The sequence below is a fragment of the Labrus bergylta genome, chromosome 16 (genome assembly GCF_963930695.1).
Source record: "Labrus bergylta chromosome 16, fLabBer1.1, whole genome shotgun sequence".
Classification (NCBI taxonomy): domain Eukaryota; kingdom Metazoa; phylum Chordata; class Actinopteri; order Labriformes; family Labridae; genus Labrus; species Labrus bergylta.
The window spans coordinates 14903506-15047684 of NC_089210.1; the positions used below are offsets into that span (position 1 = coordinate 14903506).

General features: G+C 40.9%; 4 protein-coding genes across 6 annotated transcripts in view; 2 read left to right on the forward strand and 2 right to left on the reverse strand.

The window, feature by feature from the left end:
- Positions 1-2030: 2030 nt before the first annotated feature.
- Positions 2031-71703, forward strand: smg1 (SMG1 nonsense mediated mRNA decay associated PI3K related kinase). Its single transcript, XM_020649622.3, has 64 exons — positions 2031-2267; positions 7850-7998; positions 8893-9045; positions 9852-9988; positions 11593-11651; positions 12274-12487; positions 14183-14308; positions 14920-14992; positions 15120-15217; positions 16745-16918; positions 17429-17650; positions 18009-18110; positions 18743-19033; positions 20491-20621; positions 22160-22321; positions 22476-22594; positions 22744-22831; positions 22958-23059; positions 23372-23512; positions 23976-24202; positions 24484-24683; positions 24859-25020; positions 25264-25418; positions 25541-25674; positions 26617-26928; positions 28173-28314; positions 28759-28909; positions 30023-30143; positions 32526-32771; positions 33119-33270; positions 36774-36909; positions 37029-37173; positions 37874-38012; positions 38813-39031; positions 39147-39327; positions 40692-40853; positions 40977-41194; positions 42063-42217; positions 42524-42746; positions 42930-43176; positions 44118-44347; positions 45495-45740; positions 45907-46045; positions 46623-46732; positions 46949-47167; positions 47495-47688; positions 47863-48035; positions 49638-49917; positions 53106-53378; positions 53649-53883; positions 54005-54216; positions 57273-57429; positions 59489-59678; positions 61127-61401; positions 61861-62070; positions 62718-62855; positions 64210-64362; positions 64480-64659; positions 66960-67187; positions 67473-67684; positions 67855-67955; positions 68449-68625; positions 69030-69136; positions 70480-71703. Exons 1-64 carry the CDS (start codon positions 2191-2193, stop codon positions 70555-70557), a joined length of 10962 nt encoding a protein of 3653 aa, XP_020505278.1. The 5' UTR covers positions 2031-2190; the 3' UTR covers positions 70558-71703.
- Positions 71704-81270: 9567 nt separating this feature from the next.
- hao1 (hydroxyacid oxidase (glycolate oxidase) 1) lies at positions 81271-92323 on the forward strand. Of its 3 annotated transcripts, XR_010668905.1 has the most exons (9): positions 81272-81460; positions 84545-84696; positions 87169-87439; positions 87582-87754; positions 89397-89488; positions 91031-91189; positions 91304-91373; positions 91485-91632; positions 91741-92323. XR_010668905.1 is itself a non-coding variant. In XM_020649621.3 (8 exons), exons 1-8 carry the CDS (start codon positions 81315-81317, stop codon positions 91550-91552), a joined length of 1131 nt encoding a protein of 376 aa, XP_020505277.1. In that variant the 5' UTR covers positions 81272-81314; the 3' UTR covers positions 91553-92323. The 3 variants fall into 3 exon arrangements, 1 of the variants encoding a protein (XP_020505277.1); XR_010668906.1 differs by having other exon boundaries at positions 81271-81460; positions 91031-91184; positions 91485-92323; XM_020649621.3 differs by having other exon boundaries at positions 91485-92323.
- An 18952-nt stretch (positions 92324-111275) lies between these two features.
- On the reverse strand, positions 111276-117256 carry ppp1r35 (protein phosphatase 1, regulatory subunit 35). The gene is made up of 7 exons (XM_065964787.1): positions 117241-117256; positions 116928-116952; positions 116411-116522; positions 116218-116338; positions 115592-115710; positions 114084-114174; positions 111276-111708 (listed from the first exon to the last, which is right to left on the reverse strand). The coding sequence occupies exons 1-7, from the start codon at positions 117254-117256 to the stop codon at positions 111413-111415; spliced, it is 780 nt and encodes a 259-aa protein (XP_065820859.1). The 3' UTR covers positions 111276-111412.
- A 308-nt stretch (positions 117257-117564) lies between these two features.
- The window catches only part of LOC109995768 (junction plakoglobin), a 35254-nt gene continuing 8639 nt past the window's right edge, over positions 117565-144179 (reverse strand). Inside the window, exons 3-18 of the mRNA XM_020649604.2 lie at positions 141506-141560; positions 140305-140529; positions 137173-137426; positions 136687-136925; positions 135664-135865; positions 135440-135584; positions 134032-134135; positions 132758-132877; positions 131961-132179; positions 131701-131853; positions 126594-126713; positions 124767-124917; positions 122846-122967; positions 122671-122710; positions 119012-119151; positions 117565-118901 (exon numbers count right to left, since the gene is read on the reverse strand). Of these exons, the coding sequence (XP_020505260.1) occupies positions 119015-119151; positions 122671-122710; positions 122846-122967; positions 124767-124917; positions 126594-126713; positions 131701-131853; positions 131961-132179; positions 132758-132877; positions 134032-134135; positions 135440-135584; positions 135664-135865; positions 136687-136925; positions 137173-137426; positions 140305-140529; positions 141506-141521 (2247 nt within the window). The 5' untranslated portion in view covers positions 141522-141560 and the 3' untranslated portion in view covers positions 117565-118901; positions 119012-119014. The remainder of the gene's footprint in view (positions 118902-119011; positions 119152-122670; positions 122711-122845; positions 122968-124766; positions 124918-126593; positions 126714-131700; positions 131854-131960; positions 132180-132757; positions 132878-134031; positions 134136-135439; positions 135585-135663; positions 135866-136686; positions 136926-137172; positions 137427-140304; positions 140530-141505; positions 141561-144179) is intronic.

Here is a 144179-nt window from a genome sequence, read left to right on the forward strand (position 1 = left end):
TAGATAGATAGATAGATAGACAGACAGATAGATAGATAGATAGATAGATAGATAGATAGATAGATAGGAACTTTATTAATCCCTTGGGAAGATTCCCTCAGGAAATTCAGATTCCAGCAGCAGGTAACACCAAAGGATAGAACAGCACACAGATACAAAGAATAAAATAAAAACACAAGTTATGTACAAATAATATACCGTACACAGTAGCAGCAATAGACATGTCTAAATAAAATATACAGGTACAGATTTATAATAAAATAGCAGCAGCAATAATAAAAAGGTAGCAGCAGTTGTGTTGTTTTGTATTTGTCCTTTGTGTTTATAAATAGATCATTAACAATAAATAATGAATGAGCTGTTAGGATTGTCTTGTGGTCAGTTCAGGCCTTTTTCTCCCCCCCCGTCCTCTGTCCTCCCGTCCCCCCTCCTCCCTCCAAGTGACGAGTTATACAGTTTGATGGCACGAGGGACAAAGGAGTTCTTGAGTCTGTTTGTGCCGCATCTGGGGAGGAGCATTCTGTCGCTGAACAAGCTTCTCTGGTTGCTGTTCAGTTTATTGTGCAATTAGTTGAGGTTTTATGATAACCTTCTTATCATGTGCAATGACAATACAGTATATATTGAGGGTAAAGTTAGCATGTACACAGTCAATATGGATTCTTTGTTTACCTTGTTCATTACTGTTTGTCTATTTATATGTCGTACACTGAGAGCAATGTAAACCAGAGCCAATGTCTTTGTATGTGTGCACATACTTGGCCAATAAAACTGATTCTGATATTCTCCAAAAGATAGCTCAGCTGACGTCACCCCGATCAATCACACATCTCTAGCTCACTCACTTCTTTACCTGCTGGAACAGGTGTACTGGTTGAAGAGAACTTTTTTTACACAGGAAGTACTGTGAGTAGTGCGTACCTACAAAATCACTGTGCGTGTGCGAGTGAGCAAAGTGTATTGAAATTAACTTTGTAAGTTTGGTTTATTTATTTTTTTCAATGTTTTATAAAACAAAGTAAACATTTAAAAATGACTCTCCTCCAGAGTATATTGTTACAAATTACATTTGATATTTTTCTAGCCCTGTTACATACCATTACAAGCGGCAATATTATCTCACAATGATATAGTGTGGGTATATTATGTGTTTCCTGAATCCTTAGAGTCTTGTGAGTATTCCAGTTTCTGTGTTTTGTGTCCCTGATGTTCCTAGATGTCACAGGGCTAAATGAAGAAATATAGCCAAAAATTGTGGAAAATGTTTTTTTTTTTTTTTTTTTTTTACAATTTGAGAGGCACAGTTACATCAATAAGTCAGAATGCACAAATTGCATGGAAGCCAATAATGTCCCCTTTTAAACGATACCAAACACAGTATTATTTAACTTTGAAAAATGTCCTGAATATGTGCCTACACCGGCGTCTAAAATCAGTTTGGAGGGGGGTTCACTTCATGAGCTGGTTACTGTGACTCAGCTGCCACTCAGGAAAGTCTATCATACCAAAATATAATCTACAGACATGGACATTTTCAAAAATCATCACTAAGTTTTTCCACCTTGATTGATACCGACAAATTAAATGTTGGGCTCTGGCCCATTGACTAAACAGCCTATAGTTGAGGTAACCGTCCTCCAACCTATCCCTCGTGTAGCTAGACCTAGAGATGGGTAAATACAGTAAAAAAGTGAATGTCTATCTAACATCTTCTAAACTTATCACCAAATTCACTGCAGAATTCAACCCAAATGTATTAATATATGGATGGCTGGACGTTTAGTCTGACGTCGAAACGACATTTATTCAATGTTGTCACGGTTATTATGACAATATCAATATGACTTGACCGCAGTGTGATGCAAGTCGATAATATTATATAATAAGATTCCCCAGAAAAGCATTAGCACTAATTAATTTAAAAAATCTAACCAGGAACTGTAGGATTTACGTCAGTCCAGAAGATGGCGGTAATGTAGTGTCAGAGATGCAACCTGCAAAAAAAAAAAAAAAAAAAAAAAAAAAAAGTAAAAGAAGAAGAAGTAGCTCCACCGTAAGGCTAGCTTTACGAGGAGTTTCCAGTTGTTAGCTGATTTGAGAGGCTTCAAAACGCATAACAGTAACAAAAGAAACATTGGAGAAGAGATATTGTCACCGCTGCCAGCGGGTCATGCAGCTCTCTAAAAGGTAATGAGCCGTAAAGCCTCGGGGTCTCGGCTCAGCGGCGCCCAGAAACTGCAGCCACACTGGAATGACTGGCAGTCCAGGTATGTGTTGTGTTTCGGTGCAGGGTGGTTTGATAGTAACCGAGGATTACTGGGGCCTACGATGTGCTGCTCTGTGTTATCCTGTGGGGAAAATGCACCATATGTCACGACCCTCATATTGTAAATGCGATCATATGCGCACAGCCCTCTCGCTCATTGTGTTTGTCTTTTATCGGTCAGAACTGCGCTCTTAATGTGAAGCTTTGTGTCTCGGGGTTTCTGTTCACAAGCCCGGCGCTAACGTTAGCTCCACTTGTTCAGAGCTTCGCCGCTTCAAAGAGAAACCAGACACACACAAAACACGACGGTAATGACGCGCGTCGACGAACACGTGTCTGATAGTTAATTGGCGTTTATTTGAAAAGAGACACACATTCAGCATTGTTAGTTCGGCGGGTTGGTAACACCGTGAAACTATTTGGCGCTGGCTAACGTTAGCCAGCTAGCACGCGGAAGACGCCATCCTACTGCAACTTCGCCAACCCCCATTTAAAATATAACTTCCTGCTGTGTTTTTTTTATTTACCGCCTTTCGTTTTCGTTACCGAGTGTCTTGTGTCATAACGTTTAGAGGTAGCGATTAATGACCGCTAAAGTACACCAAGCAATCGAGGTGGGTTAGGACCCCTGAAGAAGAAATACGTGCACGGTGTGTCAACGTGCTTCAATGCATATTTCACAACAGGTGTAAGGCATGTGTGTGTGTGTGTGTGTGTGGGGGGGGGGGTCCTAAGGGTCGATATGAACACTGCAACCCCCCCACCTTCCACCCACTAATTTTAAATGAATTACAATCATTTTTGAGTTTAATTTAATGTGCAAATACATCAAGTTCCAGGATGTGCATTGTAGCTTCATTCAAACATGCTGTTATTACATGTACCATAGTAGTTGTATTATGCAGTGATTTCAGATTTTTTTTTTGTGTCTGTTAAATAAATACAGAGTACAATAGCCATCTGAACCACGTCCATGACTCAATCTATTTTAAATCAGATAACTCAAAGCAAGTGTCAGAGAAAGAAAATTGTGTTCTTTTCAATTAGCGTTTTATTGATTGTTGAAATTCAGTGTAAAATCACTTGGATTGTAAACCATTTGTGCCTTTCGGCCTCAGCCAAGTGTTCTGACGGTTACAGTTAGTTAACATTACAGCACAGGGTTTCATCTGAGAGCTACTTTGAAGAAAAATGAAAGTGGTCCAGAGCTACTTGCATCGAATCGCTTGCGTTTATTTACATAGCACACATCAGCTGAATTAAACTACCGTTTGTACACGTGGGGGAAATTGCAATAAGCCAATGCTTATCAATAATCTTAAATTCACATCAAGGTCCAAAGAAAATAATGTGAATATTTTACACTTCTTATTGTGCCACACAGTAAGCTATGTTGCTGAAAATTCACATCAATGTCCAATAAAACATTACCTACTTTACACTTGTTTTTATGGGCCAAATACATGAATAGTGGGAAGAGGTGCATTTACTGTAGTCAGATTTATTTTTATTTTTAACACAGTCAGTCAACCTATAGGTGAGCTACTGAAAACCTGCCCGCGAGCTACCTGTAGCTCCCGAGTTACCTGTTGGAGACTCCTGGTTCAGTTGCTTCATTAATCAATCTGGTACATCTAAACCACACAGCAGACTTACTTTACTGATTGTGTGATACATTTAATGAACAAGTAAATGTGTATGTATGTATATATATAAGAAACTGGTCTGGGGAAAAGTGTAGTTACATTCAGAGTAGAAAGGTTCAGAAAATATTTGTGCTGCCTGGAAACAGTGAAGTCTCAGTTAAATTGTGGCACTAGCTGAGTTGGTGAAACAAAAATAATGTGGTTGTTTATTTTTAGTAAGCAAAGGTAAAAACTACTCAAAATGCTTGCATCCAAGGTTGCTTCTTCTATTGTCGTTGCGGGGGGAAAAAATCTTAGGCAATTGCCCTCCTGTCCAACAAGTCAAGCTTTTCCTTGTGAATATGACAAACAGCCGCACTGTTTTGACGTACTTGTGTCATTGTGCTTCAGAGCAATGTCTTAAGTCTCTGGAGCCCACTGAACCCTCTCTCTGCTTCAGCAGATGACACTGGAACAGCAGTAAGCAATCTCACAAGTGTTTCAGCTTGATCTAATAGGCCATGGACCTCAGGACTCATCCCTTGACAACACCTGACCAACACCTTCACTGCTGGACTGGTTTTGAACATTGCAAGTTATATCTTAAGGCATTCTGGATTCAGCTTTGGGTACTTTAGTACAACATCATCTACCTCTCTGGCTAGAAGCTGAATTTCAGTCATTTTTCCTAACCTGATAGTTGAACACCTTAACGATCAATTATCGATTAATAATTAATGAGCTACATAATGGCTCTCTCTCTCTTTTAAATGTATGACTGTCCTTATTCAACGGTGCTTCTAACAAAACAATGCCAATCGGGCGCTACTGCTGTTTCTAAACTAAATGAAACTCCTTTTTAAATTCAACCTTAAGTTCTGTGTTAAAGTGAAGTAAACCCATCTGAGCCTCTTCACAATACACTTAATTCTTTTGTTTTCTAGGCAAATTAGCTTTCTACACGTTCAGGAGTGAGTTGTTTTTTTTTGTTTTTGTTTTAAAGATGAGGAAATCTAAGTGATCAGGGCCGAGTCGTGCACTGTCTATTCACAATAAATCCAGCTGCAGAAAACACTCTCTGCTGACCGCTTCATCTTCTCCTCACTTCTCTCCGTACGGCTTCTTCCTTTAAGGCCCTGACATACCAAGGAGATTGTCGGCCGTCGGTTCTAGTTGGACCGTCAGTGAGTGGCCGTCTCCCTTGTTTTTACGGTGTGTCCAGCTCCGTTGCTATGTCCCCTGTCGTCCTTGTTTTGGCTGATTTGACATGTTGAATCGGCGTCGGTGAGAGGAATCTCTTTGATTGGCTGTTTGCAGGTTTTATTCATCTCCATCTTGAAACAGATTCTGGAAAGCCCCTTGAGCAGAGCATGCTGCTGTAGTATCCACCCCTGTATATCCTCTGTATATCACCCCTTAGTGGCTGGCTGGCTGTCTTGGTTCCAGGCGCCAATCTCTTGGTATAAGGATTTTGTGAAAAATTAAGGGAGGATTTGAATGGGGAAATTTACTTCCGGAACCAGAGCTGCCCAAAAAGTGGGCATTCACTGTTGAGCCTTATGCAACTCATACAGACCAATCAATTCCTCATGTATCACCAAATCATGGTCAATATACTTTAGGCACAATGCCTCATTCTCCTTGTGATTGAATCTTGTTGGCAATGTCCCTATCAATGGTTGATAAGCTGAGGAACCCATTTTGAAATACTCCTGATTAGGGTTGTAACGGTACACAAAAATTTAGGTTCAGTACGGTTCCAAGTTTTGAAGCTTCGGTTTGGTACATTTTCGGTACAGCAAAGGGACCTGATGCAACACTTTTTTGTCTTTATTAGGAACGTTTAGAATTTCTCTTTTACAAATTGGGTTAAGTGCAGCATCGACAGTTCAGACTTGTACACCTGCTCAGGTTACTTTTTTAATAACATTTTGAATTAAACATTGTAAAAAAATAAATAAACTTATGCTGCATCCTTCAACCAAAAGAGTCTCCAATAAATAAAATATATGAATGAAATAAAGTATATTAGAATGAAATGAAGTAATTAATATAGCCTATATGTAAAAATGTTTATTTTTAATTACAGTGACACCTTTTAGTTTATTAAGCCAACAGTTTTTTGAATGCCCTCTGAGCACTTTAATAAACCTAATCACATCTGGGACTGTATAGTTTCATCGCAGAACTATTAATATTTCCCTCTGTCGATATAAGAACTTCAATGGCATTTGTTATGGCTTTGGCCCGTTCAGAATTACTAGCAAAAGGCTGTCGGTTTTTTCCTAGTTGCAGTGATGTTTACGTTCGTGTGGTGCCTTTTCAAGTGCTTTAATAAGTTGTATGTGTTGCCTGCGATGTACCCGATGTCCTCTAAACAACGACGGCACACTACCCTCGTCTTGTCAATGTCTCTTTGTCCATTATTGTGGGAATGGGAAGGGAGGGTGTTCATTCTATCATGCTGCAGGTTATTTTCCCACACAGACGAGTCTCCTCCTCCCCTTTCATCGCTGAAAATGAAAACGAAACTTAAGAGTCAGTCCGTAAAAAGAACTCCATCCCGGTTATATGCAACTGTCCAAACCGACAGGACTCGAGGAACTAGTAATCTGCAGAGTTTGCACAGAGTATGTTTGTTATTAACTAAAAGCTGTGTCCCATACCAGCGGCCACAGCCTTCCTCCACCCTGAGGTGTGCTGCCGCTTTGCGGTCTGTGTGGGAACACAGATTAAAGCACTTTCGTTCTGCACGTACTCGGATCGGTCCGCAAGCCCTGTACCGAAACGGTCCGGTCAGAGTACGTGTACCTTTCCACCCCTACTCCTGATGTGTAAACATCCTTTTTGCTTGCTAGCCACCTGGTGAGGCACAGTCCAGTTCTGATTCTTTTTTTTATTCATTAAGCAAATTTGTTTGTGAGTCAGGGGTCAGTAATTAGCCTTCCAGCAATAATATCTTGCCCACAAGATTATTTTGATTGTGACTCTTTTTTTCAACGTACCTCCAGACATCACTTTTCCTGGCTGACATGTTGCAGGTGAATCGGACTTCTGTGTTTAGTTTTGTTATGCTGAAATCTGATTTGGTGTTTCAGTTTGTGTACTAAAGCTAGAGCCATGGCTGGAGAAGTTATACCTCTGTGTACGGTTAATTATTTCCTTACCAAGTAAATTCTGTCTGGCGAAAACAGAAACCTCTGTTACATGTTACACAACTTATACTAAGCTTCGATTTACGTTAAATGCGGGAACTCAATAACAAAATGAAAGGACGAAACACATGGGATAAAAATAGTTTTAAATGATTGCTAACTGCCCCGCCGCCCTAACTGCTAGTAGCATCTTTAGCTGTTATGATGTGGCTATGATGTTATCAGTCTGGCTGGCTGGCATAACAAGTTACAGGTGTGAGCAGGGCATCAGGTGAGGATTTGATTGTACAATTGTCACTCCGCTCCGCTTACAGAGTTCAACATCACAAACACATCACACACTCTCGCTACAGCCAGAGGCCGCCTTCCACACACTGGGTGACAGGTTACTGGTGCAGTTTGCCTAACGGCCTGCGGTATCGCTACGAACGCAGTATTTTTGAAAGTTACTTGTAGCCCCTTTTAAAGAGTCAGAAATTTTGGGAAAAACCATGCTTTTGATGAGCAGTGATATGTGATTCCCATCTCAATAATGCTGCTGAGCCCATCTCATGATAAGGTGCTCTCAAATCACAAACAATATTTGGTTGTGAGGACACTGAAATGGCAAGATTATTTTACATTATGCCTTTTCTGCAATGATTGAATTTACATCGTGCACTTAATGATATTGATGTAGATGATGGTTTTGATGTTGACAGGGAATAAGAAGTTACTTATTAATCCTGAATGAAATTGTTCATATTTTTATCTGTGTGTGTGTGTGTGTGTGTGTGTGTGTGTGTGTGTGTCAATGAATTCAGATTTGACAGTGTGTCACCCAGCCAGGACAGAGTAAAGTCCAGAGAGCTTGGTTCTGCAGCGTTGTACGACGTGTTGCCCTCCAGCTGCCCTGACCAACCAGTGGTGCCCAGCGATGCCTACGCTACTGAAGATACACACCAGGAAGAGGGTGAGGCCGTCATGATCATATTTTAGTCCCCAGCATCACAAGTATTATTACAAGGTATTTACAGTGGAAAGGAGACTGTACTTACTAAAAAAAAAATTTTTTAGCTCATGTTGCTGCCTATGTTTTCTTTTATAAAAGTTATTGGACATTCAAAGTCTTAGATATTTAATATTTCCTATAGTTATGTTATTTATAAAGTCGTTTTTTTTATTAATACAGCAAAAGAACTATGACCTGTGCCCTTTGCTGCATGTCTTCTTCTACTCTCTCCTCCAAACATTTCCTGTCTCTCTTCAGCTTTCCTATCAAATAGAGCAAAAAGTCCAAAAGACATCGCTTAGCTGAACATACTACTGTATCTAGTAAGAGTTATAGAAGTCTCTTATTGATAACTTAAACAGTAGCTAGCAAGATGGGGAAATGCAAGTTTAAAGAATTTTGACTTAATGAAAAATACATTGCAAGTCACAGAAATAGTACTTCTTACTAACCATTCAGAGAATGACTATTTAAAACAAATACTTGGGACACTGGGCATTTAAGCAGATAAATCCCATATAAAATCAGTAAAGCACTGACTATTTGGTTAAAGAAAAATAAAATTAGGCAGCATTAGAGGGTTAGGAAGGAGTACCGCTCCTTCCTTGAGTAGTAATAACTGCAGTTTTTCTGAGTTGCTAAAATAAGGGACCCCCTTTTTTAGGTAAAAAATTATATTACTTGAGACTGTCTGTACAATTGCACACAAAACAGATTGTTGGTTAATATATTTTTAATCCGTTTATTTCTTAACAGTGATTAATTTTGCTTTGTTTGATTTAAAGTTATTTTACATATCTGTTAAAGATTTGTATTTAATAATGTGATATTTATCAAACAATTTGTGTCCCATAGGTGGATATGAAGCTGGTCAAGGCATCTGTGATAATACGTTTGGTTGGAAGTCGATGGGGCAAGAGTTGAGGTCCGATGACGTGACAACGGATTTGACCCCTTTTCAGCATGGAAACCGTGCTTTAACTTCAAAGGACATGAAGAAATTGCAGGGTAATCTGAAACACACACCCAGAACTCCTATATTTAAATAGTGACAAAAGAAATGTGTGCACAAATGCTTAGCTCATTCTGTTTGAATATTAATTTACAGTCGCATATCTGGGGTGTTGACTCACTGATGAAAATATTTTGTCTATATTAACAGTATCAATCATGTGAAAGTTCAATTTAAATAAATACAGTCCCACACCAAGGAAGTAGTGGTGCTTACAGTGTAAGGCCATTTTATTGAGTGAGATTTTTTTATGCTGGACTATCCAATGTTCAAAAACAAGCTTTCTTTTAGCATTGCAACAAAATATGAAATTCAAATTATAATAAACATTCACGGTAGTATCTACTAGTGAAAACAGGCAATATAGTAGTTTATTTTTGGTTTGTTCTTTTTTTCTATAAAATCTTTCCTCTCTGCAAAGTTGATGACCCTTAACGCTTTTAAACAGTTGCATGGAAGTTGTTCTACTACAGTGAAATTAGTGGAGTAAGGCAACTGATGACTTGTTACTGCTGTGGGGAATTGTGGTAGAGTCGTTCGTCTTTCAACTGGAAGGTTGGGGGTTCAATCCCCAGCTCCATGTCGAAGTGTCAAGATACTCCCGCTGCTATCAGCAGTGTGTGAATGTCTAAAAATGGGATTAGTTAATACTGATGGACACTTTCCGTGGCATCCTCTGCCATCCGTGTGTGAATATACTGTGAATGGTCAAGTGGGACCAGCGGTGTAAAAAGAGATTTGAGTAGTCAGAAAAGCTATACAAGCTCAAATTCATTAACCATGTGCATTGATGATGTTGCAGACAGAGGAATGGCTCACTCAGAGGAGTCTCGGCTAGCCAACCTCCTGCGCCGTGTCTCCAGGGAAGATGATCGTGACCGAAGGCTCGTCACCCTCAAACAGCTTAAAGAATTCATCAGCCATGGGGAGAGCAAAGTGGTGAGAATATGTTTCTCTTTTCTTCCCATAAACGATCTTCATTGTGTCTCCACATCTAAATGTCACTCGTTGTGACACGTGCCAGTGATTTCTGAGAAATTGCATTGATTCAGTATGGCATGAACATTTCTAGTGTTTTTTCATCAATCAATCAATCAATCTTTATTTGTATAGTGCAATTTCACAACAAATGTTATCTCAAGACATTTTACAAAAGAGCAGGTAAATGACCTTACTCTTTGTTATATTATTTACAACGACCCAACATTAATCCATCATGAGCAAAGCACTAAGCAACATTTAGCAAAGTTACAGTTGTAAGGAAAAGACTCGTGTTGAACAGCCGTCTGCTGAATCTGTTGGGCTTGGAAAGTGGGATACCGGGAGATGCAGAAAAAGATGAAGGATAGAGACAGAGTAACGCAAACAAATAATATGATAGATTTATAGCTACAATGCAATGTCAGCAATAATGGTAAAAGTATGTGTAGTATTAGCCGTAACAACCAAGTATATTACGGTAATAGACTAAACGGTCTGATATTATCATAGCTGTCATGACCATTCCTCAGAGAAAAAAAATAAACACGTCATGGAAACTCTTGTAAGTTAGTGTACACTGACCAAACAGGCTATAAAGAATCTATTAATATACTTAAATAGCTCTTTGGCTTAGAAACAACCAATCAACCCCTTTTTACATTGCTGCATTTAAACTGTACTCAGTTCATTTAAATATATTTAGAAAATGGTATTTCATAGTTGTGAATAAGTTGTGATAATAGAACATACTTTTCAAATAATCTAGTATATTTTCTCTTTAGAGCAGTACACAAATCGCAGCATAGTTTTTCAGGTGAGCCCAAATGTTTTCCTTACAACCAGACCTACACCATGCACAGATATCTATTCAGTGAGGACTTCTAATAAAAGTACATTGAAATAACTGATGTTAAGCCAAGCTAATGATTAGGAATTAGGAAACATGGACGTTACTATCATCCAATCATAACAAGCTAACTTACCTGCAACAGATAAATAATTGAGCCTTGTAACATGTTACCTCTGTCTCTTTTTCAGACAGATCATTCCTCCTCTTCTTCTTTCCATCCCTGGGCTTTTGTTTCTTCTTATCTTCAACTTTTCTTCTTCACTCATTAGCCTATACTGCCTATTGCACGGGCCGGCCCCGTGCAGCGTGCTTCAGTCATGGCATTTATTTAAGGAGTTTGCATTTGCTTTTGAATGTGAAGCATTTCTGGAAATGCTGCTAATTTTTCTGAATGTGTGTTATTTCAGCAGTTGCCAAACCTTTGACCCCTACCGGCAACTGTAATATCTAAATAAGTACAAGGTCTTCTACCTGCTCTTTTGCCTGCTGTCAACATTTGTTGAATTGGCGCTTTATAAATAAAGATTGATTGATAGAGACCAGTGGGCCAGAATGTGTGGTGGTGCAGAAAATGCTCTCTAATTGTATGGGAAATAGACAGAGACCCCTAACAAACATGTTAAGTGTCAATAATGAAATCATTTCACATTATAATGTGTTGAAGTGGATTCAAGCACATTGCTCTCCTAATACTGTAATTTCTCTTGCACAGACCTTGGTCAAACAGATGGACAACATCCTCAGCACCTTGAATGACATTTTGAACGAGAGGTAAGGGAAAGCTGTGTGCCTTAGATTACTTTACTATGGACTTGTAAGATCAGATCTAAACTAATTCATAAGAAGAACGTGTGGAATCCTTAATAAAAGTTAAGGTACACACAAAATCTCCCTTTCTGCCCTGTAAGTACCCACATTCAATCATCATCGCACCTCATGAATGGAGATGAATAAAAATAAGCAGGCAGATTAAAGGTTCCTTATGTTGAGTCATAGCTACAGCCAAGGGGTAGACAAAGAAAATAATGTAGGCAGTTAGATATTCCTGATCTCTTATTTTAACAAATCCTTTTAAAAATCTGAGTACAGCTGTTTAAAGCTGCATAATTTCAATAAATGTATTTCTTACCCGCCATCAGAGACAACAAGATCTACATAGGCACAGTTTTTATCTTTATATAAGCTTTGACAATATTGACCATGTAATGCCAATAAATGATTATACCAAAATTTGTTTCATTATGGCAATCAGTCTGTCTGATTTTTGAAGGCGGCGTAGAGGGCAACCTCATTAGTGTTTTATTCAAAATATTTGTCTCTTGCTTTTATCTCTGTATGTCCCGAGTGGTCTCTAACATGTGGTCTCCTTGTTGTCTATGTTGTTGACGTGTAGCAGTAAGCTGCTGTGGGAGTTGCGTCAGGATGCGGCAGCCTGCCTTGGTCTCCTCTGTACAGTGCTTAGCTATGAGGCTGAGCGTATCTTCAAGTGGCTCTTTCTTAAGTTCACTACAAGCAGCCGTGATGAGGTGAAGCTGTTGTACCTGGTTGCAGCACAGCGTGCTTTGGAGGCTGCTGGAGAAAGGAAGGCCTTCTCTCATGTCATGCAGGTAAACACTAATATAGGGCTTTAACACTCACGAAAAAGCTCCTGGAAAAAGTCATATTTCCAGTAAATATTCTCGGACCCTGCACTTTATGCTCCGACACAGACACGTCTCACCCTCCTTTTTTGCTCCACAGTGGTGAAAACAAAACTTAAAAGTAAAGTGCGCAAAAACAACTCCATCCCGGTTATATGCAACTGTTCTGGTATTTTTCCAGACTAACACACCGTGAGCAACAGTTAACTTATCCGCATAGTGTGCACAGTTAAGTTTACACGTCAGATTGCGACACAAGAAACCGTTTAACGAGCCGGAGAGACGTTCACAGTCTGCAGAGAGTCAGACAGAGCAGAGCTCAGACAGACAGTGATGGGCGATATAACCCAGTGTTTAAAATGTTGCTGTTGGTGTTTTCTGCTCTCTCTCAGTTTTTAAAAGTTACTATCAAGCTTCTCCACCCGAAGCTCACCTGCTGTGATAACCGAATTTATAGAGGTTAGGCTAAACGACGTTACACGTTGTGTGCAGTAGCAGGCAGGTGAGAATGAGTAACCATGCAGAGCCTGTATGAAGCTACAGTTGTAGGAACTCTGCAGGGTAAATAGAACAGAAACGCAAGAACTTGAAGACTACATGTTTTTAAATGAATGCATCACTGCGTGAAAATGTTCCTGATGAACATAAAAAGAGGACACATAACTAAATCATAATTTCAAAGTGGTGAGGAAAACCTTCAAATTGTTCATCAATATTGATTAAATTGAGGGAATGACATTTCTGTCACTAAAGATGTTCTGGGTGAGACCTCCAGACCTCCTACAAAGATGTTTTTGTGCATTTAAAAACATTATACAGGGAAATAAGTTTGGTTGAACTGGTCAGTAACTGACAAAGTTGTCTAAAGATCAGTATGAAAAAAAATTGTGATAAAATCGTGCCAGCTACGCCCCTCTCTGCTTTACAATGAAGCTCTATAATTGTATGCCTGAAAAAAAATAAGAATACTTACAAATTAATGACCTCTCAGATGTTTCATATTCTACTCTGTGGTGGGAAATGTTTTATGTCATGAGAGGTCACATCATTGAACATGAAGCTTTGTAAAAAAATAAATCACAGAGATCTTTTAGAGACATCCTATCGAAGAAGCAATTCCCAAACCATGCAAAAGATCCTCAACTTTAAGTATGAGTACAATACAATGATATCAAGACAAGTCAGCGATAAGCACTGTTATTTTGAACTCTGGGTAGGGCAGTATGGTAATTTGTTAAAAGAAATCCCAATCTCGCTCAAGTAGCTTATATTTCCGACAGTTTTAATTTATTTTTAATTTATTCTTAAAATTGCCGGCCGCAGGAGAAAGTGAGCGAGAGAGGTCCACTCTCTGTACGTCCCTCTCGTTAATGCACAAATTTAGCAGCGCTCCTCTGATGTCAAAACTGAAGCTTCTCATGCCTTGGTTTCAATATGTTTCTGCAGCTGCTTGCTGTGATTCTGCTCTCTTTTGGTTTTGCTGCATCTTGATAACTAATCTCCAGACGAGGCTGCTGATAATGTAGTAGTGTTTATGTTGACACTTCAATGTAATGAACAGGGATAAGACTCCTCCCATCAACTAACAGTTTATGGAATATTTTTGGGCAAGGCCCTAGAAAGTGGATGGTTTTTTGGACAACTTGTTTTTTTGTGTTTCAGCTGGTGATGAGTAACCTGCAGTCCATCTTGGAGAATGTGGACACCCCAGAGCTGCTTTGTCAAAGTGTAAAATGTATTCTTCAGATCGCTCGATGCTACCCCCATGTCTTCAGCACAAATTTCAGGGTGAGTGTTTCAGCAATGATTTTTCTGTTTGCTATTCCTCCTCTTCATTTAGAGTCGTGCTGCACAATGAATCGATTTGCTATCGTAATCGATTTTGGATAACATAACAGAAAAAGCTGAGATATGCGATTTACGTAAATGTGTGTGTCTCTAAAACTTACAACCTGGGTCCAAGTTGCAGGTGGAGTTTCTGTTTGTTGAGAAAAGTTCAGAGGGCGGTTAACTTTGGTGCAATAACAGTCATGTATAAAAACAACATACAGTAATGAGCACATAAAGGAACGCCAGCCACCACGCGAACCTGTTTACACTCACTGCAAGAGAAATGAGTCTGTGAGCCATGTGGACTAAGTCTTTATCGTTAGAAGCACACTGTTGGTTCTCCATTCACTCTCACCATGATAGCATTTATCAACAATCAGTTACTCATTGATCCTAACATTATCCCGTTGCCTGCTCTGTCACAGAGTATGATTATTTTTGAGTATGTAATGTTGGAATCCAATCATTTAATCAGATTAAAAACATTTTAACATTTGCAGAGCTGTCCAGCCATTCTGAAGCGCTTTGGCTAACTCCAGATCCTTCGATTGTGTTTTGTTTTTCCACAGGACACAGTGGACATCTTGGTGGGCTGGCACATTGACCACACACAGAAGCATTCAGTCACTCAGCAAGTTTCATGTAGGTTGGATTTAATTTTTTATCACTTATTGTTAAAGATTTTAAAATTGCATGGATTGATACCATTGATACATTTAACTATTAATCAGTGCCTTTCTTCCACTCTGTTCTTCCTTTTTGTATTTAGACTGGTTACAGAGTCTGGAACAGTTCTGGGTGGCAGATCTGACCTTCTCAACCACCCTGCTGGGACAGTTCTTGGAGGATATGGAGGCGTATGCAGAGGTGAAGTTATTCTACACTGTTAAAGGCCCCACTGATTTTTGTCCAGGTCCATGATGCCAATTAACACACAACAAATATTTTCAATGACTTTTTTAGGTGTATGACTCTTCCTGTGTTTGTATCCTTTGAAAATTATGATTAATCAGGGATATGTTTGACAGAGTGGGCAGAAAGTCATTATTTGTGTTGAAAGTTGTATAGAGGGGGATCTTAATGCCTCTTTATTTATTCAACCAGGAAAGAAACTTGTTAAGTATAAAAAAATGTAAAAAAAATGTAAGAATGTCCTGGCCGGGGCGCGCTGGTGGCGCAGTGGCAGGGCGCGCGTCCCATGTGTTGAGACTCTCGTCTCGAGCGGTAGGCCCGGGTTCACTTCCACCCGTGGCCCCTTTCCGCATGTCATTCCCCGCTCTCTCTCCCTGGTTTCCGACTCTATCCACTGTCCTGTCTCTGAATTAAAGGCACGAAAAAGCCCAAAATAAATCTATTAAATAAAAAAATAAATAAAAAAACAGTGTCCTGGCCAAGACAGGCAGCAGCACAATTAACAGAGTTTCACACAAACAACGAGCAACCTGACTTGAAATATTAAAAATCTGTATGTGATATCAGAATTGTATGTATCATTGAGCTGCACAACAATCTGAGTGAAAATAAACATTCGTTACTATTACAAAACTTTGTTCAAAAACAGCTTATTTGCAGGACTGTGTGGGCGTGGCAACTCACATATGTCAATCAAAATTTGCCCCCAATCATTGTATAATGCAACTGTCCAATTCTACTACAAGCATCCTGAGATATCCAGCCATGCTAACGGAGCTAGCAGTGCCACTTTTTTAAACATTTTTTGTCCCTCATTATGTCAAAAGAGAATGTTAATATACTGTTTTGATAAAAAACAGTGCTGATTTGTTTGAATAGAAACTTAAATTCAAGACAAGTGACTACTGGAGGTGGGCAGCATGATTCTACCTGTACTGTTGGTGTTGAGTGAGCAGGCTGAAGTGCAGGCAAGCAGGACACCGCTCCATGTGCTAGATGAAACTGTTTGCCAAAGCCTGGTGCTTTCCTGACAAATCTGGTTAACTCTCTGGGGTATAAAGGATAGCAGATGCGGGAGTGCTTTGCAGGTCTCTGGCACAGCTCATCAAAGCGCAGCCCTCTGTTTCTCCAAATCCACCACATGTGGATTGGGTGGGATATGCACATAAGATCATAAATATCAAAGTTAGAAGCTTTTTCAGAATCAGGTTTCCAGGGCTTTATAATAATAATTTATACTTTATTGATCCAGCGAGGGAAGTGGACTGGCACCTCTCCAGCTACAAGGCCAGTTTCCGAGCCGGGACTTGAGCCGGCGACCCTCCGATTCCCAACCCAAGTCCCTACAGACTGAGCTACTGCCGCCCAGTAGTAGCAGCAAGAATTCTTGTTAAAAAGATGCTACCTTCTCCAAATGATATCTGTTTACTTAGCGCTTATAAAGTTGTTTTTTAAGAAACTGACTGTGTCTTATTTTTTCAGGATCTGAATCATGTTGTGTCTGGGGAGGTGCTGGACGAAGACATCCCCCCTCCTTCAGTATCTTTGCCCAAGCTGGCAGCTCTGCTGAGGGTGTTCGGTACAGTGGTGCGCAGCATTGGAGAGCGATTCAACCCCTTCAGAGGACCACCCATTACTGAGGTCTATGTCAATGATGTAAGAACCCCACCTACCTGATGGTTGAACAGTGTTAATATAATGTAAGATGATGCAATATATGAGGCTCGAGCATTCTGTGTTGGAAAATAAGATCTTCCAACCTTTAAGATTTGTACGGTTCATTAGCCATATTCTTTATTTCTGTTACTTAGATCCACTTAAGTTCAGCAAGGAAATAGTTCTGGGGAGCACTTCAATGGAATTTCTTACCTAAAAATCCACCACGGATAATAATAATACAAGCAGTAGTAAGACTTGAGAAAAACAGAGAAAATTAAGTTTTAAAGTTTAAAAGTATACAATTATGTATAGCAAATTGACTAAGGACATCGACCAGAGCCCAATTCTAAATGATGCTTTTTGTTATCATTCACAGGCTGTACAATTTACATTTATCAAATATTAAAACAATGATTACATGTCAAGTACAACTGTCAGTTAAAACAAGTAAAAATCTACTGCTCTGGCGCTTTAATTTTTTTAACCTCTTTTTTTTTTTTTTTTCAGGTTCTGAACCGGGTCCTGGCTTGTGTCACCACAGCCAAGCAGGTCCAATTCTCTGAGGCTGTTCTAACAGCCGGAAATGAGTGTGTGGGTGTGTTGCTGGCTAGTGTTGAGCCCTGTGGTCAGCTTATGGAGGCTGTCTTAGCCTATGGCCTTGACCAACTGGACTGCTGCCGGGCGTGCGGTTCTGACTACAATCTCGCCGTGCTTAGCCTTCTCACTCTGGTACCTTAATTTTGAACTTAAAGAGTAGTATCACACATGCTATTTCTTTCAACAAGTCTAAATCAAAGTTATCTAGTTAAACTAGATATATTGGGTGAATATAATTACACACTTAGAGTGATAAAGTGAAGAAGGAAAAAAAGGTCCTTGTACTGTAATTTTCACTTTAATTATCTGTATATACATTTAGTTAAGACTATAGTTTAAGCTTTAAGCATTACATAGAGTTTGAAACCATTTTCTTGGGTCTTAGTTAGTTATTTAGTAAGTTATTTTTTAAGGGAGATGTAACTGTAGAGTTGTTTTTCTTAACCGTTTTTTTGTAGTAATAATTGATTTTTCTTGACTTTACTTTCAGATTGTTGACCAGATCAACACTAAGCTGCCTGTGTCCTTTGTTGAGAAACTGTTGGCACCAGACTCCCAGCTACTGAAGCTGCGCTTCCATCGAGAGAAAGAGGTATGTATGTGTGTGTTTGAGTATAGTGGATATAAAATCTCTTCACAACTTGGTTAAAATGTTAGTTTTTGTGATGTAGGAAAATTAGACAATGTAAGATCATTTTAAAATGTTTCCACCTTTAGTGTTACCTGTGAAATTCCATTGAAATAAATCTTTATGGGAAAAATAATTAATGAAAACTAAATAATGTGACTTTGTTCTGATTGATACCTTTCAACAATGAGATCCCGCTGATGCTTAAGCGGGATCTGAGGTTAAGATCTTGACTTTTGCTATAAGATGCAGCTCAGTAAATGTCATGAATGTCCTACCAGAACAGCTTAATCTTATTTGCGGTTAATCGATTTATTGAATTGATGGCAGGTGTGTACTGACCATTATTTAATATGATTGGTTAAGCCTGAATGCAGCCACATCCCCGATAGTTAGTGGATTGTGCTCACTCAGGGTCAGGGATAAGATATTTTTGTTTCCCTGGCACATAAGTGACGTTAAATAATAACCTATAAAAATGTATCTTCCATGGTTATTTTTTGAGATTTGATAAAATTATAATTTTGTCTTCTTGATTTTGCTTGAGTAGATTACTTAAACTCGCCCGATGTGTGTGCTTGTCTTGCACTCTACAGGTGATGTCAGCTGTTCATTGCGTGTACCAAGCACTACTTGGCCTGAAAAACATCCCAACATTGGAGGCAGCCTATAAAATGGTATTGGGCGAGATAATGTGTGCCTTGTCCAGCCTGATGGCAACCCTGGAACCCACTGGTAGGGCCCTGGTACCCCCTGCCACTTGCCCCAGCATTGAGCACCCTGCTTTTGCCTCCATCACCCAGCCCCCGGAGATTGCCCAGTTCATCCTTATCTTCAACCTCAGCACCCTCACCACCATCGGAAATACAAAGAATTCTCTCATTGGGGTGAGTTTTATTGCTGTTTTTCTCAACCAATATTGCAAAAGTGAAAAATAGCTGTCCTTGAAATTTGTTTCATGTGGGATTTGTAGGATGTATCCTGATTAAATATAGATCTCCCAGATTCACAACAGTGGTGCTGGTCACCAGGCTGATGCCATGTAGGGTAAATGGTAAATGGACTTGAGCTTTTCTAGTCTTGTACACAACAGGTCACACCTAACCATCCACTTAAAAACATGTAGACTTGGAACATAAATCAGAATGTGAATACATGGTCAAAGTAAGTTTTACTGAAAGAAGAGTTTTATTCATGGAGGGGGTGGAACATCGTTGATTGACAGACAGTCACCAAGCAGTCAACTAAGCAGACTGCTTTATTTTCTGATGCTTCTTACGGACTTTTTATTATTGCGTGTGCGTCCGTCAGACACAACCATACACACCCAGGCCTCCGCTGGTGAGAGTGTGCTCACCTGTATGTGCGCAAGTGTCTGTGTGTGTGTGCGAAACTCCGCTGTGCGCGACACAGAGAGCAGAGGAGAATTGTAAACGTGCGACCATGTAGAGACAGAAATGACATGCCGTGGTGTAAATAAGATAAATAACATAAGGCTATTAAGTTTGTTTAATAAAAGGAGGAGGTATAGACCTGTTCTATAGGAAATGTATCCTTATGACTTCTGTTGTGATCTGGCGCTATATAGATAATATAATGGTAGGGGAAACACTGCTGTCAATTAAGACATATTGGTCATCCCTAATAAAGAAGCTCTAACTAAGGGGAATAGCTCCTTCAGCAGCTTAATTGAAATATGTCTGTAAGATAGGCTGACACAGAGACCTTTGAATATAAACCAGGAGGGTCTGTTGGTGAATAGCACTCTAGGTATAAATATGAGCTTTTAGAGCTGTTTCCATGGTTCCAATCTGGATGGATCCGCACCAGTTAATGGTATTGGATAGCTAATTATGTCTCAAATCTTTTGGAGTTTATTATTAAAAACGCTCATGAAGCCATAACTGCTGAAGGCTATAGTAAAAACATGGCTCAATGGAGCTAACCTGGCTACAGGCTGAGAAAAGTGTGAACATTTTTCAGATTTAGTTTTACATGGTGTCTTAATCTCTTGCTTTTTTTCCTTACTCACTCACTCACTCACTCATCCAGCGCTTACAGAGTGCCGGTTGAAGGCGTGATACTACCTTAGGACAACAGCACAACATGCAATTAAAATAGAGCAAATTTGCCAACATCATCTCAAAAAGTCAAACAGCTTTTAAGGATTTGGAACCTAGAGGTTTAGTACCGGTTTTGTCATTGACCAAGGCTAGGGAAGTTACAACCACTTCACTGATTTAGAATCTGATTTAGGAGCTATAAGTGGATTTCTTAATATTTACACTGAAAATAGATGACCTGCTGTTTATGGTTATGTTAAGAATTTTTTTTATGTTTTTAGATGTGGGCGCTGTCTCCTACTGTCTTCGCTCTCCTCAGTCACAATCTAATGCTGGTCCACTCTGAGATAGCAGTCCATTTCCCTGCCATCCAGTATGCTGTACTCTTCACCCTGTACTCCCACTGTACCAGGTAAGACACGGCTAGACTGTGAGCAACAACCAGCTGTTCACTGCTGATCAAGTTGCTTTAAATCATTCTTTTGCACATGCTCTTTCTTTATCATACCAGGGTTGTGATTGTTCCAGATTTATCCAGAATTCCGGATTTTCCGACATAAAGGGTGACACACACAAATCATGGATATACATAAAAGCACATTTTTTAAGAAGGGGGTAATAAACTTTAAAAAAAATTCTGATTTAAATCGATTCTCATATTAATGATCTGATATCGATTCATAAAATCCAAAGATCGATCTTTTAATAGGCTATATATATTCCCTTTCCCCCCATCCATTGAAAGTTTGTCTTTCGTATTTCTGTGCTGTAGCTCTGCTTCAGGCTGTAGTGGTTTCTCATTGGCCCTTACATGTCAACTGATCGCATATTCGGCCTCTGATTGAGTTAAACAACATGGCTGCTTCTGTGTTAGCCGAGCGAGCTAACTGAAGTTACACTATATTTTATATTTGGAAGACACATGGTAAATGGACTTGAGCTTATATAGCACTTTTCTAGTCTTCCGACTACTCAAAGTGCTTTTACACTGCACGTCACACCCACCCATTCACACGTTTTCACACACTGATGGTAGCGATCTCTATGTAATATCATCCATCAGAAGTAACTAATCCATTCATACACTGCCACCGAAGCAGCGGGAGCAAGTGTCTTGCCCAAGGACACATCGGACATGTTGCCCAGTTGGGGATCAAACCCTCAACCTTCTGGTTGAGAGGCGACGACTCTACCAACTGAGCCACAGCCGCCCCCGCACACGCAAGGAAAGACATCCTGAGCGGACAATCACAACACCAAAACATCTGAGAAGCGCTCTGGAAATATTTTGTGTTCTACACGTTCATGGAAAATAAACAAAGAAAGGGCTGTTTTTCGACTTTTCGAATGTGTGTTCGTGTTATGTTGTGAATTCTTTTTTAAGTGACTGCTCTATGTTCTTAACACTTCCTGACTGGCACTGAGTTGGCATTGATCAGATAAATGCCCTCGGGCAGGTTTGTTTAAGTAGGTAGTGCAAAATCATCTTATTTTGAAATTTTAAAAAAAAATTGTCCCACCAAGATACATTTTCTCTCCACTTTTGGTGCTTGTAGGTTAAGCGCAGTGCCCAGGCAGACGTTTGGAGGCGCTGTGGAGCCATTTTGCGATGTACAAAACCAAACCACTTTCATGTGTAAATTTCTTGCGAGGCTGAATTTTGTTGTGAGTTTTCACTCACGTTCAGGCCTCCAAAAAAGTGTTGAAAGTGCAGTAGAATAATAAAAATAATTTGTATTCCAATAGGGTCCTCGCTCAGAGGTTGGTGCTCGGGCCTAAATAAGAACATCATCAAGTAACCAAACACTTTGACATGAAATCTATCAGCAGAAGTCTTTAATTGGTCACATTAAAAGTCGTTACTTAGGAAAGGCACTGAATAACAATGTTGAACATTTTCTTGCTGCTTTCCAGTTGCCTCTCTAAATGACATGTCTTCTGTTTTTCTAGACATGATCACTTCATATCGTCCAGTCTGTCGTCATCGTCTCCCTCCTTGTTTGATGGCGCTGTCATCAGCACTGTGACCACAGCAACTAAGAAACATTTCAGCACACTCTTAGGCCTTCTGGGAGGTCTTCTGGTTAAGGAGCACCTTTACTACGAGGCCAGGTTATTTTTGTCCCTTTTTCTTTCTTTGACACACACACACACACACACACACACACACACACCTTTTGGAACAGTAAATACTGTTGGATAATCAGTTGCCAAAAGACAAAGTAAGCCTGCTATCTAGCTCACAAAATATTTTTTTGTCTGTCAGGAGACTGCTGCTGACCTGGGCTCAGGAAATCTCTGTGCTGATGAAGAAGTCAGACACCTACTGTCCTCTCTTCTCCCTGCCCTCCTTCCACAAGTTTTGCAGGGGCCTGCTGGCTAATGGTGAGCTAACCTGCTGAATATTTTTAACAAATAAATTTGTATCTTGTTTCTTCTTTTTCACTGGCTGTGCAGGCCACGGGATTGTTTTGTGTTAATCAGTTCTTCATCACTACTGCTGTTTAAAGTCTTTCCTTGTTTTCACATGGTAGCTCTGAATGAAGATCAAAGTATCTGCCTTCAGACTTGCCACAGCTTACAGGTTCTGTCTTCATCACTGTCCACTGAGCTGTTGCAGAGGTGAACATAACACCACCACCCAAAAACTTAAACCATTTTATGAAAGTTTATAAATATGATTTGTAGGTAGTTCTTTTTTTAAAAAAATCCATTCTACACTGTGTGTCTGTTGGGGCTTTCCAAAAGGTGTGTGGATGTATGCAGAGTCCAGCTGGTCCACTCGGCAGTGAGGGTGAGGCAGGCCTATGGCAAGCTGCTCAGGATGATCCCCCTTGATGTTGCTTTGAGGTAAGACTTCTTCCACCTACCTCTGTAGGGCATCAACAATAAAATGGATCTGTTCTCTCCTAATCAAATCTGTTTGGTTATTGCATGTACCTTTATATGACACTTTCAATTTGGAATAGCCGTACTGAACTCTTATTAATATAGAGTAATATATAGCAGTCTGGTAGTATAATGAAATGAAAGCAGGATGGGTGATAATTTTCAATTAGTAATTTAATGTTACAATATTTTCTCTTGTTTGACCGACGCTCTATGCTCTAGGTCGGTAGTTATTCATTTCAAGCCTCTCCTTTTTTTTTGTCGTGTCTCCAGTAATCACAGCCACCATAAGATGAGGGAGATGTCAATGGCTATCCGCAACCATATGAGCAGAGCATCAAGCAGCACATTCCACCCCCAGGACTTCAGCGATCTCATCAGCTTTATCTTATATGGAGTCCTACACCGCGGAGGGTAACTGTCACTGTAGCAAAGTTATCTGTTGCAAACAAACTTTGTTACCATATTTTGGATCGGACAGCAACAAGGATAGATTGATAAAGACTGCATTTGTATTGCATGCATGTGTGAACATGGTAGCTCTCTACTTTTTTGCATATTGGTACTTTACATTGTGACAATGGGCAGAACAGGTAGGTAGAAGGAATAATACTATTAATAAACTTTCAATGTTATAGCTTTTTCCCCACAACCATCGATTTTGTGAACATTTAGCAGGATCTTAGTTTTTTTATAAAACACTTTTTTACTGTTGTTTTACCTATTTTGGTCAGTTTGGATTCTACACACTAATTCATGGTTTGTATTGTAGCAGGATGTTATTCATGCTGTGAATCTATACCATAAGGTGTTCGATTCTCTGTGCTTTGTCTTACTGTAAGATGACCTCCTAAGCTTCACAGTTCTGTGTCCACAGCAAGGATCCCTGGTTGGAGCGTCTATACTACAGCTGCCAGCGGCTGGAGAAACGGAATGGCCGAGGAGGTGTTGATGGCAACAAGCTGGATGTAGTACCACATGCCCTGTTGAAAACGGAGACAGTTCTGTGGCAGTGGGCAGTGTGGGAGGCTGCACAGTTCACTGTAATGTCCAAACTCAGAACACCACTGGGCCGAGCCCAAGACACCTTCCAAACCATTGAAGGTGAAAAGACTAGATCCAGTTAATTGTTTACAGAGAGTTTAATTTGATTGATACTTTAGCAGTTTAGGCTGACAAACATGAGAGTAAATCATGTACAAAGTCGCCATATCCCTTGCATCTGTATGGGGCATCTCAAAATGCATTTGCATGACATGCAGCAAATACCCCCCTTTTTGACACAATCCACGGACATAGCAGTTTTGGGTCAGCGGCTTAACCTGTAGTATAACAGTGCTCTCTAACCTTCCATTATTTTTTTTCTCTGTATGCCTGTCTTGCAGGTATGATCCGGAGTCTGGCTGCCCACAGTCTGAACGCAGAACAGGATGTTGGCGCTTGGGCTGGTGCTGGGGGTGATGGGGATGGTCACCATTCTAACCAACTTCGTCTTGCTCTGCTTCTTCAGTACCTGGAGAACCTGGAAAAACTCATGTACAATGCCTATGAGGGCTGTGCAAATGCTCTCACTGCTCCACCAAAGGTGTGCAAATTAAATTATCTCTAGGCTGGCTGCTGGTTTATGATTTATGGGTTTGAAATAGTGATATTCCTGAGGGAATGCTGTGATTAGTGAACACAGTTTCAATAGCTGTAAATATTTTAGCAAGGTCATTGGTTGAGTGAATATGAAAATCCCTTTCTTGTTTGTGTCTAAGGGCATCAGGACATTCTTCTACACCAACCGGCAAACATGCCAAGACTGGCTGACGAGGATCCGCCTGGCACTGATGAGGGTTGGTCTTCTCTCTGGCCAACCTGCAGTTACCATTCGTCATGGATTCGACCTGCTTTCAGAGATCAAGAACAGCAGCACCCAGGTTAGTGAAAATACTCTGTTCGATTTAACCTTCTTATGAGTAGCCTAGGCACTTTGTTTAAATGTTTATTCAGCAGATTTGTACACAGACATTTGGATGAATAGCTGCTACATTTTAGAAAGCAAAATCAAGAGGCTTGAAGCTCTGTTTGCTCTTTAATGGTGGATTTTCTTAATAACATACAAGTATTTTGTGATTGAACAGTATGGTTTTTATAGACAGTGTGTTTTATGGTTATGGCAGGGTCCTGAGCTGGAGGTTCCTTTGACATTGCTGGTGGAGGCTTTGTGTGAACTGCGCTGTCCTGAAGCCATCCAGGGCCTGTCAGCCTGGAGTCTCCTTACGACTGGCAGGAGTCTAAGCTGGCTGTCATCAGTTGCACTACAAGCTGAGGGACGGTTAGCAGCACATCTTACTCCAGACATCCTCACAATTCAGCAGAATACTCTTTGTGTCTTTGGTTCATTTGTCTTTGGTTCATTTAATTTGTTGCACTGTACTAAATAGTGTTTGTGTGTAGGTTTGAGAAGGCATCTATGGAGTATCAGGATCAGCTATCAGCAGTTACAGGGATGGACTGCAGCATCAAAAGTCCTGAATATTGTCTGCTCAAATTCTCCAGCAACACAAGTAGTCCCAAACACACCAGCAACGGTAACCAGCATCATTGTCTCCATGAAGTTAACTAGACTGGAACCTCCTGTATTTGCACTGCAGTCCTGTCCTGTCTAAATTGAAATATATGACCCTTGTGTTAAATTTGACTCAAAGATAAACCTGATTAACTGAGTATAAAAAAGAACTATGATAATAAAAACAATTTTAACAACGGTAATGTTGTTGTTAAAATTGTTTTGATCTATATTTTTTATTGATCATTCAAATTTCCACATACGGTATGTTTAAAATATAGAACACAAAATGTAATTGTACACACAAATTGGTGGTTACATCACATGTCAAAAATTTATAGCCAGACAGGGATCATAAACTTCCTGATTCTTTATTCATCCATAATCTTGATCAGATAAGATGGACAAATTAAGGTTTTAATTTTTTTAAACAAAATTCAATAGATAATATAACGTTACCAGGCCATTAAGTTAAAACCACATGATAATTAGTTGAGTGAGGCTAGATATATACAGTATGTTTTTTGCTCCCTGCAGTTGGCTGTAATGTATTTAATTTAAATGAACCTCAATAGGATTTGTATTTTATTTTACATTGTGTCTTGGCCACCCTTGTTAATGAGATTCTTAATCTCACTGAGTTTTTTCTGTTTAAATATACTTGATATTGATAAAAACCCTAGCAATCCTTACGAATAGATTGGGCAGTACAGCTGATACTGTGAGTTGAAAAATTACTTCTGCCTTTATCCCAATATCGCTAAGCAGTAGAAGACATCACTAGATTTGGACCAAATTTCTTATTTTGAAAAAGATAGTGTCTTTGTTGGCTTTGCACTCATGATTAGTCTTTATCATTTGATTTTGTGTCTTGCATTTTTTAAATACTTGTGGTCTGGCTGAAGATGAGGTTTATTTTTGTCTGATGGGCGGTGGTGTTGGTGGTGGTTCCTCTCCTATGAAGGTGACATCAAGAAGACAGTGCTACTTAAGTCCAGTGAGTGTCCTCCTGAGGTGATCAACTTCCTGGCCAACAAAGCGTGTCAGTGCTATGTGGCACTCTGTGATTGGGCATCTGTCAAGGAGTGGCAGGCCACCATCCAAGCCATCAAACAGAACTCAACCAATCCAGTAAGCATCAACCTAAGTACAGATTTCAACTACATCCAGGCTCTTAGCAGCTTTGAAGATGGTGATCTAGATGAGTGTGGGGTTCAGCTGGAGCTGCTACCCGGAGAGGACTACAGCTCGCTCTCCAACACCAAAGACAAGCTAGGTAAGACCTCTCTAGGACAGACTCCTAATCCTCAAATTCTTTAGAAATTCCTTAAAAATAAGTTTAACTTCAAGTAACAGCATATCCCAATAAAAACACCTTTCAGTAGTCCCTTTCAATAGCTAAGTATTGCTTTTCACAAATAAATGCCTGTCTCAAATTAGGTGCAAGTTCAGATAATTGTTTTTTAGTTTTAAGGGTATGCTCTGTTGTTTTAAACTTTTAATAAAACACCACGGCACATAGACTAAATGCCACGGCAGCACAGAGAAAACTACGACAGAGAATTTTTTTTTCTAAAATTACAACATTATTCTCGTATGTATTCTTTAAAGTTGTACATTTACGAGATTAAAGTCGTACATTTAGGAGAATAATGTCGTTATTTTAGTCTAGGCAATATCAAAGCAGCAGCAGCCTGTTGGAAAATGACTTTTTTTTTTTTTCTTTAACGTGGCCCTAATCCTCCGTCGTAGAAAAGAGTAGGAATTGAATGCGGCCAATTAAGTTTGCTGAACAAAAATCAGGAGAAGCAACAGCAGGATGCATCCCCAGTGATCCAAACTTCTTATAAAGGCAGTAAAAAAGCCTGGGATAGTGTGAGGTGGAAGATGGTAAATGATCTGCATTTTGAAGTGTCTCACATGTTGATCTAGATAAGGGCTATAGAAATATACTCACCAGTGAATCATACGTGAGGCTGTGAGATGTCTACTTGTGAAGCTTTATACATACAAATAAAGGTTAAAATAACAATTATTCCCGACATATTTTTCTTCAACTTTCAAGTAAAGTTATTATAATTTACCGAACAAACTAAACAAATACTGATGTGCTTGGATAGCGTTTAAGGCCAACATGTCTGGCCAGTGCAACACTTCAAAGTGATGGAAAAAAGGGTCTAGCCTTTATTCTCTGTGTTTCTCTCTATCCTCCTACTGTAGTGTAGCAGGTTGGTCTAGATGTGCCGTCTTAACTGTGATCAAATTCATATTGATTTTAAATAAACAGTTTTAAAGTTGTTCCTATCTATTCTGTTGTTAAAATTGTGTTTACAAAGACCAAAGGATGTGTACTATAGGCACTTTTGCTAAATATAGGCAGGTAAGGTTAATTGTTTGAAGTAAAAAAAAAAGCCAGGGTTAATTTTTTAATTTTTATGGTAGTTTGTGTATGTTATTAGATGATACTTGGTATTCAATGTTTCTGACCAATTATTCCAATTTTATTTCACTCTGTGTCAGATCTTAAGAGGCTTCTTCCCTTCATAAGTCCGGATCCAACTGAGCTACAGAAGGCTGTTGAAGTGCAGCTTCTTCGTAGCGCTGTAAGTGCCATGGCGAAAGCCAGTGAACAGCAGCAGCCAAAGACCACAGCCAGTCCAGAGTAAGTATCCATGCAAGCATTTGTAAAAAAATAAAAGAATTAGGGTCTAGCATACTTCTTGATGTGTTGTGGAAACAGAAATGCCATTCTGGTCCTGATAAGTTAAGAGATTCAGGTGTTCCACAGCTTCATTCTTTGCCATGCTGTCCCTTTGATGTTCATTTATAGATTAATACCACGCATGAAAAAAATATTTTGCTCTTGGAAGGCATTCAATGTGTTTCACAAAAAAATACTATAGGAGCAACAAATGTAAATCTTGACACCTACACCTTTTACACCTGGCCATTTAAAGGTTTAGATAGGTTTGAATGTCTGATTGTCTTGAACATGTAGGCCATCCAAGGTCATTTGTCCATTCATTGAAACCATCTGATGAGAAACTTTGTTTGCTCTTTTTATCATAACTAAAAACCTAGTAATAATTGGGATTTCGTGTTGCAGTATATTGGTGCGTTGTCTGAAGCAGACCGGACGGATCTGTTTGGGCCCTCTTCGCTTGTCAACCCTCACGCTATCTGATGCCCTGCCCAGTCTGCCTACATTGCAGCTCCACTGTACTGCCACCCTTGAGAACACACTCACCGGACAAGAAGTATGTACACCCATATTTGATTGATTATATTATGCATATGCACTAGCCATCCTTGTCTTGTTTTCTTGTAGTATTTGGAGTGGACACAAGACACTGAGTCTGGGATTGTCAAAAAACAAGTGTATACAACTATCTATGTCACTAATTCACATTCTCTAGTATCTAAAAGCCTCAACACTTTAAATAATCAACAAACCGCCACTCGTATATTTGACTCGTATATTTGATCTGCCACAAGAGAGTTGCAGTTGTTTTGGGAAATAGTGAATAAGTGAAGAGAGGTAGCACCAATGAAAACAGAATTATTTAAAATACAAGTTATTTGCTAATAGTCACAGTGCGTACACTCTGAGGGGGCGCGGTCACACTGGCAATCTGTACCGTGCCCAAGCATGCTTCAACCCTAAAGTCCAGTTAGTTTGGCCAGTGTGACCGCTTCGTGCCATGCTCAGGCACGGTACACTTTCTTGGCTTTCGTACACTTCAGAGAGGTGAGCAGAAGCACGCAAAAGCACGGAGAAATCCAGAGTTTCATGGCTCCATTTTCCTGTTTTGTGCAGCTGCTTTCTGCAGATTTGCTTCGTCTTAATAAGAAATCTCCCCACACGCCGGTGACTCATTGTGATAACGGGATCACAATGAGCTTTCAGTGGGGTCTGGACGTTGGCAATTATTTCCTTGCAACATACTGTGTCAGCACTCAGTGCGTGTGCAGGCAGGTGTGAGTGCATCTGTCTTTGAAAGTGTCCTGAACCCTCTTCAATAAATAAACAAGAAAGAAGACCGTTGGTGACAAATATTTAACGGCAAATAATCGACCCCTTTATTCAATATTTTGTTCAGGTTTAATTATAGAGAATTGAATCTCTGTGCAATGTCGTCATTTTTTGTTGCCCTAGTATCGAAACAGGTATTGATATTGTTTTAATCGTTTCAATGTGGTTTTATTGTTTTAAAAGCGTTTTAGTATCAAATTGAGGATTCAAATTCTGGTATTATAACAACCCTACCAGAGGCTGTAAGTGTTAAGCATAACAAAGACAACCAGGGATACTTTTATTTGCTAAATTCAAGTAAATTGACTTTTTTTGTTTTCCTTCGATTTCTTTGCAGGACTGTGTCATTCCCTTGTCCAGTGAGGCTCTGAGCTCTTGTAAACAACAGGATGTCCAGCCTTTCCTCCAGGCCCTTAGATACACCATGTTCCAGAGGCAACTGCTCCATAAAGTCAAAGGTAATTATCAATATGTTTAATAGGGTTTTTATACAGCTTTGCATGGTTAAATGAGTAGTTTAGGTGGACCTCTTCCTCCATGTAAAATCAGCTGACCAAATGTGATGTCTGTTTCTTTTTTTAAAGTTACTAATGCTCTTTTTAAAGTTGCCAATGCATTTCTTTTTTTCATGGCTTTCAATTTTTGTTTTTATTTTACAAAAAACAAATCAGCCATATTACATGCAGTCTGTTACAAATACCCTCCACCCCATCCCCCCCATCCCCAACTACACACAAAACTGTAACCAAGAGGGGTCAGCAGGCCCTTTTGTCTGGAGTGGCTTAACATAAAAACATAGATAAAAAAATATATATATATATATATATATATATATATAAATATAAAATAAGATCAAATTGACATAATAATTAAAAATATAATAACAACGCTAATTTTCATACAATTGATGTTCACTCTGGCCTGTAAATCACATCAAGATACACGCCCCACTTCAGAAGATATTTTTATTTTCTATCCTGCATCCTATATGACATTCTTTCATAAAAAAAAAAAATCATGTGACCCTGTATTTCTGCAACTTCTTTTTTTTTTGGCTTTTTGTGCCTTTAATGGAGAGACAGGACAGTGGATAGAGTCAGTAACCAGGGAGAGAGTGTGGGGAACAACATGCGGGAGAGAGGCCACGGGCGGGATTGTAATTTTCTTTATTAATAAGTGTTACATCTCCTGGCTTTGGCTAGATCCTACATTGTAATAGACATGGCTCACCCAGTCTCAATAAATCCCAATTTATCTTATCCTTTAGCGGACAGATGTGTCTCCTGTAAAAACACTACATCATGCTTAGTGGATTTCAGAATAGACAAAATCTTTTTTCTTTTTATTGGATGTCCTAGGCTCTTCATGTTCCATGTGGAAATACGCAAATTATCAAATGTAGCAGTTATACAAAATTGGAAATATACACATCACCTGCCACCTCTCAGCTCTACGCTTATGATAAATGGCCTTGAAAGACCACTCATACCTGAAAAACCCCACCCTCCCTAAAAAGCGTGTAACTCTGCACTCTCCCCTTTAACAGAAGAAAACTTTTGGTCCATGATCGTCGACTGACCAAGTGACCCCACACAGATCAACAGCATCCTAATCCTTTCTTGTTAAATAATTATAAGTAAAAAGAATACCTATATAATGTGGAGGTCACTGCAAATAAAAGAATGGGGAATTATATTAAATGAACTATAGTCTCACAAGTTTTTAAAGTCCAATGAGAGACAGAATCTTCTGAATATGTTCCATTGCTATTTTTGGATTATCAAATCGTCCCTGTCCTCCGTTGTTATTAATCCTCAGGATAGATGGGTAGACGAGGGCAAACTTAATGTTGCTTTCCGGCAGAGCTTTTTTGCATTCCCTGAATTTATCCAGTTTCAGCTACGTGGCTCGTGAAAAATCCGAGAATATCATGATGCGATTACCTTCCCACTTCATCTCAGGTTTATTTCGTGCCGTGCGTAAAATAAACTCCCTCTCAGATGAGCTGAGGAAGGGAACCAGGATGGTGCGCTGTCTCTCCCCCGGATTTGGACGTGGTATCGGGGCCCTGTGAGCTTGATCGATCTCCAGTGGCTGTACACATTCATCCAAGTCGAGGACTAATGCTTGTAATTTCTGCATAAACACCGTCATATCCCTGCTTTCTTTACCTTGTGGGACACCCACAAATCGTAGATTGGTACGTCTGTTGCAGTTCTCCATATCTTCTCATTGATCACGGAGGTCCTCTACCTCCACTTTAGTAGAAGTGGGTTAGCCTCCAGCGTCGCTTTCATTTCTCTGTCTGCGTCCTCCAGCCAGTCCACTTTCTTTTCCACCTATGTCCTCGAGGCTGTCTAAATCGCTGGATATTTTTTGCAGTGTGGCAAATAAATTAGCAATATCCTGACCAACATGTGTCCCCTCTATGGGCCTTCCGAACTGTTTCCGTCGCTATCTTGATTCAGGTTCTTAGATCGCAAATGCACCTTGATGTCCCCGCATTTGAACTGCTTCGCCATCCTGTGCGACCAAAAGAGTCTTTTAATGCAAAAACAATGCTTCTATAATTAATGTAAACACAAACTACTGGATTAATTAAATGATGCTCGTCGGAGCTTCGGTTCAGGCAGCCATCTTGACCAACCGCACCGCGTGACTCTTACCAATGCCTTTCTAATGGAACGCTTTTAATGTGAAGCAGTGGCATCATCACAAGTTCGTTTCACCTCATCAGAAACTCAGCACATTCTTATTAACAGTAATGTATTTCTTTTTTTCTAAGGTGGACCAAGTTGATTGGAAAAACTATATTCTGAGTTCTCTCTGTTCTTCTCTAGGTTACTCTTCTTCAATCGATGGCCACCTAACAGAGCTTTGTCTGACTGCTGTCAAATTTGCCCGGAAAAAAGGCAACATTGCTCTGGCATCCCGCCTGCTCAGCCAGTGCACTGACGAGACACAAGAGGAGGAGCAGCTGGACGAATTGAGCAAATCCTTGAGGCGTCTCACCCTGAAGGGCACTGTGGGGGAGAAGTGGGGACCAGAGTTGCAGATGGAAAGAGCCAAAGTCCTAAGAAATGCAGGTTAGCATCGGGAGATATTCAGAAGCTGTAAACTACCATTAGATATATCTATGCTTGCATGGACAAAGTTTGGAATTTTAGGTATATCTGTCCTGAGCAGCTGTGACATAAAGCAAAATAACAGCAGCACTTTAGTATAGTCACAGATATTTTTTTGTGGAAGTTTAGCATAGGCACACATGTAACAAATTGTTATCTGACAAAGGCAAAAGTGTTCCCAGCTGACACTTGGTTGCAAAGATTTCTCAGTTGTCAGAAAGAAGTGTATGTATATAGTGTGCTTATAATGTTGTTCAGAATACTGTCTGCAGTGTTCTTTGTGCGTGAAGTAATGTCTCCGTCCACAGGCCAGTCCATGCCAGCCATGGAGATGCTGAGCAGAGCTGCTCTGTCCTACTGCCATGTTGGGAAGAATGAAGGTGCTGCATGCCGCTCACTGCTGACACTCTGCAAATGGCTGTTGGCTGACTGGAAAGACTTGACACCTCAGCTTAAACAGGCATGCTCACTTTTAATTACTTCTCTACCTTGAATTCTGTCTGAATTTCAATTTTTTGAAAAGTAATCCTGAGATTAAGTTATGTTACTGGGGCTTTTTCAGCACATTATATGATGCCTAGAAAAGTTATTTCCCTTTTTTATTTTTATATTTATTGAATGTTACTTAAACACTGAGCCATCTTCAGCACGTTTTCTTAAACAGTTGTTAAATGTTAAGGTCTAGTATTTATGGATATCCACCAGTTATATTTCGTAATACCTGGAAAAGCATGGGTACAAGGTCAAGATACACCTCCAAAGTCACACTCAAGACTTGGGTAATAAAAGTAAACTACTTTAGGGGTTAGACATCATGTTTCCAGAGATGGCAGTTTTTGTCTCAAGTAGTAAAGTCGGGCTTCTAAAACAACTCCCATAGTAACCAACAGATCTGAGTCACAGGTCATGCCCACAGACAGACCTAAACTTTCTCATCTTCTCATCTCTTCGATTTTAAATGTGAAAATCAATCAACTTAGAAATTGATTCAGTCAGAGAACCTACTACAAAAACTGTGGGACATCCTGGTACTGGTTCTTGACAGCTTGTATGGATCTTTGGCAGTGTGTAAAAACTAGGGAGTGAAAATCAGTGTTACTTGATTTCTTATGTCACCAGTATGAGTCTTTATTTTGTAGCACTTGCACCATCTTTGACTGCGTTACGTTTAACAATGGACTCATCTTTGGGTTGGGAACCGGTTCAAGTCCTGGTGCGGACCAAATATGGAAGTTGGTCTGGTAGCTGGAGAGGTGCCAGATCACTTCCTGAGCACTGCCGAGGTTCCCTTGAGCAATGCACCAAAACCCCCACCACCAGCTCAGGAGCACCTGCCGGGGGGCGGCTCTGTCACTCTGACATCTCTCCATTAGTGCATGTCCATAGGAGTCCTTTTTGTGCATGTGTGTATATTTCAGCCTATGTGTGTGTTGCATGACTTACAGAGTGTAAAAACAGAATTTCCCCTTGCGGGATCAATAAAGTAAATCTTAATCTTAATCTTTAGCCAGAGCTTCAAGAGCTTGTCTCTCTAGATGAGATACATTAGAAAGGCATAAATTGGCATTATCAGACAAAATAAAAAACTGAGCCTCATCTTCAACCAGACCACAAATAGTTTGAAAAGAGGCATTGGACACCTGAGGAATGAAACTTCTCATGGGTTTAAGTTTACTCACAGTGAGGTACGTAGCAGTTTCAACCTCTTCAAACTGAACAGTATACTGTCCTCGCAAACAATTGCAGATCTTCAAGGCTTGACAGTAGGCTAACAAGTGTAAGTCCTCAAAAAAACTACAAGGTGTAACTTTTCTAGTTATTTATTGAAGAATTCACAATATTCTTTTTCTTTCTGTAGAACTGCAACAAAGCACACATTGCAAAGTACATTAGGAAATAACCAACATAAAATAAGGCACAAGCAGCATTTAGTTAACATAAACATGCTTAGTCGTGCTGCTAGCTTGTGGCAAAATCACGGTTTTTGCGTCACTGGAAGCTGTTGCGGTTAGCGGGGTGAAACTACAACACTAGTTCCTCATATCAATCACAGATCAGTGGGTGGGAACTCACTCCCAGAATCGAAACATAACGTCCGCCATATTGCTTGGAAGCTATGCTAACAGGCTTTATGGAGAAAGCTGATAATGGCGAAAAAATAGAAATATAGTGGCGAGATGACTGCTGCGACAGGCCGGTCTTGTGTCTTGGCCGCTGCTGCCCGCCGGGCCCACAAGCATCCGTCTCGTGGCTATATTGCTGGCCGGTGGTGAGGACGAGGAGCCCAGGCTGGCTCGAGCTGGGGCGGACTGGTAGTGTCGGTGCTCTCACTGTTTGCCTATGGACACAGACATAGAGTCTGATTTATGACCGGAATTTCCAAGATCAATTCTGGAAGAAATCTCTGAATCAGTTGAGGAAATGGTCTGATGTGTTGAAGTAAATATGTCTGTAAATGTTTTTATTACTATATTTCTACTGCTATATTGTATATTTTGGAGAAACTGTAACGATCGAATTTCCCTCTGGGATTAATAAAGTATTTCTGATTCTGATTCTGAAATAGAGGACCTTAGTGGGAGTGGCCTGCAGTGTTGTGCATTCTGGGATTTGGTGTCTTTCATCCACATAAGCCAAAAAGGCACTTTCTGCCTTTTCACGGCCAAGAAGGCAACTTCGAAATTTAGTTCACATTTCTACTACATATATGACCCAATGTCAATACAGATTCATGTTTCAACGGTTGAAGTATCCCTTTAAGCAGAATACTGTAAGTCGACCACGTTAACAATTAGCAATAGTTTCACATAAACGTATACTCACACACATAATCAAATGTTGCAGTTCTAATCTGCCAGAACTGCTCTTTTCAGTCACTATTTTGCCTCTGTTAGGACTTTGCCCCAATCATTTGTTTTACAACAAAGTTGAGGTGCAGCAGGCCCGACTAGAATTAAGTATGTAAGAAGTTCTTGAGGAGCACCTTACAGGGTGATAACAGAGAAGAGGGTTATTGTATGACGTATCTGGGGCGGCTGTGGTTCAGTTGGTCGTCACCTCTCGACCAGTAGGTCAAGGGTGCTGAGCAACATGTCCGATGTGTCCTTGGGTAAGACACTTAACCCTGAATTGCTCCCGCTGCGGTGTATGAAATCATGTACGTCGCTTTGGATAAAAGCGTCTGCTAAGTGAATTGTAACATTGGTAACATTGTATCTGGTGGTGGAGATGCTGCAAGTCCTGAGCTTCACACTGTTGATGTGTGTTGGATCATTTCGGCTACATTGGAACTGAACTTGCACTGGTAGATCTGTCCTCAAGAACAGAGATTATGAGGACTGTTAACTAAAAAATGCAGATGAAAACTTAACCTTTCTAAGAAATTGCTGGCATGAAATTTAATTAGAAAGTAAAAATTGCTTTTGGATTGCTGAATGTTTTTTAATATTTCATTTTTTACCCATATTTTATTATGCTGCATCGTTATACTATTTAATGGATGTTAAGGCAGGAAGGTGAAAAGGATTTGACTGCTTGGTATCATTTGTTACTTTGTTCATATGGGTCGTCCAGGTATAAACAGTCTCTGGTGTCAAAAATAATGAAATAGCACATATATACAAACTACAAATGTTATACAAAATGTGTATGACAGGCTGGTCATACATCTTTGTCACTGGAAACCTTGGAAATGAAATTCTGTAGTTGATGATTGCCTAAAGATTGGCCTCTTGTTAGGTCATACAGGAAACCTAACTGGCATTATGCCTCAACCTCCTGAGCATGCATGCAATGGATATCCTTGTATTACCTACTGTCTCTGGCAGGCAGAAAGAATAAAACAGAACATTGTTTTCTTCTCATAACATGGTCCTAAAGACCAAGTTTGCAATGGGTTGTGGTTTTTATTTTGTAAAAACTAACAAAATTATATGTTTATTTTTTATTTTTTTTTATTTTTAGGTGTTAAAAAAGACAGGAGCAGTAAACTCATCAAATACAGCAGGCAGCATGTCACCCCTGACTCAGATTATATCCGCTCTTCTGGAGCTTCCTCTTGAAGTCCAGGGTATTCCCCAGATCAGTGCTGAAATTTCAGGTAATATTTTATCTTCAAGGTCTTTTGATAATCAAACACTAACAAACACAATGCTTCGCACCAGACCAATATAGACATATAAGAAATGTTTGCATTTGTTGGTGGTTTTCCCTCTGCAGTGAGTGTGGGGGTCGGGGAACCAGACTTTGTGTTGGGTCAACTCTACCAGCTCTCTGTCAGCTTGGCTCCAGAGATGGCAAAGGCCTGGGCAGCCTTGGCCAGCTGGGCCTACCGTTGGGGCAGGAAAGTGGTGGATAATGCAAGGTAAGTGTAGCAACATCAATGTCTGTTTAACAGACAAATATGCAACGAGCCTCATGTGTAAAACAAAACATATTTCATGCACAGAGGTTAGGCTAGACTTTCTTGTTGTCTCTCATTTTGACGGACAGGGTTGTAAAATTTCAGTCATAATCTATAATGATCCGTCATTTTAATTTCTTATATTTTTATGATAATGAGACATTGCCTATTTATTTATTAACTAATTATTTTAGCATTTGATTATAGAAAAAAAGTCTATCGCGTTTCGTTAAATTTGCAGAACAATTTGAGGGCGCACTCACACTAGCAAAGCTGTCCTGTACTGTGGGGAGGGGGGGACTTAAGTGTGTCCCCCCCCCTCCCCATTCTGCTGCTGGCTGCATTCGCACTGCTTCAGGACTAACATCATTAATTGTACATGCATGCTTCGTGCTTAGGCCCGGTTTGTCCTGTAGCAGTGAGCGGAGGCCATGCTGGCCAGCAGGGGAATAGGGAAGGGAGGGGCAATCATGCTTAAACATAGCACGGTACGGATTGTCAGTTATCGCAGCCTTATGTTATTTTAATTTTTAGTCTATTTAGTTTTTTATTTTTAGTTTGATGCTGTTGTTGGTGATGAATTAGACTCCATTATTTTGTGTATAGGCCCATCATCCAATGTTGAAGGATATTGCCTTCTGGTTTATGTTTTTCTCTCAAGCCAAGGGGAAGGATTACCTCTTCTTCCTGGGGAAAAGAAAGAGATTGAGGAGCTGCTGCCAGCAACTACCAGTGAAAAAGACAAAGACACCATCTTCAGCATTCTTGGACAGGCAATGTGTCGACCTACTGGCATACAGGTAGAGTCTTTTTTTTGGTTGCAGACACTTTTTCTTTTGGGGAGTTTTCATCTTTTTAAGCTGCCAGTTTGCCTATTTCTCCTCTCACAGTCTGGTCCTCTTCACCCTGCCGAGCCTCTCTCCCTCTCTGTGCAAAACTCAAATACCGCTCGCAAAAGAATAATACATAGCTGTTTGTATTTTTTCACACCGGAAAGGAAAATGTTTTATTTATTTTATATAAGGAGAATGACTGACAGAGAAGGAGCGGTGAATGTGAGCGGAGAAGAGCAGGGATTTTGACAATCTGACAGTTTGCTTATAGTTAACATCATATAAGTGGCTATATTGAACACTTTCTGGGTTTAATGCAGCGCCCTCTAGAGCTGTGCGCTCACCTTTCTCTTCAGTCAGAACGGGCTCTCAGTTCACGGGGGTAGAGAGAGACAGAGGCAGACAGGTGAGAGTCTGTAAGTGACTGTGCGTTGATATGGATCTTACAGAAATAGAAACCGAAAGTGAAACTTAACTTTAAATTGGGCTCATTTGCTTTTGCTACCTTTTTGAAGTTCTGCTTTAAAGATGGTTTCTCCTTTAATGGCCTTGTGTACTGTTTTCTGAGTAATTCATATTTTTTGAGTATAATTTGACTGTATGTTCAAGCTGTACATAGTTTTGTTTGATTAAAAAAAAAAAATCAATCCTTTTGTCTGAAAGTCTTAACAGAGAAAAGCATAAATATGCACCTCTTTGTTATCTGGACAAGGGTATTGGTTTACTTGTGCAGATTGATCTGATTGTTTCATTCTTTTGTGTGTCAGGATGAAGACATGGCTCTACAGCAGGAAGACGATGAAGACGACATGGTAGACTTGATCTGGCGACATCTCACTGGCTCATGCCCATGGCTAGTGGAGGCAGGCCAGCTTGTAACAGATGGTCTAATACGGGTTTGGAGACGTGTGGTGGGCCGTATCTTTGGCCTCTACAGGGTGTCCTGCCAAGCCTATTTCACCTTCCTCAAGCTCAATGCTGGACAGGTAAGACCTAATGACTGTAAAGTTACATAATGCTGGGGAAGACTAGGACTGGGAGTCAAGGAAGCCCTCTGTTCAGTCCTCAGTACTGAGAGTATTCTGTCTGTGTGTGTTTTAGGTCCCTATAGATGAGGATGACCCTAAACTCTTGCTATCATATCACAATATCAAACAAAGCAATGATGATTTGATCGTGATGGCAACCCTACGTCTTCTGCGTCTGTTGGTGAAGCATGCTGGTGAATTAAGGGAAAGGCTTGAGCTGGGCTTAGCCTCCACACCAACAGCACCCTGGAGGGGTATGTCATGTTACAAAAAAATCTTCCACACACGAGTGTTGCAAATAGTGTGTGACTTTTTGGTTGTGTTTCTTCCTCTGAGATTTTGTTCAGGTAATAAGCCCAATCTAGGAACCCATCGACTATCATCTGGACTTAATCTTCCATGTTTGCACTAGGAATGGGTACGAGTACTCGGTACTAGCTGTTGACCTCATTATTTAAGTAACATTTTTTCATTACTCGTGCACCTGTGCAAGTGCTGCTATTGGCTACAAAACTTAAACTCATACAGCTTTACATTTGACCCAGCTTTCTGTTTTCGCCCAACTGAATATACTAGGTAGGAAAATAATTAAATAACACAATATACAATATAATTAATACAAACATAGGACTTCTCCAGCCACAGCTTTAACTTTAGTACACACAAGTCAGTAACTGTTTTACAGCAGCTACGGCAACTCTCTAGGAAGATATTACATCGAAAGCAAAAGCACAACAAACACATGTCGCAGGTGTCTGCTACTTAAACTTGCATACCATAGAAATACTAGTTTGATGCTTAACCACATGCGCTTAAAGCACAAGGAGAAAACGGCGGAGACAGAAAACAGGCAGTATTGCATCGCGTCATTAGCACTGTTAGCCCAGGCTATGGTAAGCACACGTCTTTGTGACAAAACCAGAGCAGAGCAGATTGCTAATAACCAAAATGGTAACTGGAGATATGCTCCCATAAAGTTTTGTAAAAGGAGAAGGCTATTTATTTACATTCATGTTTAAATATTGGATACTTATGTTATTTTACAGGCATAAAGCTTACTATTCCGTTTTGGGAGTTCCATTGTCCGACAGAACCATTTTTTTGTTTATGTTAAAAACATTTTTTTTTTTTTTTTTGCGGTTGCTAAAGTACTCCCATCCCTAGTTTGCACTGGTTATAGTCGAACTAACAATTTAGCGGTAGTATTAGATGATATTGCTATCAGATATCTGTTTTAAGAGATCAATTTAAACTCAATCATCGTCGAAAGACATCCGATAGGTTCCTGTACTGCAATAAAGCTGATACATGGCAAGTTTTTGCTCCCCTTGGAGTACAAAAATAGGTTTCGACGTTTAACTTACATTTCCACACTCACCTTTGCACTAGTTGTCGTTGCAATTATTTTTCCAGATGAAAAGGAAGAAAAAATGAGTAGAAGACACAGAAGTTTGTAAATGCTTAGATTTGATTGTCTCCTGGTTAGACAGGTTAATGTTTGAGAATATAACAACATGGAAAACATATAGCAGACACACTCTAGTAAGTATACCTTGTATTAACTATCATGTCCTCCACCTCTTTATGACAACCAGCTTTCACCACACCTCCTCCCTAGGTATCATCCCACAGCTTTTTTCACGTCTCAACCATCCAGAGGCATACATTCGACAGAGCATATGCAGCCTGCTATGTCGAGTGGCTCAGGACTCTCCACATCTGATCCTCTACCCTGCAATTGTGGGCTCCCTCTCTCTTGGAGGAGAGGCTCATAACGCAGGTACTCTTAAATATCTTATTATACATGTTCTTAAACATGTCTTATTAGTAAGAATTTAAAATTATTACTTGTACCACTAGAAATATTAAAAACTAAATTTCTGTTCATTTAATATTTTCACAGGGAGTAAATTGCCTTCAGCTCTGCCCACATTCTTGGGCAGCATTCAGGGAGAGGGCCTGGATGGGGTGGGGGAGGAGCAGCTCGATAACTGCGGGCAAGTGGGAGCTCCTGAAGAGCTGCCTACCTTCTGCTCCAGTCAGGACCAAGCCATGATGCAGGATTGTTACAGCAAGATTGTGGAGAAACTATCCTTTGCGAACCCTACTATGGTGCTTCAGGTAGGAGGCCACACCATCATCTTTATCATCAACCTTTCTTTAAGCCTTGAAAATCATTAAGGTTTCTGTCACTTAACAATGATGTTGAGATACTACAATTATAATTAAAACATGCAAAGAACAATATTAAGAGAAATCAATCGCACACTGAGGGGAAATCATTTGAAGTTATTGACTAGATCTTTTCAGCAGAAAGGAGAATGTCGATTTTTAAAAGTACGTTGTAAAAAAAGCTCAAGACAGATTTTCAAGTTCAGTGTGAAGTTTGCTGATAAGACTATCAATATAGTTTTTGAATGTAGATGTTTTATCGAGCCAAATACAATACACAGATATTTATACACTGAAACTCTTTTGGTACAACTTCCATTCAGTGTGGAACATTTTCTGTGGCTACTAGGGATGGGTATCGTTAGGATTTTATTGATACCGATACCGCTTATCGATACCGATACTTATCGATACTCTCATCGATACGACTTTTATTATTTGGTGCAAAAACTAAGCACATGAAATGCATGATGTTTATATGTAAAACATAAATTGTATAACTAGAGATTTCATCACAATAAGGGGAATAACTTTATGTATATGTTTCAAGGAAACATTTGTAATTTAAAACTATTATATTTGAAGTTGAAACACTTAGAGTTTCATACTATGAACAAATCTAAATATATCGTATACTCGGCTATGGGGGGGATAGAAAATCAAGAAATCCTGGGTATGTGTCTTTACTTTCAGGTTTCAATAATGTAAAATGTGTACACCCTAACATGCTTACACATGCAGTTTGGCCTGGAATCAGACTTTTGTTGTAGTCTTTTAGCTGCAAACCTTCTGCTAACAAGTCCTCTCTGGTGATTAGGTCCAGCAGCTAGTTGGAGAGCTACGCAGAGTGACCCTTCTGTGGGATGAACTGTGGCTGGGTGTATTACAACAGCAACACATGCATGTCCTGCGTAGGATCCAACAGCTTGAGGATGAGGTCAAGAGGGTGCAGAACAACAACACACTCCGCAGGTGAGTCTTGCCTACCTACTGTATGTCTAAAAAGGGCTAAAAACTGTATGTCTAAAAAGGTTTTTTTAAATCTATCATGTGATTTAAAAAAAAAAATGTTTGTCTCACACCAAGCCACTCCATTGTTTGCCAATGTACTGTATACAAAGCTATTTTTTCAGCCTGCACACACAGTGGGAAGCTTGTAGACTGTAAAGCCATTTTCACATATGCACTCCTGAAATTGTAAAATAGGACATCAGTTTACCATTAAAGGATTCTTTCTAAGTATGCAAAGCTGTATTAACCTCTGTTCTTGTGCTGCAGGGATGAAAAGATTGCCATTATGCGTGAGAAGCACTCTGCCCTTATGCGTCCAGTAGTTTTTGCCTTGGATCATGTCTGCAGCATTACAGCTGCTCCAGCAGAGACCCCACATGAAACATGGTTCCAGAAGACTTATGGTGATGCCATTTCATCTGCGCTAGAGCGACTTACAAACCCGTCAAACCCTGCCAGTCCTGCCAGCAGCTGGCTCCCCTTCAAGCAGGTGTGTGTGCATCTGTCTGTGTTTGAACTTTCCTTCAATGAATATAAAGCAGCAACTACATCAGAAGGAACAACCTGCATATATTGTAGTCTCTCTACTTTTTATACATTTTCACTAATTGATTATATGCTAAACTTTTTGGCAGCCTGACAAGATTTTTGTGTGTGTGTGTGTGTTGATCAGATCATGATGAGCCTGCAACAGCGTGCTCAGAAGCGAGCGAGCTATCTGCTTCATCTTGATGAAATTAGTCCTCGTTTGGTGTCCATGAGCACAACAGAGATGGCTTTGCCAGGCGAAGTATCAGCATCAGATGCTGTCACCATTCAGAGTGTCGGCAACACCATCACCATCCTGCCCACTAAGACCAAGCCAAAGAAGCTCTTCTTCCTGGGCTCAGATGGACGTAACTACCCGTACCTATTTAAAGGTAGGACACCAAACAGTGGACTATTTCTGAAAAATCCAGAGATTTCATGTCATCTGAATTCTCAAACTGCTTCACAAACATGTAAAATTCATTCTTTTACACTAGCATTCATAAACTGTTTGCACAGGTAGCTATACAGAATGCTAAGCTTCCCAGCAGGGGCCTATCTGATCAATCTTATCATTCATACACCCATTGCCATCCCTTAGAGCTGTTATTCCTAAAGTGGGGTGCCGGACCCCTATGGGTGGCCCAAACTTATCAGAGGGTGGCCCTGCAAGGCTTAACAAAAACAATAAACAATGTTTTCACTGATAGAACAGCATGGAACATTTTGTGAGAAGACTTCAAGCAAAATGTAAGGCTGAAAAATTGGAAGTTCCATGTTGCAGTATCTTTTTAAAAGCGGCTTGTTAGTTTTTTGGGGGGGTTTTCGCTCTTTTTGCAGCCAATGTTTGAGATAAATTCTGAAAATATAGAAATGTGTAAGCAAAGAGTATGACAGTGTTTATCAAAAATTTGGGAACTACTTCCTTCGAGCAATTTGGTGCTCACTCAGTGTCTGGCCCAGCGACACTGACATTTGGACTGCAGGGGACAGGGATCATAGCATTTAAAGAGACACACACCAAAACGGAGCATTCTGAGAGAGCTGGTTTATACAGGGTCACAAACCTCCTCTGGTGCTTGATTCATGTTATATTTTGACCAAAGCACAGAACAGATGTTTCATTTAGACCACAGGGGACTGTTTTAAAAGGTGTTGTAAAGTGAGATTGGATAGATAGTGTAATCAAGCTGAAGTTAAGCTTTGCTCTAATGTACATTGCACACAAATCAATTTGTACGTAGAATACCGTAATTTAATACTTTACCTGGATTCTAATTGCATTGTTGTTAGTAAAAAGAAAAACTAATTTCATCTTGTCCCTCTTATTTAGGTCTGGAGGATTTGCATTTGGATGAACGCATCATGCAGTTTTTGTCTATTGTCAACACCATGTTCACCAAGATCAACCAACAGGAGCAGCCATGTTTCCATGCTCGCCACTACTCAGTCACACCCCTTGGAACTCGATCGGGACTCATCCAGTGGGTGGATGGAGCCACGCCGCTCTTTGGCCTGTACAAGCGCTGGCAGCAGAGGGAGGCCGTGCTGCAGGCTCAAAAGGTAGTCAAGTAGTAGATGTGTACTGGAGAAGGAGAAGAGCAAGAATTTGTGACATCGAAGCAGCACTAGGCCTTATTCTCACCACTTTTCATAGATTTCAGACACTTGACCAGTGTTGAGGGCTGGAGGTCAAAAAGCTCAGGAAAGTAGCAGCTACCTTTTTGAAAACACTATAGAACTGCAAGACGGGCTTTTTAATTTAACATTTACTATAAACAACACGTAAATGTTGAAATCCCCTGACAACCGAAGTGAACCGTTATTAAAATAAATGGTGAGTTTTGTGCTCTTTGCGACCCTCATACAGCAAACAGGACACTATTTCTATCGCTACAAACAGCGAAGTCCTTGCCGGTGTTACGCTTTAAAGAGTGACCATGTTGTCTGGTGACTTTCAGCTGAATGCGTAGGTGATATCAGAATGTCACTTCAGTGATGTTTACTTGCATTTAGAAGAGAATCCCTGTCCTTTCGCTGCTGTAGGATTAAAGTCTACAAACATACAGGCAGCTTTATGTATTTTTGATGTGTCTGATTCGATACTGCTGCTGTTTAGGAAGTGAAGGGCAAGAAATTCCTCATCATTCAAGCATCGGTGAATGCTAATTAGCTAACATTAGCTAGGTAAAGTTAGCTAACAATAGTATCAGGATGACTGTCAGCTGCCAATTTCAGTGTTCTGGGGCAGTAATTTTAGATAAAGGCAATAATATTTAGATCAAGTTAACCCAATCTTTTTGTTGTCATGATGAAGAAAAGTCAGTTTTTGTTCCTTCACAGGAGCCGCAGAGGATCTAATGCATTAATCCACAAAGGTCCCCCTCTCTGGGTTTTCTTTCTCAGATTAAATTCTGTATAAGCAAAACCCGAGCTCGTCTCCTCGTTGATTAGTGTATCACATTAAACAACTGTCTTTCGTTTGAAAAATAAAACTGATTTAAAAACTTGTAGGGGGCAAATGAGACCATTAACTTCTCAGTAGCGTACAGTGGTAGAGAGCCTTTCTTTCCCACCAGGTGGGCGGTTCCATAATAGTGTGACATCACGTGAAAGCTATGAATTTCCTAGGAATGTCACATATTCGAAAATTACAATTGTATTGCTTTTCTAGATGTTTTTTTTTTTTTTTTTTTACATTTACTACCAGGCACAAGACTCATTCCAACAGCAGCCAGTGCCTCCAGTACCCCGCCCCAGTGAGCTCTACTACAGTCGCATTGGGCCGGCTCTAAAAGCAGTGGGGCTTAGTCTAGATGTGACACGACGAGACTGGCCTCTCGGTGTCATGAAGGAAGTGCTGAAAGAGTTGATGGAAGCTACTCCTTCTAACCTGTTGGCCAAGGAGCTGTGGTGTTCCTGCACAACACCCAGTGAATGGTGGGGGGTAACTCAGGTAACTATGGTTGTTACTATTTTAATAGTTTAATTTAATTTCTCATTTTCAAATTACCAGCAGGAACTTAAAAAAATGTTTATCAGTGACAAAATTCCAAGCCTTTATAAGCTTCCTCTATGAATGTACTTTTCAGTTGATATTTCCTTCTCTTCTTTTGCTCAAGTCCTACGCCAGATCCACTGCGGTTATGTCGATGGTGGGATACATCATTGGCCTTGGTGACCGTCACCTAGACAATGTGTTGATTGACATGACCACTGGAGAGGTGGTGCACATCGACTACAATGTATGCTTTGAAAAAGGTCAGTTGCAACTGGTCAGCTTGACCATATGTTGAGTTTCAATCACATTTGATGTAAGACCCGATATTATATCGTCTCATGGCTGCCAAGTATTGATATTTTCAATATATTAATAGTACATATGTTTTTTAAACAGAATTGCAGAATTCATTTTGAAAAAGTTGCATTGTTCAAAATTCACGTTCAAGTTCGATTAGTCTGAAACCAAAAGTTCAGTTTGTGAGGTGCATGCAGCCTTTCACAGGGATTTACTTTCATCACAGTATCGATCAGGCTGTGGACTTGACACTTGACTCCCATTGTGTCGAAATAAAAAGACTGAAGTGAGATGAGTAGACTGAGAGTTTTTTTTCTTGTTTGACAAAACAGTTCTTGATTTTTCATTTTGTGGACATAATAACCAGTTCAGATAGTTATATCGCAACATATTGTATCGCAAAATGTTAAAAATTGCAATAATATCCTATCGTGATAATATCCTATCATGGGGACTCTGGTGATTCCCACCCCTACTTGATATTGATCTACTCTGGTATTCTGCTTAAGGTACTGTCTGTGGGTGTCAATGTTCCCCTAGGAAAAAGCCTACGTGTGCCAGAGAAGGTTCCATTCAGGATGACCCACAACATTGAGACTGCTCTAGGAGTCACTGGGGTGGAGGGCATCTTCAGGCTGTCCTGTGAACAGGTCATTATCTAACATTTTCTGGGACCCTTCACATTCACACTTTATTTACAATTCAGGACTCTTATCATAAGACAATCTATTCATCTGTTTATAGTATAACCCTAATCATCCTAAACCCTAAACATCTTTCTTTTCATTTATTAAATTAATTTTCTGTATCTGGGGGGTAGTTTCTGCTCTACTAAATAGTTGCTGAAGTCTGGTGTGTCCTTTCAGGTGGTTCAGATGATGCGCAGGGGCAGAGAGACCCTACTGACCCTGCTTGAGGCCTTTGTCTATGATCCTCTGGTAGACTGGACTGCTGGGGGGGAGGTGGGCTTCGCTGGTGCAGTTTATGGAGGAGGAGGCCAACAGGCTGACAGTAAGCAGAGCAAGAGGGAAATGGAGAGAGATATCACACGCTCTCTCTTCTCCTCCAGGGTTGCTGAGATTAAGGTGAGGTCATCAAAATAGTAGAGTGAAAATTGCTGATGTAGCAGTTTTATTCTAAATTCAAAATATTTGGCATAATTATATGGTTGGTGTGGTTGGTATTCATTTGAGGTTGAGGTTCTCTGGAATCTGGTTTGAGTCCATACAATAAAGTGTAAAAATCTAGAGTATAAAAGAGAATACACAGTACGGTACTACAAATTTGTTATTAAAGCCTCTGAATTATAACTTCCATTTATTTCAAGATCAGGGAACCCAATGTTTTAAGTGCACACAAATCAGAAGTAAATCACTGGATGATTTTGAAGGTATTTTGTGGACTTTCTGCAGGTAAACTGGTTTAAGAATCGTGACGACATGCTGACTGTGCTGCCACAAGTGCAGGAGGCTGTTGAGGAGTACTTGGTTCTGCAGGAGCTGCTCTGCCAGGGGGAGAAACTACAAGCAAAGCTGCAGGAGGAGATGTGCTTCCTGGAGGAAGCAGAGAACCATCCTGACCATTTACTCCTTACCCTGGAGCAAAGGTCTGAAACTTCACAACAAACAATGAAAAGTGTTTTTTTAATAGTTTTTCTGCATTAACCAATATGTTTACATTTATTTTCACATCTTGAAGTGCTCAGTAAGGAGCTGGGAATATTGTTCATATAAGCTTTGTATCAACAGTAAATCGTATTCATCAGGCCTTCTTTCCACAGGTACTCTGAACACACCCAGCTCCAGTCACGACAACTGACAGTGCAGGAGGCGATTGAAAGCAAGCTGGCTGACCTCGACCAGTGGATCTCCCAGTACCAGACAGCATTCTCGAACCTGGAAGCCACTCAGCTGGCCAGCCTGCTGCAGGACATCAGCAGCTCTATAGATATGGGTTAGTCCAACTTTTAAATGAGGCCTTATATCTAAATACTCCTGGGCTCAAGACATTGAAACTCAATCTTTCACAAATCCCTATGTTTAATTTTGCCATCAAAGCCCTGGCTTGCACTGGGGCCTTTCCAATTACGCATTGACCTGCTGTCCCAGATGCAACGGAAGATATTTTATCCTCACCTGGAGAGACTTGTTCTGTGGGCTTGGCCCTAGAGTTGTTCAACCCTGAAAAATGGTGCTCAAATATGGAGGAGTTTTCCTTCCAGTGTTCCGTGGCAGGGATTTTGACCTTCTTACAGGACATGGTGGACAAAGGGAAGGGTTTCTTTACTTGCAAACTCTACTGAGCAGCATTTTCTGTTTGCCATGTAGGTCCTGATGGGAAGGCTGTTGGTCAGCAGGGTTTTTCCTGCATAGAGAATTCTTTGGCGGCCTCAAAGTGGTTTTACCCAGCACCTAAGGAAAATCACCAGCGCAAAAAAGAAAATGTTTTAAATAGCAATATATCAAACGACTGTTGAACAAGAATAACATGAACTTAAATATGACATCTCTGAATTCCAGCAGTCAACTCCCCTATCAACTGTTTACACATTGCACTGGATAGCCAGCTGATGCACTGTTTGTTTGTTCGTTTTGACTGGGTCTGGACACTCCGCTTATAATAACTGCGTTTGACGTAGCAGCAGCTGCTTTCCCTGCTCCTATGCTGTCTGCAGACAGAGCATCGCACCTGTTAACTTGCGTTGATTTCAGGGTAACATCTGCCTAGCAACACGGGAGTCAGTATTTCCAATGTTAGACACGAATGCTGTGAAAGAGAACTTTAGGTTACTTGCATAGCCCCTGTTCTCTGAGTAACATGAGTCAGTGTATCACCAGACAACCCTCCTTTCTCAATCATACCAAGGAAGAGGTGAATGTTTATTGAAAGACTTGCTGCGCACTCTCAACCGCTTTTTATATGGGCAGGGCCTCCACATATGCTGACACTGACGCCCTAAACTCTAGCCAATGGAATATGAGCTTCTGATGAGGTTACTCCGGAGGCTTTTCCCAATGTGAGACATTCACTCAGGCTAGTCAGAGAACCAGGGATACTCAAGTAATATGCAAGCCTTGGGAGACCCTACCGGGGGCTAATGATTTGACTCTTGGGTCATATTGTCCACCTATATTTAGCCATCAGAATTTGGAGTCAACCTGCACTGCGGAGCAATTAGTCATAGCCTTTTCAGATTCTAAATTATTTATTTTAAGATGTTGTCCTGTGAATGAGTAGGTAGTGCTTTGTGAAAAAAAAATGTCGTCCTAGTTTTTTTAACAATAAAATGAAACCCATATAGTGAATATTTACTGTGGAAAAGGTTTTTTTTTTTGTGCGTCTCATCCGACACCAATACAATGGCAGGGGCCACAGGCATTACAAATTACAGTTTCAGTCTTGAAACTAATGGTCTTGTATAATTTTTGTGAGCAAGCAATTTTAGAGGTTCATCTCAGCTTACATTTATTTGCAAGGATTTGAGCCTTGAGTCAAACAGCAACGATTAATGCAGTTGAGTAGTAGTAAAGTTTTTGTCTGTCCTTTTTCTTTCAGGTCCTCCTAGCTATGTGCCAGCTACAGCTTTCCTGCAGAATGCAGGCCAGGCCCATTTGATAAGCCAGTGTGAGAGCTTAGAAGCAGAGATGAGCTCCTTGCTGCAGCAGCGACGTGGGGCTCTGCGTGGTTGCCTGGAGCAGCTGCACAGCTATGCTACAGTGGCCTTGCTGTACCCACGGGCCACGCTGCTGCTCCATCGCACACACCAGTGGAAGACCTGGCTGGAGGAACTTTTGGGAGATATGACGGTGGAGCACTGCCAGCACATCTACAGACAGTAAGGACCTGTAGCAGGCTTTCCTTCATAGAACACAAGCCATAAAACTGTTCTGGCAATTTGGCTGATAGTTTGCTTTATATTAAGACTTGGCAGTAAGTTTCTCCATGACAACTTATTCACAAACACTTACACAAAGCTCTGTCTTCATAAAATATTTGTACAAATATTCCCAACCTGGCTGTGCATTTTCCACAAATCGAGCATGGACCTTTAAGGGATGTTTGGGTGTCGGCTTGGTAACAACACACATTTTTTCTGTTGAAACTAATTCTGGCACGGTGTTCCAGATGTAATAACACAAAAGCAGCTGTTGTTGAAGCCAACGGCTGCATTGCCCCGTATCTGGCTTTGTAATTAATTATTTGCATATATGGATAATGTGAGTAGGATTGCATCACAGTCAATTTGCTGCATAATCCTGTTTCCACCTGGTAAAATCTAGCGTCTATATTTTAATCTTTCTCTTTTTTCACATTATCATGGAGAAATTCACAATTTACTTGAATCTTACCAAGTTGCTTCCATTCAGTTCTCTTTCCCCCTCCTACACACACACACACACACACACCGACACACAACCACACACAGGATAAACCAGATGCGAGGCCTGTTAGAGGGCTACGCACATACTCATAGAACTGGAGTTACATAGACTTTTATTTCTTTGCAGGTTGTCCCTCTTTCTTTTGTCGCTCTCCTGCTTAATACATTTTATTTGTTTCAAAAGTTTTTTTTTTTTTCATGGGAATCAATTTATACAGCATGTGAAGCTTCTTGTCACTGACTGAGCTTTTGATACGGCAACAGGAGTATATTTATTGTAAATGAGAAAGATTACACACCAATAGATGTAGCTGAGCTCTTCAAAGGTTGAACAGCATAGCCTACTTCAGCAAGTCTCTGTGGGTGTCTGGCTGTGTGTGTGCGTTTATTTCTCATTAGAGCGGACAGGCACGGAAGGAGAGGGAGAGATTCAGACAGACTTATTAAATGATCCTGGGTGGTTTTGAGTTCCTGGATGGCTAAAATAACAGTCAAAAGCCCATGTTGGCATTTGTTTTTATCAAGTTTAGAACACCGCTTTTTAACACATTATTTTTTCTGTAATTAATTAACCCAAATCAACACTTTATTTTGACAGGGCTACTTAAAATGTTATCCCCTAAAGCTGTTACTAAGCAAAAAGTTGGCCTACTTGCGGTAGTAGTTGAGAGCTGGCTCACTGATTTAAAAAAAGCATTTGTTTCTTTAAACGGTAGCTATGTTTACATGGACACAAATAATCGGTATTAAAGCCTGATGAAAATAAAACTGCTTCATGTAAACGTGTCAGTTGGAAGAGACTGATCCGATCTGGCCCATTCGGAAATCATCTCTCTCTCTCCTTCTCTGTCTCTGTCACTCTCTCTCTGTCTGTCTCTCTCTGCGCATATCTGAAGGTCCTCATGCACTCTGCTGTTCATCAATTGCAGGACAAGTATGTATTTAAAGAATCAAAGAAAGAAATTAATAAATAGAACGCAGCTATCCAAAGTCACAGACGCGAGAGAGGACAAAAACATCTCTGGCACACAGCAAGGGCCGAGCAGATGAGCAATGTCTGGAGGCATGTAGCAAAACCAGTGTTTGTTTACAACCCAGGCAGGAGTGTTGCAAAGCCAGTTTGTACGGCAGTTCTGGTGCGCAAACACACAGTGGGGCATCAATTCTGCTTGAACTTGATCCCTGCCCAGAGAAAATTTATTATTACACGCCCATTGACAGAAACAAATGTCTGACTTGTACTTAATCAATCAGATTATATCTTCGACTGCTGCTACTGTCCACTTTGTTGATGTGTTTATACAGAACAGAGTCAGAGCACATTTTCCATTTACCGTATTTTCCGCACTATAAGGCGCACCGGAGTATAAGCCACAGCAGCTAAATTGAATGATGTGTACATATATAAGCCGCACTGGACTATAAGCCGCAGGTGTTTTAATGTTTAATTACCATATGTAAGGGTTCGTGCACAGAGGGGATTGTCGGGAAAGAGATGGCTGCTTGAGGAAGCTCCCATTTAGCTGCATCATATGCATTTCTACGTTTGTTTTCCATAATGAGGGTTTGTGCATGAAAACTTCCTTTGCACAAACTGTCTCTCTCTCGTAATGTCTGTCTGTCTTGCTCTCGTTCTGTCTCTCGTTCTGTCTCTCGTACCACTCTCGGTTCCACTTTTACTTTTGCGCGCTACCTGTCTCACTCTTTTCCGGCCTCCAGCTTTTCCTGCTGGAGCCCGTCGCTTAAAGGTGGGGGGGGGGCGCGGACCGGTCATAGAGCCCATAGAGTTAAAGTTGGTGGACTGTAACCTGTAAAATCCATAGATTTAGGAGGTCCCCTAGTGGCCGTTAGCTGTAATAATCCATAGATTAGCCGCACCATTATATAAGCCGCAGGGTCGAAAAATGGGGAAAAAGGCGCGGCTTATAGTCCGAAAATTACGGTATATTAATATAAAGGAACAGCTTATTCTTCCCCTTTTTCTGGCAGATTAGACAAGCGGTACAGCACTGCACATGTCATAGTGGTATTATTTAGATTAAATGCTTGATGCATGTGCATGTCTTAATTAGATCCCTTTATTTAGCATCCATGTAAAGAGTGAAGTTGGAATCCCCAATCATAATGATTTGGATTTGGTTGAAGAACTATTGCACATGCAAACATAACTATTGTTAGGCTACTAAGATAATCCACTGACTATGAATGACTGTGCAGCACATGGGGAGAGGCATTGGGGTTGCGGGCTTACTGGCCTTGGCGTTGGGCGCTGGGATGGCATTTGGCTGTGGGGCTGTGTGTAGCCGTAACAAGTGAGGGCTCATCCGGGATCTGAAGCGTAGCCTGCGTTGTTTACAAGGTGTTTTCATATGATTTGGTGTGTGTCACATTGGGTAGTCGTGGAAGTGTACATTAAGTCGGGGCTGTTACGGTAGCCATAGTAACGAGTAAGCTGACGTTTGTGCTGGCCTTAGCGTAGGCGGGAGGATAGCATTTAGCTGTGGGGTTGTGTGTAGCCATAACAAGTGGGATAGACTATGACTATCCTTGGATTTAGATTTTAACTGAATGAATAAACTGAATGTATTGTGCATTGTTACCTCTTATGTCATTTGAGCTTTATCTTTCCCCTCCATTTCCAGATATGAGGTGCTCTTTGCCCCTCAACCTCCTGCAGCCTTCTGCCAGTTCCTGTCCAGTGTGGAGATGTCTTTGCAGCATCAACTTGCTGACACCAATGAGTGTGTGATTCAACAGACGGAGCGACTCAAGGCTGATGGCACAAATGTAGCAGCTTGCGAGGAGCAGTTGCATGAGATTGAACACTGCATTACAGTATTCCTTCGGGAGAATGCAGAGTCTGGATCCCTCAGCATGGCATGCATAATCACCTCTGCTCTCTGCACACTCTGCAGGTTTAACACATGTTTATTTTTCACATTTCACCATGATTCTTTTGCAATCAGAACAATATATTATAGTGTTAGTGGTATAACAACCATAAATTGCTGGCTACATTGCTAAAATATATTTTTAAAACCGCTGTATTTCTGCCACCTATAAATAACAAAAATATGAAATAAATTGTCTTTCTTCTTGAAAGTGAAAGTTAGAAACTCAAGGAGAAAGATCAAGTACAGGTGAACAGAAGGAATTCATTGTATTTTTTTTTTGTGTATGTCCAGGCGCAACTTGGTAATGGAGGGAGCAGCAGCTAGTGCTGGAGAGCAGCTGGTAGACCTGACCTCTCGGGATGGGACATGGTTTCTGGAAGAGCTCTGTAGTTTGATTGGAAATGTCAGTGCCTTAGCAAATTTGCTACAACGCTGCCCACACCTCACCCATGACTTGGAGCTACCTGCTCCCTCAGCTACCACCCAGGCTGTGTACCTGGCCAGTGCTGTGTACACCTGCTTGCAGGTAGGTGCATACCCTAAATTATGTGAAATCTTCAAGTTACAACTAAAGGCCCCCTTTTGTGTTGAGGTCAGCCAGAGGAAAGACAGAATTTCTGACAGGTGTGTCTCCCTGTTCAATGTAGGAACTGAACACTAACTTCCGTCAGATCATCTTCCCAGAGGCTCTGCGCTGTATGGTTAAAGGAGAGCCAACTCTGGAGTCCATGTTGGCAGAGCTGGAGCAACTTGTGGAACAGGGCTCTGATGGTCTGGGCCTCCAGAATTTGGTCGATAGTCTGCAGGCCACTACAGGCCTGGACCCTGATGGTCACAACCACTGTCTCCACATAACCAGGTAAGTTATTCTTTAGTCGTGCATTCCACTCAATGGAACTTGATATTGCAATTGATAATGTAGTAAGTAAAGTAATTTCCAGTTTCAGAAGATGATGCCAGTTTCCTGATAAGTCCAAAACATTCCTGTTTGAAAGCCCTCCTTGAAGACTTACACATTTTCTCTGAAGTATCTGGTTTAAAACCAAAACTTGGAAAATGTGGTATACTTAGAATAGGCACTTTAAAGAGTACTACCTTTAAGTTACCATGTAACTTCCCGATTACATGGACTGATGGATCAGTCAATGTGCTGGGGATAGTGATTCCAGAGGATCTGAAATGTCTATGTGCAATAAATTATAATTACAAAATAGTTGAAATGGATATCATTTTACAACCTTGGAGGGGGAAATCCTAACACTTTTTGAAAAGATTTCTCTGGTAAACTCTCTTGTAGTGCCACAATTCACATCTCTCTTCATGTCACTCCCTAGCCCATCACAGTCCTTTTTTAAGACCCTTTGGATTCATTTGGAGTTTGAAACCAGAAAGAATTAAACGTAGTGTCATCATGTATAATAATAGGTATGAATCAGGTCGGTTAAAACTATTAAACCTTAAAGTATTATACCTTACTTCAAAGGCCGCTTTTGTTTGAAAAATGTACCTGCATACAGATTGTTTTTTTTAGAAGGTATTCATCCTCTGTTCCCTATTTTACAAATCCAACCTCGTCACATTTGTTTAGTTGAGAATTTACTGGGAAACTCATTGTTTTTTTAGAGGTAATGCAGAGTTGGTTCTCTTTCATAGCATTCGTTTCGTGTCTCACTATGGGGAACGCCTCCTGCCTGACCTCGTCAGAAACTTAATAACACTACGCCAGCTCTCATTGGCTGACAAGGATGACATCTATGTCTGGAGGGGAGGGGACCCTCCCCCTATATAATAGGCAGGCATAGCGTCAGCCGTCATTCAAAAACCTCTTCTCGCTTCTCACAGAAGCCTTTTTTGACACCTGTATTAACTAAGCCAAGCTGAACTGTCCGCAGACTGAGCGCACAACTCGGTCGCTGGGAGCTTTGCTGGTCGTACGGTGTCACTAGTTCCTGAAGCAATAGCAATACTCTTTCAAGCTAGTTTGTGGTTGAAGTGGCAACACTTTAGCCTCAAAGTAGCAATACTTTTCACCCAGGGTAGCAATACTCCACTTATCAATAAAGGTAGCAATACCGTTTTGATCTTTTCTGTTATAAGTAGCAATACCGATTAAATTTTAAACACCATTTTCACTCTAAACGCTAGCGGGAAATAGCAATATTTACCCCCTCCCAGCTGACATAGCTGCACAAGCTTGTAGTCGGTCTCGCTAGCACCTGTAGCCCATTGGCTAACCATGGAGACGGCTAATGACAGTGAAGCCACAAAAAGCCATAAGCTATGACCCTGCGGCAATAAAATCTCCAGTTGGGACACTGACCTCGTCTGTGTGGCGTGCCTGGGAGTCTCCCACGCCCGGGCCGGTGGGCTCGGACAGTGTGTGTTGCGCATCCCAGCCACACAAGGGTGCCAAAACACCAGAGTTGACAGGTTTTGCTCTCAGCCCTCTCTCTCAGCACAGAGAGAGATGGGCTGCCTGCACCGAGTCAGAATGGGTGTTGAGGACGATAGAAAAAGGCTACAGGCTCCAATTCAATATCGCTCCCCCCCATTTCAAAGAAATAATCAACTCACTAGTTCAGGGCGAATCCGAAATTTCCACTCTAAGGGAGAAAGGAGCCATAAGAGTTGTGCTCCTGAGGAGACCCACAGGTAGACCTACTCGAGGTATTTTCTTGTCCCAAAGAAAGGGGGGAGGCTGATGAGAGCCATTTTAGACCTCCAAGCCCTAAATCGTCATCTAAGAACATGCTTCGCTGCTGCGTTTCGTGCGCGCAGGCGACTGGTTCACGTCAATAGACCTAAGGGCCTATTTCGGCCTATTTCCATATTCCGATTTAACCCCCTGCACAGGAAATATCTGAGATTCGCCTTTTCAGGGGATAGATTACGAGTATATGGTCCTCCCATTTGGCTTATCTCTAAGCCCAAGGGTGTTTGTAAAATGCGCCGAGGCAGCTGTAGCACCTCTCAGGGAGAGTGGCATCAGAGTAGCCACATATATCGACGACTGGATGGTGGCAGCTCCCTCCCAACAAGAGGCGGCCTACGTCAACTGTTAGTTTGTCAACCTGCTATAAAAAACCACAGATGGTTACAAAACAGGAAGATAAACCGAAACGTATATAGCTTCTATTTAACGAAACGGTCCTTGGGAAATATTCCATACACTACCTTTTAAAAATGGGAGGATACTTTAGACTGTCACTGCCCTATACCATGGAAAATGGTTTTTGGGTTGAAATATGAAACAGCTGTTGACTCATTCACAAGGTACTTTCAATTAAATATGATTTATAACATTCTTTCTACTAGAAGAATGTTAAATATTTGGGGAATTAGTCAATCTGATGAGTGCAGGTTTTGTTGTACAGAACCTGTTTTTTTTGGTATTGTCATATTGTACCTGCATTATGGGAAGAGGTGTTTGAAAATGAGATTGCACCTAGAGATGGATCTCTTCTCTGTGATGTTATACTATTTCACAAACAAATACCTATACTGTTAATTTAATTATATTAGGGAAAAGCAGAGGGGTGGTGAGGAAGGACATGTGGCCTCATTAAAAATTGGTGTCTAGTCTAATCCATCCTATCTATTCAATATATATTTTACCCTTTTTTACAATCTATACTGTCCAGCCAGTTTGGAATATTGTTGTGCTTCTGTTCTATTGTATGACTTTTTGTCCCTGTGTTGTATGAGGCACATGGTTTAGTTCTGTGTATGTTGTTTTGTGGTGTTTTTCTTGTTTGCTTGTTTCTGTTTTCTGTCTGTTTTTATGACAATGGAAGAACGCTGTTTTGTTTGTGTGTCCTTTTGGGTTATATGTAATCACCACCTGCTTACACTAAACTGTCACCTTGAAATGTTTAAATGAAAATTATGTTGAAGAACTTGTCTTTGTGTGCTCAGGATGCTGCGTGCTCAGTACTCTGAGCTGATTCAGCCTCGTAGCATGGAGGGACCAGGCCAGGACACACCAAAAATGTCTGCAGGTCAAATGTTGTTGGTGGCCTTTGATGGCATGTTCACCCAGCTAGAGACTGCCTTTGCGCAGCTCACAGAGAAGGTAACGCACACGTTTTGTTTCAGATGTTATAATAGCAGTACCCTAAATGATTCTTCTTTCCTCCTTCACCTCTTGTGGTATATATATTTTTGTGCCATTTTTGTTGATAGATTTTCAATAGGTCTCCAGGATCCACCAGTGGTAATTTGAGTGGGTTCTTGGGAAATGAAATTCATATTTTATGTTGATATTGTATGATATGATATAGTCTTAATCAACATATAATATATGATAAATATTGATATAATAATCCAATTCAAAATCTTAAAAGTTTATAGTTTATTAGAAAACAGCTATCACATTTGCATGACATACAAAACAAGCTCATACACGCACGTGACTGCACAATAATGGGTTTAAATTGCACAAATGTAGTTGTCTTCAACAACAAAATGTTAATTAATACAATTAAAAACATTCATTAAATATTTGTCATTTAAATAGTTGGCATCATTACTTATTCAAGCTAAACTTGACATACTTTTACAAACAAAACTATTTTTATGTATATCTCTGTTATTTACACATACTTGGACTTTAATAGGTCTTGTGTTTTACTCGTACTTTTGTTTGATATTTTGGGGTTACATTAAAGAATTGACCTTTTATTTTACGGGGATATTGATTAATAGATGAATTGGGACAACATTGACAGGCACAAGGTGCCTTGTAACTGTATAAACTCTCTCACACCTGCACTTAACGAGAGGCAAGAGAGAGCTACTGTCCTGCCCAGATCACTTCGTGCAATAACTCAACAGTGCCCTGATCATACTGTCATGTAACTTAGAATTTCTGAAATTACAATAACCGAGGCCCAGACCTTGCTGACATCGATGCCTGGCTCTGTCTTTCTCTGCGTGTATGCGTCTTTGCCTGTACAGTATGTCTCTCCATTAACACCTTTGTCAGCAGTACATTTCAGAGGCGCACAACTAACACAATTCCTCTTTTAAAAAGTTTCACTGGCAATTCTAGTACTCGCATTTATCCCATGAAGTGTTGCACGAGACACAGATCCAGCGCTCTGATCTAGACAACAACCTTAACTAACCTGTCCCTCACAAGGTTTAATCAGCTGCTTTACTGAGCTGTGTACACTGAGCAGGTGAATCACAATTCCAAAAAGTTGTCCTGTGAGTTCTCAAAGTTTTGTGATGTGTGTTCTGATCATTGCAGCTGTGCAGCGGACCTCTCGGTGTCTGATTACACACAGCAAAGATAGTAAAAGCAAACAGGGAGTCTCACTCATGTTTAAAAAAAAATCACACATTCAAAAGTTAATTAACTCTAACTTGTTTATCATTTGGAACAAATTTCTGTTTAAAGAGTTTGGTTAAGTTTGTGTTAATCACTTTTGTTTTGCCAATCATGCTATGTTAGAGAGATTAAACTTCAACACCAGATTTACTGCTAGTAGGCTTTCTTAAAATATGTTGAAGATTGAGGCTAAAAGCTTGATTAGTTAAGAATTTCTTGATTTATTTTCAGCTACGATAAGAATACCTTCTGTCTTGTCTTTTCTTTTTTAAATGGCTATTATGAAAGTCTCTCCAGACTTGTCTTTTGTTTGTCTGTCAGAAAAAAAGGATCTTCATTATTTTAACAAAGTAAAATAAATGTTTTTGGATAAAGGTACGGAAATACAATTTTAGATTTGATTTGATAAATTGAAAAAAATAGACCGATTAATCGATAATCAAAATAATCATTAGTTGCAGCCCTAGTGCCAAATAGCATCGGCAGCAGCCAGCTGCACAATTTAAAACAAAGGCATTGCACTGGTTGAAAAAAAACAAAGATTACAAATTTCTGTGCGTAGGGGGATGGGGTAGTGTTTCAAACACTTCAGTATCTTTGGGGAGTTCACTGAATTACAGCAAACCTTTGTTATAGCACTGTGGCAGAATTTCAATGTAAAAAGGCCCATAGAGGTTTGGGGTTAAGCATTTGTGGCAATAAATACTACTGGTGTAGGGTAATGCTTTCACAGTATTTTATGTGGCATGAATTAAAGAAAATTCTCAATCAGTTTTCTTCTGCTCTTCATTACCCCCAGCTGAGCTCTCTGGAGATGCCCCTAGCCTGGAGCAAGGTAGATGTTCTGAGGGAGGCTGGAGCCACACAGCTCAGCATCTTCGATTGCCTGAATCAGCGGCAGTTGATGGAGGATGTATTCTTCCTCAAGAGACTGCAAACCATCAGGGATTTCTTCAGGCTTTGTTCTTCCTTTGCTCAATCTCTGTCTGGTAAGAGACCCTCACTACCACACATCTAATGAAGTTCTCTGGCTTAACAATTAAAACGACTCATCCACAACAATCAGAATCAGAATCGGGTTTTATTTCCAATTACATTTACAGATACAAGGAATTTGACTTGGTGTATTGGTGCTAAACAATTAACAAGGAAATAAAGCAGAACTAGCAACAACTTCAATAATACAGTATAAGAAGCTATTACAATATATATAATAGAATTTAAAAATGTAAAATATTAAAAATTAAAAACACAAAAGGTGTAATGTAGGAGCTGTGCAGTGGACTATGAGAAAAAAATCTAAGTGTGTGTAACTACTCACAGAGTGCATGTTAGGAAGATACATTTTTAAAGTCCAGTGGGCATTAATGTAACACATAAAGAACAGTTCAGCATTCACATCAACAATTGGCTTGTCAGAATTTTTGTTTTTTGTTTTGGGTGATTTTCTTATCACAAGTATTAGTCTTATTGTTATTATTCTTAACATTTATTTTATTATCCTTCCTGTGTAATTGCTCTTATTAATAATAATAATAATAATAATAATAATAATAAAGTAATGTAAGATACTCTGTTAGTGTAGATGTGTTTGTGTCTGTGTGCATGTCCACATATGTACTACTAATAATGTATATGTGCATATTATGTGTATGGCTGTGCATGCATGAGTATAGTGGCCTGTCGTCTGCCCTGATGGCCTGGCTCATTGCTGCAATGAGTATAAGCACTGTAGTACCGGTAGTTATTGTAGTATTACCTCATTTTATTGTAGCAGTCACTATTACTTCTCATTGTACAATCACTGCCTTATAATTGGTACTTGAGTATCATGATGGGTATGACTAATAATATATATATTTTTTTACATTTTTAATTCAGTTTTGCATATTCGTATTTACATATTTCAGTTGGTGAAACATGGTAAGATTATTACAGGAATTATTTACAGTTCGGCAAAAATTCATGGCACATCTTCATCCACATAAAGAGGATAATCTTGACAAGTAGAGGAGGGTAGACTGCTTTTCTAAAGCGGACATTAAATATATCTGTCTGTAAACACACATGCAATTGTTAACCTTTCACATACATCTGTGGGAATATGTCTACTGTCAAGACCAAAATGAACAAAGAGAAATATACATTACATACTTTTTTCTTTTAAATAAAATTAAATGACCCCTCATCCCCCTTGAAAACCGGTCTCTTATCCTATCGGTAATGCAAGGTAAGCAATGACAGGAGCCCATAGTACCAAGAACAAATCCATTTTTAGATGTAGTTGAACTGTTGTTTTTTTCCATTAAGTATACTTTCATTAACCTCTCTCTCAATTGGCAACGGGTGGGAGGTAGAATACAGATTTTTGATTTTTTTAGTAGTAGTAGTAGTAGTACTGTTCTTGCCAACAGTGTGACACATCTCTTTTGTTCAGGTACACCAGCTGAAGACCTTTCACCTATAAATGGACCAGTTGGTTTAGGAAAGCCACTATACCGGCATCCTAGCGCAACAGTGTCAGGTGTGACAGTGGCCAGTGAGGAACAGATGACCCGCCCCATCAAGGTCTTCACAGCTGACTTTGTTCGTCAAATGCTCATGGGTCTGCCCAGCCAAGCCCTTGGTCTGGCTCTTTGCAGCTCACTGTCTGCCCTTTGCCTGGACATTGTTGCCCAGGTAGAAGCAAAAGACTTTGGTGCTGAAAGCAAGGTACTAAAGTTGTTTGCGTGAGTGTGTGTGTGTGTAATATTCGACAGTAATTTCAGTTCCATCTTCTTGTGCATGTCAGGTTTGTTTTCCAAGTTAAGCCCCTTGTGGCCTTTCTGAATTTCATTATTGGGGATCCTGAACCCTGATCTGTTTTGATTAGCTTGTTCATAGGGGGGAACATTCATAGGGACATGTCATATTTATAGGTAATCATTTTTCACATATGCACACTGGCTTTTCACTCATGCTCGTATGCAGGGAAATGCTGTACTGTAGCGCCACTGACCTAGGTCACTGTTATATCAATACTTTACTGAAATCATGATTATATTTGTTAGACAAACCTGTCATTCCGGATACTCACTGCTTCGGTATTCAATACACGTAAAAAAAAATGTTTACATAGCAGTCAGCGTCTGACCAGTTATCTTGAACTAAACCCATGTCTTTGCTATGAAGGTGCCCCTGGAAGAGCTTTGTAAAAAGGCAGTGGAGCAGAGCCTGGGATCAGGCCGGGTCACACAGCTCCTGCTTAACAGAGCCACAGTACTGGCCTCCTCCTATGACGCCGCCTGGAAAAAAGTAGACCTGTTAAGAAGGATGGACGCTAACCTGGAGGCTTCCAAGGCCAGCCTGCAGAGAAGCCAGCTGCACGTTGCAATGTTTCAGGTACAGGCATCTTATCCCATTTCCCTCTACCCCTTTTTCAACCCGGCGCAGTCTTGGCTGTGAGGGCTGTTTCGTCATGAGCCTGGGAAATCGGCCAAAGATTTCTGCCTTTTTAATAAGGCAGTTTTTTCTTACCAATGTAACTTTTGCTGCTTTGCTAAAGTGCTCGTGATGGATTAAGCAGGGTCTTTGTAATATAGCAATAAGTAAGGTCTTTAACCTGCATTTTTTGTCTCGAGATAACACTTGTTATAAGTTGACACTATACATATAAAGATTGATTGATTGAAGTTGGTATTGACTTGAAAATGATATTTTATTTGAATTTGCTGACATGAATAACCAACTAAAGTGTTTAAAAATGACCAGCACCTACATAAATGTCCTCCTTCTAATGCACGGGACTACCACTTACATTGTAGGAGTTTTTAATTTTGTCAATGTAAATTTTACATAATTTTGAAGTTGTGCATTTAAGCAGCTAAAATTGAAACTAAATGCAATCTCACATTTGTGAGCAAGTGAAGTAAGAATTAAGGGTAAGAATTGATGTCAAGTATGTAAACAAACGTTAGAAAACAAATACATGCTTTCTGTGTATGATCGTTTAGATAAAACACTTGCTTTGTTTTTGATTCCATGTCCAGTGGCAACATGAAGATGTTCTGGGCCCCAGTAGTCCGCCTCTAAGTGTTAGCATTCCTCCTCGCTCTGTCATTCTCGGCAACATGAAGAAAAAGCTGTACAAGCTGAGTCAAGATGAGGGAGCGATAGTTGCCATTCAAGTGAGTATCACCCCAAATAAACCTTCCTATGGAGTTTATCATTAATCATATATTCCAACTTTCGATATAACTTTACTTGAGTGTTTGGTTTATTTAGGAAAGTCCATTTTTTTTTGTCATGTAGTTGTAACTACAAACCCCAGTTCCAATGAAGTTGAGACGTTGTGTAAAACGTAAATAAAAACAGAATACAATGATTTGCAAATCCTTTTCAACCCATATTCAATTGAATACACTACAAAGACAATATATTTAATGTTCAAGCTTATAAACTTAATTGTTTGTTTTTTTTGCAAATATTCACTCATGTTGAATTTGATGCCTGCAACACGTTCCAAAAAAGCTGGGACAGGGGCAACAAAAGACTGGGAAAGTTGAGGAATGCTCAAAAAACACTTGTTTGGAACATTCCACAGGTAAACAGGTTAATTGGAAACAGGTAAGAGTCATGATTGGGTATAAAGATAGCATACACAACGTCCCAACTTCAATGGAAATGGGGTTTGGAATTAAAAAGTTACCGTGAAATGAGGTGTATAAGACGCACTTTGAATGCCTATGTTTTTGTTGAAAAAGTGCACAGCGGCTTATAGGCCAGCACGACCAATATACCAGAATAAAATGCAGACACACGCACCATCATTACAGCCGCCACCATCACACACTGCACACAACCTGACGCTATTCATTGTGTATTGCAAGCTGTGCTGGAAAAACATACCGACTGCTGCCTACTTTTTAACATCTTTTCTCCCTCATTAGGTCATAATCATGCATTTAAAGAAAATGGTGGTATTCTGTTACGTAAATAAAGTGCACTTTTGATTTGAGAGAATCCTATATTAAAGGTAATTAGTGACAAGCAGAGCTGGGCAGTATGACTCCAAGATATTGTTCTGTAGGCTGAGAGCTCAACTGCTGTAGTGTAGTTAGTAGGAATGTGAACTCCTCAAAGAGAAAACAAACAGAACTATGAGTTTTTTACCCTTTGTTTCAAAAATAAGCTTTTTAACCCTATGGTACACTATGGAGCTGTACTTCTATGACTAAGTCACCATTTTGCTCGTCTATTGCATGAAAAAATATAAATGCAATGCAAACTAATTAATACGGATGTTTACGACGCTGAATTTAAATACTTTGTGTTATATGAATAAAACCTATTTTACTTAAGAGAACTCCACTGGCCATCTGAATGATATTTAGGTAGTTTAAACACATTTAAACGAGAAAGTCTAAATCTTTGCTGAATGAAACGGATAAAATATTTGGATTCTTAACTTTTTTTCTAAAAAAAATCTAATAAATGTCCAGATATCAGATGCTTTGTTGTCTGACTCCTTGGTTTTCGCAGGAGAAGCTGGCGTCGCTTGAGGCTAGCATTGAACAGCGTCTGAAGTGGGCTGGTGGAGCCAACCCGGCACTTGCCCCTGTCCTGCAGGATTTCGAGATGACTATTACGGATAGACGAGCTATGGTTGCCAGAGAAAACCAACGCACCAGCCAGGTAAAACAAATGATTGATCATCATCAAGGGGCAACTTGTGAAGTGTTTACCAGTCACATCACTTAAAAGATGACCAATGTAAATGCAACTGCCTGGTGTCCTTGCTGCCTTTTTCAGGTCACCTTTTTATGTTCCACCATCCTGAACTTTGAAAGCCTTCGGACCCGATCCCCTGAAGCACTCAACATGGATGCAGCGCTGTTTGAGCTATTGAAACGCTGCCAGCAGACCTGTTCCTATGCTGCCCAATTTAATACCACAGTGTCTCCTCTGGAGCTCCAACTACTTAACAGACTGGTAGGTTCTATGTCTATCCTGTACATTCTATATTGCTGTCAAAATACTGTATATGGCTGCTTATTAAGTGCATAAGAAGAATATTACTACTTTTGTTTTAAGTAGAAGAATTATCAGAACTTAACACAAAATTAACACAAGATACTTTTGCCCTAATCAAAGGATGAGCACTCCATGAAGAAACTGTTTTCTGTGTATGAATGCTCTTTGGTGGGACTTGTCTGTTTGGACAGTAACGGTGCTGTGAAAAAAAAAAAAATCCCCTTGGGGACAATACAGTCTTAAGTCTAAACCCCTCATCCCAATTATGCCCCTAAGCCCTACTAATAAGTTACATCACTTACCAACATGACCCTTAGATGCCATCGCAACCCAAACGGCATTGCCACCTTCAACAGACACAGAGAGAGTTGTTGGATAGAGGAAAGGATAGGCAGAGCTAGGGCAATAAGCCTGTTTAACTACAGCTAGAGCTCTCCACCCTATTTTTTTTCATGATTATGTTGTATTATGAACACCAAATCTGTGTTTGAAGGATAAAAATAAAACATCAGAAACCTCTGTTAGAAAAATAATGGTTTGCCATGCTTGGTCCGTGGTAATACTCCTGTTGGCATAAGATAAGAGATTCATGTCAAATTTGATGGGCTTCATGAGCCAATCACTATTTAAGATGGTTTATGCAAAATATCAAATTATTACAGAAGGAATTGGCAGAGTGGTCATAATAAAACAAACTTTAAGACATTACATGCAAGTTTTGTTGGTTTATTAACAATGTCAACTCTAGCATTGAGAGACAAAAAAGCTTTTTACCTTAAAATTGTTGGTAGCTGCCATTACACTTTCAGGAATAAAGTGATCCAAAATATTTTTACATCTAGTCTTAAACATCTTAATCTTTTGTTAACTAAAACAGAAAAAAGACATGGAATATCGTCTGGCTGCAATGCAACTTTTTCTCAAGATGGATGTTTGAATACATCTTCAAAGCTAAATATACCATTACATCCATTGTCTGTCCTCATTCTTCTTTGCAATATGTTTGACTGGATGCCAAATACTATTTTCAACTATTCATTATAGTAATAATAATTGATAGTGATTTTAATGTAGTGTACTTTTTACAGTAAAAAAGCAATTCATCCTCAAAGGGAACTCTATACCTTTAAAGCCATTTAGCCACACTCCTATGCTTTCTTAACATATTCTGAAAGCTTGGGGCATAGTTTTATTCTTCAAATGAAACATACAGATATCACAAACCAAACAGAACACAACAACTAACTTCACAAACTTGAATTTTATGGTAGACTGGGTATGCTATTAAAAAAAAACAAGTTCCTTTAAAGAAATGTTAGTATATTTAATTAATGCAGTAACTATGTGAATTTATAGGATTCCATCACATTTTAAACTGTTCTTTTTAGTTTCAAAATATTAATACAAAAAAAAGAATAACTATAAAACATGTAGCGCAACTTAAACGTTACAATTTGTCCAAAAATACATTTTATGGTTAATCCATCCATGTAAATTACACTATGATGGAGTGGAATTTTTGGGACTCAAAGAACACCTTTTAACATCAGTGCAAAGGAAAACAATTGATCTTGGCCATTTGCATTTTGAATATTCAAATCTATTTGGAGACCATTTTAAGGGGCAGGAGATACAATTGATGGTTTGTGTTTAGCCTGCCCACTCCCTCTCTAATATGTTAAGTATTTCTAAATCCTTAAAAAACATTGAACTTACTGATGCTGTCAGTAGGGCTAGGGAAGATAGGAAAGCAAGTAAGAGTAATCTCACTGTTTGCCAACAGTGTGTGAATGGGTAAGGGTGACCTGCGGTGTAAAAGCGCTTTGAGTAGCAGAGGTTGCTAACTAATCCTGTTCATACACATGCATACGCTGTCGACAAAACAGCGGGGTAAAGTGACTTGCCCAAGGACATGTTGCAGCAAGAGCTGGGGATCGAACTCTGGTAGCGTCGATGATACCAACTGAGCCACAGCCGCCCCCCAGTTTAACAAATATACGAGGACATTTTGTTCCTTGTTACACATTTTTAAAAAAATTAAGCTTCAGCATTGTTAAGTCAAATGGTATGCTTTTCCTGCTCTTTCTCAACATTGCTGTCTATCTTGGTGGTTACCCAGACCTTTAGATTAATGTCATAGTGAGACGCTGTTGGCAGAAATGTATGCTTACACATGCTTGAGTCTCAAGAGTTACCCAAAATGCCCTATAAAAACTCCACTACATATACCTTTTAAGCTCTTTCTTTTATCACAACAGAGCCCAGTGCTGGACCTGCCAATAGGAAGTCCTGATTGGCTGTGCTGTGCCCAGAGGAAGCTGGAAGAGGAGCTGAGTGTTGAGCAAAGGACTCGGGAGGAGCGAGAGCAGCAGCTGGAGTCATGTGGGGAGACACTGCAGCTACTTGTTGACTCAATTAAGACCATTCTTTCCAACCACAATCGCCAGCTGGCAGATGTCAAACACTTACTGAGAGCAATGGCTAAGGTAAACTTAAGCTTCAGCTACTGTACATAATAAATGTTGTCTATGTGAAACACAGCTGAAAGCACAATTCAAAACAAAGTGCTCGACACTGCAAAAGGTCGACATGTGGGGGAAGACATTTTTTTGGGTTAGGGTTAATGAATGGTCTGTTTGGGCTCCAAACAGATCATTCTTTCAGTATTAAGCTCAGTCTGTGCATGCCTTTCTTAATCAGTGTGCAGTTAATTTAACCTTAATCATTTTTGTTTCATCTGTGCCCCTTTTTGTGTTAATTCTTGGATACAGGATGAAGAAGTGGCATTGGCAGATGGAGAAGAGGTGGCATATGAAGGCAGTGTGCGTCACTTCCTATTGGAGTACAAAGCATGGCAGGACAACATCCAGCTGGTGTTATTTACTTTGGTTCAAGCCAGTGGGCAGCCTCGCAACCACGAGCAGCTTGAACTTTTGGAGGAGATTCCATCTACACTGAAGGAGCTGCAGTCTCAAAGCCAAAGGTACTCTCACTCACATACACATATACTCTTATTTAAACACATTTAACCTTCCATATAACTCCTTCATTGCTGAGATGACACTCAAAGCTTTGTTCAATTTTGTATAATGACAATTAAGTAAATTCTATTATATACTAAATTGTATTAATAATTTGTTTTTACATCATTAGTGTATACAATGGCCTGGTGGGCTTTGCCTCTCCACTGGTGACGGACAGAGACAATGAATGTGCCAGTCCTGTTTCTGCAGCACAGACAAGCTTTGCAGCAGGTAGGGGTATACAGGAATATACACACTTTTGTGACCCCTCACACTTATTATCCTGAAAGTTAGTTGTCAAGAAACAGTATTTCTTTTTTCCTATGAGGTGAACAGTTTTCCCTGAAAGACAATAAAATGGTCTGTATGAACATCTAACACTGAAAAATGTTTTACAATGTGTTCAGTACTTTAGTCGATGATAACTTTATGTGCGATAGAGTCAATATTAAACTGATAAATTATGTTTTATAATGGTAGAAACAGAAAGTTCTGTGCAAGAAAAGCTTCTTTTTTTTTCGCTAATCCTGTAACTATATTCCCAGGAATAATTTGGTTTAAAAACAGGCTTTCAACTGAATGAATTGAGCTTGTCTTTCTCGTGGACGAATCTACAAACTTTTCAGCCACCCTTTGTGTCCAAGGCATAGATGGAAAGCAATGTCTTAATTATATGTGTATAATAATAACAAAATATTCTTAATAAAATGTGGTTTGACTTTAGCTGTAAGATGCAGTGGAGTGAAGACCCAGCCTGACTCAATGTCCCAAAATGCACGCAAGACTCTGCAACGTAACCTGGGAACCCCCAATGATACCCCACCAAGCACTCTGCTGATGAACAGTAAAGGTCTAAACCCCAGCCCAAAGAGGGCTGTACGAGACCCCAAAACAGGACGAGGTACTCTTCTACTTTCTCTACCAAAGGACAGCATGCTACTGTGTGGTTTAGATTTCTTTAAGTCACCAATTTAAATATGTTCAACCAAATGCCTCTATATAGCAATCTTTACAAAGCAATGCATATCTATTTCAGTTTATTCCTAAGTGAAATTCAAATGATATATTAAAAACAACAAATATAGACAAAATGCAAACACAGGTCATAAGTCCAGAGTACTTCTAAACAGATGTATTATTTCTCAGTAGCTTAACTCAGACTTCTAAGGGCGAATATAGGCTTACCTTTTCATTTAGAGTGGAATATTTGATATTGATTTCAAGAAAAGCAGTATGAATATTTTGATTTTAATTGTGGTTAAATCTCAATGCAATGCTTTGATTTTGCCCTGTGCTTTCTTACAGCTGTCCAGGAGAGAAACTCGTATGCAGTAAGTGTATGGAAGAGAGTCAAAGCCAAGCTGGAGGGCAGAGACATTGATCCCAACAGGAGGATGAGCGTTACTGAGCAGGTAACATTCAAGACACTTGATTTAATGCAGCCTTTCCCAAATTTACAGTAGGAGTACTTTGGCCCAATGTGAAATTGAAAATAACTCTGGGGCCAATACAACTTTGGGGGTGGGGTGGGGGTTGTCTAATATTAAAAATATTTGAAGACACACATAAACATATTATATATTAATTCATCACACCACTCAAACTATTATTGAGTCTCCTTTTTGTTGTAGATACACACATCTAAAACTCTGCTCTCTCATTTTATCAGTTGTATGTTTTGTAATGTTTTCCCAAATGCGAAGCTGTTTACAATGTTTTCACCAGTGATTGCGTTCTCTCATCAGCAGTATAACTGTGAGGCAGAGGACAGCTGATGTTGATGTCAATGATGGCGTATAAAATAGCTTGGTCCCAATGACAAAGATGGGCTTTAAGTCTTTAGGGTGAATAAGAGGATCCTTGTTAAGCGTGCGCGCGCGTGTCTGCCTCTGTCTCTGGGGAGTGTGTGTTGAGACCCTGCTTGCGACAAGTACACGGATAAATAGAGCAAGGGGGTTGTCCCTTTTTTTTTTTATGTTGCTGGTTATCATAAATGGATGGAAGTTGTCGTTTTTTTTAAAGCTGAACTTGAATGGCATATCATTTTACTGCCTGTTATGTAGAACCGGGTACGCTCTGATAGTCCAAAGTGAAAGCCCATCATACCTTTTCCAGGATTTATTGCCAATTTTGTCAATTTTAAACTTATATTTGAGTCAATACTCAAATTACCCCTTATTTGAAATATGCCACATGTCAATTTATGAAGTACTATGTTCAATGTTCAACAAGTAAATGACACATTTTGAATGAAGTCTTCAATTCAGTAACAAAACAAAATATTTACCTTTGCTGCCTACCTGTGGTGCCATTACCGTGGCTCACCCTTTAGTAAGCACTGTTCTTATGTAAGATTCAACTTCAATCAGTTTTCATGTGTAAATTACAACATTCCATCAGTCTTTCCTAGAAGAAAATGAGGCAACAATTGAGAGTTTGCAACAAATTAATTTGCATTTTCCCTTTACTATATTAAGGGTGGCTATTTAAAAACTAGGTGCATTCATATTGTCATTCTTTAACTATTATTTGCTAATGAAGGAGGTTGAGCTTGATGGATCTATGTTGTTCAGACTTACAGGTTATTAGTCTCTTTAAAAACCTTTTTTTTTTTTTTTTTTTTTTTCACATTTACATACACATTTTATTTTCATTTTACATATTGAGCTGATTGCTCCTCAGGTCAGACCTGCTGTGGTATAGAAGTGGTTGCTAACTATGTTTCCTGACCTGTTGTCTTGCTGTTTTTTTGCAGGTGGACTTTGTCATCAAGGAGGCCACCAACATGGACAACCTGGCCCAGTTATATGAAGGCTGGACTGCCTGGGTGTGAATGCTATGCTGGTTCATGTCTATGATCCAAAGAAGGCTTGGAGATCCACCAGAGGTCCAGTGGGTCTGGGGTGTCGCCACAGCAGCACCAGGTTACTCTGGGGGAAGGAAATGTGAAGCGGATGCTTAGTCCGCCCTAGCAATCTCCTGGGGCAGTGACCTTGTGGCACCGCTGCAACCACACTCCCCCAACCATCGGCGATTGGGCTAACACTTTGCGTAGTTGGCCAGCTGCCATGCATTCCTTTATGGGGTTTGACAAGGCAAAGCAGTGCTGATTTCGGGGAAGGGGGTAAGGGGCTTGTTGCCTCTTTACCCTTAACTTGGATATACCTTCTCCATTCATCTGCATAGCTCTCTTTCAAGTTGTGCCCATAAACCCCACTTCATCCTTTGAGAAAATCAAACTCCACCTGAAGACAAGATGAGGCAGGAAGTGAGTGGTTAATCTCTGAAGCATACAGCACGAGCTGCGGGTGGGACTTCATTGGGACCAAAGCTCAGATGGATGGTACATTTACTATGCCACAACATTTGTGTTCTCTAATCTTTTCCTCAATGGTCATGTGACTCTGATTGACCCGTTGGTTGCTTGATTGGGCAAAAATGGTGGGAATGAAGGTTAAACAGTTTTCTTTAGGCTACTTGAATACCCTAAATTGAAATAAATACATTGAAAACAATAGTCAAACGGTAATTTGATTGTTATGCCTTACAGTTAAGACTGACAGTTCACTGTTGTCAGATTTCCCATGTGCTTTTGTGGAAAGAACAAACATCCTGTTGTATGAAATACTTTTGGAATGCTCATTTTTAGAGCTTAGAAAATACATGCAAAGAGTCACTTAGACACCTGTCTGCTTCTTTTTCTTCTTTGTGTATCTTTTGTGTGTGTTGTGATTTGTAAATTCCAGTCCTTTGTTAGATATAGCTATAGGAGATTTCTGCCTTATTTGCCTTGCCTTTCAGAAGATGTTGCTTGCCTCATGTATTCACTCCACAGCCCCTATCCTTGCATTTTATTATTCTTGACCTTCAAGTTTTACATTTTTAGTGGGAGACATTCATTTTGGGTGATGGTGTAAAATGTTAATTCTTTATGCTTTTATTGAATTTTGTTGTATGCCAAATTAAACATTAAACTAAAGAGTTATGTGTGAGTCATTTAACAATAAGAATCATTCTATAAAACACGAATGTTATATTATAAAAAGATGATTAAAATGTTTCTTCATTAGGTTAGGTTATGTTTCTTTTTTTTCAGTGGGGTCTAAGAGATGTGAGAATCACAGAAGTGGTTTAAAATGAAGCACTGTCACTGATTATATCGATGTAATCGTCACTGAGCAAAAGAAAACCTAAAAGAGTAACTTCAAAATGTACATATACACCCAGATATGATAGGGTATATATAAGAAATAAAATGCAAATTAATTTTGATTATATTAAAAGAAATGATGCAAAAAAACAAGTGTAACAGGATGAGCCTCTACCTTGTTGATTGATAAGACTTTGTCAGACAAAGTCTAGTGTCTCACATCACAGCAGCTCCATTTACGACATACACATTAAAGACAAGATACAAAGTTACAAACGTGACACAACATTTCAACTTGAAACACAATATTTAGAGACCTTGAACACGCTTTCATCTTGGAGTCAACTCCATAGCATTAACTGATGTTGTTCAGTCTGACCTTATTAAAACACGGGACCCTGTATCTCCAGTTTGATGATAATACTTCAAATTCACTGTTAAGGGCATGTTAAGGTCAGAGACAATGCTGCTTGCCAGCCTTAACATGTTTTTATACTTGATGGCTTGCTCCTGACCTTTGACCAAATCCCCAAAAATTACAACATACCAGATAACTGCTACTTTCAGTATATCCAATTAAAATTAGTCATCAGGAAATAAATGAATAACTCAACCTTTAACAACCACAGCCCACCTCTCTATTTAAAACTGCTACTGCTTAAACCTCAGAAAACCCCATCCCAGATATATACACCACTGTAATATCTAAAGACAAAATAGTATCAACTCCTACAGACAAATGGATCACAGACATCAACAATCCTCTGACAGATTTCAACTGGCAAAACATATGCAGTAACACATTCTCTATGACCTGTAATTTAAAAACCCAACTCGTACAGTATAAAGTCCTCCATAGAACACACTCACAAACTCTACCATATGGGCTTCAGCCAAAATAACTCCTACTGTCCAACCACAACTGATAAATACTTCCATGCCCTCTTGACCTGCTCAAACATTCAAACCTTCTGGTCGGAGGTCATGAGCAAGCTGTCTGACATCCTCAGCCTCAGCATCACCCAATGCCCCATCATTGCACTACTAAGTAACATCTCGTCCCTACCACTCCCGAAACACCTCAATCCTTTCTTGTTAATATCACTTACCATAGCCAAACAAGTCATACTATTAAACTAGAAAGGCAAACCAAAATATCCATACTCCACTGGCCCATCCTACTCACAGACCACTCAAACCTCGAAAAAATGATAGCATCGTTGAAAAATAATATGGCTTCCTTTGAAAATATCTGGTCCTCCTTTTTGCAATATCTTCAAACAGTTGTAATCCTCGTATCATTATATAAATATTAAAATATATAAAATATTTCATTACCATTTGTCCAACTTAACCATATCCGTATCCATATAACCGTATATAGGCTACTATTTTTGTCCTTTACTGCTGTTTTTTCATTTTATTAATTTTTTATTTTATTTTGTTCTATTATTTATAAACATTGTTTCTTATCTTGTTTGTTACTAAAGCTACAGCAAACCATAATGTGCAGTACTTCTCAATCAGTTAATCAGTATGACCCTGCCATTTTTTCCTGGATTTTATCCTATTTGTCTGTTTGGCTTTTGCCCTGTCTGTCCTGTCTGTCTGGTTTTGTCCCGCCTGTCCTGTCTGTCTGGTTTTGTTCCGCCTGTCCTGTGTGTCTGATTCCGTCCTCTGCGTCCGGTTCATCTTGTCCTGTCTCATAGATCACACATTCCTGTTTGGCTTTTCTGCCAAATGTCTTTATTTTGTACATATAGGCATGTATTATCTATTCACTCTATGTAAAACTGCAAAAGCAAAATAAAAATAATAAATACATTTAAAAAACAAGTTTTTAACAGGACTCTGGGAAACTTCTGTACGAGGTACATGTGTTTACCTTTTTTGTAGATGGTGGTGATGACGTGATGGCGTAGCTTTGTAAGCGTAGCATCATTGTTTGCAGACGGGCAGGGGCAGAGTTTATGTGCTTTTTTATAATCATCACCAAAGGTTGGTGTTCTGTTTCCACTGTTATGGGCTCACCATAAACATAGTCTCTGAACTTTGTGCAGGCAAACACAACAGCTAGCAACTCCTTTTTGATTTGTGCATAACGAGTCTCTGTGTCTGTGAGGGTACGTGACGCAAAGGAAACTGGTGTGCCGTTTTGAAGACATGCATCTCCTAGTCCATAACAAGATGCATCGTATGTTAGTGTGACAGGCTGCTTAACATCATAACAATGACAGTCGAGGTGGGCTTGACAGACACGACTTGAGACATTCAAATGCTTCCTGATTCTGCTGGAACCAGCACCATGCAGATTCTTTTTGAGTCAGTTTCCTCAGTGGTGCATTGCGCTGTAGTTCGGGATGAACTTGCCAAGGTAGTTGACCATACCAAGGAAACTTCTGAGGTGACGTCTGTGGGGTCTGGCATGTCTGTGATTGCTGACTGTGATTGCAGTTTTAGCAGGGTCTGCTTTAAATCCTCCTCTTGTGAAAATGTGGCCTACATAGCCAACGTGATCCAGGCGAAATTTGCTTTTTGCTGGACTTAGCCTGAGGTTTATTTATTTTGCTTTTTCAAGCACTCTCTTTAAGTTCATCATGCTCAGCTACATCACAGCCTCCGATGATGATGTCATCGATGATAACTGAACATGGATAACCTAGATAGAGCAGCACCCGCCCATCGCATGAGCCAAACTGTGTGTCCTTCAAATGAGACGTCGCTGCCACCGGGAGTGCTCCAAACCAAAATCCATTAAAGAGTGCATTGAAAAGAATCACCACCGTGGATGTCAATGAACTATATACAAATGTACAAAATATACACACCCCCAGGCCAGCATCACAGCTTACCGCAAGTTACTGCTGCCTGATGCCAAGTTGCCAGACGCTACCAAGGCCAGCCTGCCCTGCAAGACGCTAAGGCTCGAATAGAGAGGTGAAGTTGCCACTCCGATCAGCCACGCCGGGCTGACGGTCAAGGAGAAATAAAAATTGACGCTACTGCTGGGCCACACCAAGCATACATTCACTGAATGACATGCTTGCAGCCACATTAATCTATTAGAACTGAACAAATGTAGACGGGCCAGACCAAGTAGCAGCAGTAGTAGTAGATCTCACTCAGAGATGCACCACGCCACAATGCCCAGGAAGCTGCCATGCCCCTGGTAGAGTGCTCCCGCATCCCTGAGGGACAAGAGACCCCAGTGCCCACATATACCTGCTACAATCCAGTGGGAAAGACAGTCTTTGGACAATGGTTTACAGATAAGCTCCGGCTTAAAACAGACAAACAACTGATCTGTCCTCCTGTTAGTCCATGTCCTTTGCACATACACCTGTAGTGCCCTGACCGGACATACCAGTGAGCGTCTGCGCTCCTTGCTCTCTCTCTGCATGGAGTAGAGAGACAGGAGCTCAACCCTCTGAATTGTCTGAGATTCTGAAAGAACCTTGGGGAGAAATGCTGGATTCGGCTGCAGGACCTCCCCTGCACCCTCTGGTAGGAACCTGAACTGAGATAGCCGGAATCTCTCCAATCCGCCTGGCGGTGGCCAGTGCCATCAATAGGGTAGTCTTAAGAGATAGCCACGACTGAATCCAGGGGCTCGACCGGAGTCCTTTCCAGAGCCTGTAGAACCAGCTCTAAATCCCAAGGCGGGAGAGAAGGTCTACAAGGACAGCCCATGTGTCTTCTGGCCCCCTTGGGGAATTGGGACACAAGGTTGCCAACTTCCTCAGACAATCGGCATCGTCCTATATGGGCTGCCTTGATAGCCACCACCATACCCCTAAGGGTGGAGGGCGATTTCCCCGCATCCAGGAGCTCCTGCAAAAACTGCAGAATCTCCGGCGCATGCCAGAGGATCTACCTAATGTTCCCTGCACCATGCCAGAAAGACCCTCCACCTGTGACCATAGAGCGCCCTCGTTGATGGGACACGAGCACCCTGCAGAGTTTGGACCACCAACTGTGACAGCCCCATGGCTAACAGCTCGGTCCTCTCAGTCCCAGAGCCTCAGTCCCTGGGGAAAGGGATGGAACAGAGTCCCCTTTGCCTGCGACTGCGACCTGGAATTCATATGTCTTGCTTCCAAAGACGAATCTGAGGAACCGCCAATGCCCTTCCCAGATGGGAATCTGGAAATAGGCATCCTTCAGATCGATGGTGATGAACCAATCTCCTCTGCAGATGGACTGTTTCACCCTCGGGACAGTCAACATCTTGCACGGCAAATGTTTGAGATATTGTTGAGCCCCCCTCAGATCTAAAATGGGAGATTTCCATCCTTTTTGGGGATGAGAAAGTACCAGGAATAAAACCCAGCTTGCTTGTTGCCTGGTGGAACTACTTTGATGGCCTCTTTCACCAGCAGAGCGCAATTTCCGGTCTGGAGCACAGCCTTGACTTTTGGATCCACCACTGTGTAGACAGTCAGAGTGTTTGAGGTTGGTGGATGGCAGGCAAATTGAATACGATATCCCTGGGTCATGGTAGAAATTACCCAGGGGCTCCACCCAGCAACTTCCAAGCTGTGAGACGTGCACCAGCCAGGCAGCCGCAGGCTGGGCCCGGACTAGCATCAGGAGCGAGGCGGGGGTTTAGGCCGTCCTTTGACCTGGGCCCCCTCACTCTGCTTGCCTTTACCTCGTCCCCTGCCACGGCGAGCGTCCAAGATAATCTGAGGTCTCCAGAGTCCAAGCTTGGCCCCTGCATTGGGGCAGGGGCCCGGCTGGACTGTTCAGTCCCCCGCCACCTACGATGCTTTACCAGTGCACCAGAAACTTTGTGGGCACAGTGACACGCTTCTTGGGCCTGTTGCAACATAGCCTTAGCACCTGGTCCAAACATGGCTGAGGGATCAACGGCCAGTTTCAGAATGCAGCTTTTGTCCTCGGGCTGCAACCCAGACTGTGACAATCAAAGCTGGCGTCTCGTCACCCAGAGAGACGCTATGCCTTTCCCAGCAGCTGCAACCTGCTCCTTCACCAACTGTGCCATGACAGATGAAACAAGCTGCAGTTCCAATACAATGCACATATCATATCCTGCACCCAGCTCACTCGCCAGCTGCCGATGATACAGTACCAATATGGACCCTGTATTAGCCAGCTGCGCCTGAACTGCCATTGCCCTGTTGACCTTAACCAGAGAGGCATCCAACATTCTGCACCCCTTCGTCGGGCAGCTAGGTTTCCCCTGAACAGAGCCTGAAGGGAACATGAGGGCTGCAGTGGTCTGGTCCAAAGGTGGCAGTGCTGCACAGCCAACCTTTTCTCAATCCTGCATAGCAGACAACCGTCTACTTGGTCGAGAATTTCAATGGTTCTGTGGGTTTGGCAAACCCAGCCTGCATCCACTCCTCGACATCTGGGAGAAGAGGCACCAGAAATGGCATCGGCCGTGTCTCCATACCCTCATCAAAGCATGATGGCGCAGGTGCCTGGCCTATTGTGGTATCTACCCCCAATGCCTGTGCTGCCTGCCCCATCAGTTCTCTGAATAGGCGGAGCTCACTGCCCCTTTCCACCTCCTCCGGTGCCAGAGCAGCCTCCTCTTGCCACAGAGGAAGGTCGTCGACAAAGTGCCCCAGCACATCCACATCAACCTCTTGATCTTCCTCATCCCCCTCAGTCTTGATAGTTAAATCAGTCAACATCATCCTGAGAGGGGGAACAGGAAGGAGGTTCCTGGAGCCACAGCCAGGCTCCGCCCCCCTGAGGCGCTTAGCCTGCCGGGACCCAGTGGGTGGAGCAACCTGCTCCTTCCTTCCAAACACACTGAAGCGGGCCTCCAAGGACCATAATGGCAAAATAAAGCAATTCATGCACGATGAAGGGTTCTCTCTTGCCCAAGTAGCTGGTTAACTCCCAGACACAATACACATTTATCATGTCCATCCTCAATGGGCATCTGCACACCACAACCCTCACAGTTATGGCCGTGGCTCTTAATCTCGCAAGAGGTTGACACCGCGATTGAGAATGAGGAAGTGCCAGCTGGCTAGAGCTAGAGCTGTTGTGCCTATGTGCACAACACCACCGCCTCCCCACAGTTTGGACAGACAGTTTATTCCTATGGCGCGTGAACCCCTCGCCAGAGCAATACGTCAGGAACGTCCGTTTTGGAACGTCCGTTTTGGATTACTCACAACCGACAGCACTACCGCCTCTCCCGTGGCCGGGATTAGTCGTGTAAGCTTCGTACCTATGGCGTGTCAGTCCTTCAACAGAACAATACGCCAGGCACGGACTGTGAGAAACGGTGATAGCTGACAGCCCGACAAACAGCAACCCCGAGAGGAAAACCCCCACTCTCTCTTACACTTCGGTATTGGCAAATACTGTCTCCTCCTAGTAGCACAGTTTTAATTCACACAACCTCCAACCTGCTCTCGTGGAATCAAAATGATCAGTGACAGTGTGGTGCACAGGTGCTCTTCTACTGTCATTAGCCACCTCACAGGTGGATTGTCTAAAAGGTAATTGTCCACAACGTCACCTGACCCGTGGTCAGCGCATTACATATGGAATATATAGTGGAAAGATAGTCTCGATACGATAGAGAAAGTGTCCTCCTTACACATTGCAGGCTCATGTATTGCTATTTCGTGCACAGATTGTCTGAAAGTTTCTTTCTTAAAGCCGTTTTGACTGTGTGTTTTTGATTTACAGCACTTCTTGTTATGATTTAGTTTCTTGCAGCTATGACACTGCTGTCCGAAAGCTGGACATTTTTCCCGCTTAGCCGTGTGTACCACCACAGTTACTGCAGTTGGTGATGGGCTGGGACTGAGAAAATGATGGGGACTTTGGCTGGTACTTTCTGAAGGAAACTGGGCGTAATATATCAACACTAGTAGCTTGAATGGCTAGTGTTTTGCTACTCTCCTCATTCGTGGATGCGACAGAGAGAAATGGCTTTGGTTAATGTTTATTCACTGTCTCTTAACAGGGATTTTCTAAGAGTGTCATTAGTGATGCCACACACTATCCAGTCACAGACAAGTTCATCAGTCAAATCTCCAAAATGGCAGCTTTTAGCTTTAATCCTCAGATCACTGATGAATGACTTGATGCTCTCACATTGTTTCTGATTTCTTGAATTAAACTTGTGTCTCTCCATTATTTTGTTATTTTGTGGATTGCATATTTCACGGAATTTTCTCTTTACACATTCAGGATCCTCTCTGGACTCTGTTGGAGTGATTACTGCTCCATCGTCACTGGGTGCTCTTACTTCAGCTGCATAGACAAACGAGTGCTCTCGTTCATTGGCATCTGGTCCTGCAAGATTGAGGAGGATATAAGCCTTCGTCCTAGCAGGCTTGTCGAAGTGCGCTGCGGCGATAAAGATGTCGAAATCCATCCGCCATTGTTGCAACGTAGCGTAGCTTTAGCTAGTAGCTTGTTAGCATAAAAAAGTCCCGGCACTTTTACTTTGTCCGACGACAAAATACTCACAGGCGAGGAGTTTGTACTATTTCTGACACCCAGTGCATGAGTGTGAATGAGAAGACAATATTATTGACCACTGGGTCATTTATTAACCGAGAGCAGGAGAGCACAGATGCTGTGTCACTCATCAAGCATGACATGTAATAACTGAGCACTCCAGTGGCGCTGATCAGAATAAACACACACCTGTTACGGTGGCCTGTAGTAAACAAACAGAGCGATCATCAAGGGAATGATCTACACTATCCTTGTGCAGCCAGCTTCATTAGAAAAAGAAGTAGTAGTTAGACGCACATCACGTAGGTGCAGGGCAGTGCAAAAATAGCAAAACTGAGAAAGAAGATAGCCCCGCACACTTGATAAATTGCTGCAAAAAAGGGGGTTTTATTGATCACTACGTTTCGACCAGAGGTCTTCTTCAGGTAGTTTTTTAAAATGATCACCCTATCTTCTTTTTCAGCCAGCTTCATTCTCAAAAATGTCTATGTGGATGATGAGCTCATCAGCTTTGATTCAGTTGACAATGCAAAAAAGCTGGTCAATGAAGCACAAGAAATCTGTGTCAAAGGAAAGCTGCATTTACACCAATTAGTGTGCAACAACAGAGAGGTCCTGGATGCGATTCCAGAGACAGAACTATCAAGTGACAGGAAAGATGTAAATCTGAACTACAATGAGGTTCCAATGCAGAGTGTACTTGGAGTAAAGTGGAATGTAGAGGCTGATGTCTCATGTCTCATTCAGTGTCATCCTCAAAGAAATGCAAGCCACACAACGAGGAATCCTAGCAACAGTTGCAAGTTTGTATGATCCATTAGGATTTCTCTCTCCCTACATCTTCTATGGAAAACAAGTTGAGCAAGAAATGTGCAAGTGTGTTGTTGGATGGGATGAGCCTGTTCCCCCTGCACTCAAGACCAAATGGCTCTGTGACCTGTAAAATCTTGTAAAAAATTATATAGTGTCACCATCCCACGCCTTGAGCTCACTGCAGCCGCAGTTTCTGCTGGAGTAAGTACTTCCTCAGAACAGAGCTTGAACTGAGGAAAGATAAGGAGTTTTTCTGGACAGAAAACCAGAAGGTGGTGCTTGAGTACATTAAAAATGAAACTTGGCGCTTTCATGTATTTGTTGCTAATCTCATCCAGAAAACAAGAGACTCAACAAATCCAAGACAATGGTTCTACATCGAAACAGATCTAAGTCCAGCTGGCCATGCTGCTAGGGGTTTCAAGGTGGCAGACTTGATTGCCTCAAACTGGCTCACTGGGCCTAAGTTTTTATGGCAAGATTCCCCAGAGCTTCTCGTTGTTGACCCAGAGGTAAAGGCTCAGAAGACAAATGCTCTTGAAATACACAGCTTTCTTGCAAGGTTCTCAAGTTTTTCTGACTGGAATACATCCCTCAACGTTGTCACAAGGATTAAAAGACTGGCAAAGAGGCACAAGTCAGGGCCCATTAGAGAGAAAAATTGCCGGTAACACTTTATATCCCATGTTCAGAATATTGTTTAAAGTTTGATTGGGTCATTTGTGTGATGGAGCTGGGGTTAGTTTGGTCTGTGATGGTGGGACCCATTGTGATATCTTTTCATGGGGCCCTGAGGTCTTGGCGGCACCCCTCACATAAGCTAGATGGGACTTGTTAACAGAAAAGAGGTGAAGTTTAAATGACCTTTGATGCTCCTTCTCAAGGTGCAAAGTCCACAGCCACTTTTATCTCAGAAATATGTAAAAGTCTACAAAAAAATAGAGATGATGTTAAGGATCAGGTGATCAAGAGTCATACTGCAATGCCAACGATCCTCTGTTTATTCTGGCATAATATAGTTTAGAAATGTGTTACCCGAACAGGGCTTAAAAAAACGAGAAGAGAAATGTTTAACCAAGGCATTCATTCAGCAGGTTAATGATTACATCACCTCTTATCTCTGTCAGTGAGCAACAAACAGTGGTCTGCCAAAGGGTCTTTGTGTTTAGATGAACACAATGTCAATGCAGCGAGTGTGTGTGTCAGATTTTGAGAAAGAAGCCAGGAAAATTCTGCCTAAAGCTGTGTATGATTACTACCACTCAGGAGCGGATGAGCAACATACCCTGGCTGACAATGAAGCTGCTTTTAACAGGTAGGCCACACCACATATGCATAGGCTATCTCTTAACTCTTGAGGACAGTTTTGTAGCAAGAAGCCAAATTAAAAATTAACCCCAAAACAGCATACATTTAGACATATACTCCAAATGTCACTGCAGGCAGAGCAGGTTCCTGTGGCAAAGTAACTAAAATTGTGCTGGCATTTTGTCAGCACCTTTACATTTTCTATGGCCGCTAGAGACTTGTATTATATAACACCGCTGTATGCAGCCTAATAACTCATAATGTAATACATTTTCACTTCATTATAATAACTCCCACATTTTGGAACAATCTGTCGCTCTCTGTAATCATCGTCCTTATCGCCATATGTAGCCTAATATTTGTATAGTTTGTAATAGTGTGACCTTACTTGTCTGTGCTGCTGCAACGCCTGAATTTCCCCTCTGGGGATCAATAAAGTACTATCCTATCCTATCCTATCCTATCCTATCCTATCATATCCTATCCTAATAGCCTATTTTTACAAATTGTGGTGGTTATTACAAAATGCTTGAGTTGCACCTTTTGTAGACTATATTAGCCAATCAGAAAGGATCTCGTCCTTCATTAAAAAGCTATAGGCCTACATTAGGCCTTTATTAACATTCAGTTTATGCATTCTAGCATGAATCGTACTGCCTTAAATCACTTAAAAAGATAGCCTATTAGTTTAGTAGATGAGCATAATAATAACTTTCATTGGTCACAGTAGCTTAATAATATAAAAGCTGAACTTGAGGGTTTCATAGAGAGGTAAGGAAACTGCATGACAGTAGCGTGATTTATATTTACAGTTTATGGATTAGACACACTGTATGCCTGGAATGGGCTTGAGTAACCCCTCTTTCTCAGGTGACTTCCCTTTCTTTTTTTAAAAGATTTATTTTTGGGGCATTTTCTGCCTTTATTGGAGAGACAGGACAGTGGATAGACATGGAACTCAGGGAGAGGGAGAGTGGGGAATGACATGAGGGAAAGGAGCCACATGCTGGATTTGAACCTGGGCCGCCCGCTTGGAGGACCATGGCCTCCATACATGGGGCGTGCGCACTAACCACTGCGCCACCAGCGCCCCGTGACTTCCCTTTCTGAAATAGAAAACCAAGAGTTTCCATCATTTCAGGGTTAACAGACTCAGAATTTGCACTTAACCTGCTTTCTGAAAATGGGCCTCTGAGAAAGAGAATATGTTTACAGACAATGTAGCTTAGACAAGGCAATAATTTACATGATGTTTTTATCACAGCAGCAAATACAGCAACAGTGCAGCAGCTTTCAAAAGCAGTTTCTTCACAGATCATAATTACAGCCAACAATAACCTTGTTTCTAGAGAAAGGCCCAACAAGCTCTAAAAAGACAGCCTCTGCTTCATCTTCAACCAAGGACACAAGATCATTTCGGAGGGAAGACTGAGTGTTCTCCTTAGCAAAGAGGGATACACCAACATAGACACTTTCTGGCTGTTTAGCCAAGTTTCAGTCAAACCATTTACTGAAAAATGTATAGGGAGTACAGAAACGTTTTCAATAAGACAATCAAATTGTTTTGGTAGACTGCCAATTATCGTTATTAATATTTTTCTCCACACTTAAAGGTATCTTCAGAAAAATAGTTACAGGGAATATGGCCTTGCTTAAAATCAGCGCAGTTTAAATCAGGATCAGCTTTAAAATATGGCAAGAAATTTAAAATACGGCTTTATTTGTAAAACCTTTTTTAATTCAAAAACTTTTTGTTTCTGTGTTTACTTGAAAGTTGTGAAATATGAAAAGTTCCACATCCATCTTTTATCAATGAGTTTTAAACATTTACTCATCTGGACCCTGCTCCCACTGAACTGTTAATAAGTGCATAATAAAGTATTTATTAATCCTTATAAGCAGTGTTCCCATTTTAGATCCAGTGACTGCAAAGGAGCTTCATTAAGTGTTAATAAGTGCATAATAAAGGATTTATTAACTAGAGAGGAACCGATTGCAATTTTTCTGACTGATTTCGATTTTTGGTCAATACCGATTTTCTGTCTTCAAAGGTCTATTATGGACTGCTAAAGCAAACTATTTTGTACTATACTATACTTGTGGATCTGCCATGGGCCAAGAGGCGAAGAGGGAGCGAGTGCAGGGAAGCGGTGTGAGTTTCTCCACCTGTATATCAAACCCTTTTCACTTCTTCACAGCCGACATGTTAGCTTTTTGTGTTCGGCCATCCATTAGTGTTTGTGTTGCTGTGCGCGAGGCATGTAAATGCTCTTGTGTGTGAGTTTGATCAAATTGGCTATACTCTTAGGGACCGGTCACCGGTCAGGGCCGAGCAGACTGAAAACCGGCCGGTTCCGATCACATGCCAATCTATCATTGCACCCTTATTAATAACCTTTATAAGCAATGTTCCCACTTTAGATCCAGTACCTGCAAAGGAGCTTTATTAACTGTTAATAAGTGCATAATAAATGATTTATTAAGCTTTATAAGCAGTGTTACCACTTTAGATCCAGTACCTGCAAAGGAGCTTTATTAACTGTTAATAAGTGCATAATAAATGATTTATTAAGCTTTATAAGCAGTGTTCCCACTTTAGATCCATTATTATCACACAAAAGTATCGTAAAGTTCTATCTATAAACTCTATCTTCTAAATTTTTGTGCGTAAACTATCTTGCCATGTATTGTTATGGTATATGAAAAGCACCAATAATAACCTAAAGAGGCAAGTGTTGCAGAATAAATCCTGAAGCTTAGCTGAACGCAAGCTTAACTTTGTTGACTTTTGTTCACATACAACTGGGGTTATGTCCTTAAAACCACAGGCATGGAGACAAGTAAAATAGTTAAGAGTGTTGTAAATATCTGTCATTAAAGCATTATGTTTAAAGTTCAGTAATTTTGCAGTTATGTGTGGAAATAGAGATGTTAAGCTGTACACTAGCATGCTAGGCTACACCTGTTGCTAGTACGCATAGTAACATTACGGAGGTGGAAATGCTAATAACATTAAGGGGTTTGTTTAGTTTTGCTAATGTTTCAGAAAGAGCTAATGAATATATGTTTACATGTGTGTGCGTGAGTTCAGGTGGAATCTTGTCCCGCGGGTACTGAGGGACGTGTCCACAGTGGATCTGTCTGTCTCTCTATTGGGCCAGAAGCTCAGCATGCCTATCTGTGTTGCTGCCACAGCAATGCAGAGGATGGCTCATCCTGAGGGGGAAATAGCAACAGCAAGAGGTAAACTCTCTCAAAATCACACAGTATGTGAATATTAATACAAAATGTAACTTGAGCTGAGTGCAGTGGTTATTATTATTTGCCAATTATTTGCATCTTGAAATATCAATATTCAATGACATTAGGGATACTATTTTGCAATCAGCTGCTATGTCTAATCAAAAAGACTGACTCAACAAAACAAAAAAAACATATCAAAATAGTGTTATTCACTGTCATCATCAAAATGAAAGCCAATAAGGACATTTGCTTAATTACATTAGACCGATGTTTCCACAGTGATGTTCAAGTCTAAGTGTAATCCGTAATGCATCCGCGACATTTTCTGTGGAAACCATAATGTGTACAGTGTTTACCTCTGTTGATTATTTGTTATGATTCACTCCTTAAATTGGTTTGAAATAATCCTGGTATTTGACAGTGGGTATGATTCCACCTTATTTTACCTGTTTAATTATGTACAGGATGGAATTGTGGAATTTGAGTCTAAGCTAAATTTAAAATGAGGATGCAAAAAGAAAGATTGAAGGATCCACACATCTTTGATAAATTTGTTGGTCAAAAACTAATGATAACGAGAGGTGGAATTGTTATTACATTGTTATTGTCTGACTAAGCAGCAGAGAGACAAAGCCCTGAAAATGCAGACCTCTGGAGAGCATTGTTGTTGTGTATCTTGCTTCTGTTGCTTCTCTTTTTGATCTCACGCTGAGGGAAGGACTTGCGCAAATCAGATGTGTTTTTATGTGAGTTTTAAAAATCGATACTGACATGAGGAGGGAACAATTTGGTACCCTATGTAAAGATATTGCACTTTTCGATCGCAAGATCCAGAAGATGACAATAATACAATGCTTATGGATGCCAACCACCATAAAAACCAAAAGATGAAAAAGTGGCAAAAGACAGAAAATGGATGAGCAGGTTTGAATATTTCCATTTGACCGTCATTGTCATCGTTATTATCATCATCTGTAAACACGCCCATGTATTCAATCACGGGGTGTCGCCAGGAGATGGTGCTTCCCTCACACGCACACATAAATCTACCTTATGTTTAGTCAGGCCTGGTAACTGAAGTTTATTAATATATAAGTCTTTTAACTATAAATATAAGTCTTTTCTGATTACAGCTTTTGGTAATAAATGACTGTGAGCAGCTTTATAAGAACACTGGAACTCCTATAAAAATCGTATAGCCTAACTGAATGAACTTAGTTGTTATTCTAACACTAACATTTATTAATGAATCCTGAATCAAATCAGTTGCTGTTGTTCACAAAATCATATTGAATATATTTTTTTCTTCATGAAATTAAAAGTGTTCATTCTTTCTTCAGTCTACAACAACTTGACCCCATTTGGGGTCTTTCTGATGAACAATGTCGCCCATAACTTAGAATGTTTCTCACCTCTGTCGTTATTGCAGTAAATAAATATTAGGGTCCAAAGATACTTTCCAGAAATTTGTTCAAAAGGAACAGGTAGGTTCCAGCCACCTGGACATTGCAAAATGTCATTGCAAACAGCAAATCTCAAGATAGATAACATGCATCCTCTTCAGACTCTCAAAAGTATGATTAAAAAAAATGTTTACATATACAGTTGTCTTCACATACAGTACACACATTTTATACTCAACGTAAAGATGAAAATATTTAACATTTTTATAAGTGGTGTGGTGTGGTGTGAAAAGTTGTGTCCCCCAGTGATATGTGGGAAAACTATCAATTATTATTTGACCAATTTGATTGACTCTTAGCAGATGTTGTTCAGCAATATTCCTGGGAGAACCATACAGTGCTGCATGATGTTGATGTTATTGATTAATTCCCTTATGAACAGTACCCTTATTGGTACCCACCTTAGAAAATAGAGATAGAGATTATTGTCTGGATCTTACCAGTGATGCTAGCTGCCTGGGAAGAAAAGGCAGACAAAAGAAAAGGTGGGGCAGAGCTGTCTGTTGATGACAGAATACATTGACCAGAGCAAAAAAAAATTCCATCTCAAAGACTATGGATCATATTGGTCAGACACGGTATGGTTAATATCTTGAAGGGTTATTTTCAGTGGCCACATGCAAGTGTGCCAGCATGCAAGGGAAACCATACTGACCCTGTGGTCTTCGATAATCCATCAATCAATCTTTATTTGTATAGTGCCAATTCATAACAAGTGTTATCTTGAGACACTTTACAAATAGCAGGTAAAATACCTTACTTTTAGTTTTTTAATATTACAATGACTGAATGAATGAATTTGACATGACAATGACATAAAAAGAATGACATGACAATGACATAAAAAGAATGATCAGAAGGAAGTTAGCCGTTTTTGGTTTTTTTAAATATCATAGGGATCACTGGAGAAGCATGTCTAAAATTTTACAAGGTTCTTGGTAGACTTTGTTCTTAAATGAGTCCTCTTCAACTGCTGTGACTTTGACCACCATTAATATTTGTTTTTAAGCATGCCAAACATTGGGAACAGGGATGATGCTGAGCTCCTGGGCCACTTCCACTATAGAAGAAGTGATGTCAGCAGTGATTGATTCCCAGGATGGTGGCTGTGTTCTGTGGCTGCAGCTTTACATCTATAAAGACAGAGAGCTGACACTTTCATTGGTTCGCCGGGCAGAGGCAGCAGGATATAAGGCTATCTTTGTTACCGTGGATACACCATATCTTGGGAGAAGATGGGACGATATGCGCAACCACTTTAAACTGCCCCCACATCTGAGGTAGGAACCAAACACAACAGCCATAGGATTTAATATATAATTAATTGCCAAATTCCATCACAACTCTTAACTCTCTCTCTCTGTGTGGGGGATGGGGGGTTTGGTGGGCTGGTGTGTGTGTGGATGTGTGGTGTGTTTCCAGCATGTCCAACTTCTCAACAGCGTCACTGGCTTTCTCTGAGGGGAACTACGGCAAAGACAGTGGTTTGGCTGTTTATGTTGCAAAATCAATCGATCCAACTCTCTGTTGGGATGACATCACCTGGCTAAAGAAGCAAACACATCTGCCTGTGATTGTGAAAGGAGTTCTGAATGGTATTGTTAAATGCACACAAGCACACACACCTACACTCCCCTTTTCCTCACCCCAAATAAAAAGTGCAGTTGTTTGTTATTATAGAGAACACACATACACTTTTATGTTATATTAAAAAAGAAAAGTTAAAGCTCTATTTTATTGATAAACTAACAGGAAACCCATTAATTACAAAACAGAATAAGATTTTTGTGTTTTCTAAACTCTCTTTGACTTTATTTGTATCCATGCTCAAACTTATTGAGGAATAATAATGGATAATGGATTTGAAGTGTCTAAAAATGTATATTCTGGTTGGTGTTTTTTGTGCGGCAACCTCAAATAAACATCTCAGAAAAACATCTAAGTTAGGCATGGGCAACTTTGGTTACCAAGAGGGCCACATTAACTCTATTCTCACTGCTAAAAGGACAAATTGTTACAACTTGTATTTAATTACTTTTAATTGAATTGAGAATTTGAATAAATAAATATCATATTTATACTACCAAATGGAAATAGTAATTAGCTAAACACAGAATTGAAGCCAATCTAAGCTACTTTTTCAATGCGTTTTTTTAAAGAATATCTTATTTACATCTACATGTTTTTAAATACATTTAGTTTTGCATATACCATAAATGGTTAACAGGCTTAAGCTTGTATAGCACATTTCTAATCTCAATTTAAGGCACTTTTTACACAGCAGGTAACACCTACCCAGGCTGCTGTGGCTCAGTTGGTGGAGTTGGTCATCTCTCTACAGGAAGGTTGGGGGTTCGATCCCCAGCTCCTGCAGTCATGTGACCTTGGGCAAGACACTTAATCCGGAGCAGCTCCCGCTGCTTCATTGGTGGAGTATGAATGTGTCTGAATGGAATTAGTTCATTCTGATGGTCACCTTACAAAGCAGCTACCGCCATCAGTGTGTGAACGGGTGTAAAATTCTAGGTGTGACCTGTGAGGTAAAAGAAATTGAAAAATCAGAAAACTAGAAAAGCGCTTTGCAAGCTCAAGTCCATTTACGTGTCCATCAGTATTTACTTATACATTCATACACATTCACACACTGCAGCAGGAGCAAATCAGGTTCAAGTGTCTTGCCCAAGGACACATCAGACATGTAGCTGCAGGAGCTGGGGATTGAAACCCCAACCTTCCAGTTGAGAGACAACCATCTCTACCACTTAACCACTGCCACCCCAACATAGTTTTACAGAAACAATTACAATAAGTTGTATCTATTAATTTCTTTAGAAGAACAAAACAGATGTTGTAATCTGTTTGGTCTTGGTGCATGGTGTTGGTCAGGTTTAAATCCTTAATGGGAAATGTACTAATGTTTTCTTCACGTGAGCAATTTATTGATATTTGAATAAGACTTGTGGGCCAGAATGTTTGAGGAGGGGGGCCTCATGTTTCCCAGTTGCTCACCTTGATCTAAGGTAATTTTACTGGGTGGGAGCACAACGAGACTCCCCTACAAAAGGAGATAATTTAAACAAGTTAGAATGCCCTAATTGACAATTGAAATTTAAATGAATGAAACAACTTGATTTTAACCTGTGAGGAATGCATTTGCACCACAACCTGGCATTTCTATATAGCATGTCTGGTTCAGTGATTTTATCGAGCAATGTCTGTCTGTTATTCTATGGGCAGGTGAAGATGCGGTCCAGGCACTAAAATATGGGGTTGATGGCATCCTGGTATCTAATCATGGAGCTCGACAACTGGATGGAGTACCTGCCACGGTCTGTGTGTTTTTGTGATTTGTGTGCTTGTTTAATTTCTTTTTGCTGACTGAAAAATGCTCTTCACTTTTATGTACTGCAACAATATCTGAAATCCTATTATAGGCTTACAAAAAATGTAATTGTGGCATCTGAACAAATCTTAATGTTGCTCTTTATATACTGTAGCTTTACACTTGTCTCAGTAATTAAAAAACAGGTTTTTGTTAAAAGAAATGTGAAAACAATCTAAAGAAACCTTTAAAATTCAACTTTGCCTTTTTTACAGCCAACGTTCTTGTCTTTCTGGATGCCGAGTGCTTAATGTCTTTCCTGGGTCATCGTTGAGCAAAACTATTCTTTATATTTATTTTAGTAAATAACCATGTGACCGCTACGATCTCTGTGTAATTACATGGCTGCATCATGTTTCTTGTTGACTAGTATGCTCTTCTCTCCACTTTTTATTGATATTGTTGTTCTGTCTAACTACACAAGGTATTGCTATAAAGGCAAAAGTTATTATTATAGCGTCATATAGCGGATTCTGTTCTTTCGTTGTAGTTTTTTTAATTACAAATGACAAACTTAACAAAACAAAATATGTCAGTAAGTGCAAACAAACAGCTTTAAGTCTGATTGGACACAGGTGCTGACAGGCAATGCACAGAGGCAAAGCACAACATCGACAGCTGTTTTTGAGAGTTCCAATCAGCATAAAAACCATCCTAAAATCGTCATTATCAAACAAAACCATAGTCATCATAATCATCATTATTCTCATCATTAATATCATTAAGTGTGTAGGTGTTCATGAAAGAGCTGGGTCTTTAGCTTTTTCTTAAAGGTGCAAGATCGATCTCTGCAGATCGATTGGAGTTTGGAAGTCCGTTTTCGTTTCGCACTTTTGTGCTGTAAATTTAGCTCAGGCACAGATGTGCACATGAGAGCATCCTGTACTTTTATGTTTAATAAGATAGAGATAGACAAGCAGCCAACCATTAATTCCTACATGCAATTTAGAGTCACCAATCAACCGCATGCATGCATGTGGAGAATATACAAACTCCATACAGTAAGGTTTCTGTCCGACGGGGATTCAAAATAGGAAACTTCTTGTGTGAGGCAACAGCGCTAACCACTGCACTCTGTGGAGCCCGTAAGAATAATGTAACGATCAAATGCATTTCAGAGTTAGTTTGTTCTAAATCAACAGAAATAATGCACACATATTTATTTAACAAATATCAGAAGGTATACGGTTATCAATTATCGGGGTATTTCTGTATTTCTCAGTGTATTATTGAATCAATATCGAAGTCTATTACTATAAGTTGCCATGGTTCTTCTCCCTACCCTACAGAAGCATTATGATAACAGAGTCTCAGGAAGTAACTACATACATTAAGTGGAAGCACATGTAGCAAGGTATCAGGGAACTTTTGTTTTACTTTTTTTTGTCACTGTATTTACTGACAATATGATTAGGATAAGAAAAAACTCTTTAAATTGTACTTTATGTTACAATATCATAAACTAAAGCCAGTGTGTTTGTGTATATAGCTGGACGTGTTGGAGGAAGTGGTGAAGGCAGTACAAGGCCGTTGTGATGTCTACCTGGACGGAGGAGTGAGGCGAGGGACAGATGTCCTGAAGGCTATAGCTCTTGGAGCAAAAGCTGTCTTCATTGGCAGACCTGTGCTTTGGGGCCTTGCCTGTGAGGTGAATCACTACAGCAATTAACCTAAATTTCAGGTTAATTGTTTGTCTAACCAAATGCACTCAACATAATAACTCTCTAAAACTGAAAATATTTTTTTATTGTTGTGTATCCAGGGGGAACAGGGAGTAACTGATCTTCTAGAAGTACTTAAAGAAGAGCTGCGACTGGCTATGGCTCTGACAGGTACCAAACACATACAAGGAAATTACAGTCACTTTGTAAATACCTGTCTGTCAAACACTACTCCCAGACATGTTTGTGTGTGTCTGTTTGTGTGTGTGTGCGTTCTCGTAGGTTGTCGTTCCCTATCTGAGGTCAGCAGGTCCCATGTCAGGAGAGCGGAGTTTGCCTCCAGGATGTGAAAATCAACCTGTCGCAGGAAACACAAGAAAATTAATTCAATTCCTTTTTGTTATTCTGCTGAAATATGAACCAAAAAAAGGTAATGATTAAAGTTGCTGTGATCACAAAAGGACTTCACACTTTTATTCCTTTTCTGAATCGGTTTACTGATATTCACTGTCTCTTAATTGTCTTCCGTGGCTCATAGAAACTAAAGGCCAGGGAAAGTCCTTTGCAAGACCAACATTAATGGCTACCTTTCCAACAATGCGACACAACAGGATTGCAACAAACAGAAATACTTCAGTATTTCAAAAAATATTATCAATGAGGAGAAGGTACATTAATGACTGGATGGAGTTCAGAATTCTGATAACAATATCAGGGTTAAATAATATATATTATGTATCTTTCAATCCAGGGGCATAGAGCAAAGTTCAATTGGACATTTCACACAAAGCGATATTTGATCTCAATGGCACTAACTTGGATAAATAAAGGTTAAATCAATAAAGCTGTAATTGTACTTTATTTCCTGATTAAATTGTGATATGTCTGGAATTACATTGTGTTGCTATGGCGGAGACATGATAATCAAAAACAGAATGAGACAAGCACAAGGGATCTGCATCCCTAGTTCATTTTCAGGTGCTTTTTTTTTTTAACCATAGAAAAGAAGAAGGAAAAAATGGCAGAAAAAAAGATAGACTACTACAGAAAAAATATCGCCCTTAACTTACATTGTATTCAACATATTGTACAAGAAAATAAAAAGATAATGTATCTTGTGATTTATGAGTTGTTCTTTGTACGTGTTTCTTTCTTTCTTTTGCTATATCCGTGAGGGACTTTGGGAGTTGTGTCACAAAACAGAAGATAGATCAGAGATAAAAGATAAAATAAGAAAGAAATCACAGTTGCTGCATTCGCTTGTTGAAACTGACTGAGCATGAGCGAGTGATTAGGTTGGTCAGCCACGTCGGGTGGTAAACTTTGATAAAATGCAGGACATTTAAAACATTATATCACCGCTCAATGTACTGAATGTGTTTCAGGAGCTCCCTGATTTCATTTGTGCAAATTTTTCCTTTTTGGCGAGGCCTACTTCCTGAGCCTGTTTTGTTAAGTCAGAAGTTTCTGTTTGATAATCAGCAGCTGATTCAATCTGTGAAAACACAACCAAGTCCTCAAGTCAGCCAAATAAGCTAGCCATATGGGACTTTGAAAGCAGCTATGATTGACCAAGTCTTCTCAGTCAATAATATGTTCTAAAAGAAATTAATAATAAACTACAGAAGCTTGATATATTGGACACCATGCAAGATGAGATAAAGAAACTGAATAACAAAATAAAATCAACTGTAGATCTTCTTAAGCAGACGCGCAAGGAGGACGAACTTATGAGAGGATTTGTTTTTTGGCCTTGTCTGGCGTCTTTCTGGAAAACCTTTTGGCATTAGTGAGCAGTTCCCTGTGGAGGTTGCAGAGAGGAGAAATAAACTTTTCCCCCTATACCGGGAGCTCAAGCAGGACAGAAAAAAAAAGGGTAAGACTCGTTTCTGATAAACTTTACATCGATGGACAGTACACCTTAGCTATTTCCACCTGCTTATAATGCTGAACCCTGATCTTGATGAGTTATGCATAGGCACGATCATTTATAAATGAAATCCCCTTTTGTCTTACCTTATTCTTTGATGATCGTGTGTTTGGCTACACATTTTAATTTTAGGTTTCCTAATATTTCCTTTGTTTTTTGTTGTGTTTTATGTTGTTTCTGCATACATTGGAAAATAAGTGAAGCTAGATTACATAAGGTTATCAAATTAAGTGACTACAAGTCTTAAAATGCATTTATTGCATATTTTCCATTTTTTCCCTCCCCTTCTTGTCATGATTTGGTCTTATGTAGTTTGTATTTTCAGTTTATATTTCCTGTTTTAGTAGTTCTCGTTTCCTAGCTTAGTTTCTACTGTTTTTATTTTGTATTTCCTATACCTGTGTTTCTTTGTCCTAGTGTGTATCGTTCTTGGTAAATTGAGTCTTTAGTGTTTCCAGTTATATTTTGTAGTTTATTTTTCCCTCTGTGACTCTTGTGTGTTTTTGTCTTAATGTTTCATAGTTTAGTCTTTAGTGTTTCATGTTCTTTTGTATCTTCATATCCTAGCGTTCTTTAGGTTTTAGTGGTTGTTACATTCTTGAGTTCTGTATGTCTTCAGTGTTTCATGATTTATTTGGTATTGTCCTCAGTGTTTCTCATCTTGTGTTTTCTCCCTGCCTTGATTGCTCTGATTGTCCTCACCTGTGTCTTGTTAGTCTCACCTGTTTCTTCCCTTCTGTGTCAGTTCATTGTCGTTTGTCGGTGTTGTAAGTTGCCAGTGTTGTTTGTCGTATGTTAAGGTGTCAGTGTTTCCTAGTTTTTCTCAGTGGTTATCAGTTTTTGGATTTTCTCAGTTTGGACATTTAGATAAAAAGTTTTAGTTTTTGCCTTTTTGTTTAAATAAATAGTTTTATTTTTCATTCTGCACTTGGGTCCAGTTCCTGATTTTCCACACCTGTGACACTTCTATATATATGAAAGATAATGAGAACCTATGTATACCCAGTTTCAACTGTAATGGGCTTGCCAGTACTATGAAAAGAACTTTACTTGGCTAAATATGAATATTAGTTTGATATTATATTATCACTCAGTATATTAACACTCACCTCAAAAAGAGGAAGAGGCGTGGTTACGAGGATGGAAGGGGGCTATAATTTTTAAACATGCTTGAAGAAGTCATCTCATTATATTAAAGATGAATTTTGTTGAGGTTAACAGAGGTAAGTCTCTCTAAGATTAAAGCACAAGGGTGCAGACTCATCAGGGATAAAAAAGGTGACATGGATCCAAACCCACTAGGGGGGTCCGGGGCCATGCCCCCCTGGAAAGATTTCTTTTTAAATATCAGCTTTAATGTGTGAATTTACGGACGATTTTAGCATTCAGACCTACTAAAGAAGCAGTGCAAACAATAAGAAAACGCAATTGCTTGTCGATGTTCTGTTCTAACTTTTTGATAAAGCTTCAGTGAAACATGAAGAACCCATGCTCCCAACCTTCAGTCCCTTTTTATAAATGAGATGAATTTGCAGAACAGGGCATGTTCCACTAAGGGGTGATGTGAAGGGCAGTCACTATGCAAGTAGCGTCTGAGAGAGCATAATAATACAGTCATCAAGTATGGCAATATTTTCACACATCTTCTATCATACAATATGTGACATTATCAATATATGAACCTGATGTTTTGCTCCTGCTGGTTTTCATTAAGTTTATATTCCCTCTGGCCTACCTTATTACATTTGTTGACCACCTGTCACTTTAATGTTGCCTGAGATAATAATGAACCAGAAAGCTGTATTAAGTTACCTTCAAGCTAGCACGCATTTCTCTGAACATCTTTACCTATGGCTACCAAATGGTTAATATGATCAGACAGTATGTTTAACAGAAAGGCTGGCTTGCTAGCCAGACTTCAAATCTTTCCACAGTGTTTTCGTGGAAAAATAATGTTGTGTAAATTAGCTATGTGCTGCACATTGCGACTCATTGAATCAGGTTGGTCGGCGGGGCGCTTTTGCGCAGTCGCGGTCGGCATGAAGAGGGTCTGAGCACCCAGCCGCGCACCTCCAAGATTTTGTAACAACGCGGACGGGTTCGCGCCGACCGTGTTGCAACCCTTGGCTACAGGACACAAAAGTACTTTCTGCCCATGTTGAGGGCTGACACTCTAACCGCAATCAGTATGAAACAACTAGACATTTGCAGGGACCATGCTCGCCGGCCACAAGAAGCATGAATAAGGTTTTAGATTCATGACAGCTCGTGTCCCAGGTTTACCCCCCCCCCCCCAGCACAATTATAAACAATAACATTTCTGACCCAATTAAACTTTCTAGAGGTTTCAGGCAAGGCTGTCCTCTTCCAGCGTATCTCTTTATTCTTGTAATATAATTATTGTGATAATTCTGTTTGGTTTTGCTGTAGGGTTTTTTGTATTTGTTCTCTCTGTCCTTCTCCCCCTCCCCTTTCTGTTTTCTTTCCCCTGCAGGTATGTGAGTGGCAGGGATTGTGGCTGGCTTCTGCACTCAGCAGCAGACGAGGCACACCTGGCTCAGCTAATTATCTTGTCTATAGAGAACAAACCATATAACGTATTTTTGTAGGCCAACCCGGAAGTAGCATCGCCATGGGCTCTAACGAGAATTCGCCTATGGGTATGGAATTTTTGCATTGGATTTTGGATCATTGCAGAAAATAAGCTCTGTGGCAAACACTGAAGCGTAGGCGTTTTGTTCAGCAGGATAATCTTCACAGATGAACACTATTTTTATGATGTTTGAAGCGTTAATGGGGCCGACAGAAGTAAAAAGCTAACGTTATGCTACAAGCAAACTACACCGCGGTCGGATGATTGTGACGTCACTAGCGTTATGCTTCAGACGATCTCCGATAAACTAATCAGCATAGCTTAATAAATTGTTTACTAACCTAATATTTGCCTTAACCTAAAGATTAAACCTACATGAGACATCTCCAACTAGTGAGAGAGTTCCTGGCATCTGTCCGGCGTGATGGCGTTTAATATCCCCGACAACCACTGTAGTCACATTTAGCCACTTGTTAGTGTTATAAGCAGATGAGAATTTCTGTATAAATAGAAGAAAAGAATGAGACAGACTACTTGAGGACAATATTAACCTCAGTTGTATAATTTCCCAGGCTATTAAAAGGTCCTTGAATGTAACCTCACTCACAGATGTAAATAAAGGGAGACTAGCACGATGTGCCTAGTACAATAGCTGAAGACTGACAACTGTAACTCCTTATAACATTGAAACCGTACACATATGACAATAACAACACTATCCATAACCTTCAGAACACTTAATCACACTGTTAATATAATATCTGTTTCGAAATGAGATGTGCAGGAGCTAATTTAATTCCCATATTATGCTTTTTCTGGTTTTATATGCCCTTTAGTGTGTTTTCCAAGTGTCCTGTGCATGTTTAGGCACATGTATGTGCAAAAATTCAAAGTCCGCTGAAACGCGGCTTCTCCTACCTCCTCCTGTTAGCTGTAGCATTAGCTACATCTAACGCTCGGTTCTAGCCCCCCTCGATAAAAATGTGTCAGTCCGACGTCATTGTCAGTGTGAGATCACTGATCTAAGGCCATTGGCTCGTTGTGGCAAGCCCTGCAGCTCATGTTGAAATTTCCGAGACGCGTGCTGAGCAACTGACCAATAGCGACAGAGCGGATCGGCAGACCAATCAGAGCAGACTTGGCCCACGTGGGGTCTAACAGTCTGGGCTCAACAGAGCGTAGCTGACGGACTCAGAGCAGAGAGGGAGCAAGGAGGAGCAGTACATGAAAACAGACACTTTTTCGGACTTTAGCTATTGTGAACGTACAAAAGTGAGTACATAGATTAAATATACGAACCCCAAAAAGGGCATAATATGGGCTCTTTAAATCAACACAAAAGACACGACGATCGCCACGCATAGTATCTACTAGTTCACAAACACATATAGTTCAACTACCTTTACCAATGCGATGTAGCATGTTTCCTTTGATTTTATCAATATTTATATGCACTTATACATGTGTTTTAACCATACAAACCTGTATAAACAGAATAAAAGAATGAGACAGGCAACTGTGCTTCTCTTCATTCTTATATTCTATATTCTACACGTTTCTGTTAATGCATTTTCATTTCAAAATTAGCATTTTCGTTTGAATTATGATACAAATTTAGCGGAGCATTTTTTGAAAATGAAAAAGCATTGGTCATTTTCTTCGTTTTAATTTAGTCAAAGAATGTGCATTTTAGAAGTTGAAAACTAAAATGCAAATTAGATTAATTAGTCATAATTTTATTTTTGAGTCAAATAATACACCCATATTCTGAAAATTAAAAAGCATTTCTGTTAATGCATTTCCATTTTCAAATTAGCTTTATCATTTGAATTCTGATCACTAGTTGCTTCCATAGACACGAACCAACTACCGTGAGCCAATCGATCCTGAGCAACGGCTTGCTGTATGTTTGAGGTAAGAAAGTCATTTAGGCTATATATGCTGTCTGTGAAGCGTTACCATATACTATGTTTGACAGGATATACTTTTAGCTGCGGATGTAGCATCCATATAATCTGTCAACCAAAGTCGATCAGAGCGTGTGCTTCACTGTGCGTAAAGACACACAACAGTGTGGTCACTGGCTATATGGACACATGATGACTCGTTTGTTAGAAAGTGCATAAAGCGAAGATATAATCTATTAATCTGTGGCTTGGCATATAGCCAAATAGCTGGTAGCCTATGCCTAATGATGCAACAACCGGTATTAAATGTTTTCATATCAGCCTCAATGTTGTCCAGCCGTGAAGCATGCCTCCAAGATTACAGCCGCTCTCCAGGCCGGGATGAAAGCAGCGAACACAGTGATGCAGCTGGTCAGGATGCTCTCGATGGTGCCTCTGTAGAAGGAGCACATGATGGATGGGGGGGCTCGTGCACTCTTCAGCTTGCGGAGGAAGTAGAGGCGCTGCTGGGACTTCTTGGCCAGTGATGTGGTGTTGGTTGTCCAGGAGAGATCCTCACTGATGTGAACCCCCAGGAACTTTGTGCTGCTCACTCTCTCCACAGCAGCACCGTCGATGGTCAGTGGGGGTTTAGGAGTGGGGACTCTCCGGAAGTCGACAACAACCTCTTCCTGAACGTCGACAAGACCAAGGAGGTTGTTGTCGACTTCCGGAGAGTCCCCACTCCTAAACCCCTGTCTCTGCACCACGTGGCCAATTGGCTGACCTCCATCCTGTAGTGCGTCTCATCGTTGTTGGAGATGAGACCAACCACTGTTGTCCGCGAACTTCACAATGTGGTTGCTGCAGAAGGATGGAGCGCAGTCGTGGGTCAGCAGAGGGCTGAGCACACAACCTTGGGGGGCCCCAGTGCTCAGGACGGTGGTTTTGGATGTGTTGCCGCCGACCCGCACTGCCTGAGGCCTCTCACTGAGGAAGTCCAGCAGCCAGTTGCACAGGGAAGTGCTGAGCCCCAGCTGGTCCAGTTTGCCGATCAGCTGCTGAGGGATGATGGTGTTGAATGCTGAACTGAATTCTATGAACAGCATTCTGACGTATGAGTTTTTGGTGTCCAGGTGGGTGAGGGCTGGGTGAAGAGCAGAACAGATGGCATCCCCGGTGGATCTGTTACCTCGGTATGCAAACTGGTAGGGGTCCAGGGTGGCGGGAAGGGTGGATTTGATGTGGGCCATGACTAACCTTTCAAAGCACTTCATGACGATGGGGGTCAGTGCAACGGGTCGATAGTCATTGAAAGTGGATGGTGAGGGCTTCTTTGGAACGGGTATGATGGTAGTGGCTTTGAAGCACGAAGGAACAACAGCCTGACTCAGAGAAGGGTTGAAATGTCCGTGAAGACATCTTTGAGCTCCTCTGCACAGTCCTTCAGCACACGGCCAGGAATGTTGTCTGGACCTGCAGCCTTGCAGGTGTTGATCTTGGAGAGGGTTCTCTTGGCTGGCTGCAGGGTCTGGTCATGGGGAGGGGGGGTGGTGCTGTTGTGTGCTTCAAACCTGACAAAGAAGCTGTTATATTAGATAAATAATATTGAAATGCATTTTTCCTTCTATTTCTTCTTATCTTTAACTTTTCCGCTGCACTCATATGGGGCACCAGTGGCGCCCCCTATGGAGGCTGGCACCTCTAGCATTTGCCTATACTGCCTATGCCGCGGGCCGGCCCTGGGTTCCTATATGGCAAAGCAGCAGCTCCTCCCATCACCTGGTAAGAGTGTTCAGGCGATCTGGCAAATTGATCCAGATCAATGGAGAGGAAAGGAGGAGTCTTCAACCATATAACCTCAACCCTCACACTCTCTTCCTCATCAGCCATCAAGGCCATCTCTTGGTACATCCTACTATCAACCTGATGCAGCTTCAGCTAATCCAGCTTCATTCCGAGCTCCAGCATTCACTCAGCTGGACAGCAGGTTGGCCTCTTCCTCCCAACAGATCCAGCCCCTCGTCCTAATTGGCTCGGATTATCCGCAGTTAATTGTGCCCATACTGCCAATCTGCACTGGCCCAGCTGAAGCCCCAATAGCTGTCCTCACTGCTCTAGGATGGACCATCCAGGGACCTACGGGTCTGCGTTCACATTTAGCCAGGAGGCAACAGTGCCTTTTCACAGCTACCCCTTATAGGACCTTTACAAGTAAAGGTCCCCTAATAGCACCCAGCACTGCAGGTCCAGCCTCAAGGCACTGGCAGAGTGCCCATACCCTCATCACCCTGACCTTCTGCAGTTCGTCTCTGGTCCAGTTGTGGAGAGTCTGGCACTGTTGTGGGGTGCCAGTCCAAGGAAGCCCCTCTCATGGGACAGGCTCCTTTTGTTCACTGTGCTGGTGCCAAGGCTGGCACTAAGCACATTGTCCAGGGGGGACAAAGGGTGGCCGTAAAACAGCTCCTCTAGGGCCAACTCTGCTTGGAAGGCCTTCCATGATGCCTCAAATCTACCAACCCCCATGCTGGATTTGATGCAGTCCTCCAGGGTAGTCAGCAAGAAGTGGACGATGCTTCAGAGGGTGGAGGTAAGACCCTTCCCATCTTCCGTGTCCTTGAAAGGGACAAAGAGAGCGTGTTCTTGCACCAACTTATCGAAGGCCTTGACATCAAAATAATCAACAGGGTTGAACCTGAAGACCTTCCCTCCTTCAAAGCGGACCACCTGCTCTACTCTACACCCCAACTGGCAAACCAAGTGCTCTTGTAGGTCACGCATGGTGGAAATATATTTGTGTGCCCTCCTGTACACCACCGGCTGGTGGTGGGGGTGGTTCAGGCCACAGGTCACCAGTGCCCCACTGACAGGATGCTTGAACAGCTAGAGGTAATGGTGGTGGGGAGAATCCAAATAGAGCTGAATGAACATGAGCTTGCCCTCACTTAAAAAAACATCCAGGAGAGTCCTGCTCACGTCCATGTCCAGGGTGTCAAGGTTCGCTTGGAAGTTGCATACTTCATGCATTCCCACTGCTGTAAACAGAGCACCTCTCACTCCCACCAGATCCTACAAGGCATATCTGGACAGAAGATGTGTATCCTCATCATCTGCATTTATCTTTTTTGCCAAATATACAGACACAGAGGCCACTGTGCTCACATCGACAAAGTCAGAAATGACCAACATGTCTGCATCTCTCTGTCCAAATTGAGTCATCACTGGTACCACCTTGAGAAAATGGCATTTCATGTTTTGAAGCGACTGGTCCAGGAGGTCAAGGATAAATGTTGCATCCTGCCTCAGCACCCTGTACTTATCCAACTTGTCTGTCCCCTGTTTTTGTATAGTCTGGCGACTCATTTGTTCCTTTGGAAGTGTGCGCAGCAGCTTTTTGAAGATGAAGAACACCTCATTGAGCAATTCTGCTGCACATGTTCCATAGAGGTCTGCCCTCGACAGATGGCTGTGTGGTTTCTGGAGGCAGGTTGGAAGTACACATAGTGTTAGGGTATAGCCCCCATCCACATTCGCGAGCTTGTGGCCCACTGTATTTTTAAGTGCAATCAACCCTGATTTTGAGCAGTCGTTGAGGGGGACATGCTTTTTCAGGTACTGGAACACCTTTGGAAAGCCCTTTGCAGTCAGCCTTGGCATGAATAATTGATGGATTCCACCCAAGTTGTCCAGCTCATCAACCACTCCGTCCATGTCAAAGAACCACTTCAAGTGGTCTTTGGTGTTTTCAACTGTGGTTGAGTGTATTGGGATGTTGAAATCCCCATGGAGAAAGTCAACATCTGACTTGCAGCCTTCGAAAATTTCAAGTAGACAGTGGATGTTCTCAGTGCCAACATTTTCTATATCTGGCAACCTTATGTTGTCTATGTTTACCAAGGGTAAGCTGCTCGGGTCGTTGTACCTATCGTTGAAGGTCCGGCCGACCTCCGCCTTGATGGTTCTGAGGAAGCGCCTTGAGTAACCCCTGGGCCTCAGCGCACTAAAGAGGGTGCTGGTGGCCTCCTCCACATGCTCCTGGAAGGTGCCGATTCTGTGGAAGCGTATCAGCTGGGATTTTATCAGGCCTCTGTACGTGTGCCTGGGGTGGTAGCTCATTTTATGGAGGAGTGCATTGCGGTCCGCGTCTCAAAAAAAAACTTTTGCGGCCAGTGTTTTTGGACTGGTCGCTGGAGGCACGGAAAAAGACACAGGTGTCCAAGAACTCGACTGCAGATGTTTGTATGTTGTGTTTGAGTTTTATTTTAGGGTGGTGTGAGCTGAGAATGTCCAGAAAAGTCAAAAAGTCCTGTTGTGTGCCGTCCCATAGGCCGAAGATGTCGTCCAGGTACCGGAAATACAGGAGGGGTTTGATGGGGAGTTTGGTGAAGGCCATTTCCTCCCAGTGGGCCAGGTAGATGTCGGCATATGCTGGGGCATATTTCCGGCCCATCGCACAGCTGGAGATAGTGCTGGCTGTTAAACATGAAGTTGTTGCGGGTGAGGGTGATCTGTAATAACTGTAAAATGTGGCTGTCAGGTCTGGATGGGTCTGGGTGTTTTGTAGGGTGGTCTGACTGGTCATCCACATAGTCTATAGTTGTTTGAGTTGTGTGGTGGGGACATGTTCTGATAAGCAGTTATTGAGTTCGTCTGAGAGTATTAACTGTGCTGTGTTGTGGCATGGAGTGAGTTTCTTAAGGATGCTGGTTATGTGATGAAAGTTGGCTCCGGGAAAACTGTCTACCTGTCTGTGTAGGTCTGTGAAAGGAGGGATCCGGGAGAGGTTGGAGTCACCTATAATGAGTGTCTTCTTTTGGACCTCCAGCGACCAGTCCTGTATCTTTCTGTGGTCTTTCCAGTCTAGTTGAAAAGTTTATGATGGGGATGTAAATGGTGGCGTTGTGGAAGGTGGTCTGACTGGTCCTCCACATAGTCTGTAGTTGTTTGAGTTGTGTGGTGGGGACATGTTCTGATAAGCAGTTATTGAGTTCGGCTGAGAGTATTAACTGTGTGGTGTTGTGACATGGGGTGAGTTTCTTAAGTATGCTGGCTATGTGATGGAAGTTGGCTCCGGGAAAACTGTCTACCTGTCTGTGTGGGTCTGTGAAAGGAGGGATCCGGGAGAGGTTAGAGTCAGATGAAACAGCTGTACTGGTAAAAAAAATTAGCGCAGTTACATGAAATAACATCAAAATCAAAATTCCCTGAGCCAGACAACACTATTACCAGCTGTTGCTTTTATCTGCTTTTACTTGCCCCACTGGTTTTATGGATTTTATGTGAAAACCGGGGAGCGACGCGAGGGGGACTCCTTCAGTCCCCCCTCCTCTCCTGTTGGGAAAGCCTTTCTGTAGGCCTCCACCAGGCCCCCGACCTGTAAGTTTTAGAGACTGGTTTTATTAATAATCCTACTCCCTTTTGGTCCTTTTTAGTCACAGCTCTTCTTTTACTTCCTTTATCTCTTTTTACGTTTCCTCCACCTTTTTAATCAAATTTTTATTTTATTTCTGGTGCTTCCTCCTGTGTCTGTGGGGGGTGCTACAGATTTTTCACACACTTTCTGTGAGGCGTCTATCAGCTGGGATTCCCTTTCACAAACTTCTCCAGCTCCACAGCGATATGTCCATAACCCTCACCAACCGCAACACACCACTGGCTGCTCCTCCTGAGGATTAAACACTGCTCCTCTGCCCCCCCGCCTGGAGCGGGCAGCCGTCCACCACCAACACACACAAAGCTCACACCGGAACTCCACTCACAAATCAAACAATACTTTAAACTTCTTCAGGCCATTCACCACTCCGAAATACTCAATAACAGATTTACTACAGGCTCATTTCCACAGGGGATGATGAAGAAGGTGAACCGCCTTACCTCCTTCATCAAACCCTCTTCACCCAACACCATAACATTTGAAAAGGTTAAATCAAACACAGCTAACTGGATGCATAACAACATGTCTATTCTCAGAGAACACTATGACCAAGTCATTGCTGTGGAGCTGGAGACCATGCCCCCTTACAACCAGGAGGCCTTGGACAGGGCCATCCAGTGGGGGAGGGTGAGGTATAGGAGGAAATTCACGTCCTCCTCCGCAACCCTAACCCCAACCCTAACCCAACCCTCAACCCTCCCCTCTGGACTTTCCTCCACTCCCCCAACCAGCAGGTCCATCCACCACCCACCGTAACCTCCCTCGCCCTCCTCTCCTACCTACTCTTACCTTCCCTCCCTCCTCTGTCCTACCTACTATCTTACCCCCCCCCCCCCCTCCCCAACCTAACCTTAACCCTGCTCCCTCCTCCTCCTCCCCCCCCTCTCTCCACTACCACACCCTCTTAGTTACTTACTTACTGCCCTTTATGCCTACTGGCATGTAGGGCAGCAACAAAGGATCTCCACTCCTGTCTGTTTTGGGCGAGCTTTTGGATAGAACTCCAGGTCTGCTTCATGTCTTTCAGTTCTTTCTCCACTGTTCTCCACATGCCTTCAGGTGTCCAGTGTAGGGCGGTTCTAGTAATGTAATCCTGTTCTTTTCGCATGATGTGTCCAATCCATCTCCACCACCTTCTTTTTATGATGGTCTCTATACTTTCTTGGTTGATCCGAGCAAGTAATTGCTGGTTGGAGATGGTGTTAGGCCAGAAGATACGTAGGATTTTTCTGATGTTTCTTGTGTGGAATGCCGAGAGCTTGGAAAGGTCTTTCTCTGTCATCCTCCAGCATTCAGAGCTGTATAGTAAGGTGGAGAGAACACAGCTCTGGTACAACTTGAGTTTGGTGTTGATGCTGTACTTTGTGGACTTCCACACATGTTCATCATTCTGAATGTGTTTCTTGCCTTGTTGAGTCGGCTTTTGATGTCATTGCCTGTTCCTCCATCATATCTAACAGTGCTTCCTAGATATGAAAACTCTTCTGTTGTGGGTATATTTACTCCATTTATTTGTGTAGGTGGGGGATTTTGTGTGTTTAAGGTCATCACCTTTGTTTTTATCAGGCTTATGTTCAGTCCTATTTGTTGTGCAAATCTGTTGACACGGGTTGATCTGTGGTTGACCACACCCTCCTTATCCCCTAAGTCTAGCTCACCCCCCTCCTCTCCTCCCCCCACCACTTCCTCAGGTCTCTGTACGTTGGGGGGGTCGGCGGCGACTTCGGGGCTCGGCGGGGCCCTCCCTCTTCACCCCCTTCACACACAGTCAATAACCGCACTGAACAGACACCACCTTACAGTAACATTGTTCTACCCTGCAGTAACACTATCTCATCCTCTCCACTTACAGACCAGTAGGGGGAGCCAGAGCTGCTTGCCACAGAGTCCTGTGTGAGAAACAGTAACACAGAGGTGGATAACAAATCAATGATAATGAAGGGAGTAACGAAAGCAAAGCTGAAAACAACCCCAACATCTGAGATAGCCACCTCTTATGCCACAAGGGCCTCCGTGGCAGCACATGGCTCCCCAAGTAGGCCGGAACCACACACGCACCCACAGAAAGATACAGGACTGGTCGCTGGAGGTCCGGAAGAAGACACTCATTATAGGTGACTCCAACCTCTCCCAGATCCCTCCTTTCACAGACCCACACAGACAGGTAGACAGTTTTCCCGGAGCCAACTTCCATCACATAGCCAGCATCCTTAAGAAACTCACTCCATGCCACAACACAGCACAGTTAATACTCTCAGCCGGACTCAATAACTGCTTATCAGAATATGACCCTACTACAACACTCAAACAACTACAGACCATGTGGAGGACCAGTCAGACCACCTTCCCCTACGCCACCATTTACATCCCCATCATAAACTTTTCATCCAGACTGGACAAACACAAACAGACACTACTAACAAAACTTAATGACACAATAGCCTCCAAATATAACTTCATACCGGAAATCAACCCATTACTCTTTCAGACAGGCAAGGACCACATACACTGGACTTCATACACGGCCGGGATGTTGTTCAGGTACTGGAAACAGCAATTAAACTTGTAACTGGGGACAACTGTCAAATCACAACTCCCCACCAGTCCAACATTACCAACCTCTGTGCCATTTTCTCCCTCACAGCCGTACAGCTGGAGATATAAGAAAAAGGTCTCACCTTCATCTCCACACCCAACCCACCCACCCGACCAGAGCTCAGAGGGGACCTACACACCTTCCACAGGAGGCTTAAGTTAAGGGATCACTTCCAGGGGGAGCAGAGGCGGGAGCCGGTGCCGTTCCACTCAATGACCGTCCCACTGGTCACCAAACACAGACACACTTTCACCTGCCATTTCTCAACTCATCCATAAAAACAACCTCGCACTCACACATTGGCGCCCCCTGCCACACAGAATGCACAACATTAGTCAGGAACATAAAAGCATCATCAGAACATTGTGTAATCACAAACACAAAGTCATTAAGCCAGCAGATAAGGGGGGCCAAATAGTTATTCAGGATAGGGACAATTATATCTTAGAAGCACACTGACACAGTTAAATAACAGCACATATTATAACACTGACACACCCACTACAATTAGAGACAGACACTAGTTGGACAGATTACAGAGACACTCTACAGACAAAAATTCATCAACTTCAAACAAAAACAATATTTGGACGGTCCCAGTGAGCCCAGGCCCCGCCTCTTCTATCTGCTCCCCAAGATCCACAAGCCTCCTGAGACCTGGACGGTCCCCTCGGTTGTTCCGGTCGGCCGCCCCATTGTCAGTGACTGCAACTCGGAAACATACACAATAACAGAATACATAGACCATTTTATCAACCCACTCGCCAAACTTCAACCCAGTTACATTAAGGACACCTATGACTTTGTTAGTAAAATCAAACACCTGCAGGTCACACATTCCTCTTCTCCATAGACATAGATTCACTTTACACCAATATAGAAACACCACTTTGAGACACGGACCGCAATGCACTCCTCCATAAAATGAGCTACCACCCCAGGCACATGTACAGAGACCTGATAAAATCCCAGCTGATACGCTTCCACAGAATCTGCACCTTCCCGGAGCATATGGAGGAGGCCACCAGCACCCTCTTTAGTGCTCTGAGGCCCAGGGGTGTGGCCCAGGGGTTACTGGCCCAGGCGGAGGTCGCCCGGACCTTCAACAAATGCTATAACAACCCGAGCGCCCGGCCGTCCGGCCCTACTCTCGTCCCCATGGTTACCACCTATTCGGAAAGTTTAAAAAGGTTTTTAACGAGGTTAAGACAACTTTGAGGGGGCGAGGGAGGGCTGTGACGTGCTGGGTGACTGTCAGCTAATCTCCGCTTACCGCAGAAATAAGAATTTAAAAGACATTCTGGTTCACAAACCTTAACAGAGTTGAACAGAATGGGGAAGCTCTCTCGGGGCTCGGACATTGGTTTTATCCGTCTCCCCCACATTTTTAACCCCTACGCCAGAGTCGGCACAAACCCGTGGCAGGCCTTGAAACCTAGTACAATTAATGCAGTTTATGCTATCAGATGCAAGGCCTGCCACAGACTCTATGTGGGGGAGACAAAGAACGACATCACAGCAAGAATCAAACAACTCTACTATAAAATGAACAGCGGGAATGGGATCAGTGTCTTGTATGCACATTTTAAACTCCACGGCCAACACAATGTTGAGAGCATGGGCCTGGAGAGCAACAGGGACTAGACCACTGTCCAGAGACGAGCAGCGGAGAGGAAGTGGATCCACCTACTTAAAACTATAGACCCAACCGGTCTAAATGAAAAATACTCGGGTGGATCCACTTCCTTCTTTTTAATAAAAATTTTAGTATTTATTATAAATACTGACCTGCTGGTCTCCCGGGGCCGCTCTCCTACAGGCTTTTTTATTCTTTCTCATTTCATTTATATTCTTAACAAATCCTTTTCTTTTACCTGGCTCTCCCCCTGTATTGGATTTTATAGATTTTGTGTTTTTATGTTCTTCTTGAATCTCTTGTGTGTGATCAACTAAAAGAGTTCCTAACCTCAAATGATCTTCTCTCAAAACTGCAATCAGGCTTCAGCACACCATCACTGCGGCTACAAAAGTGATCAATGATATACTTGTTGCTCTTGATAAAAAGCAGTACTGTGCTTCACTTTTTATTGATCTGTCAAAAGCTTTTGACACTGTGGACCATGCTGTTCTAAAGCATAGGCTTCTTTGTTTGGGTTTGTCAGATCATGTAGTTTCCTGGTTCACAAATTATGAGTGACAGGACTCAGTGTATTAAATATGATGGTCTGTGTTCTGAATTTGTGAGTGTCCACAGGGTTCAATATTAGGACCCCTCCTGTTTATTATGTACATTAATGATTTGGGAAAAAATGTGTTAGATGCTAACATGTATTTTTATGCCGATGACACAATTATTTACTGTTTTGGATCAACTCCTGCTAAAGCTGTTGAGTCTCTGCAGAAAGCTTTTGATGTGGTCCAGCACACAGTCCTGGAGCTAAAACTAGTCCTCAACACTGACAAGACTAAACTAATGTTGTTCTCAAACCCATCATTGTGAACTTCTTTGTCCACCAGGAGGCTGGGACACTGGTGCACTTTTATGTACAAGGCCATGCTTGGGCTACTGCCCTCCTACAACTGTAACCTAATCATACGGAGAACTGTTGATTCATATGGTTTGCGTTCAAATGATCAGTTGTTGCTGTCTGTTCCATTTGCCCGCACAGAGCTGGGAAAAGGGGCTTTCGTCTACTCTGCTCCTTCTACATAGAACATGCTGCAAAAAGACTGGAAAATAACTGAACTGATTTTTTGAATGCTTTTAAATCCAGGCTGAGAGCACTTGAGACAACCTCCTTTACTTGTAACTGTTTTTTATAATTTTAATTGCTGTTTGTATGTTGTGAGTGTGACTGTGTAACTTTTGCTGCCTCTTGGCCAGGACTCCCTTGAGAAAGAGGTTTTTAATCTCAATGGGACTTTCCTGGATAAATAAAGGTTAAATAAAAAATAAAAAATAAAAATGTTTTTAATTTTAGAGGTTTTACTAACATTGTATATAAACACTAACTTATGATCTTATATTACACATGATTTTAAAGCACTTTTTAACGGCACACTTCTGTGCCATAGCACTTTTTTCCATGCAGGGAGGAGTGGCCCTTCTCTTAAATCTCCTATTCCAACTTTATTTTAACTTGGGGTCCCGTCGGGGGGGATAAAACCAAAATTTTATTAAGCTCCTTTAATAAAGCCTTGGAGTGGTCCAGTGATGGTGCATTGCACTTTTATCCCTAAGCTATTTTTTTTTTTTTAACATAATTATATAGTTATTTATATAATTTCTTTTAAAAGAAGATCTTACCTTTCTGATTTGTATGTTGGGTTTTAGCTGTTTTAAAACAAGCAAAGGCATATGTATTTTACTTTGATGGGTTTGTGTGTGTTTTATTCAGATTCATTTTTAAACTTGTCTTTTAAAAGCACTTATTTTATTGTGTTATGCACTTTATACATGCAGACCTTTTAGACGGCTTTAACTCCTTCATTTCAGGGCACTTTTAAGATCCTTATTTATTTATTTATTACTTTTAATTTTTTTAAAGTGTTATTAATATATTATTTAGCAATGGCCGTCGTCTGGACGCTCCTCAGATGGTTTTATTAGAGGCCCTTGGACACCGGAGGCTTTAAATTGACAATAGAGCTCCGCCGCAGTGGTCCGGTCACCCTTTTATCCAAATTTTAAAAGGGGGCTTTTGTCAAAACACCGCGGTGTAGTTTTTAAGGAGGTTTTAAACATATTTTATAGTCATGCACACCCTACCCTACCTAACCTACCCCTACAAAAGTTATTCAAGTTTAGAGACATGGGTACCCCTACACTTATCCGGTTTTAGCACACTCCCTTACCCTAACCCTAACCCTAAAGATTTGCACAAATCAAAGCATAATCATGGGAACACCGACGTTTGTAACTGTATAAAAGGCTCAGACCGTCCATGGTGTTCCTGTTAATTGATCACGCTCCTGCTGCATGTTGATGATGTAAGCGTCCCATGAACAGTTTACCGCAGTGTGTCGTCAGAGATGAGAGCGGCAGCTTACAAGTTCGCTGTACTCTGCAACAAAGTTTATGTTAAATTTTGCCTTTGTTATGATCCTGCTGTCCTTGTATGGATATCCAACAGAGTCTCCAGTGTTGACTCAATGACGGAACGTAAGTTGTCGTTAATGTTTGTTTATATTCATCCGTTTGATAATTACACCTGTAGTCTACTGCTAAACTGGAGAAAGGATGCTCGTGATATTGTCTTTATGCTCCAGTTTGTAGCCGTGCCTTTTCTGATGGGAGCTTAATTGATTACGTGTTGACAATAAGTCTGTTTATGGTCGCCATCTTGTAACACCCCTTGTTTACCAGCAGATGGCGCCAGTGTTACTTTCAACCTAGGCGGTAAAGTTTATGTGGAGTAGTTAATTTACCTGAAGAGCTAATTTCTGCCATTTATGAGATGAGATGAGATGAGATTCAACTTTATTGTCATTACACATATACAAGTATAGAGTAACGAAATGAGGTTTGGCATCTCACCAGAAGTGCAAATAAGCAGAAAGTGCAAGAGTCTGTGCTATGTACAGTAATTCTGTGCTATGTACAGTAATTGCAAAATTTACAGATGTAGCCAAAAAAAGTGAATTATTAGGTAAATCTGGATGGCTGGATTAATGGGATGCAATAAATATAAATAAATGCTATAAATAAGTAATGCTACAAAATAAGTGAGTTGTTAGGATTATAATATACAGATTAAGATGCAGTGAGCATGCTATACTAATAATATACAGATTAAGATGCAGTGAGCATGCTATACTAATAATATACAGATTAAGGTGCAGTGAGCATGCTATACTAATAATATACAGATTAAGATGCAGTGAGCATGCTATACTAATAATATACAGAATAAGATGCAGTGAGCATGCTATAATAATAATATACAGATTAAGATGCAGTGAGCATGTTATACAAGTTTACAGATAATTTAAAGAATATGAACATACTATAATACAATAATACAGGTGGATGAGAGATGTGTGTGTGTGACCAGGAGGAGTGGTGGGGGGATGATGGGTGTGAGGTGATATGGAGGGGAAAGGGGGGTCAGCAGGGTGCGGAGAGAGAGAGGGAGAGAGAGAGAGAGAGAGAGAGACAGAGTTCAGAGTTCAGGGGGTAGAGTTCAGTAGAGAAACAGCTCTGGGGAAAAAGCTGTTCCTCAGTCTGCTGGTTCTGGTCCGGAGGCTTCTGAAGCGCCTGCCGGAGGGCGCCTGCCGGAGGGCGCCTGCCGGAGGGCGCCTGCCGGAGGGCGCCTGCCGGAGAGTATTTGTTGTACTCTAATAATTCTAATGAATATATTATGTTAGAAATTATTGTTTGTTTACTAATCAATCTTTGTACTAGAGATTTAATTTGTTTACCTTTTTTGTTACAGACTAAATATAAATATGTACAATACTGGATATCAGTGACTAAACACTGCTGGACCACAAGGCAGTTTAAGACCAACTACTCCTCATCATTTACTCTGTATCCTGACCGATACACCATCCTGTTTCAAGACAAAACCTTTAAAGAATTAGCTGCACCTTATTACCTCTCAAACAGTAACAAAAAAAAAAGAGATAATGAAGTCGAGAGAGGAAAACACTTTATTATCACTTGATGTGATTAAAATGAAAAATTAAGTTTCTAAATTATCAACAATTCAATCAATACTAATTTAAATTAACATCACAGTCCAGCCAATCACAACACTTCTTTGTATTGTTCAGGGTGTGGCCTCACAGCGTGACCTTCTTCTGTAAAGGTCAAACGTTGAACATGTCGGATGTCTTTGTGGGCGGAGCGTGTCACTGATTGGTCCCTCCTCCATGGGGAGGGGCTTTTGTCTAAGAAGAAGAGATCTCATTAAGGGGAAGAGGGAGGGGACATCTTGTGCCTTGTTGTCATGGGTTAGGGCCAGTGGCAGCCTCTCCTGATACACCTGACTGATCAGCTGATCCTCCAGAACATCCACGCTGACCAATGAGCTGAAGAGAACCTGAGAGCGAGACACATTCACTTCTATAGAGAGAGAGAGAGAGAGAGAGAGAGAGAGAGAGAGAGAGAGAGGAATGGGGGGATTAGGGTTATATGTGTGTGTAGGGTTTTTCCTGCATTCAAAAATTAGGAGGTGGCTGCCTAACTTTATAAGCTAAGTGACCCATGTCAGAGTCCGACGGGTGTTTTCATGATGAACAGTTACGGCTGTACACCAATACGGCGGCAGCTTTTTTAATTGAGCCAGCTCACCAGGAAACACAAAAACAAAAAAAAGAGGAAGAAAAGTGAAAGGAGATGTTACATGATAATAAATTAACCCCAGATTTCCGAATGTGTGTTCAGCGCTCAAAGGTTAAGAGAGCTGTGACCATTAGAGAGTCACTCAGAGTGACACGAGGCTTCTTTCCACGTTCCAATTAAAAAAACATTTTTTTATTCAGCGCCGTCACGTCTTTGTCACAGCTTTGTGACGTGTGAATAAAAAGCTTTGGCATGCCAAGGTATTTTAGAAACACCTTCAAATTAAAAAACGTTCAAACAGATCAAAACAACTTCAAACTCGTCACAAATAAAGATTTGCATGACAGCTTCAAGATCAAGTTCATAAAAACACAGTCAAACATTTGAAAACCTGATTCAGTCCTGAGGACAGTTTGAAAAAAATCAGAGGATTAAAAAAACATAAAAAAGAAATGTCTAATATTCTGAGAAAAACAAAGCTGAAACTTCACCTTCTTCCGACAAGGTGTGAATAACAAAGTTTAAAGTGAAAGTCGACATCCAGGAAGGAGCAGAGATTCATTATTTATAAAAATAAAAAATACAAAAATAAAAGCACAATTAATAAACAAAAATACACTAGAGTACAATAATGAAAGAGTTTGATGCTCAAAGTGTCCAGGAGGGGGACCCCTAGACCACAAGACCCCTACATTTACAGTACATGGTGAGTGTTTATGAAGTCATACATGAATATCTCCACCCTCACTTTCACAGCAGTGATGCACTGAGCCTCCAGAATAAAGAAAAACACCAACAGTGAACTCTAAAGGTATGGAGCAGGGATCAAGGGGAAATTCAGGCACCCTCCTGATCCATTAATTCTTTAAAACTATTAACTTCCTCATTATTTATGAACCCCAGTATGTTCTTGGTCCCCTTTCCCAACTTTTGGACCTGCTATCTGTGCTGTTTGGGTCGACTTCTGAATCTATTTTTAATTGTTCTATTAAGCTTTTCTTTGAAATGATTCGAAACCAGATGTTGAGGGTTCAGGTTAGCCCTGGATTCATCTCCACATTTAGATGTTTTATGTGGTTCTTGTCACCTACTATAGCCTGAATGGGCCATGACTTGTATTACTTTTAATTTCCTTCCATCTCACTGAATATGAGGGATAGTACACATTTAATAATGTTTTCATTTGTGCAGCTTGTGATAACTTTTCATCATGGGGTGTTGTGAATTGTTAAAAAAGTTAAATAACGAGATGTTAAAACATACTATTTACGTTATTTACACTAATGTGTGTGAAACATTGCTAATGTAAATTATTTGACAGGAAGTGCTTTTATTTTGAAGTCACAGGAAATGCAAAATGCCATGTTGTTGCTAGCTTGATGTAGTGAAGCTATGAAGTCCTTCTGTGTTAGCACCAGATAACGTCGCATGACCTCCACTCGAGGAAATACTCAAAAGGAACTGACACTCAATCTTCCTATAAAAGAGTTTATTTTGGAGATTAGTGGATCATAGTTGATAGCTTTTATTTTGCTTAGTTCTTATGTACTCCTAGACATTTCATTAAGATCAATTCCATATTTGTCAGAGAGGTTTTGCTCTCTCATATCTGCAATGTTTGGTAGACTTCTGTCTTAGACATCACATGAACCCGCCACAGACTGTGTCGTCCCCACAACCACCGCCGTCCTCATTCATGCACAGCCTGCTCTGACCTCCACCTCAGCGGCGTGTGGGCAAGAGGAACACAAAGGAGAAATCCTGCCTGCATATTCCCTCATATGCTCTTTTGAAAAGAGTCTCAAGATAACACTTGCTGTGAATTTGCACTTCACAAGTAATGATTGATTGATTTTATGTGTTGATTTTACTTCATCCCTTGGCTCAACACTTCTAAGAAAATGGCAGGGAGGAGAGGACTAAGGGAAATGTCAACATCCACGTCCGAGACTGATCAATTTTTGAGACTTCCATTCATCTTTATTCTAGCTGTCTGGTGATTATAACACATGGTCCAAATAAAATAACTCTATCCAAGAAATCCCATCTCACTGTATCAAACACCTTTTCTGCATCCAGTTCACCACCAGTGCTTCTACCTGTTCTTATATTACACAATTATTATAATTCCACATGTGTGTGTGTGTGTGTGTTACCTTCAGTAGCTCGAGTATTGATCAGGTTTTTAGTTCTCTCTGATCGCTGTATAGTCTCCTGAACGACCCTCCGGGTGTTGAACTCCGCCCCCTGCAGGACAATGCAAATGTAACCATGCTGATCCTCTGCTGAAATTGTGGATGTACCAGTAAGTGAGTTCTGCAGGTACATGTCTCAGGTATAATGAAGCTGGTTGTCACCAATCTAGGTTAAGTATTTCTGCTTCAGTCTATATTAGGGTTAATACGGTAATAAACACACACTGCTTCATACTGATGACTATATTAGAGTTAAAGAGCCCATATTATGCCCTTTTTGGGGTTCTTATATTTAATCTATGTACCTACTTTTGTACGTTCACAATAGCTAAAGTCCGAAAAAAGTGTCTGTTTTCATGTACTGCTCCTCCCTACTCCCTCTACTCTCTGAGTCCGTCAGCTACGCTCTGTTGAGCCCACACTGTTAGACCCCACGTGGGCCAAGTCTGCTCTGATTGGTCTGTCGATCCGCTCTGTCGTTATTGGTCAGTCGCTCAGCATGCTTCTTGGAAATGTCCCGCCTCTTTTACCATATTGGGAATGCAGCCACTGGCTCCGTCCGAGGGGAGCATAAACATTAGCACCTTAGCACTACTGTGCTACCGCAGGCTACGGCATATCGTGGGCGTGCTACAGAAGTTAACGGGCGTGCAACATGAGCTGCTGGGCTTGCCACAACGAGCCAATGGGCTTAGATCAGTGATCTCACACTGACAAGACGCCACACTGACAATTTCTTTTCGAGGGGGGCTAGAACCGAGCGTTACATGCAGCTAATGCTACAGCTAACAGACTTTGAATTTTTGCAAATATATGTGCCTAAACATGCACAGGACACTTGGAAAACACCCTAAAGAGCATATAAAACCAGAAAAAGCATAATATGGCACCTTTAATACGGTAATAAACACACTCTACTTCAGTCAGACTGAGTTAGTGGTTTAATCAGGAACTGTAACGGGGTCGTTTAAATCATAAATAATTACTGAGGGATTTTGCCAAATAGAAGTTAAATTCATGTAGTTTCATGGATTCCTTCAATTTTTAGGATTGAACATAAAAACATAAGAGAACCTAATCGTTCTGTAACTGTACATTTAAATTACTCGTTAATTTGAACTGAACAAACGTGACTTCAGCGCTGCAGAAACCTCCAGTGTAAATGTAAAACTGATGCAGAACTGCAGTTCTTTGAGCGCCCACTTGAGGCAGTCTGCAAATCCTGTCTTCATGTTCACATAACAGTTTTGGGTCTGTGGAGATAGATAAGGTAGAGTCGACATTTCCAACATGGCCACAGCCTTCGTTGAGCTTCATAACGATGACATCAATGAGACAACGTCCATGTGTTATACGATCTGTGGTTCAGTCAGTTACCATGGTGATAGAGTGACGTCTGACTTTAGGTCAGATTACTGTGACCTCTCAACTGTCAATCAAATCAGTGATGATGTATTAAAACAGCCAACCTGCAGGGACTGAAGCTCCGCCTTCAGAGCCAGAGTGGTGTTTAGCTCCGCCCTTTCAAGGCAGCCTGGATTTGGATTGGATAGTGCAGGAGAAGGCTCCACTTGCTTTTCCGAGAATTCTTAAAGTAGAGAAGAAGATGTTGAAATGATGTCAACAGAGATATTTAAAAATATTAAATAGTTAACTAATGACGATGAAAAGAAGCCCTGACAGATCACAACTTTAATACGTAATAAATATATCAAATGCATCTGTAAATATTAAAGTTCAGACATACTGAGAACGTTTATATTTTTATAAAACAGATTTTTACAGAAACTGAAAATTAAGTCACATTAAATTATTTTAAAAGTATTCTGTTAGACAGCCTCGTGGTCCAGCAGTTTATTTACTGACGTCATAAATATTTAGTCAGTGAAAACAAGTAATCTATTATCTTTATGTTTTATTATCTTTATGTTTTATTGTCCACACACTCACTCTTTCTTAAAATATCATACTAAGCACAATAACTCATGAAACTGTGTTTTATAGGCCTATAATGGGAAATGGCTGATTTTAGTGGTGAGCAGAAGATTTTTGATCTCATTTGTTTTTATTTTGATCCTCAGGGAAGTGTGGTTACCATGGTGACGTCCTCTGCTCCTTCTCTGACCTCTGATTGGCTGCTCAGGCGGTGTCCCCCTGTTCACTGTGATGTGAGGCTCTGGAGTTACCGTGACAACCACCGGCTCTTTATAACGCACCTGTAGAAGACCAGTCACAGAAAGTCACACACACACACACACACAATGAGAAAGACGCACGCACGCACGCACCTTTCTGCCTGTCTGGCCTTGTAGGCAGGGCTTTGGCTGTGATTGGTCACTCTGCTGAGTTGTTTCCAGTGGGCGGGGCTTCAGGTGTGTGTGGTGAATCTTCAGGGCGGGGCTGAGTGTGATGGACAGGTCGAGTTCAGAGCATTGCGAAAAGGGGGAGGAAGAGAGGGGGAGGGGGGCAGTGTGAGGAGAGGGGGGAGGAGAGAGGAGGGGGAAGGAGCTCTGCATCCTGACAGGAGACAACAGAGAGTTCAGAGGCTCTAAAGCATATCAGCTAACTTCTGATCACTTACACCTGTGCAGGTGTTCACAGGCTTTAAAGCATATTAATGACGTCAGACTTTTAACATTTTAGCTAAGAGCTATCAACAGCTAACTACTAGTCAACGCTAACGTCAGTTACCATAGCAACGTGAACTCAGGCAGGCAGTGTAGCTAACGTTAGCTTCTTGCTAATACTCAGTTCAACATTAGCGTCTAATGCTAACAGGTGCTGACATAACGAAGATGCTCTCACCTGGTTAAGTCCACGCGCACGAGTACTCAGAAGCGCGAGCTCTCCTCCTCAACAAACAGGAAACGATTTAAATATTAACTTTAATTTAACAATTTAAGGTTTTAATGTCGGAATAAAGGCTCGTTTTTAAACTTCCCTCCCCACGTCTCTTTTGCTGACTCTTCTTCTGGGTTTATTGCGTGTTGTAAGTCTTCTCTCCCAGGTGTGTGCCGCCCCCTGCTGGTCAGGAGTATGTACTACGATAAACTGCACCTGAAAATGTAAGTAAAGTACAATAAACGACGTTTTTAATAACATCTAAATGAAGACTTACTGAAATACTGACTCATGAGGATTGTCTTTACATTTCAACCCTTTCATTTTCTTTTACATTCAGATCATACATGAAATGTTTGTTAAATATAAATAAATGAATATTTTATTTATTTTATTTTGTCAGGTTTATAGGGGTTCTCTAAGATTATCTCTGAGAGGGTAAGTGTTATATTTCATGCTGTTTGTTTTCGTCTTCTGTTTGACCTTTGACCTAAATCAATATAAGTCTATTATATACTATTTATACAGTATATTATAAACTATTATACTTTTTGTAGACATGAACTGTGATTTTTGTAAGCAGAAACAAGGAAAACAAATATTTGAAAATGATAAAATTTAATGACGTTCAGATTTAATAAAAGTATAACTGTTTATTTTTTCAAGTCTGTTGATTCGTTCTTTGTGCTTTTTCACGATGAAGAAGATTTGATGCAGAAACAAAAGAGGCTCAGTTTCACTTTCAATTCAGACACCGAGGGTTAGGTTGAAACACCCCCCCCACACACACATCAAAGGTTAGGGTGACACCCCCCCCCACACACACACCCACAATAACAGTTATTAACATGTTTATATGAACAAATAAAGCCCAGAAGGGTTCTCTTCCAGCACAGTGATAGAACAGTTACAAACATACTGTGATTCATCTACAGATATAAATGTAGATTTATAAACATACAGACATAAATGTAGATTTATAAACACACAGATATAAATGTAGATTTATAAACATACAGATATAAATGTGGATTGATGACTCTTTATATATTTATGACTGTTTATTTATAAATGTGTGACCAGCTGATTCCAGATGTTCTATCCAGTCCTGACACAGACGTCAAACCGGGGTTGACTCGAACACAGAGGGATTTGTAGTTTGTTGCCAAAAGGAGTTGTAGTCCTTTATCTGTACACCAGATAGATTATTTTTTCAGTAAACCCAGTGGGATTTGTAGTCCAGCAAGGTTTGCTGTAATCCAGGATGGCGTGTAAAACTGGGATATCCTTTTTTCAGTTATGAAGGTGAAAAACGTCAATGATTACACGATAAAGTTCCATGCAACAAGCACAGCGACACCCTGAACATGTTCCAACACACATGGGACACACCGAAACACACGCGAGCATCTGTTAGCAGAGAGGAGGAGCAGTGAAGCTAATCTGTAGTTTTTAGTTTGTGTTTTTGTAGTCCAAGAATCCGATAATCAGGGACTTTAATACGATGGAATTTTTAATCCACTAATGTGAGAGATTTAAAAAAAGAACGACCCTGTTTATCACAGCTAATATAATAACAGGCATTATGTCACACCTGAACACTGATGCTGTTTCACTTCAGCTGGTTTTCTTTAAATCGTTAATCCATCACAGATCAAATGTTCACACATTAAAATTTAAGGCTTTTCTGCCCCATTTGATTGCTTGAAAAAGTTACCCGTGTAACAACGCCTCCAGACTTCAGACCCAAACCCCCCACAAAAACATATGATAACAGTTAACCTCTTTTGATCCAGCAAACTGTTTGCAAAGTTCTTCATTTCCAAAAGGGATTTTTCTCCCATCAGAAAGGTGTGATTTAAACCTCCTCGTCTCCTTCTTCTTGGTTCAGTGAGTCTCTGGTTTCATCTTTTCTTTCAGCGTTTCTGTTTGATTCTCCTGAAATAAGAAACACAAAATATTAAACACAGTCATCTTTATTTAGCTCAGACTTACAGAAAAAAAAACATCCGTGTAAGTTTAGTGTGTGTGTGTGTGTGTGTATTTACCTGCTAAAGTGGTTCAGGGTAGGCCTGTCTGGGGTCAAAGGTCATATCAGGGATGTAGGACTCGTGCATGTCGGGGTCGAGTGGCAATGTGTCCAGAGGCAGGTCAGAGTATCCATAGGGGGGATAAGAACCGTCCAATTCTGAGAAAAATACAGAAAATCCCATTAAGTCAAGTCAAGTCACATTTATTTATAAAGAACATTTAAAAAAGTGCTGTACAATGCATTAAAGAAACAACATGACATCACAACATCCACAAGAAATATATATATATATATATATACATACATATAAAGAATAAACTATATATAAAAATAAAAAAAACAACAAAGGTAACCTGAAAGAAACGGTCTATTCAGAACCAGAGGACTCAAATGCTAACGTGTAAAAATATGTCTTGAGACGGGACTTAAAAGAGTCAACAGAGGGTGCAGTATTGATAGGACAAGGGAGGCTGTTCCACTGTTTAGGGGCTTTAACTGATAAAGCATGATCTCCCTTTAGCTTGAGCCATGAGCAAACCTCATCCTCTCCCCATCATTACTCTCATTAAACCTTATTTACCCTCATTAACCCTCATTTAACCTTAATTACCCTCATTAAACCATCATTACCCTCATTAAACCTCATTTACCATCATTACCCTCATTAACCCTCATTAAACCTTATTTACCATCATTACCATCATTAAACCTCATTAAACCTCATTTAACATCATTACCCTCATTAACCCTCATTAAACCTTATTTACCATCATTACCCTCATTAACACTCATTAAACCTTACTTACCGTCATTACCCTCATTAACCCTCATCAAACCTTATTTACCATCATTACCCTCATTAAACCTCATTTACCATCATTACCCCATTAACCCTCATTAAACCTCATTTACCATCATTACCCCATTAACCCTCATTAAACCTTATTTACCATCATTACTCTCATTAACACTCATTAAACCTTATTTACCATCATTACCCTCATTAACCCTCATCAAACCTTATTTACCATCATTACCCTCATTAACCCTCATTAAACCTTATTTACCATCATTACCCTCATTAAGCCTCATTTACCATCATTACCCCATTAACCCTCATTAAACCTCATTTACCATCATTACCCTCATTAACACTCATTAAACCTTATTTACCATCATTACCCTCATTAACCCTCATCAAACCTTATTTACCATCATTACCCTCATTAAACCTCATCAAACCTTATTTACCATCATTATCCTCATTAACACTCATTAAACCTTATTTACCATCATTATCCTCATTAACACTCATTAAACCTTATTTACCATCATTACCCTCATTAACCCTCATCTACTATCATTACCCTCATTAACACTCATTTAACCTCATTTACCATCATTACCCTCATCAAATCTTAACTACACTCATTAACCCTCATTGGCCCTCAACAAGCTCATTTGCACTCATTAAACCTCCTTAAACCTCTTAGTGTTCTGTGGACCTGGAGTAGGCCTATGCTTGTTTCCCTTTGGAGGTCATGTGGGGGTTACTCATGAGTATAGGGTCCAGGGGCTGTTGCTGTAAACCAATCCAGTCCCTGTATTAACAAGTTAGAAGCTGTGTCTGCATCCTTGGCACAAAGTCAGACACGTTCCCTGTGCGTGTTGGGCTGTCCCTTGTCTTCGATTCTGTTTGTGATGCTCATGGACAGGATCTCAGCTGGGCAGCTGGTGTGAGGAGGGGCTTGGGTTTGGGTAGCTCAGTATTTCATCTCTGCTTTTGCAGATGATGTTGTTCTGTATGCTTCTTCAGGCTGTGACCTCCAGCAGGCATATAGGCAGTTTGCAGCCAAGTGTGAAGTGGTCGGGATGGTTGGCACCTCCAAGTCCGAGGCCATGGTACTCTGCAGGAAAACAGTTGATTGCTCCCTTAAGGTGGGGATTGAGTCCTTACCCTGAAGTGAAGGAGTTTAAGTATCACAAGGGCTTGTTCACGAGTCATGGTATAATGGATCACGAAATTGACTGGCTGATAGAACGTTATTGCCCATTATTGTGAACGCTGTGCCGGACCTTTGTGATGAAGAGGGAGCTGAGCAGGATAGCAGTAGATCTTTATTCCATCCCTCACCTGTGGTTATGAGCTGTGGGTAGTGACTGAAAGATTAAGATAGAAGCGGTTTAAATTAGTTTCCTCCTGAGGATGTCTGAGCCAATTTTTAGAGAGAGGAGGAGGAGCCAGTTGAGGTGGTTTGGGCATCTGATCAGGATGCCTCCTGGTTGCCACCCTCTGGAGGTCTTCTGGTCTTCATCAAAATAGGAGGAGACCCTTCGATAGACCCAGAGCTCACTGGAGGGATTATCTATCCCTTTTGTCTGGGAATGCACTGAGACCCCAAGGAGGAGCTGGAAAACGTTGCTCGGATAAGCGTAGTTGTTGTTAATTTACTGCTCTGTGTGCCTTTGAATTGCCCCCCGGGGACAAATAAAGTTTTTTGAATTGAATTGAATTAAATTGAATTGTAGGATAATGGATGGATGAATGGATAAACCTCATTAAACCTAATTACATCATTATAACTTTTAAATATTTTTAAATGTAACCAAAAGTTAAACATGTTCAACTGTATTTTGTTTTGTTTTCCACCAAAAAGTCAGTTTTAACTCCAGGTCCTCCAGGACTCATGTGTACCCTAGATTGACTATATTGTGAAGTATTCTGGACAAAATGTAGAGCGATCGCTTTATGAATAAATGAACACATCAATCAATAAATTAATGAATTAATGAAAAGATGAGGCTGAAAAAGGAATTCATTTGTCTTAAGTGCAGCTGTGGTTCAGTGGTTGAGTTGGTTGTCTCTATACCGGAAGGTCAGGCATTCAATCCACAGCTCATGCAGCTCCTTGTCCGATGTGTCCTTCGGCAACAAACATAAACAAGTTGCTTCCTCCGCTTTAGAGGCGGCATATAAATAGATGAATTGATAATGATGTACTCTTTACACAGCGGCCTCTACCATCAGTGTGTGAATGTGTATGAATGGATGAGTTAATACTGATGTACTCTTTACACAGCGGCCTCTACCATCAGTGTGTGAATGTGTATGAATGGATGAGTTAATACTGATGGACTCTTTACACAGCGGCCTCTACCATCAGTGTGTGAATGTGTATGAATGGATGAGTTAATACTGATGTACTCTTTACACAGCGGCCTCTACCATCAGCGTGTGAATGTGTATGAATGGATGAGTTAATACTGATGGACTCTTTACCCAGCAGCCTCTACCTAGAAAGGAACTAGACAAGGTCAAGGTGTGTGTGTGTGTGTGTGTGTGGTGTTAGTGTGTGTCTGTTGAAGGGGATTAATCTTGTTTTCGTCTGCTCTTTTTCTCGTCTCCTCCTCTCTTTCCCTCTCACCTACTCCTCTCCTCCTCCCTATCCCTTTCTCTCCTCTCTGTTTGTCCTGCTCTGATCACTTGACCTCTTTTTTTGTTAATACAAACTGTTTTGGTCATTTTTATGATATTTATGGCCTGAGGTCTGACTAACGAAGAAGTAATAACTCAGAAACAAACTGATTTATTAGTGTATCCAAGAACAGAAATGTTTGAAGTCTCACTTTTAAATACATGTTTTAGAAATATGAACTGTGGATCAGAAAACTCACCGTCGGTCAGATATGCAGCCTCCAGAGGAACGGAGTGAGTCTGAGACACACAACAGAGAAGAATACACCATTATTATATTAACACAGTGTGTGTGTGATGTGACATTTAAGAAGTCTGTCAACAAAGAGCTTTTAAAGCACACACACACACACACACACACACACACACACCCACCATGTCCCAGGCTGCAGGGTCGTGTTTGAACAGCGAGTGTGTGAGCTCCACGGAGACTCTCTTCCTGTAATCTGAACTTTTATCTTCTGAGATCCTGAACAGCACAGCGGCGGCGTACGTGGCTGGTGGCAAGATCACATCAATTATAAACAAACTTGTACACACTAAAGGTCGTAACACACAACATGTCATAACACACAAAGTTTGGCCACTTGTCCAGTTTGAGTGGGTAAGTGTCATGAGTTCTCATTGGTTGCTGAGCACTAGGGTTAAACCATTTCTGTATTCTACGGGTTACCTTCCACTATTTGGAGTTATGGACTAGGATCCTCTCATTTCTTAGTCTCTATTTTCATTTTCATGTAGCCTATAAAAATACTATATTTAGATAGAAGCTTACATTCATTACATTTTTTTTAACAATTGTAATTTAATGTAGGGCTATAACCAGCAGTGGGCGTACTAGTTATTATACACTTGATACTTTATTTTATAAGGAATACATTATATATATTTATATATATATATATATATATATAATAGTAAGAATTTTCAATACATAAAAATCAGTGGTCACAAGTTTTCATACAATAAAAGATCAATATGTGTCAAACAGACAGTACAGGTGTTGTCAGGTAACATGATCAAATATTCAGTCCAAGAATAAAATCAATTATGACAATCAATCAAATCAAAGGTATCGGTAAAGGTACAGGGAAATGAAGCTGTTCTCATCAGAAAGAGATATTATATTATATATTATTATACTAACCCGAACCCATTGCTGCAAACAATTGCAAACGAGACGCAGGTTGCAGCACAGTAAGTATTTACAGCCGTAATACAGTCGTAAATCATGTTACAGGTCGGTATCAGTATAATAAATAGTTCTCGGAATCAGATAATTAATAAAGTCTATAGTCAAACATGTTAAAGGTAGGAGTGAGTATAATAAACATATCAAGTGCTGGTAGTTGAGTTTTTATAATCCAGGTCAGGTGAGTAATAGAACTTTAGAGTCAAGCAATTAATTTACAATAAAAATCATTCATGTCTAGTAACTAATCAGTAAGTGACTATAAATAGTAAATATTAATAACATCAGGATTAAGAGTATAATCTAATATGATATTCATGTATGCTCTCTGCTGGTCATAACCTTAAATAATAATAAAATAGCTTGTTGTTTTCAAAATAAAAATGTATGAATTACGATGGTATATTTCCTAAACCACCATTGAGTGAGAACCATTGCTGTAACTTTGGCCCACACAACTGTTCATGTTTTTAATGATATAAACCGTAAGTTTAATAAAGGTGTCCATTAATGTGTTGCTTTACCAAAAGGGCAGCAGTGGAGCAAAAAGGGGAAATTTAATCTTGATGAAAATTGTGTAAGTCATACAACTGCAATCTAAATATTTGATTTTAAAAGGCTCCGTTTTGATCCTTAGTCCAAAACTCCAAATAGTGGAAGGTGGAGCACAGAAATGGTTTAACCCTAGTGCTCAGCACCTAATGAGAACTCATGACACTTACCCGCTCAAACTGGACAAGTGGCCAAACTGTTCAAAAACTTGACTTTTAACACGTAAGCAACACGTTAACAACACATAAATAACATGTGTTAATAACATGTTAAAAACAATTTAATAACGTGTTGTTAATGTGCTGTTAACACGTTAATAACACGTTAATAACATGTGTTAACATTTAAAAATACATTGAATCATAAACAAGTCTCAACTGGAGGACTTGTCATAATATCCAACAGCAGGTGGCGCTCTTCCTCCAGTTTGGTGTATTCAAAGTTTTCATTGTATTTTGTAACATTTTGTTTAATTATTATAATAATTATATAATAAATAAATACATCAAATATTGTCCAAAGTGTTGCTCTGAGTTGAGATAAACAACGTACCAATTCCTTCGTTGTTGGAGTGCAGCAGCTCCATGAGCGGAGCCGACGCCCCCTCAGCGTCGATCAGCTCTGCAGACTGTTTATCGAGAGCGAGCTCGCACAGCACGCCGGCCGACACACGCTTCACATTTTCTACATACGAGTACAACAACTGTAAAGACACACAACAACACAGGTTACAGGTTACTGGTTTTACTGGTTATACTGGTATACTCTACAGGTTAGAGGTTACTGGTTTTACTGGTTTACTCTACAGGTTAGAGGTTAGAGGTTACTGGTTTTACTGGTTTACTCTACAGGTTAGAGGTTACTGGTTCTACTGGTTTACTCTACAGGTTACTGGTTACAGGTTACTGGTTGACTCTACAAGTTACTGGTTACAAGTTAGTGGTTGAGTCTACAGGTTACTGGTTACAGGTTGACTCTACAGGTTAGAGGTTGGAGGTTACTGGTTGAGTCTACAGGTTACTGGTTACAGGTTACTGGTTGACTCTACAGGTTAGAGGTTACTGGTTGACAGTACATGTTAGAGGTTGGAGGTTACTGGTTGAGTCTACAGGTTACTGGTTACAGGTTACTGGTTGACTCTACAGGTTAGAGGTTACTGGTTGACAGTACATGTTACTGGTTGACTCTACAGTTTAGTGGTTACAGGTTACTGGTTGAATGTACAGGTTCCTGGTTAACCGTACTGTCACAGTTGTGTTCCTCTTCTCATCTGGCTTCACTTAGTCACTCAGTATTTATCCACTCAGGTTACTGGTTACAGGTTACTGGTTGACTCTACAAGTTACTGGTTACAAGTTACTGGTTGAGTCTACAGGTTACTGGTTACAGGTTGACTCTACAGGTTAGAGGTTAGAGGTTACTGGTTGAGTCTACAGGTTACTGGTTACAGGTTACTGGTTGACTCTACAGGTTAGAGGTTAGAGGTTACTGGTTGACAGTACAGGTTACTGGTTGACTCTACAGTTTAGTGGTTACAGGTTACTGGTTGAATGTACAGGTTAGAGGTTAGAGGTTACTGGTTGACAGTACAGGTTACTGGTTGACTCTACAGTTTAGTGGTTACAGGTTACTGGTTGAATGTACAGGTTACTGGTTAACAGTACTGTCACAGTTGTGTTCCTCTTCTCACCTGGCTTCACTTAGTCACTCAGTATTTATCCACTCACCCTGCCTCTGCTTCACTAGGGCATGCCTCTCAGCTGCCTGCATTGTTGTTATCACGGAAATCACCTCAACTTTCTGTCCCTGACTATGAGTTTGTCCTCTGCAACCCTGATTTCTGTCTGCCTCTCTCCTTGGCTGCTTGAGATTTTCCTGCAACAACACCTCAGTGTGCGTTTTCCTTTATTACTTGCATGTTTATCCCAGAGATTGTCTGTGTGGTTACACCCTAACCCAAAGCATTGATTGACCATCGATCTACGTACCACCCACACCTGTGGTCATGACCTAACCCTAACAAGATTGTGGATAGAAGCAGCCTTAAAGATAGAGTGAAGAGCTCAGACATTAGAGGGAGCCGCTACTCCATCGGACCAAAAGGAGTAGGTCCGGACATCTGATTAGAATCCTCCTTGTAGCCTCCCTTTGGAGATTTGTTAAACTGGGAGGAGACCCTAAGGTAGACCCAGAGCTCACTTGAAATTATGGCAAGGGAGAAAGACATCTGGGTCGACTAGCTAAGCCTGCTGCGGCCCCAGTAGGAGGAACAAAATGGATGGATGAACTAATGAGCTATATTATTTACATTTTAGGGTGCATTTAGTCTTTATGTATATATTGGTTGTTTTATTGTACTTTGCATGTGTGTCGTAGTACCTGAACAAACAGAGGAATGGTCTGCATGCTGGAGATCTCGCCTCTGTTTATCGGATCTCTTGCCAGAATATGAAGAGCTCCCGTACAACCTTCGACGATCTCCTCCATACGAACCCCATCCTACAGACAGACAGAGAGACAACCGACCATCAAAACACCTGACAGGTGTATCTAGTCATTTAACAGCACACACTGCTTTATTTATGGTTTTTTTTTTATTATTTGAATATTTGGTATATCTGTACCTGTAAAGTTAATAATTGTTGCTCAACTTATCATTTTCTTCTATGAACACACACACTTTCCTCTGTTTATTTGGTGTATATGGGTGAGTTATGGGTTATTTTATTAGCTTTTTTATTTTTACATTCTTAAATTATTCCTATTGCTGTATTGTGTTTAAGAGCAACGGTAACAACCAAATGTTCCCCTGGGATTAATAAAGTATTTCTGATTCTGATATAATTATTACTTTTAGTCATGCTGCATCATTGATTACTGTTGTTATTGTTTTGAATTGTGTTGATGCTTTGGCAATATTGTTCATTTAACATTAGTGCCAATAAAGCTTTATAAATTGAAATTGACAGGCAGAGAGAGAGAGAGAGAGAGAGAGTTAGAGAGATGAGTGAAGAAAGAGACAGATAGATACAGAGTGATGAGGACAGACAGATAACAATGATTAAATAAGGGAGCTATTTAATATTAGAATATTTTAGAACTGAGGAAGAAACAAGTGTCTGTGTCTGTGTGTGTGTCTGTCTGTCTGTGTGTGTTTAGAATATAGAATAGAGTTACTTTATTGATCCCAAACTGGGAAATTGTGGCGTTACAGCAGCATGTTATCCAACACACAGTATGAGTAAAAAACACAATGTTAGGAAATCTAAACATAATATAATATTAAATACAAAGTAAATAAGTACTAAAAATATCAAAACTAAGAATGTGAACAACCAGGATTTAACTAAGCATTACTTGTCTTAAATAGGAAGATTCAATTTGGAAGATTAAATGTAAATGTGCAAAAACAGAGTCGTAAATAGTTGTCAATTAAATATGAAAGATTAAATGTAAATGTGCAAAAATAGAGTTGTAAATGGACAGTATTGACATAAGTTAAAGTGCATGAGTGTAGACATATTATAAGCAGAAACTATACAATATAACGGCGAGTAGACAGCCAAACGAAGTGAACATGAGTGCAGGGATAATTTGTAAATTTAACATGTGCATAACAGATTACAGTATGGAGAGACAGATATTATCATGATGACAGTTCTCTGCTCGCAAGAGGTGAGCTGTTGTACAGAGTTATGGCCTTCGGTAAGAAAGATTTCTTGTATCTGTCCTTGTGACAGCGGAGTTGTATCAGTCTGTTGGAGAAGCTGCTCCGCTGTTTGTCCAGTAGGCTGTGCAGAGGGTGCTCAGGATTATCCATAATGGATAACAGTTTGTTAAGAGTCCTCCTCTCTGTCACCACTACAAAAGAGTCCAGCTTGCAGCCTATTACAGAGCAGGCCTTCTTTTTTTTTTTTTTTATCATCTTTTTATTTGGGATGGGTATACAACGATCAACAAACTGTACACAGAATGTCAGTATATCCCTTCCCTCCACCAACATGAACACATACATACATGCATGTCTGCATACATGCATACACAGAAAAACAAAGCAAAAACAAGAAAAACAATCCTAACAGTAATACTAATAATACTCTTCATAATAATAGTAAAAATAATAATATGAGACAAAAACAAAAATAATAATAATAATAATTAGATATCATAACATCATAGCATCATTGCATTATCATTGTTGACAACCTTTAGAAAATTCCTCCAAGCAACAGATCAATGGAAGCCAAAAGTCCTGAAAAATATAGCCACGGTTACATTTTTCCAAAGTTAGTTTCTCTAACGGTAAGAATTGTGACAGTTGATCCAAAAACAACTTAAAGGTTGGCGAAGATTCATTTTTCCAAAAAAGTAATATACATCTCTTGGAAAAATATGTTATAATTATTAATATTCTGCATTTTTTTCTATCTAACTGAAAATCTGGGGAGTCATTTAATAAATACAGACAAGGGTTTAAATCAAATTCCATTTCCAAAACAGATTTAGTTAAGGAATGAATAGACTTCCAAAAGTCCTTCAGCACATGGCATTGCCAAAACATGTGCAAAAATGTTCCATCTTTATTTTTACATCGCGGACACTTCGGTGAGTTATCTTCTGAGATGCATCTTTATTGGGGTGAGATAGAATTTATGAATGAACTTTAAATTAGCTTCCTTGATTTTGTTACTTGTATATGGGAGAGCAGGCCTTCTTAATGAGTTTGTCCAGTCTCTTAGTGTCACCAGCTCCAATGCTGCTCCCCCAGCAGACCACAGCAGAGAACAGTGCACTGGCCACAGCAGACTGATAGAAGATCTCCAACATTTTGCTACACACGTTGAAGGATCTCAGCTTCCTCAGAAAGTAGAGTCGGCTCATCCCCTTCTTGTACACAGCCTGAGTGTTGGCCTTCCAGTTCTATGTTGACACCTGTCACCTGACACAGGTCCTTGTACTCCTCCACCACAGACACTTCCTCTCCCAGGATGCACAGCGGTGGTGGCTCTGTCCTCTTCCTTCTGAAGTCGATCACAATCTCCCTGGTCTTATCTAAGTTCAAAATGATTTCTTCCTGTCCACTCCACAAAGTTATCCACCAGCTCTCTGTACTCCCCCTCTTGCCCATCCCTTATACGCCCCACCACCGCAGAGTCATCAGAAAACTTCTGCAAGTGGCATGACCTGGAGTTGTACTGAAAGTCAGAGGTGTACAAGGTGAAAAGGAAAGGAGACAGCACAGTCCCCTGTGGAGCTCCTGTATTACTCTCCACCATTCCAGACTGAGCACTGCCAAGTCGGACAAACTTTTGTCTGTCTGTCAGGTAGTCAGTAATCCAGGAGATGATGGACGAGTCCACACCCATCAACTGCAGCTTCTCTTCCAGCAGTTGTGGCTGGATGGTGTTGAATGCACTGGAGAAATCCAAAAAGGTGATTCTCACAGTGCAGCTGTTTCCCTCCAGATGTGAGTGAGCACCCTGCAGCAGGTAGATGATGGCATTGTCCACTCCCAGGTGTGGCTGGTAGGCAAATTGTAGAGGGTCAAGGGATGGTTTCACCTGCGGCCTGAGGTGGGTCGAGACAAGCCTCTCCAACACTTTCATCACATGAGATGTGAAAGCCACTGGTCAATAGTCCTTGAGATAAGATGGTGTCGTCTTTTTTGGGACCGGGACTAAGCAGGACGTTTTCCACAGCACCGGTATCCTCTCCTGGCTCAGACTCAGGTTGAAGAGATGTTGCAGAATCTCAGACAACAAAATACAAAGGGAGGCTGGAAGGTGTGAAGGACAGGGGTGTTGTTTGAGGTGGGAGAGGCAGATGAAGGCTGTGAACTAAACCGGTTGAAGAACAGGTTTAGCTCATTCGCCTTCTCCAGGCTGCCAGAATGTTGTCTTTCTCTCCCCTTGAAACCAGTAATTTCCCTCATTCCAGTCCACACATCCCTCAAGTTGTTCTGATGGAGTTTGGCCTCCAGCTTTCTCCTGTATGAGTCCTTGCACTCCCTCAGCTTTTCCTTCAGATCGTGCTGTATCCTTGTCAGATCCTCCCTGTTTCCAGACCTGAAGGCTTGTTTCTTTTTGTTGAGAAGGGCTTTCAGGTCACTTGTGATCCAGGGTTTGTTGTTAGGAAAACAGCGTACAGTCCAGGCCAGTAAAGCAGTGTTTTCACAGAATTGAATGTATTCTGGGATGTAGTCAGTCATGCTGTTAATGTCCTCTCCATGTGGCTCGCAGAGTACATCCCAGTCTGTGGACTCAAAGCAGTCCTGCAGTGCCTCATTGCTCTCCTGTGTCCACCTCCTAACAGTCCTTGTTGTCACAGGCTGCCTTTGGACCAGGGGGATATACTCTGGTGTCAGTAGGACCAGGTTGTGGTCTGATCTGCCCAGGGGGGGGAAGGGCAGTGGTACTGTATGCTTCCTTAACGTTAGCATACAGAAGGTCCAGTGTTTTATTTTCTCTAGTTGGACAGTTAACATATTGATGAAAAGTGGGTAGTGTTTTGTCCCCAGTAATGGCTACAAAAGCATTTTGTGGGATGTAAACAGCTATAACAAGGGCGCACGTGAATTCCCTGGGCAAGTAATATGGGCACATTCCAACAGCTAATAGTTCAATGTCCGGGCTGCAAAGATGTTCCTTCACACTAACATGGCCAGGATTACACCATCTCTCACTCACATAGAGTGCAATCCCTCCACCTTTGTTCTTACCGCTCTTAATAATGTCCCTGTCAGCCCGAAAAGTCCTAAAGCCGGGTACCACCACGCTGTGGTCTGGGATGTCTGAGTGCAGCCATGTCTCCGTGAAGCACATAGTACTGCACTGGTGGTATTCCCACTGGTGCCGGACAAGCGCGTCGAAGCGTCTTATTGCCCAAAGACCTAACGTTCCCCATAATCACCGCTGGTACAGAAGGCTTGTGTTTTCTCTTCTTAGCCCCGGTGTCGCCTCCTCAGCTCCTCCGGAATTACAGGCGTTGCTCCGGGCAGTAGCACCTTGGAGAGCGCCATCAGCTCATTGCGTGTGTAAACAATGCCCTCACTCAGCCGTGTGCTGCTCTCCGTTACAAAGAATGTCCAAAGTAACAGAAAAACAGCGCAAAAAGTTCCAAGAGTAAGTAGAGAAAGTAGCCATTTCCACACAATTGGTTAAACTAATACTCAAAAAACAAATAATAACTAATCAAAAAATACGATATAACAACACGGACAACGGGAACTGCTGCAACTGGCGGCCACACACACACACACAGCACCAGAAGCGCTGTGTGTGTGTGTGTGTGTTTGTGTGTGTGTGTTTGTCTGTCTGTCTGTGTGTGTGTGTGTCTGTGTCTGTCTGTGTGTGTGTGTGTGTGTGTGTGTGTGTGTGTGTGTCTTTGTGTGTGTCTGTGTCTGTCTGTGTGTGTGTGTGTGTGTGTGTGTGTGTGTGTGTGTGTGTGTGTGTGTGTGTGTGTGTGTGTGTGTGTGTGAGAATCACACCTGGTATGTTTGCTGAGCAGAGGAGGCGTGTCTCTGTGTGTCCTGATGAGCTTTAAGCAGCAGGTTGACCAATCGCGGGATAGCTCCGGCCTCCCTCAGTGGTGACTGATTGGCTGGACAAAGTGCAAGGTTCCTGATCAGACCAACTGTAGCCTGAGGGGGTCAAAGGTCAAACAGATGTGTGATCATTTTATACAAACTCATTATATTCACAGTTTGTTTGACACACCTGTCAGGTGTTCTGAAGGAACCTCCCTCACCTTCACTACAGGCCAGTAGTGTGGTTGTGACAGCAGTTTGACAACAGCTGGGATACCGTAGTGAAGCCGCACTGCATTCTGGGCCAGCTCAGCATCCTGATGGCGGGAGGTCAGGTGACGTAGGGCGCATACTGCCGGTTCAGCAACGTCCTCTTTCTCTCCGGCACGTAGCACGGCATGAATCAAAGCCTCCACACCACCGAACTGAGTCACCAGAGTCTGATGATACCAAGTCACTTTAATCATCACTTGTCACTTTAACTTGTCATTCTCTTCAAATACTGTTTCAATTCTCAATTCCCCCCAGTCATTCATCATTCATTTTGTACTGTATATACCCCCTGTTTTTATTTTTATTTTTATTTATCTTATCTATTCTGTTTAATGTGTATTTGAGCTTTCTTGTCTGTGCTGCTGTAACGCCCGAATTTCCCCTCTGGGGATCAATAAAGTACTATCCTATCCTATCCTATCCTATCCTATGAGGAGAACATACCTACTGAGATCTGACATTTATTTATATTATACATATACAAACATTCATAAATTAATATACTGTAGAGATCTGACAGAAAACAGATAGTCAAGACTTTAACTTTTAGTGAATGAAGACACACTGTATGACAACAACACACACACAACACACACTATATGAAAACAACACACACTGTATGAGAACTACACACACTGTATGAGAAAAACACATACTATGAGAACAACACACACTGTGTGAAAACAACACACTTTATATCCAAACATCAAATTCATATCATTCAGGGAATCGCTCCTCCCATCACCTTGTTGCGTGAGTTGTTACACGTGAGGTTGGACAATATGCCGGTCGCACACGTCAACATGTTGACATCATCAGAGCCCAACTGGGTGACCAGGATCTGCAGCAGACCATCTAGACCCTCCTACAGAGAGAGACCAGTAAGAGACCAGTTAGAGACAAGCTAGAGACTGTTTAGAGCTCAATGAAAGACCAGTGAGAGACCAGTTACAGACTAGAAAGAGACCAGTTAGTGACCAGTTACAGACCAGTAAGTGACTAGCTAGAGACTAGCTAAAGACCAGTTAGAGACCAGTGAGAGAACAGTTACAGACTAGCTAAAGACCAGTTAGAGACCAGAGAGAGACTAGCTATAGACCAGTTAGAGACCAGAAAGGGACTAGCTGGAGAAAAGTATTTCTGGTTTCTCCTTGACGGAATAGGGTTTTTTTTTCTAAAGGTTTACATGAAGACAATTCCTTTAACCATTTAACAATATTTGGTGTATTTACATTTTTCCATGATAATGCTATCATCCGCTTTGCTTGAAACAAACACAAATCTAGAAAAATGTGCTTTTCCTTCCTGAATATATGTACTCAACCAGTCTAAAGAAATGATGTAAGGAAACATTTGGATGGATGTTTCAGTCCAATTTGGGGAAATGATCATTTTACTCCAGGTAAAGCTGGTAGTGGATTTAAGATCTGGCTAGATAAGGGGCTGCAGAAAATTCAGGATTTATATAGACTAAATGATGATAAGCTAAAATGTATTTTGTCACTTCAATTATCAATGGAGCCGACATTATTAATCTCAGGTGTTTATTCAAGAGAGCATTATATAAGGGAGGGATTGTTCTAAGGATTGGGGTTCCATCTCCTTCTTGTAAAGTAAAACATAATAGTTCTCAGTTGAGCTGCCCAATAGTAGTATACAGGATTAGGACACTGGAGCCCCCCTCTATCATAAGGTAAAAGCAGAGGCGACAGTCTTGATTTGGGCCGTCTGTTATTCCATAGAAAATGTTAGAACAGCTTTCTTAAATTCGAGAGAATGTTCGAGAACAAATAAAGCAATTTGGGGAGTATATTCATTTTCAAAATCTATTTTTTTTCCAAATAAGGAGAGTGGCTAAGTGGTTTATACCTGAGTGGTTTATACCTGTTTGGTTTATACCTTAGTAGTTTATACCTGAGAGGTTTATACCTGTTTGGTTTATACTTTAGTAGTTTATACCTGAGTGGTTTATACCTGTTTGGTTTATACCTTAGTAGTTTATACCTGAGAGGTTTATACCTGTTTGGTTGCAGCGTCTGAAAGGTTGCGTAGAGTCCAGAGACAGTTTTGAATCAAACGCTGACTGGAGCCTGTGAGGTGTTGGCCCAGAGCCTGCATCCCACCTGCATAGGTATGAAAGCAGTTACATCCTTAGTATCACACCTGTACTGGTTTAAAAACAGTTACATCATTAGCATTACAAACAACTAGGCCTTTCCCCAAATAAGGATTTACAAAGTTGAACCTGATTGCTCAGATTTCTCTTATAGTTGACTGATAGCCGAATGATTTTTTGTTTTGTTTTTTGCGCTCATTGAGCCAAATACTCATTTGAGTTTAAGCACATTGTTAATCTATTTGTCTTCTAGACTTGGAATAACAACTTATTTCTACGATAGGACCTGATCCATCATTTGTCTCACTCATTGACTCATTACACTGACGACCCAGTGTGTGCTGGTCAGACCACCACAGCAGCCATAGCGTACACATCTGTCAGACCACCGACAAACAAACGTCTTTTAACGATTTAAAGATTTACTGAAATCTCCTAATCATTTAAATCAATCCTTTACACATTACATCCATAAAGATCCACGGACTGATTCAAATTTACCTCCACTATTTTTATGTACTTTTGATGATACATCATAACAGCCTATAACAGCCAATGAGGTGCATCCCCCTGTTCTGACGGCCAATCACACGTGACTGTGCCGATGACTGACATTTCTTGTAGCCAATGAAATTCTCTAAACATGGATCTGCAGCTTCTATCAAGACTTCAGGGTGATTTCTTCATGCACTCACTAAGGAGAGTGATTTAAAGAACAAGTGGTTTTCAGAACATTACTTTTGAGCCAATCAGACTACTTTAAAGACAAGTTTAGTTGATTATTTAGTGTTTGACAGACCAGCATCTGGAGCAGAACCTAAACTCCTGACTTTGAACGACAGGAAGTTAAACTTAGAGACTTTTTTATCAAGTCTGCCAATGTAGATGCTCGTGGCCAACTGAGAATCATCTCTACTTGTCTCCTTCACCTGGCTGTATCTGCTGGACAGCTGGTGGTGCCGGACTGGACCTTCATCTGAGTAAGTTCCTCTTTGAGAGAGACCTACACCAGGAAGGCCTCAAACATGCAATGCTGATGTGGTAAAAGTAAGATTGTGCTTTCAATTCTTCAGTTCTGAATAATCTCTGAATCTTCTTCAGTCAAGCTCAAATAATTCAATTATCTTCACTTTATCATTTTTATATTGAGAAGTTTCATATTAAAGGAGAGATCCTGTAAGGTTTGTTGCACTTACAAACTAAGCGTTCATCACTAAGGTTATTCATTATTCATTTATATTTATGAGATTAGAGTAGTATTTTTAATATCATTATCCATTATTAATGTCATATTTATCAAAGTGCTCTAACCAGCCTCCACGATGGCTGGCTTGTTGCTCGGACACACTGACAGCACTTTTAGGACTCGGCTCGTCGTCCACAGCAGCTTCTCGTAGTTGTAGTTCCTCATGATGAACACCAGACCCTCTGGACCGGCATTGGCCAAGATGATGAGCTGCCAGAAAACAGGAAGTAGCAGGTGAAGTTCTGTGTTGGAGAGTAAACAGAAGCAGGATGTATGCAGACGTCCTCACCTTGCTCTCCTGGTTCCCGTAGGACAGCAACTGCAGACAGTCGGTGGTGATGGCGAGGAACTTTGGGTTACTCTTCTTCAGGAGAGGAACCATTCTCTGCAGGCCGTCAGCCAGACGCACCGCCATCTTGGATCCTTCCTGGTGAAGCAGGAGGTTGTGTAGAGTGGTGATGGCATAAAATAAGACCGACTCCACCTGAGAACTGCAGAAGGGGCATAAACATAAACACAATCAAAAACACAAACATAGACATAAACATCAACACAAACATCAACACAAACATAAACATAAACATAAACATCAACATCAACATAAACATCAACACAAACATAAACATCAACATCAACATCAACATCAACACAAACATCAACATCAACATCAACATCAACAGCAACATCAACATCAACATCAACATCAACATCAACATCAACAGCAACATCAACATCAACATCAACACAAACATCAACATCAACACAAACATAAACACAAACATAAACATAAATATCAACACAAACATAAACATCACCCTCTAAACACTTATTTCTGTGAAGCTGTTTTAATACTTTTATTAATTTTTCAGAATCAATTATGAGTCTGATTTATACTGAAGTGTTAATCCTCAGTGAGAAGGATTAACTCAGTGTGTGTGTTAGGGTGTGTGTGTGTGTGTGAGAGTTAGGGTGTGTGTGTGTGTGTGTGTTTTAGGGTGTGTGTGTGTGTGTGTGTGAGTTAGCGTGTCTGTGTTTCAGCGTGTGTGAGTTAGGGTGTGTGTTTTAGGATGTGTGTGTGTGAGTTAGCGTGTCTGTGTTTCAGCGTGTGTGTGTGAGTTAGGGTGTGTGTTTTAGGGTGTGTGTGTGTGAGTTAGCGTGTCTGTGTTTCAGCGTGTGTGTATGATGGTTGGGGAGCACTTATTGCTGTTGCCCTCAGATATTTTAATTATATATTTCCAAGTCCAAAAATCTGAACAGGTGACTAAATGTGACCATGGGAAACTGGTTGTCACGATGAATGGCAGGTAAATACCTGAGCATGCGGACCAGAGCAGGGATCCCTCCTGATTGGAAGATGGCCATAAGCCCCTCCCTCTGATGCGACAGGCTGTGAAGCACACTGGCTGCACACCGCGCCGTCTCCATGTCGACCGCCGTTGTCATGGCCCGCACCACGGCGCCCACCATAGAGGGAGACTGGACCAACACACGGCGACTGGCCTCTTTGCGAGTCAGCTGATTGACAATCATGGCGGCCTTGTTCACCACAAGCTGCAGAGAAAAAGAAAGAGTCATGTGACCAGAAAAACATCCATAAAACAAGTCGTTACGTTATAAAACTTCTAAAGACAGATAAAGCAACAAGTCTTCAACTTGTGTCTCTTCATGAGAAGAAGAACTGCAATTTACACACACAAGGTTCTAAAATATCTGAACCAGGTGAGTCTCAATATCAACTCTTCGTCTAAATTATTAATTTGAATGATTCATTATCTATATTGATTTGGCGTGATTTTACCGGGTCGTCGTCTCCCAGCAGCTTGGTGAGCTCTGGCACCGCCCTGGTGGCAAGCTCGGCATCATCCTGGTAGTTTATCAGGTGGACGATTGCAGTCTTTAACAGCTGGGAGGGTTCAGCCAATCGCTGCACATTGCTCTGCTGTGTGGGATCTGATTGGATGGGCATGGCTGCTTCCCCCTCCACCAGGGTCTCTGGAAACATGGCGGCTCGGACACGCTGAGCCCGCGTGAGCGAGAACTGAGCGTCTAAATCTGTAAATGGAAAATCAACAAAGATTAGATTCAAAGTGAAGATGATGAAAACGATCAAATTATGTTTCTGTGCTTTAACAGCAGGAGCAGGGAATCGATCCATCAACCCTACAACTATGGACGACCCGCTCTACCTCTGAGCCACAGCCAGTGTGTGTGTGTGTGTGTGTGTGTGTGTGTGTGTGTGTGTGTGTGTGTGTGTCTTTGTGTATGTCAATCAATCAATCTTTATTTGTATATTTGTATGTAACTGAAGGCTCTACCTCCCATAGTACATTTAGAGACTGCAGGTACCACTAGCAGGCCCGCATTCTGGGACTGTATTGTTCTCGAAGGGTAGTACGGCACTAGTAGCTCCTTAAGATAAGATGGTGCCTGGCCATTTAGAGCTTTGTAAGTGAGAAGAAGGATTGTAAATTCTATTCTAGATTGTATAGGGAGCCAGTGCAGAGAAGCCAACACAGGATGTGGTTCCTTTTCCTAGTTCTAGTCAGTACATGAGCTGCAGCTTTTTGGACTACTTGAAGAGTCTTTAGAAATTTACCAGAGTACCCTGACAAAAGAGAATTACAATAATCCAACCTGGAGGTAACGGGTTAGGGTTAGCGTAAATACGTAAACTAGTTTTTCTGCATCATTTTGCGACAGGATATGCCTGATTTTAGATATATTACGAAGGTGAAAATAGGCAGTTAGGGTCAATTGTTTGATGTGAGAGTTAGAGTTAACCCCTAACCCAGGACATACCTTGATATCAAATAGAACTCCTAGATTCTTAACAGTGGTGCTAGATACCAGGCTGATGTCATTAAGGTCATATCATTAGAAAAAGTCTCTCTGAGGTTTTTAGGGCCTAGCACAATAACTTCAGTCTTCTCTGAGTTAAGTAGCAAAACATTTCTGGTCATCTACGTCCTAACGTCCTTAAGGCACGTTTCTAGCTTACATAACTGACTGGTTCCATCGGGCTTCATTGATACATAAAGCTGAGAATCATCTGCATAACAATGAAACTGTATGGAGTGTTTCCTCATAATATTACCCAGAGGAAGCATATATAATGTAAAGAGAATTGGTCCAACCTTGTGGCACTCCATGGCTAACTTTGGTGTGCATAGAGGACTTATCATTAGCATGTACAAACTGAGATCGGTCTGATAAGTAGGATTCAAACCAACTTAAAGCAGTCCCTGTAATTCCAAGTAAATGTTCTAGTCTGTGCAATAGGATTTGATGGTCAATAGTGTCAAAAGCAGCACTAAGATCCAACAAGACGAACACAGAGAGAAGTCCCCTGTCTGAAGCTAGAAGTAAATCGTTTGTAACTTTAACTAGTGCAGTCTCAGTGCTATGGTGGACTCTAAATCCTGACTGAAACTCCTCAAATAAACTGTTGTCATGGAGAAAGTCACACAGCTTATTAGCTACCACTTTCTCCAGGATTTTTGAGATAAAAGGAAGGTTGGATATAGTCATATAGTTAGCTAGAGTTCCTGAATCTAGAGTAGGTTTTTTGAGTAGAGGTTTGATTACCGCTACTTTAAATGACTGTGGTACATAGCCTGCCAGTAAACACATATTGATCATATCTAATATAGAGTTGCTAACCAAGGGAAAGACTTCCTTAAACAGCTTGGTCGGGATTGGGTCTAAAAGACAGGTTGACGGTTTCGACGCAGAAATAATTGAATTTAGTTCTGAAAGGTTGATTGGAGAAAAACTGTCTAGATTAATATCAGGTCCTGGAACTGTCTCTGCCATATCAGACGTATCTGCACCAGGTAAGGGCAGGAGGTTACCAATTTTGTCTCTGATGTCTAAATTTTGTTGTTGAAAAAGCTCAGGAAATCATTACTGCTGAGGGCTAAAGGAATACAAGGCTCAATGGAGCTATGACTCTCTGTCAGCCTGGCTACAGTGCTGAAAAGGTATCTAGAATTGCTTTTGTTTTCCTCAATTAGAGAAGAGTAGTAGGTAGCTTGAGCGTGACGTAGAGCCTTCATATATTTTCTATGACTATCCTGCCAAAATAAACAAGACTCTACCGTTTTGGTAGAGCGCCATATTCTTTCAAAATTTTGCGACGTTTGTTTTAGAGTACAGGTTTCTGAGTTGAACCATGAAGCTAGTCTCTGCCGTTTGATAACCTTCTGTTTTAGGGGGGCAATCGAATCAAGAGTAAGTCTCAGCGAATCCACTGCACTATCAACAAACTGATCTAGCTGAGAGGGACTAAAGCTATCACAAGAGTTTCCAATTGGGTTTAAACATGGTAGTGAATCAAAAGCAGCTGAAATAGCTTCCTTAAATCTAGCTACAGCACTATCAGATAAACTTCTGGAGAGCACATTTTTATTAAGCAGAGTTAATGCTGGTTAGAAAAAGTCAAAAGTTATTAGAAAATTATCTGATAGACGAGGATATTCTGGGAAAACTATTAAGTTATTGATTTGTGTGTGTGTCATACTGTCTCATATAAACTGGTATGAACTGGTATATAAACTGTTCTGATATCTTGTATGTTAACTAGAAGATATCTAGTATGTTAACTAGAAGATATCTGGTATGAACTGGTATGAGCTGGTCTGGTATCTGGTGTTAAGACATAATCCTGAACCTCCAAATAAATTAATAAAAGATTAATTCAGATCACTCAGGTATGACTGAACTATTTAAAATATGTTATGTAATAATGTAATGAAATCAGTAAGGAAGGATGATGTTGTTGATATGGGGGGGGGGGGGGTGTCTCTGAATGCGTTTTGTGGTCCATTAGTTAATGGAAGACAAAGAAAAAAGATAAATGAATCCAAAAATCTGATGAATAACAGATGAAGACTAAAACCAGAGTTAGAAACAGACAGACAGGAAATCTCACCTGTGGGGCTCTCTGCTCCGCCCCCTGCTGAGTCTCCACCCCCCGCGGTCGCAGCAGCAGGTCCACCTGTGGTACTGTTTGTAGATGTGTACTTCTTACGCCCACTGTAGTCAGTGCTGCTCTCGTCGTCACGGACTGTCGTCGCTCCGGACTGAATCCCTGAATCTGATGAGTAGTAAGTCTGCTGCCACTCAGCAACCTTAACCACGCTGTCTGCCTCACTCACTGCAACAACATCGAATACTTGGTCAAATACTACAGGAACACTACAATAAATACTGCTACAAATGCTTTCACCTACAGAATCTTTGAATCCCTGCATTCACTGTTATCTGAAACTCTACCATGCAACAAGGAAACTGTATGTATACCCGATCCAGAGATGCTGCCAGCTTCTCTGGGCACAAGATCATTGAGGATAGACTGAGGTGAAGTAGAAAACCATCCTGAGGTCTGATGAGTCCAAATTTGACTTCCTGTTTGGAAATAATATATGCTTCGTCCTGTGGGGCTAAAGTGACCTGTTTTTAATGAGCGCTCAGTTCAGTCAGCATCATGTTGGTATGGAGGTGCTTTAGTGCACATGGCATGGGTAACCTGCACATTTGTGAAGGTTCCATTAGTGCTGAACCATATAAACAGGTTTAGGAGCAACATGTGCTGCCAAACAGACAACTTCTTTATCAGGGGAGGCCTTTTTTTGGATCAAGAAGATATTAGACCACATTCGGCCAGTATTACAGCAGCATGTCTCTGTAGTCAAAGAGTCCATGCGATAAACTGTGGAACCTGCAGTCCTGACTCGTCATTCCTTAAAAATATTTGTTTATGTTTATTATGAACCATAAGACAAAGGAGACCCTGAACTGCTGAACAGCCGAAATCTGACAAATCAGCTTTAAAATGACTCAAATTGGTCTCCTCAGTTCACAAACACACAGAGTGTTGTTAAAAGGAAAAGTGACGCAACAGAGAGGTCCCAACTTTTCTGATGCATGTTGCTGGCTTCAAATTCATATTTGGTATATATATAAAAAAAACAATACAGAAATCTCGTGATGTGTTTTTGTGACTATTTTCATCTAGATTTGTTTTGATTGTAATCATCAATTTGTTATTAAAAATGTACACAATGTCCCAACTTTTTGAGAAAATGAGATGTTTATAAAAAGTGAATACAAACAGTGAATAAATGTCTTACTCTGCATGGACATCATCTCTGTCCACTGATGGGGCCGCCTTCTCTGACCTCAGACCTGCAGGAAAACACAGTTACTTGAAGTCACCTACAACAATTATTTTATCACTGCTAAGGACTACATTTGATAAAAATTCTGCAAATTCAGATAGAAATTCAGAATATGGGCCAGAAGGGCAATAAACTACAACAACTAGAACTGGCTGAAAGGTCCTTGAGACTGGATGTGAAAGACTAAGAACAATTCTTTCAAAAGAAGAAAAATTCAGCTTTGGTTGAGGGTTAACTAGAAGACTAGAATTAAAAATAGCTGCTACTCCACCACCTCGTCCGGTGTCTCGAGGTATATGAGTACTAAAATGACTGGGAGGAGTGGATTCATTTAAACTAACATATTCATCTCGACACAGCCAGGTTTCAGTCAAACAAAGTAAATAAATATGCTGATCTGATATCAGATCATTCCCTAAAAGAGATTTGGATGCTAAGGACTTAATGTTCAAAAGTCTGCAGTGAATTTTCTGATTTTTTTGCAAAATCGTATTCGTAGTTTTGATTCCAATGAGATTTTGACGATTTACGCCTTTTTTTCTACATTTGGATGACTTATAAAAACGGGTCTGGACCGGGGGACAGACACAGTACCTATATTATAATTACAGTTCGATTCAGAATTACAGCTATAGTGACTGGGAGACAGATCTAAGGGAGGCACAGAGAAGTGTGTAAGACTGCAGCTCTGCCTCTGGTCTGAACTCTGTGATGTTGTCAAGGTTTTGGACTTATAACCTCTGCTATGTTTCTAGATAATAGAGCTGCACCGTCCAAAGGATGGATGCCGTCTCTAGCTAGCAGACCAGGTTTTCCCCAAAAAGACTGCCAGTTATCTATGAAGCCCACATCGTTTGCGGGACACCACCTCGACAGCCAGCGGTTGAGTGATGACATGCAGCTATACATGTCATCACTGGTCTGATTTGGGAGGGGTCCAGAGAACACTACGGAGTCCGACATCGTCTTAGCAAAAGTACACACCAACTCCACATAGTCGAGAGTCATTCGTGCCAGCATGAATTACGATTGTATCAAATCTACCTTTAGTCTTTGTCAGCAACTTTAAATGAGATGCGATGTCGCCCGCTCTGGCCCCGGGTATACACCTAACTATGCCCGCTGACTTCGCTAGCTTCACATTTTGGACTATGGAGTCTCCAATAATCAGAGTTTTATTCTGTGTGTCGCTGAGTGGGGAAAATTTGTTTGAAACATGAAGTGGTTGGTGGGGAAATGTGTGCTTCGATTTTCAACTATGCTTCCCTCGGACAGTAACCCAGCCACTGCCTCCAGCTACCGGGGGGAAGCCAAGCTATGTCAGCCCACACCGGCTACAGGTGGCTGGCTAACTACTGCTGCATATGATGACTCTGACTCAATGGTGCGGAGCCGTCTCTCTAACTCAGAAACCCTCGCCTCCAAAGCTAAAAATAAACTACATTTCTTACATGTATCATTATCACTAAAGGAGGACGAGGAGTAACTTAACATCTGACACGTAGAGCAGGAGAGAGCAGGAGAGGGAGAGACAGAAAAATAAGCTAACTACTAAGCTAGGCTAAGAATAGGTTAAGTTGGTTAACCCTAACCCTAGCTAAAATAAACAACTGTTAAGCAGGTTTGTCGCAAGAGAGAAAGAGTGCTTTTCGATTACTTCTGTTTGTCTGAACGTACAGTGTGTTGGAAACAACAGTCGTAAGAAACTAGGCAAAATGAACAATGAAGCTTTTAGCTCTAACGATCAGCACTGAGCAACACAGAACAGGAAGTGATGCAATACGCTCACCCGTAGTACATAGGCTGTTTTCGAAACCGCATACTATACTACTAGAACGTACTGATTTGGCCAAAATGCAGTATGCAATATGCAGTATGTGAACAACTGCGAGATCTGCAGTATGCCAAAAATACCAGGATGTCATACTGATTCGGGAAAATTGTACAGTATGCATCGGACCAGTCTACCTCGCGTACTGTTTCCCACAATGCAAAGTGCCAGGTCAGAGATCAAAATGCCGGAGCGCAGCTGTATGAACTCGTTGGTGGCGGTGACTGAATATCTTGCCACATTATGAACCAATAACAAATATGACATGTTCATATATTTGTAAGTCTTACCACCTCGGATTTTCCTGCTTTGTAGACTGTACAGTGCATGTGCCACAGCTGGACAAGCAGCTGCAATTACAGGGTCCTTGGCTTGCTCTATTACTACAAATTATTCACAGCTGAGTAAAACCAGTTTAACCGGGACCAAGCAGAATGCAAAATAACTGACGACTGGCAGTCATACTACATACTACTGTTGAACTCAGTATGCAGTATACAGTATATACTGCATACTGATTTAGATAGTAGTATGTAGTATGCGGTTTCGAAAACAGCCATAGAGTCTGAACTTGGTTAACCATGCCAAGACCCACAAAAAAGTCCATTTACATCGTGATGAAATGTCAACAGGAGGTCCACACCATGTTTTGTATTTCACAATAAAGCGTCATTTTCAGCTGATCAATTCATGTTTGGTATCAGCTGACAGTAGACAAAGTCAAGATTCTCTGTGCTCTGCCATTTTTTATTTTATATCAATGTGTTTTTATTAAAAGATTTTATTTTTGGTAGT

Excerpts from the sequence above, each read along its gene's own strand:
- hao1 (XM_020649621.3), top strand. The coding sequence starts at position 81,315 with ATGAACACAATGTCAATGCAGCGAGTGTGTGTGTCAGATTTTGAGAAA. Across the intron at positions 87,755-89,396 it reads TGTGAAAGGAGTTCTGAATG|GTGAAGATGCGGTCCAGGCA; the intron begins GTATTGTTAAAT and ends TTCTATGGGCAG. Across the intron at positions 91,374-91,484 it reads ACTGGCTATGGCTCTGACAG|GTTGTCGTTCCCTATCTGAG; the intron begins GTACCAAACACA and ends GCGTTCTCGTAG.
- ppp1r35 (XM_065964787.1), bottom strand. Across the intron at positions 116,523-116,927 it reads GTGCGCGTGGACTTAACCAG|CCCCGCCCTGAAGATTCACC; the intron begins GTGAGAGCATCT and ends CATCACACTCAG. Across the intron at positions 116,339-116,410 it reads AAGGCCAGACAGGCAGAAAG|GTGCGTTATAAAGAGCCGGT; the intron begins GTGCGTGCGTGC and ends GGTCTTCTACAG.
- smg1 (XM_020649622.3), top strand. The coding sequence starts at position 2,191 with ATGAGCCGTAAAGCCTCGGGGTCTCGGCTCAGCGGCGCCCAGAAACTG. Across the intron at positions 24,684-24,858 it reads CTCTCACTGCTCCACCAAAG|GGCATCAGGACATTCTTCTA; the intron begins GTGTGCAAATTA and ends TTTGTGTCTAAG. Across the intron at positions 39,328-40,691 it reads ACCAACAGCACCCTGGAGGG|GTATCATCCCACAGCTTTTT; the intron begins GTATGTCATGTT and ends CCTCCTCCCTAG.